At 48.5% G+C, this 141,278-nt stretch overlaps 1 protein-coding gene across 6 annotated transcripts; it reads left to right on the top strand.

Moving 5' to 3' along the window:
• The first annotated feature begins 36,845 nt into the window (after nucleotides 1–36,845).
• Nucleotides 36,846–118,582, top strand: VRK1 (VRK serine/threonine kinase 1). 6 transcript variants are annotated; one of them, XM_062181425.1, is made up of 14 exons: nucleotides 36,859–36,944; nucleotides 62,403–62,514; nucleotides 71,342–71,506; nucleotides 77,334–77,389; nucleotides 85,361–85,430; nucleotides 86,286–86,373; nucleotides 92,155–92,263; nucleotides 92,388–92,483; nucleotides 94,451–94,583; nucleotides 95,323–95,443; nucleotides 96,030–96,088; nucleotides 99,893–100,071; nucleotides 111,729–111,819; nucleotides 112,957–113,063. In XM_062181425.1, the coding sequence occupies exons 3-14, from the start codon at nucleotides 71,347–71,349 to the stop codon at nucleotides 113,046–113,048; spliced, it is 1,254 nt and encodes a 417-aa protein (XP_062037409.1). In that variant the 5' UTR covers nucleotides 36,859–36,944; nucleotides 62,403–62,514; nucleotides 71,342–71,346; the 3' UTR covers nucleotides 113,049–113,063. The 6 variants fall into 6 exon arrangements, with proteins under 6 accessions (XP_062037407.1, XP_062037409.1, XP_062037404.1 ...); XM_062181423.1 differs by lacking the exon at nucleotides 62,403–62,514 and having other exon boundaries at nucleotides 36,846–36,944; XM_062181420.1 differs by lacking the exons at nucleotides 36,859–36,944; nucleotides 62,403–62,514 and adding an exon at nucleotides 49,755–49,859.
• Nucleotides 118,583–141,278: the final 22,696 nt, after the last annotated feature.

Raw genomic sequence — 141,278 nt, 5'->3', positions numbered from 1 at the left:
TTTTTATAAAATGACTACTGGGGATATAATTCGTTACACTGCTCAATGCCACTTATGCAAATGGCCCAATGACAAATGCATTCTAGGGCGCTGGGCCAAGAAAAATTGGTTCTCCTGCTGTTGGGCTGGGTCCCACCACCAGACACTAGGAGCTCCGTGGCCTGCCGTGGTCCTGCTTCTAGACCCCAGCTGGTGGGAAGCCCAGCGTGGAGTTACCTGGGACCCTGGGCCCCGCTGTGGCCTGATTGCATTCTACTTCCGTTTTGGAAAGGGCCGGAAAGGAAAGGGAGTAAGTGAACCAGTTAGTGGTTTAACTCAGCTCCCGCAGCACCCAGCGGAGTCTACAGGTCTCTCCAACACTGTTCTCCAAACTCCATTCCGTGGCACACAAACCTGCCGTGACACGTTCGTGGATGCACGACGTGGGGAGCAGCCACTGCTGGAGGGGGTCTCCATCTTAAATGCCCTTTAATGTACACACCAGGAAAGCGCTAAGCCGCTGTACAGAGCCGTCCTCACAGTTCCAGCAGCCAAAGAGAGATTGCACGGGTCCCAGTCAGGAGCCAGCATCCCCAGGGGCCAACTCACCCGGGCACTGGCTGGCCTTCTTTGTGACTTGGTTTCTTGCTGGCTAAAGGGCCTTGATTGTGGTGCCTACCCCAGAGGGTTAGAACAGAACCTGGCACACGGGACGCCGGGCTCCAGTGGCGTCTTTATCCTGACCTGCATTTGAGACGGGAGCTCCCGCACCGACGACGACAGGCAGCGCCTGCCAGGCTCCTGCGAGGAACGGGGTATCTGGCCGTGGAGTGCACATTCCGCCTGCCCACTGCCAAGCTGTGCGCGTTTCTATTCGACAATCGCCGGTCTTTGTTATGCGGTTTATCTCATCATTTTAACATTTATTGGTGCAATTATTCAATGTTTACTTTATATCAAGCATATGGATCAAATTTTGATCATTTCTTACAGTAATTAATTCGACTGGGAGGCCATTTTTTGCTGTCTACTTTAATTTAAACGGTATCGTCTGAGCCTCTGCTGGCACCCTGACAAAAGTGTACAATTTAAATAACAAGTTTGGGAAACGGTGCCCGAAGTTACACGTTGGTCACGACGGATCCTCTGAGTGAGACTGCTCTGGGCGTGCAGACACAGCTGCTGGGTCCTTCAAAGCACTGCCATCCTTTGTCACGAAACTGTCATCTACCTAACCCCTGATTTGTCTGTGAGCCCTGGGTGATGGTGCTGCCCGCCAGCCCAGCTTTGTAGTTTGTCCATTCATCCATCCATTCAATCTTTCTCTGCTGAGTGCCTTGTATGTGCCAGGTACCATTCTTAACATTGGTAACCCTGAGTTCTATCTTTCATTATTTAGAGGTGTGTGGTCCAACATGGTAACCACACGTGGCAATTGGGCACTTGAAATACGGCTAGTCTGAAATGAAAACCTGCTAGATGCACTAAATACACAACACACTCCAAAGATTTAGTCTGAAAATGCATGTAAAATATCTTTTTAAAAATATTTATTTATTTCAAAGGCAAAGTGACATACAGAGAAAGGGGAGAGACAGATCTTCCACCTGCTGGTTCACTCCCCCAAATGGCCACAACGGCCAGGGCTGTGCCAGGCTGCAGCCAGGAGCCTGGAGCTCCATCCCAGTCCCTACATGGTTGGCAGGGACCCAAGTGCCTGGGTCATCTCCTGCTCTCTTCCCTGGGTATGTTAGCAGGGAGTTGGATCAGAAGCAGAGCAGCCAGGACTTGGACTGGAGCTCCAACACGGGATGCTGGCGCTGCATGTGGCAACCTAACCCATTGCACCAAATACCCACTCCCCACATATCTTTTCAGTAAGATATATTTACTATATATTAGGGATATATAATTGTGTAATTTAAATAATTAATAATAATTAATAATTAATGCTGGCTACATGTTGAAATATTTTGGATATAATGAGTGAAATCTAATTTATCATCAGAATTAATTTAAGTTGCTCTAGACTTTTAAAAGGACTTGGCTAGCCGGCGCCGCGGCTCACTAGGCTAATCCTCCACCTTGCGGTGCCGGCACACCGGGTTCTAGTCCCGGTCGGGGCGCCGGATTCTGTCCCGGTTGCTCCTCTTCCAGGCCAGCTCTCTGCTATGGCCCGGGAGTGCAGTGGAGGATGGCCCAGGTCCTTGGGCCCTGCACCCCATGGGAGACCAGGAGAAGCACCTGGCTCCTGGCTTTGGATCAGCACGATGTGCCAGCCACAGCAGCCATTGGAGGGTGAACCAACGGTAAAGGAAGACCTTTCTCTCTGTCTCTCTCTCTCTCTCTCACTGTCCACTCTGTCTGTCAAAATAAATAAATAAATAAAATAAATAAATAAATAAATAAATGGATGGACTTGGCCATACTTTTGCTTGCCTAAGTGGCTCCCATTCTGTTTCTCTCGACATTCTAAAGGCTCACAGATGTGTTATGCTGAGTTCACGACAGAACAGGGAAACGCTACATTTTCCAGATCCCTCGTCCTCTCCAGAGCTGGGGAGCGACATGAGGAGGCCTCCCCACAGTGAGGGGGGAGCTTGGCCAGGGCTCCCGCTGTCTGGGGAAGCTTGAGATCCTAGCTGACACCGGGGTCCTGAATCTGGAGTTGGGACCTGCAGCTTGTGTTGGGTGTACGTCAGCTGCAGCCATGTAACAGGTGGACAGCAAGCCTCAGGGACTGGCAGCCTGCACTTGCTTCTCACGCTCCTCTCTGCAGTTGTCTGTCTGGGGTTCAGCTGATCCAGGCAGGAGCTTGGTTGGACCTGGCTTCTCGATGGTTGGGCTCAGGTCCAGTCCAAAAGGGTCCATCCTGGAGCCCCGGCTCAAGAGCAGCTTTGCCTGGGAGAAGCTCTTGCCACGATGGTGCAGGTGCGAGGAGCAAATCCCAGCTCGGCAAAGTGCTTTTCAGCCTTCCGGCCGCTCCCATCTGCTGACATCCCATGAGCCAAAGCAAGCCACGTGGTGGGGGCCACGATCCAGTGGCAGGGAAGTGTACTCTACCCACCACGAGGCAAATCACGTGGTGATGACCAAGACCTACGTCCACTGGACAGAGAGGAACGTTCCTCCTCTGGAGGGGAAGGCAAGGAGGGAGGAAGTATTTGCTGGACGATGAACTGCCAACAGCATAATTGGCAGGAGGCCCAGCCAGATCTGTTCTGGATGCTTGCTATGAAGGGAATAGAAACGCCGTGGCCTGTGGGCAGGGCGGCCACGCAATTTACCACACATGGGATGCTCTGAGAGTGAAGGGGACCTAGGGACAATGACACTGGGACAGAGGGATGCACTAGGATTGTCCTGGGAAGACCAGGACAGGGGATCACCCTAGCTGCAGGTCAAGTCCCCAGCACTGAAGGGTTTGGCTTCACGGTTGTAGCATTTTCTTCTTCTTATGAAAGTGCATCTGACTAGTCTCCGGAGAGGAGTATTTCTGATGCTCGAGGCAGGCCCGGTGCTCTCTTGGGTCTGGCTTGCAGGGAGACCTCGTGCTTGGAGTTGTGGCTCCTGATGAACTCCCGCAGGTTACTTGCAGCAGCCACACCCTGCAGGAGTGGTGTATTCAACCCATGGATGTGCTGTCACACTCTGCCACACACACAGCACCAGTGAGACAGCAGAAGTACATTCTTGCACAGTCCTGGAGGCCAGAGTCCAAAATCCAGGTGTCACGGGGGCTGGCTCTTCCTGGAGCTCTGAGACCTCTCCTTGCCTTGGGTGGCCGCCAGCAGTCCTTGGCTTGCGGCTGCCTCACTGTGGTCTCCACCTCCATCTTCTTGTAGCCTCCTCGGGTCTGCCTGTGTCTCTGTGTCAATCTTTCTCTCGCTTTTGTCTCATACGGACCCCAGTCCTACACCTGGGATGATATCATCCAAGGTCCTCAACATACTTACATCTGCAAAGACCCTGGTTCTCAACACAGTCCCATTCACAGACTCCAGGGGTTAGGAATGTAGATGCAGCTTTGGGGATCACAATTCAACCCCACTAAACCCCACTAAAGGGCCCATGGAGAGCAAAGCATGTCCACACGGCAAAGGCAGGGACATAGTCACCTGTTCTGTCACTTGTTCTGGGAGTGAGGCTGGGGTGGATTCTGGGGGATGCAAGCCTTGAAGGGGATGTTTAAGGCTGAGTGGCAGGAGAAGAACCGGAATCAGCAGAGCACAGACCCATGCGACGGCCTGGGGCAGCTTTGGGAGCGGCTGGAACAGAAGGAGAAGGAGGCCAGGAGAGAAGGCGGGGCTTAGACGCCGCGTCACGGGGATGCACCTGCACCTGGCACACACAGAGGACCTTAGTCTGTTTTGTGACCGTAATGAAATGCCCGAGCCAGGCTGACGTTGTTAAGGGAAGAGGTTTATTAGCTCGTGGGTCTTAGAATGAAGGGCCTGGCACCAGCCCTGGCTCAGCTCTGGTGAGACAGCACACTGGCAGGAGTGTGGGTGGAGGGAGAGACGTGTCCTGAGACAGGAAGCCAGAGAAGCTCTCCAGGGACGAGGCTCAGGCTTCTGTAACACCCCATCCTCGCGAGAACTCACTCGTGGTCCCGTGAGAATTACCTTAACCCCTTCTGCCGACAGCACCCAATGACCTCCAGACCTCCCACTGGGCAGCACCTTTTGGAGGTTCTACCACCTCTCAGACCACCACACGGGGGTCCTGGCTTCCAACAGGCGCACCATTGAGTGACAAGCCACACCCAAAGCATAGCCCAGGAGAAATGCCTACTTGTGCCTTCTCTTTGCTTTCTGTGTAGGATTCTAGGAGGGGAGTGGCAGAGACGGGCTAGTTGTTCGCACGTCCAAGGCTCCTCTGCAGGCAGGGGACGCCATGTGACTGAGTTCTGCCCAAGGGAACGTGGGAGAGCTCATGTGGGTTGAGCCCCCTGCAGACTTGTGTGTGGGAACCTGCCACGCAGTCCTCACAGTCCCTCCCTTCACCTGCCTGCCGAGCGCAGACGGGACAGCAGGGACTTTGAGCCCAAGAGGAAGGGGACCAGGCGGTGAGCGACCGCAGAGCAGGGCTGTGGTGTGTTACGGTGGGAAGCTGCTGAAACCTGGGGGCTTATCGCAGCACTTGCCTTCTTTGACCCTCACGGCCACTTCCCTGCTGCAAATCCAAACAACGGAGCCACAGCAGGCCAAGGGCACTGTGGGAGGGGAGGAAGGAGCCAGGGGGAGGATCACTTGGCTCAGAGTCCCAGGGAAGGGGCCAGGGTCGAGTGTTGAAGCTTGCTCCCTGGTGTGCCGGGATTTGGAGGTGAGGAGACCTGGAGGAGGTGAGCCCTGATGGAAGGAACCAGTCCTCTCTTGGAAGGATTAACAGCCGTCTCCGGAGAGCGGGTTGGTCACCACAGCGCGGGCTGTGGCAGGCCAGCTCCTGCTCCTACGTCCTCTCCTGGGCGGGTGCTCCTCTGTGTGCACCTGCTTCTCTTCCACTTCCTGCCACGCCCGGAGCAGTGCGAGGCCCACACAGAAGCAGAGAGAAGACGCTGGCACCATGTCCTCGGGCCTCCAGGACCGTGAGCTAAAGAAACCACTTTTCTCTACACCTTGCGGGGTCTCAGGTATTTTGTCATAGCAATGGAGAATGGACTAAGACAAGGGGACAGCTAAAGTTCCAAGGGATTGGCCAGTAGGACACATCCTAAGGAGACACCAAGTAGAAAGCATGGAGTCTCGAGATGGGGTCCCAAGTCCTCAGCTGCCAGGGGTGGCAGCCGCTGCAGGAGTCAGAGCAAGAGCTGGGGTGGAGGTGAAGGTTAGCAGCACAGCCCGTGGCTGGGTCAGAGCAGGTGCCGGCTGGAACAGGAGGAGGTGCCCGTGGAACTCTGCTTGCTGCTGGCGAGGGTGGGAGGAGATGAGAGGGCATGCTGGGGGTCCTGACAGTATGAGCTCGAAACCATGGGGCTCCCTTGCGGAAACGGGCATTATCACCCATCCATTCCCTCGTCCATTTGTTCATTCCGCACACATTTTCTCAACACCTACTGTGTGTCCAGCCCTGAGCCAGAAGGGAAGGCACGCAGGCCAACGTCATTTCTGTATTAAAGGAGGGCACCTGTGCTGCTCGGACGGAGCGGGGATGGGTGTAGAGGAGGGTCCCGCTGGCGTCTCCCTGGGACCCTGAGGCAGGTGCTCATCACAGTGGCTGCTCTGAACCCCGCCCCCTACCCCAGAATGAGCCAGAGGAGGCTCACAGCCCGTGGCTGTGCTTTGCTAATCAGTAGGAAAGGCAATGTCCTGGTCTGGTTCCTTTGTGCTCCAGGGGCCAGCAGGCTCGTGGCGGACGTTAAATGCAATCACACCCACTCATCTTAGCAGCCTCTGCTCTGGTGCCTGATGATATCTCAAGGAGTCCCTCTCCCTCTCTCTCTCTCTCTCTCTCCCTCTCTCTCTCTCTCTCACACACACACACACAGCGCCCATGGGGGTCTGGCAGATGTAATTAGCCTCTGGGTCCCTTAGAATTAGATGCAGGTGGCTAATTGTCCATGCCAGGAGGCAACTGTGGGCACAATTAGTCATGTCTCCTTCCCCACTTGGGGCCAATAATGGGTGGGGAATCAGAGGAGAGAGAGAGAGAGAAAATCTGGAGGGGCTCGGTCGCTCCTCAGCCCTGGGCTGCCTTTTGGGGACTGGGGAGGGCCATGGGGATGGGCAGGGGTGGGCAGGGGAGGGTGGCAGCTCTTCTGAGGATCGGGGACTCAGGTCCCCAGCCCCAAGTCAGTGTCCCATCAGCACACTGGGGCCAGCACGTCCAGATCCATCCGTGATGCCAGCTCCTTGTTTGTGTGCAGCTCATTAGGGTTTTCAGAGCCCCTTTGCAGTCACCGTTGAAGTGACCAGCCACATGCCTGGGAAGCGGGTGCACTGATGGCTGCAGCCCATTTCACAGATGAGGAAGTGGAAGGCTGCCTGGCCATTTGCGCAGCCTCTGTTGGAATGAGGCCTGCCTGGTGCCAAGCCTGCCTGGGGCTCTTATTGATGGTGCTGCCTCTCCTCCTTCCTGTCCTGACGTCCTTGGGGGGCAGAGGGGTGGCTGCCTGAGGAATCAGATCATGGATTAGGGTTCAGCAGGCTTGGGTCATTTGCTATGCAAATTTTGATTTGCTTGGGCAAAAGCGCATGGAAGATCTGCCCTGGCCAAGGGGCTGTGAAGGTTGTAGACAGGGACAGGCCTAGTCCCTGCACGTCAGGAGGTCACAGTCCAGCAGGAGAGTAAGACACAGACGTCATCTCCGTTGTCTGAGAGTGTGAGAAGGGCTCTCAGTGCTTGCTGCGTGCCTCTGGGGTGGCCTCTCTGGACTTCAGCTTCCTGGCCTGTAAAGCAGGCTCAGGGGCCTGGATGCCAACTCAGGCTCTGCAGCGGGACGTGATTGCCTCTGCTGGCGGGTTTGAGTCAGGCTTGACAGGTGGGAGCTCAACAGGGGCGGGGGCAGAGCTGGCCCGCGTCCCAATGGGGCTGGACTCCAACTTGTCTGTGGTTGTGAGTGGCAGGAACCTAACTTATGAGCACCGCAGGGAATTCATGCTGGTGGCTGGTCTCCAAGGATGGTTTCTCCCGCTCTTCACACCCTCCTGCAGGTTCCTCCCCTTGGGGATGGAATCAGAGCGGAGCTGGACCTTGAACCCAGCTGCCTCAGACAGGTGTCTTAACTGCTGGGCCCGATACCTGCCCCGTGCTTGTTTGGGAAAAAATTAGGTAGGACATCTTGCCCCACTGACTTATTTTGAGACCTGGGTTGGAGAATGGGATAGTGAGGAGGCTGGGAAGATCCCAGCAGGAAGGGCAGCCACCTTTACCCACCTCTGCCCAAAAGCAGGGACCACCGGCAGCAGGAGTGACAGCAGAGCAGGACCCCCAGCAGGCAAGGAACCAACCCCTAAGGCTTCTGATTAGGAGGCAAAAAGGAGTGGCCCTCCGGGAGCCCTTCCTCTGTGTTCCCTGGGGTCACCCACCTCTAGAGCTGAGGTCATCTGAAATGGAGATCCGAGCGTGAAGTGAACGGAGAGACTTTAGGAAGACGGAGGTGCACCTGCCAAGGTGAGGCAGAGGCACGTTTGACCAAGAAGGAGACCTGCAGAGGATCGGAGGCGCTGGCCAGCAGGCCCCGGCTAGAACAATGTCGCTAGAGGCCAGGATGGTTTTTCCCCACCAGTTCTCAAGAGGCCTGCAGCGCACCCACAGAAAGGGACTTTCACACCAGTCGATGATGCAGGAAAAAACACAAAGCAAAAATCATCAGAAATATGAGGCCGAATGCTGGAAATCAGAAAGACAGCATTGTTTCCACTGCAAAAGCAACTCAGTTCTTGAACTTCTAATTCTTCGGTATAAATGGCCCGCGTTCACTCCTCCAGGTGGAGATGCGTCCCTCCATCCATCCATTCATTTACTTGTTTGTTCATCCACCCATCTGTGGATCCGCTGTTCTGTTCACTGGGTCAGCCCTGTGGCTGGTCACACCTACCCCAGCCTCAGTCAGAGCTGAGCTCCAATGCCTGGTAAAGGCCGAGAGAGAAATTCTCGGAGCAGAGAAATGGTTAAAATAAATCAAAATAAAATCGGAGCCGGCTCTGTGCTTATTCTTAATGACACACAGGAAGCTATAAACCAGCCATGCTACATAATTGACCACTGAGGGTTTTTCACTCTCAGTCACTTTGAGATGTACCGAATCCAATATCATATCAGTGATTTGATTTGTTAATAATCAAATTGCAAATACCTTTTCATTTGGTTTCAAAAAGCAAACAGCCATTCAGAATAATTTTTATGGGTCTTGGAATGCAATAGAAACTTAAAATATTGTGTTTGCAAGTCCTATTGGCATGACCATATTATAATTTATATTGGCCTATTTTGATGTACAGTGGCATAATGAAACTTTAAAAAATACATTCTGCAAAGCTGCATCTAAGCCCAAACCAGCAGCCCGGATTAATGTAAGAACATCATGGGGATCCTTTGCATATTTTTTACGGAGATTTCTAGAGAATTACTCTCCTGCTCACCAAAACTTCTAACTTCAGCAGGGTTTGCACAGCTGGGCAGAGCTTGGCCTCTGCCACCGTCCCTGGGCCTCTGCTGCCCTTTCTCCTCTCTCCTCTCAGGGGCCCCATCCCTCTCTGCTGTTTTCAATTTTCCGACCCTGCTGTGTGTACTGTTCTGGACTCCGTTTTCTATTCCCTCTACCTGGAATCCTCGTCCTCTCTTCCCTGTTTGGAGTATATCTATTACACTTGTCAGCTCCTGGCTAAAATGCCATCTCTGGGAAGTTTCTCTACACCCACGGAACTTATGGCTTCCATTCTTCTAAAGCAATTTAAAAGGAAACTCAACTATAGATTTTGTCATTGGTTGCTGTTGTTTGTTTACACACAAGATGCTGGGTACTGGGGCTGGCACTGTGGTGCAGCGAGTTAAAGCCCTGGCCTGAAGCACCAGCATCCCATATGGGCACCGGTTCAAACCCCAACTGCTCCACTTCCAGTCAAGTTCCCTGCTAATGCACCTGGGAAACCAGTGGAAGATGGTCCAAGTCTTTGGGCCCCTGCACTCACGTGAAACACCCAGAAGAAGATCGGCGCAGCTCTGGCCATTGCAGCCATTTGGGGAGTGAACCAGCAGATGGAAGACTCTCTCTCTCTCTCTCTCTCTCTCTCTCTCTCTCTCTCTAACTCTGTCTCTACCTTTCTTTAACTCTGCCTTTCAAATAAATAAAGTAAATCTTAAAAAAAAAAGACTCTGGGTATCTTGACCATCATATTATGGTATGTTCAACTCAACTGCCCAGATATCTGCTAGCATGCTTGGTACAGACACACGCTCTATAATGGTTGTGTAATGGTGTTGTGGGTGGATGGGTGAAGGGGTAGATGGATGGATGAGTGGGAGTTCGTGGGTGGGTGAGAGGGTGGATGGATGGACAGACGGATGACTGGGTGGATGGGTGAGTGGGTGGACGGATAAATGGTGGATGACTGGGTGATGGTTGGGTGGATGATGGAAGGAGATGGGTGGGTGGAGGGTAGATGGATGGATTTGTTAGTAAGTGGATTGAAGGAACAGAGCCTCCTGGAGGACACTCTTCTCTCTGACACTGGAATACTCAAGCGCAGGTTGTAGAGAGGCTTCAGAGCCTAGATGGTTGTTAGACAAACGAAGCTGTCAGGTGTTTTCCCACCAGCGCGCCTTCATTCTCTATTTTATTTTTATTGGGCTCTTTTGTATCTTCTTGTACAGATGGACTTATAAATCATCTTATTAGATTCTATATAAATTTGGGGGGGGATACTTAACATTTAAAGGTTAATTTGGGAAGCACTGACAACTTTATAGCACAGTACACCAACTACAACCAATATGCTCTTGATTTTTTTCTCAAGCTGTCTTATACCATTGAGAAATTTTATAGTTTCTTTTTCAAATAAGATATGTGCATTTCTCATAGAGTCTATTTCTACATATTTGTCTGTTACTGATGCTTGGCTTCTGGTGAATAGGAGCTTTCTCCAGATCGTATTTTCTAATTGGTCACTGTGATACATAGGAAACCCAGCTGGTGTGTATATACACATGTCTGCAAACTCACACAAGGGTTCTTCAAAAACTTTGTGGAGGTGGAAATAAAAGATACATTTATTTTGGGACAAAACAATCTTTGAAATTCTTCCATATGAGTGGTCTTCAAAAAATTCATGGAAATGCATTTTATTAAAAAAAAAAACTATGCGTTATTGGTTATTAGCAGCAGTTTTATCCATTTTTAAAATCTCTTTTTTTATTTGAAAGGCAGAGTGTCGGGGGGCAGTGTTGAGGCTCAGTGGGTTTACGCCACCACTGGGGACACCAGAATCCCGCATAAGACACCGGGCTAAGGTCTGTCTGCTCTGCTTCCCATCCAGCATCCTGCTAACGCACCAGTGGACGATGGCCCTGCCACCCACACGGGAGACCTGGATGGAACTCCTGGCTCCTGGCTTATGCCTGGCCCTGCCCTGGCTGCTGTGGGTGTCTGGGGAGTGAAGAGGTACGCAGAAGACTTCTCTCTTGCTCTTGCTCTGTTTCACTCTGTCTCTCCCTTTCTCTGTTGCTCTACCCTTTTTCTTTTTTATGTATTGGTTTATTTGAAAGGCGGGGGTAGCAGAGAGTTGAATGTAGGCATCCAACATGGGACACGTGGTTGTTTTCTTTCTTTTTCTTCAGAGAAGCGTTGACATAAGTTTGTGGCTTGAGAATCTGTTTTGAAGTAATTTTCCAGTTTTTTATTTCATTTTATTAATTTTAAAGATTTATTTATTTATTTGGAAGTCAGAGTTACAGAGAGAGAGAGAGAGAGAGAGAGAGAGAGAGAGAGAGATCTTCCATCCATTGGTTCATTCCCCAAATGGCTGCAATAGCCAGGGCTGGGCCAGGCCAAAGCCAGGAGTCAGGAGCTTCTCCCAGGTCTCCAATGTGGGTGTAGGGGCCCAAGCACTTGGGCCATCCTCCACTGCTTTCCCAGGCCATTAATAAGGAGCTGGATCAGAAACAGAGCAGCCGGGAATTGACCCGGTGCCCATATGTGATGCCCGGCAACCCTGGGATACAGGCTTCTTCTTCTTCTTTTTTTTTTTTTAAGTTATTTATTTATTTGAAAGGCAGAATTACAGGAGGGCAGAGGCAGAGAGAGAGAGAGAGAGAGAGAGAGATCCTCTATCCATTGGTTCACTCCCCAGATGGCCATAATGGCCGGAGCTGTGCCCATCTGAAGCCAGGAGCCAAAAGCCAGGCTCCTCTTCTGGGTCTCCCACATGGGTGCAGGGGCCCAAGGACTTGAGCCATCTTCCACTGCTTTCCCAGGCCATAGCAGAGAGCTGGATTGGAAGAGAAGCAGCCAGGACTCGAACTGGAACTCATGTGGGATGCCGGCACTGCAGGCGGCCACTTTACCTGCTATGCCACCATGCCAGCCCCACTGGATACAGGTTTCTTAACCCCTTAGGCTCAATGCTTGCTCCCTCATGAGCCTTTTAAAATGGAGCATTTGCTCCCGGCAGGAGAATTAAGGGCAATCTGAGGCAGAAAAGAGCTGTGAGCCTCTGCCGTGGTCTGAAGACGGAGGGACCACAGGCCAGGACCAGAGAGAAGATGCGAAGAGCTGACGGTCAAGATCCAAGAAGAAAACAGGATCTCTGACCCACATCCACGAGGCTCTGAATCCTGACGGTAACTGGAATGGCTTGGAAGAGGCCCTGGCTCCAAATGAGAACCCAGCTGATGCCTCCACTGCCGCCAGGCGAGACCCCGCGCCCGGCCACAGCATCCCCGACACCTGACCTGCAGAGCTACGGCATCGTCAGGGGGCGTTGTCTCCAGGCACTGGGTTTGTGGTTGTTGGGAGAGCTAACATGCCTTAGACCACAGCTTATCGGTGTGGGGATGTGTGCGCCTGTGTGGACACAGGGAGTGTCTTAGTCCATTCTATAAATGGACTATAAAAAAAACTACCATAAACGGGGTGGCTTATGAACAAGACACTTATTCCTTGTGGTTCCAGAGGCTGGGAAGCCCAAGGTCAAGTTCCCAGCAGATTCGGCGTCTGATGAGCGCCCACTTTCTGGCTCACGGCTGGAGCCTTCCTGCTGTGTCCTCACACGTACAAGGGGCACGGCAGCCCTCGGTCACCCCTTTTAGAGGGCACTAACCCCTTTCATGAGAGCTCCACCCTGGTGGCCTAATGCCCTTCCAAGGGTCCTCCCTCCAACACATCATCCCGGAATGAGAGCAACACGTGGCAGTGGTGAGCTCAGGCGTTCAGGCCATGGGAAGGGCCGTGACGCGCTCTCGCTCGCATTCAGAGCTTTACGGAATCCTTCATTTTTCATTATTAAACTATTTTTTTTTTCATTTAATTCCTAGAGATGTTAGTGGCAGACAGGATGGGCATAAATTAATAATGCCCAATAAAGCATATAAGACATGATCTTATTACTCCATCTTGCTCCAGTCCCATGCAATTTATTAAAGGTTGAGATTGCCCTTAGAGGGAGAGAGCAGCAGAGGAAATCCACAATGGCCGAAAAACTGGAATTGGCTCTTTAAAGGCACAAACAGAGATGCAAAATGGAGAAAGTTTTCCAAGTCTTAAAGCAAAGCCAGGAGAAGCGATGACTGGATTGAACTTGATTAAAATTCACATTTTCGTGTGAAAAATTAGGAGATGACTGAGTGTCCAACAGCAGCAATCAACTAAATTACAGCACAAGAGTTGACAAGCCACAGCCTGTGACCTGGAGCCGTGCTCTTGGTTAAGTTCTCACTGGCACGCAGCCACGCCCATTCCTGTCCATCCTAGCGGTGGCTCCCAACGCAACAGAAGAGCTCAGCATCCCTGGATTTTGGGGTCCCAGGGGGGTGGTCCTGGAACCAAGCCTCTGTGGGTACCGAGAGACAACTGGACCGCAAGTCTGAAACACTCAGTGTCTTAGCCCACACAGAGACAGCCTGCTGACCCACGGAGCGCACCTACCCAGAGACGCACAGACGCTGCAGATCTCGACTGCCAAGGGCTTTTAATGGTGTCTGATCCCCACAAGGGGAAGCACACTGGGGCAAGCCGGCACGTTGAGTATTCCTCCACGAATGAGACGGACAGCAGTCCCTACCTGCTCGGATCGCCACGTCTGAGGGACACACGTCGGGGTCTGCGCATCGTTGCTGACGTAAGTGCTCCGTGATACTGCAGCTGTCGTGTCGTTCCAACCATGCTCTCCAAAGACATGTATCAGCAAGGCGCTAGTGATATGTCCTGAAGAGGACAAGAGGGGAATAAATTGAAGGCAAAACACCAAGTCGCTCCCTTCTGATCATCTCTGAAATGGTGACGTTCATGTTCAGCCTTGTGTGTTTTGTGACTCTGGGCCAAGTTTCCTCTACCGTTTGTAGCTCCATGAAGGGCTGTGTCTCTGGAAGCAGGTGCGCTACCACGTGACCTAATGGGGAGATGCAACCTCAGCACCTCACCTGACACAGCGGTTACCGTTCCCGCTCAGAGCTGCTCACCTCGGACTGTCTGGGGGACTGTGAAAGGTAGCCCCTGTCACCTGTCAATGTCACCTGACTTGGACAAAAGGGTCTTTGCCGTTGTGATGAAGTTAAGTCTCTTGAAATGGGTTGTCTCGGATGATCTGGGCAGGCCCCACGTCAATGGCTCGGCACATACAAAGGGGACCAGGAGGCAGAGACCGGAGGGAGGTGGCCACATCCAGGAATGCCAGCAGCCACGTGGGAGAGGCACAGACCAGGGTCTGTGACTTCAGTCACCAAAACAGAAAAATGAGTTGCATTGCTTTAAACCACCCACGTTTGGTGTCTGGTACTGCATCCAGGAAATCAGGCAGCCTCCAGGGGCTGGGAGACACACGTCAGGGTCCCGGGGCTGCTGCGGACTGGGAGACACACGTCAGGGTCCCGGGGCTGCTGCGGACTGGGAGACACACGTCAGGGTCCCGGGGCTGCTGCGGACTGGGAGACACACGTCAGGGTCCCGGGGCTGCTGCGGACTGGGAGACACACGTCAGGGTCCCGGGGCTGCTGCAGACTGGGAGACACACGTCAGGGTCCCAGGGCTGTGGACTGGGAGACACACGTCAGGGTCCCGGGGCTGCTGTAGACTGGGAGACACACGTCAGGGTCCCGGGGCTGCTGTGGACTGCAGCACCGACCTCCTTCCACTCGCTGGAGGCACCGTCTGCTGGCCATCTCGAGGCGTGAGCGTGTGTGTTTTCACTTCCTTTTTTTTTCTTTCTTAAGATTTTTATTTATTTATTTGACAGGTAGAGTTACAGACAGTGAGAGAGAGAGAGAGAGAGAGAGAGAGAGAGAGAGAAAGGTCTTCCTTCCATTGGTTCACCCCCCAAATGCCCACTACGGGTGGTGTGCTGCATCGATCTGAAGCCAGGAGCCGGGTGCTTCTTCCTGGTCTCCCATGTGGGTGCAGGGGCCCAAGCACCTGGGCCATCCTCCACTGCACTCCCAGGCCACAGTAGAGAGCTGGACTAGAAGAGGAGCAACCAGGACTAGAACCCGGGGTGCCGGTGCCGCAGGCGGAGGACTAGACAAGTGAGCCATGGCGCCGGGCCCTGTTTTCACTTTCTGAAAGCCAGAGACAGAAGACAGACAGAGAGGTGCCCCAGTTACTAGTTAACGCCTCAAGAACCTGAATTAGCCAGGGCTGGAACAGGTCAAAGCCAGGAGCCAGGAACTCAGTCTGGGTCTCTGGTGTGGGGGGCAGGGACCCAGGAACTTGAACCATCGCCTGCTGCCTCCCAGGGTGCACATTAACAGGGAGCTGCACTGGAAGCAGAGCTGGGACTTGAACCCAGGCACTCCAGTGTGGCGTGCAGATGTTCCCAGCGGAGTTTTTTTTTTTTTTTTTTTCAAGATTTTATTTATTTGCTTGAGAGGTAGAGTTACAGAGAAAGGGGGAGGGAGAGAGAAAGAGAGAGAGAGAGAGAGAGAGAGAGAGAGAGAGAGAGAGATCTTCCATCTGCTGGTTCACCCCCAGATGGTTGCAACTGCTAGAGCTTCCTCTGGGTCTCCCATGCAGGTGCAGGGGCCCAAGCACTTGGGCCATCTTCCACTGCTTTCCCAGGCCAGGGCAGAGAGCTGGATTGGAAGAGGAGCAGCTGGGACTTGAATCGGTTCTCATATGGGATTCCAGTACCACAGGTGGATGCTTAGCTCACTACGCCACAGCGCCAGCACCCCAAGTGGAGTCTTAACAGCTGCCCCAAAGACACAGTCAGTGTTTTCTGAGGGCTGTTCCTGTAGCAGGCCCTCGCCCTGGTGTTTTTGGTTACCTCGGAATGACAGACGCAGAAGCAGGAAATGAGGATACTCTCTGGACAATGAGGACGTCTTTAGGAATGTAGTGCAGAGGCGTGAAACAGCCACTTGGGGACAGCAAAGCCACCATGCCGTGGTGTGGGTGGGGATGTGAGGGAGCTGGGGGGCCCGCAGAGCCCCCAAGACTGCCCTCTGGCTCCCATGAACCCAGGGCACTGGTGCCCTCCTGAGCTCCATCTTCTAGGCAAACATCGAAAAATCCCCCCGTCACAGCCGTCAGGACAGCCTCTGTCAAGAACCCCAGGCCAGACCAAGATGAACACGTGCTGACCAGGCTGGGGCAATTGGAAGCTTGGCCTACTGTTGGTGGGAATGCAAGGTTTTATAGCTACTAAGAAAAAACAAGGCTGGTGCCCTGGCTTAACAGGCTAATCCTCCGCCTTGCGGCGCCGGCACACCGGGTTCTAGTCCTGGTTGGGGCGCCAGATTCTATCCCGGTTGCCCCTCTTCCAGGCCAGCTCTCTGCTGTGGCCCGGGAAGGCAGTGGAGGATGGCCCAAGTCCTTGGGCCCTGCACCCCATGGGAGACCGAGAGAAGCGCCTGGCTCCTGGCTTCGGATCAGTGAGATGCGCCGGCCGCAGCGGCCATTGGAGGGTGAACCAACGGCAAAAAGGAAGACCTTTCTCTCTGTTTCTCTCTCTCACTATCCACTCTGCCTGTAAAAAAAAAAAAGAAAAAGGAAAAAACAGTATAGCCACTCCTCCAGAGTTAAAGACAGAGTTACCCCAGAGGCCGGTTCAGTTCCGGGTCTCTACCCACAAGGATGGCAAGCAGGGACTCAGAGTCAGTGATTTATATACCCACGTCCATAGTGGCAGCAGCAGCGGATGAATAGAGAAAAGATAATGGGACATTGCTGAGCCTTCCAAGGGAAGAGATTCCAGCGTGGATGAGCCTTGAGGATATTGTGATCATTGAAATAAGCCAGCTGCAAAAGGACAGATACTGCACGATTCCACTACGGGAAGTCCCTGACGTACAATCGCTTCAGAACAAGTTTCCGGCTCCCTGGCCCGGCCTCACCTCCATCCTGTGCTGTAGGGTTTTGCCCTGGAGCTGTGCTCTCTTAAGTTGGTCAAGCACGCCCACTAGGTTCGCCCTAAGTGGTGCTTCTAGAAAAAAAGTTGAAGGAAGGACATGCGCTCCTCAGATCTGAGCTTCTCTCCTCTTCCTCCCAATATCAGTGTGTCAATCAAGTAGAGAGAAGGGGTTCTCCCCAAGTCCCAGCATGCGCTCTCTGCTCTGGTTACATCCTCAGGGCCGCGTTTGGTCTGGCAGTGAAGGCGAACCCGGGGTCTACACCCAGCGCCAGCTCCTGACTCCAGCCTCCTGCGGACACAGACTCCGGGAGGCAGTGCGGACGGCTCTGGTGTCTGGGTTCCTGCCAGCCGTGTAGCAGACTGGGATTGTGTTCCCAGGTCCCAGCTTCAGCTGCCCTGCCACTGTGGGCGGGCATTCGGGAGTGAACAGGGGGAGGGGAATCCTCTCTCTCTCCCTGTTTGTCTTGCTGCCTATCAAATAGATAAACTTTAAAAAAAAAAATAATAATAATAAGCCATTCTTTGAACAGCCTGTCTGCGAGTCTGGCCGGGCTACTGAGAGGAAGGGGAAGACCCCCCCAGAAATGGCCATGCGGGAGGTGTGGGGAGGGGACAGCTGCTCAGCCGACCCACCTGCAAGAAGTAGCAGATCTGAACCCTCAAAGGCGGGTTTCGGTGCTGAGCAAAGCTCACACGAATAAACGGAACTACAGCAGGGAAGGCGTAAATGAAACAGGGCGAATTAACACAGAGAAGCGATTCATAATAGGCCCCCATTTCACAGCAAACGTCTGGGTCCTGGCGTTCCTCCTGAATTGTTACTCCACCACGGCACCCCACACGGAGCTTGCATGATTGAAACTTCCCCGCGATGCATCCCGCGAGCGAGCGGGCGAGCGGGTGCCGAAGTCCCCCGTGAGTGACATTCCAGACAGTCTGGCTAAACCCAGAGAGAGAGGCTCTTCCTCCTCCTTCTTTCCCGGAACAAAAGCTGCAGCGGCTTTGTCAGGTCCCACTCGGAAACACAATATCCATCTTGCCTTATCCATATTATTGATGGGTTGTGGGTATTCTACTGTAATTATGTCAAAAATGAAATATTTCAAAATGTGATTGGCAGGCTGATTACAATAATGTATGTGATTAAACCCAGGGCTTGCTTGTGTAACTAAAGTGAGAATGTGAGGGGCAATTAACTGTATTTTCTTTAAACTTTGCCAAGATTTCTCTTATTTTTCATTGTGTCACTGTACAATAATGCGACCAGGCACCTGGTGGTAAATCTTTATTTTTTAGAAGATTTATGTATTTGAAGGGCAGAGTGACAGAGAGGGATCTTGTATCTGCTGGTTCACTCCCCAGATGGCCACAACAACCAGGGCTGGGCCAGACTCAAGCCAGCAGCCTGGAACTCCACCCAGGTCTCCCACTTGGGAGGCAGGGACCCCAGTACTTGTGCCATCTCCCTCTGCCTTTCCAGGCATGGTAGCTGGGAGTTGGAGTGGAAGAGGAGCAGCCCAGACTCCCAGCAGCTCTCGGTATGGGATGCCGGCATTGCAAGTGGAAGCTTACACTGCTGCACCACATGGTACCCCTGGTCTGCATCTCTAGTGCGCTTCCTTAGAAGGGTGGGATTGGAGGCAAGCACATGAGGAGCCCCTGCTCCTGTCTCTGCCTGGTGCATGTTGCCAGCTGCAAAGAACCAGGACAAAGCCTGTTCAGTTCAATATCCTTGTGGAGGGGACCTACTGGCTCAGCTTGGGTCAAACGCCAGGTTGGCTGCCATGTTTGCGATGTCACCCCTGCCTCCCTCCCCTGAGCCATTGCATTGGCTGCAGGTGGACGACTTGATGAGCAAGTGCATGTCCAAATATGAAGAAGCAGGTGGGCTCAGTAAGGCGGACAGACAAACTGTCCTGGCCTCACCGGCAGTGGCCAGCACCCGAGGCTCCCTCTGGGACCCGTCTCAACGCCCTCCCCACTTCCTGCAGAATGGGCTCCCTTCCCCAGGCCTCTCTCAGCGCTGAGGGTGAAGGTCGCGTTGTGCGATGCCTGTGGCTGTTCTAGCCTTCTGCACACCTTGGGGGAGATGAATGGTTTTAAGGCCCCACAAATGCCTGGCTGGCCAGGAGGTTCCAGCCAGCCTTGCGATGAGCTCGGCTTTAACCCGGGAATGTGAGGAAGGCTCGGAGGATGGTCTTGCCGTGGGAATGCAACACTGACCCACGCAGTGCTCTGCAGCTTGGCTCCTGGGACTCTATGAAATTCTCGTCAATGAATGAAGCCCGCCTGTGAATGATGTTCTCCTAACTGACGCTGGGTTCTTTCTCGAGGGCCACCGCCCCTCAGCTCTCAGACCTGTGCCTGTGAGATGCCACACGCTGGGGGCAGAAGACAGAACGACAATGGCCTAGGAGATGGGAAATGCATCTGGGAGGTGTGTATGCGCCACTGCTTACTTTTTTACAGGAATGAAGCATTTAAAAGCCCATGTCATGAGGCTGGCGCTGTGGCGTAGTGGGTAAAGCTACCGCCTGCAGTGCCAGCATCCCATATGGGTGTTGGTTCGAGTCCCAGCTGCTCCACTTCCAATTCAGCTCTCTGCTATGGCCTTGGAAAGTAGAAGAAGATGGCCCAAGTCCTTGGGCCCCTGCACCCACATGGGAGACCCAGAAGAAGCCCCTGGCTTCTGGCTTCAGATCTGTGCAGCTCCAGCCATTGTGGCCAATTGGGGAGTGAACCATTGGATGGAAGACCTCTCTCTCTGTCTCTGCCTCTCCTCCTCTCTTTGTGTAACTCTTTCAAGTAAATAAATAAATCTGTTTTTTTTTTTTTGACAGGCAGAGTTAGACAGTGAGAGAGAGAGAGACAGAGAGAAAGGTCTTCCTTCTGTTGGATCACTCCCCAAATGGCTGCTATGGCCAGAGCTACACCAATCTGAAGCCAGGAGCCAGGTGCTTCTTCCTGGTCTCCCACGCAGGTACAGGGGCCCAAACACTTGGGCCATCCTCCATTGCCTTCCTGGGCCACGGCAGAGAGCTGGACTGGAAGAGGAGCAAGGGGGATTAGAACCCAGTGCCCATATGGGATGCTGGCACCACAGGCGGAGGATTAACCAAGTGAGCCATGGTGCCAATGAGTAAAATTAAAAAAAAAAAAAACAAACAAAACAGGAAAGGGTCCTCAGGACTGTGATAACTGCTGGGCAGCATGAGCACTGCCCATCCCAGAACACCTCACGCCCCCGAGCAAACACCCTGTGACCGTGCAGCACCAACTCCCTTCTGCATACGTCCTCACTAGACATGGTGCCCCCAGCCCGCCTGTGTGCTCGGTGCCCCCAGGGTGTGGCTGGCACCCCACAGGCTAGAGGCACAAAACAGCTCTGTTTTATGATCTGCACAATGTCGGGGGTTGGGTTGGAAATTGGGGCAGGATATGCAGCACGTTTGTTGCTGCTCTCCAATGGCGGGGCCTGGACTAGGGGGACTTGGAGAACAGGAGGTGGGGGTGGTTTACTCTCGGACTTTGAGGCCACTGTTGAGTAAACGAAGTCCTTGCATGCAAGGACGGCAACACCTCCACGGCTGACCGACCCTGAGGTGCTTACTGATGGACTAATGCGTATGCAGCCTGTGGTCGTGCTGGACAAAAGGGGGGCCCCCATGCTGGGCAGCACGGAACGCGGTGTTGCAGGATTTCCTCATGCTGCTTGGAGAGGCGTGCACTTGAAGACGAATAAGCTATTTATTTCTGGAATTTTCCACTTAATACTTTTGGACCACGGTTGACCTCAGGTTACTGAAACTGCGTAAGAGGAACCTGTGCATAGGGTAGGAGTCGGGGGGCTATTGTGCCCACGGGGAAACACATGAAGCGTCATCAGGGACTTCGGAAGTGGGCAGTAGCTCAAACTCCCATCCGGGCCTCTGGAATCTTAGAGTCTTGCTCGCCTCCGTGTCTGTGGAAGGGTGATAGACGTAGCTCGGGACAAGGATGTTCTGTGGGGAAAGAGGTTTGGGAAGGCTAAGGTTTTGCATGATCAGTTTTCCGCCCTTGCAGGAATCAATGATACTGAGAGGTATTGGGAGGAAGCACAGGATGCACTTTTACTGTGCAACCCTGCTCTCTGGGAAATGTCCTGTTACTTTTACTTCTCGCTGCCACCCAGTCCCCAGCCCCCAGCCCTTTCCACGCGTCCTCCTTCCTGTACCTCCGGCTGACAAGGCAGTGGACCAAATGTTGCTGGTCCCCAGACATTGGCCAAGGGTGGATTCTATCCTCCTGCCCATGGTGGGAAGCTGAGCAGAGATGTCGTGTGGAGTCAGGACTGGAGGCAGGACACTGGCCCTTTGATGACATGAGCAACAGCGACACCCTCCAATGGCCACTGCAGCCGGCGCACCGCGCTGATCTGAAGCCAGGAGCCAGGTGCTTCTCCTGGTCTCCCATGGGGTGCAGGGCCCAAGCACTTGGGCCATCCTCCACTGCACTCCCAGGCCACAGCAGAGAGCTGGCCTGGAAGAGGGGCAACCGGGACAGAATCTGGCGCCCCTACCGGGACGAGAACCCGGTGTGCCAGCGCTGCAGGCGGAGGATTAGCCTAGTGAGCCGCGGCGCTGGCCTACTGAACCTTTCTTACAGGTGAGGTGACCTAACCAAGGGAACAGGCCGGGAGTCGTGAGGAAAGTTAGGCCCGAGCTCCTGTCTTAGAGGGACGTGCTTCAAGAGTCCATGGCGCTCCGTCCAGAAGGTTCCTGTACCTGCAAACGGGCACACTGGGAGCGCAGCCTCCGAATGCGCCTCGCTCACCGGCTGGAGACCCAGCCCTGCCACGGTCTGCTGTGCACCAGCTGCTTCCAGAACTGCCTTTCAGGGAAGGGATCAATGGCAGAATTGGGGGGTCCAGCAAGGCTTTTGCCATAAAAGCTTTTTATGCCTCTCGTTCAAAGCGTTTAAGTGCTTTTTAGATCACAGAGTGAACCATCGACATTATAAAGTGGAACCTTTTAATACCAAAATACACTTTCAGAGTAAAATTCCATTATGGGAAAAAGCATTTCACGGGCAACAGGCTAGATAATAATTCTCTCACCTGTAATAGGGTATATGAAATGTTTGATGATAAACAGAGTTTCTGAGTATAGTAATAAGATAACTCACATTGCTCTGTGTGTGTGTGTTTGTGTGTGGTGTACATGTTACATGTCACTTCTCAGCTGTGGGCACCAGTTTCTTTATCTGCAAATAGTGAGGATGGGACTTGGTGGGCTTCCGGGCACTTCCTGCTGTTAGGCTACATGAAAACTGCTGTTTTCCCACTCTGGGTTCCCATTTCTTCATCCTTGAAATCAGAGCTTTTGTATTCCTCAGGAAACTTTTAGCTACAAGTGGTAACTTAAAGTGGCTTAAGAAAAAAAAAAAAAAAAAAGCCTATCCTGGCTCATGGTTAATCCAGTCATGGTGACTGAACATCTCAGGAGCACATCTCGGCCGAGATCAGGCAGGGCTGCATCCAGCTGCTCTGACGATGTCAGGGTCACTGGGACTTGTCTGCCTACTGGCCCTTGATTTCGTGGTCAGTCAGGCTCCCTCCACCTGCACGGCAGAACGTGCCATGCTTTGCAAGCCGGCAGAAAGAGGACTTCCTTCTCCCGGTATTTTCAATAAAAGCCCCTGGATCGAACCTCATTGGCTCAGATGGGAGCCCATCACTATCCCTAAACCAATCACCATCTGCAAGGTGCCAACTGCACTAATTGGCTAAGCCTCTGCCCCCTGCTCACTCCAGAGGGGGCCGGTTCTTCCCACTGAAACGTCAAAGTTACAGACGATGGCTCGCCCCTGGAGCACTGGGGTGTGGCTGATAGAGGAAGGGTGAGCCACCAGTGATGGGAACAACAGACGTCCCTCTGGGGCTTGGTCCAGCTGGAGTTGGCCCCAGGCTTGCCCAAGCCCTCAAAGCTAATGAAGAGCAAATGTTCAGTGCGGGAGGCACTTTTGAGAAGATTAAGTCCAAACTTGAGGAACTGAGGCCCAGAGGCGAGATGCAACGCCAAGGCCACTCGAGTCCCCAGCAGCAGGTTTGTCACCGCCACTCGACTCCGTGCGCTTTCACTCCCTCTTTGAACCATGCAGCCCCGGAGGCCCCGGGCCTGCCCAAGGGGGTCTTTTGGCAAAGTTGGGCGGGAGCATTGCTGCTTCTAAACCTGCTTCTACTGAGAGGAACCTTTGCGCCACCGACTCAGGACACGGCAAGTAGGCTGGGCCTTGCAGGTTTCCTCCTGTCCAGCCAGCGCTCTCAGCTCTGACTGCTGCTGATGCCAACGATTTGCTGTGTGTTCTTGGTCAAGTTGCTTGCCCTGTCTGAGAGAGAGTTTCTCAGGTGGTAAATCTGCCCTCATTCCAAGGACCCCTCTCTGCGTTACCTGGAGGGCTCTCGTGTTCTCAGCAAACCTCCCTGGGTTTCCAGGAAGGACCTGGGTAACCTCTCTTGGGTTGTGTTTGTATTTTAACAAATGGGTTTGCAGGAGGCAGCGGCTCTCTGCAGGCGGTGTGGGGTGGCTGCCCTGTTACCTGGCTTTCAAACCTCCACGGCTGCGGCCTTGAGCAGTTGATCTAACCCTTTCAGGCCTCTGTTTCCTTCTCAGGAGAGTGGGCGTCCTGCAAAGTGGTTGTGAGGATAAAAGGACTTCCGCACCGGGCTTGGTCCAAAGCAGGCTCTGATTTGGGGGAAACAGGAACGAGCAGAAGACGTGGCGGACAACACCTGGGGACAGCGGGAAGTCGGTAACGCCATGGAACAGCCACAGCTGCTGCTGTGGGATGAGTTGGATTCCCCCAAAAGAGTCGTCCAAGTTCTGACTCTGGGGATGTAATTAGGTCAAGGATCTTTCTTGAGTTGAGATCATCCTGGATTTAGAGTGGGCCTTAAATCCAACGGCTGGTCTTCAGAAAAGAGAAAGGAAAGGAGGTTGGAGACACACAGGAAAGACGGCCATGGGGAGACGGGGCAGAGATCGGAGTGATGTGTGGCCATGAGCCCAGAAACACCCGGCGTCACAGAGCTGGAAGAAGCGGGAAGGTTCTTCCCTAGAGCCTCTGCAGACAGCCCAGCTCTGCTGGCAACTTGACTTTGGGCGTGTGAGAGAGTTTCTGTTGTTACAGGTCACCAAGTAGGTGGCCGTGTGTCGCAGCAGTCCAGGAATCTAACAGAGATGCCAGGCTGACCTGATGATATAACGGAGACCCGACAAGCTCTGTCGCGTGCGCTCAGACGGCCTCTCTGTCTGTCGCGTGCACTCAGACGGCCTCTCTGGCCGTGAGACAATCATCACCTCCATCTATCTCCGCCCCTCTCCCCTCCCTGCCTCCATTCTCAGCATGTGCTCTCTCTGGATGTGCGGTCTGATTACCCGTGGAAATTTTTCCTACAGAGCTTATTAATCAAAACAGAGTCATTCACGTTACACTTAGACATTCCTGATCGTGCCTGGAAATAGTTGGTAACAGATATGTACAAATAAACCCAGCTACAAACCTGAGTGATTATTGGTGATTTCATTCACTCCAGGATCACAAGAGGGGTGCCATCACATGGCAGGAAAGTGTTTTTAATGATAGGTTTTTGCTAATAGAAAAGATATTGGTCCATTGTACATGCTCAGCCTTTGGGATGTCATGTCAGCCATACCAAACTGCTCCTTTGTTTATTCAACAAGTATTTCAGGGATATGGACAGGGATATGTACAGCCAGGCACTGTGGAAGGTCTCTCTGCCCTCTCAACCTCCAGCCTAGTGCAGAGGCCAAACAAATTCACGCGCAGCTACATTTGGATCTTGAATTGGTGACAAGTGCTCTAACGACGGATGTCTGGTGGCAATGTGGAGGCCGGCGACTGAGGCGACAGGGCTCCAGCTGTGAGGGCAGACTGGCTGGGTTTGAGTCCCAACCCTGCACTTGTTAGCTGTGTGCCTAGGACAAACCACTTTACATCGTCCGGTCTCTGTTGCTCATTTCCTTATAATCTGGATGTAGCCTTTTCCTCTTAAGTCATGATCTTGTTGTGGGCTTCATGGTCTTGTTGTGGGCTTCATGGACAACCGGAAGCATTTATAAGTCATGGTCTTGTTGTGGGCTTCATGGACAACCGGAAGCATTTATAAGCACCCGTACTCCAGATGTGGTGGGCAGGGGTCGAAATTTGTGCTCAGTTCTCCCTTCCTTCCTTCATTTATTTTCTCTTTTCTTTCTAAAGATTGTATTTATTTGAGAGGCAGAGTTACAGACAGAAGGAGAGACAGAGAGGGAGGTCTTCTATTCGCTGGTTCATTCCCCAGATGGCCATGATGGCTGGAGCTGGGCTGAAGCCAGGAGCTTCCTTCAGGTCTCCCACGTGGGTGCAGGGGCCCAAGGACTTGGGCCGTCTTCTACTGCTTTCCCAGACCACAGCAGAGAGCTGGATCGGAAGAGGAACAGCTGGGACTAGAACCGGCGCCCATATGGGATGCCGGTGCCGCAGGCGGAGGCTTAGCTCACTGTGCCACAGCACTGGCCCGCTTGGTTCTTTCAGCCTTCTGACTGTTTACCTCTTTGGGCTCCTAGAAATCTTCCTCGTGCAGGAGCAATTCAGTGATCAGCCAAGGATTAGGGGAGGGGTTTGTTTTTTGGTTTTTATCTAAGAAAGGCAGAGAGAGGATAGAGGTGGGTTGATAGAAATATTTGCTTCTTCTCTCCCCAAATGCGCAGATTGGCCGGGGTTAGGCTGGGTCAGAGCTGGGAGCCGGGAACTCAATCCTGGGCTCCCACGTGGGAGGCAGGAGCCCCATCCCTTGAGCCATCACTGCTGCCCCCCAGGGGCTGCGCTGGCAGGAAGCCCGAGTCGGAGCTGGAGCCGAGAGTGACGCCGAGGTCTTCTCACGTGTGCTGCGGGCATCTCAACTGCCAGGCTGAGCTGAGAGCTTGCTCTCTTCAGGGCTGTTTGTAGCGAGGCTTTAGGGTGGCCCCTTGCGGGTCCTCCATTCGGGGACACGGCCCAGTTCCCAAGTTTCCTCTCTCTCGAGATGTTCAGGACGTGTTGCCGAGGCCCAGGGAGGAAGGAGCTGGAAGAAGAGTCTGCTGGGCCTGGGGGCGGGGGTGGGGGCAGGAGCCGAGATGACAGCGGAGCAATGGTGCCGGAAGTCGGCAACGCTGTTGGTGAGGTGGGGGCAGGTGCCATGTTGGACAGGGTCAGGGGCTGGCAGCAGGTGAGGGGAAGACACACACACACACACACGTGTGCAGACTGAGCAGGTGCGGCTCACGGACGGTTTACACTCTCTGCTGCGAGCCTCACTCTTACCTCTAGTCTTTGTGTACGCCCTTCCCCCACAGGAACACCTCCCATCCACCCGCTCCACCCAGGGCTCAGCCCCTCCCCGTGCTCCCTTCCTGGGTCCTCCTCTCTGTTCCCACATCTCCTCCCCTTGCTCCTGACACAGCCAAGGGGGTTTAGGAGCTCAGCTACGTGGCACTCATTTTTCCACTCTGAGTTTTGAAATAAACAGAAATGTAGACATAGAATCAAACAGAAAGGTATCAAAATGTCAAGTTTACTCTAGGGAAAGCTTGACTGGCGGACCTGGCTTGACCTTTGGGCCCAGACCCAAGACCCTGCGGGGCCTCCCCTACACCAAGCCCTTCGTGGTTGGAGTCAAGCAGTCCCTACCTCAGTCAGGGCGGCGGGTCCCTGGCCTGAGCAAGCTCTCACTCTTGGGGAGAGGGACAGGATGATCCCAGGGAGAGAGAGACAGACGGGGGCACTCAGCTCTGCGCTGGGTTCTTTCTCTGCCTGGGGAAGGGTGAGGGTGAGGGGCTGCAAGGCCCGTCCAGCACTGCCCGCCTGGGGTGTGAGTGGACTTTGCCCATGTGGAGACTCTGGGGGACAGCCATCGCTGGTCCTGTGCTGCTCACCTGGTGTCTGTCTGCTCCAGTGGAGCGTGGTGTCTTGCTCGCCCCGTCCCAAGAGCCTGAGACAGTGCCTGGGCCACAGTGGATGACCCGTACATGCCTGTGATCTAGTAAATGGGTAGACACAGGTTGCACCGGCGGAGGCACCACGAGACTCTGCAGCGTGTCCTCAATCTTCTCAAAGCCGCTGAGCAGATTTCTCCAAACAACACTCGAGGCTTATCTCTGTGTTCAGCTGAGCCCGGTAACAGTCAGGGGGAAAGAAAGATCGAGTTCACAAATTATCCTTTGGTTTATACTCAAATTCCCACCGAATGCTACGCGGTGAAGTCGTGTTTTACACCCCCGTTGCAGGTGTTCACTTATGAAAATACCGGCTGAGCTCAGCTCCCTGGTGTGAGACGCAAGTCCTGGGAAATCCCAACATCCTGGTGCATTGCAGCCCGGGCTTCCTGCATGAATGGTCAGTAATGGCCTGCAATCAGCCACACCTGTGAGAGGCAAGACACGTGGCTTCTGGGCTTGCAGCGAGCATAATTTATCAACTTGCTGAGTATTCATTCTCTCCCAAGGTATTAGCCCGAGACATGGGGGGAGGGGAGAGAGTTGCACACTGAGATACAGTAGGTAGTGTGGAGTTACCATGGCTTTGCGGTCATACAGGCCTGGGTCTAAACCCCTGCTCACACCAACTACCTGGTGCTGCGTCACTAACCCGGCTAGACCCACAGGTAAAGACCCTATTTCTTGTCTGTCAGGTCGCAGTTTTCGCCGCTGCCTCTCGGGGCTGGAATTGAGGAGCAAATAAGGCTGCCGTGGCCCCCCCATCACGGTTTCCTCCCTGGCCCTGTGGCTGTTTTCCTAGGAATTCTGTCGCTGTCCTTGCCCTGTTACACCGCAGTTGCGCCCACGCCTCCTTGTCTGAGGTCACCCATCTGGCCCCATAGCAGGTTCCCTCTGGCCTGGATGACAGGAGGAGAGGCGGCTCCTGACTCGGTTCACAGGCAGCTTGGAGGTGCCAGCTAGAGCCAGTGCCTCGGAGGGGCTGTGGGGGTGGCTCTGCAGTGCCACGTTTTGGTCTCTGTGTCCCTCGGTGTGTGAGGGGCTGCAGGGGCAGCATGCCATGCACAAGGATTTATTTTCTCCCGGAGAAGTAAGGCTGGGTGTCCAAGACCCAGAGCCAGCAGGCATGGTTTCTCCTAAGGCTTCTGTCTGTGGCCAGGGCCCTCACCTGGCCTTCCTCTGTGTGTTTGTGCCCACATTTCTTCTTAGAAGCACATCAGCCAAGAGGCCGGTGCGGTGGCACAGTGGATTAAACGGCTGCCTTAGACGCCGGCATCCCACGTGGATGTCAGTTTGAGTCCCTGCTGCTCCACTTCTGATCCAGCTCTTCGCTAAGCTGCCTGGGAAGGCAGACGGAGATGGCCAAGGACTTGGGTCCCTGCACGCGCATGGGAGACCTGGATGGGGCTCCAGGCTCCTGGCCCAGCCCCAGCTATCGTGGCCATTTGGGGGCGTGAACCAGCAGATGGATGATCTCTCTCTGTCTCTCCCTCTCTCTCAAATTCTGCCTTTCAAATAAATAAAATAAATCTTTTTTAATAAACAACAAAGGACGCCAGAGTGATGACCTTGTTTTAACTTCACTGCTTCTTTAAAAGCCTCAGCTCTCTATACGGTCCTACCCCTCCGGTGAATTTTCTTCTCGCCTCCAGTTCTCGGGAAACATCTGGTGTCAGACTGGACAGTGTCTTCTGGAACTCCTGCTCTGCCTTGACCTTTCTGCCGAGGCCTTGACCTTTGATGCTCCAAAGCACAAGGCCCTGACACTCAGAAGCTCTTCTCTGAATTGTATTGCTTCTGCCCGGGATCCCCGCAGTGGCTCCCTGCATCCGGGCTCCCAGGACAGTCGCTGGGGTGCCAAGCACTCGCCACGCGCCTTCGTGGTCAGGTGTGGACGTCTGAAGTCAGGGGCCATGTGCCATGCTTTGTTGTGCAACCCCAGTTTGCCCTGGACACAGAGGAAGAGCACATGCATGAACCCCGCTGGGTTGAGTTCAAATCCTGCCTCCACCCTTATTAGCTGTACCACTTTGATCAAGTAGCTTGGGTTCTCCAAGACAGTCTTCTCATCTATACAATGGGCCACGAATGGTCACCTACTGCCCCGAGTGGGCTGGGTAGCCCAGAAGAGGTACTGGGAATCAAGTCCTTAGGACCACGCTTGCCGGCACATGGTGCTGCCAACTCGTATCAGTTATTATCATTTAAGGTTCCTTGCAGATAGCTGTATTTTGTAGGGTATGGGTTTAGCTACAGCCTGGTGGTGGCAATGGTGATGATGTGTGGAAAAAAGGGAAAAGTGCATTTTTCCATGCAGTAACTATATCTGGCAACAAGTCTCTCCAATTCTCTTTGTGATAAAAGGATTTTGTTTTGCTCAGAGCCCCTTTGAATCTCATAATAATGCTTATATATAGTGTCTTTTGTCCCAGAATCTTGGAGCAGCCCTGAAATCAAAACATGACAAGAGTTGGATGGCTGCAAACATAAAAGCAACGATTTGCCTTTGTTTTTGAAACAGCTCTCCCTCCTTCCCCAGCCTGCAGCTTGGCAGCTGGATGTGAGCATGTATGTAGATTTGACCTGAGTCTACGTCGCGCCTCTGACAATAAATGATGACAGCTGCTTGCTGCGCGGCTCCTGGAGATGGAGGTGATGTGAGAGGCAAACTCGCGATGTCCAGAAGCAGCGGTGAGCAGAGGAGAAGGGAACAACCCCCACCGAGCGCTTACCAGGAACCAGGAACTCCACAGACGCCATCTCCTTTAGCCCTGACAGCTGCCATCATTTGCAGTTGAGGAGACGGGCTCAGCAACGTTGCTAATTTGTGTAAGGTCACACAGTAATTAAACAGCAGAGAGAGGCTCCAGACGCGGATCTGCCACATCCACAGAACCCGTGTCCCGCTTCTCTCCTTCTCTAAGGATGTCCGTCTTCAAACAGTGTGAAGTGGGAGCGCAAGGGAAGATCCGACACCCTTGGGGACTGGGAGGGACGGGTCCGATGTCCGCTGTGGGGAATGGGATGAGGAGAGGGAGAAGTTCTGGGGGAACATGCACCAGGAGTCCCAGAATTTGTCAATTCTAAGCCCCCAGCCGGTGTAAGAAGCCCCACTGTAGGATGAGCTGCCTAATAAAGAAAAAATAAAACCACTGCCAATTACAATCGGCGTTGACTGTGACACATCTCCTATTTCACAGATATTGGGGTGTGAGAGGCTTGCAACCCAGAATTGACGAGAGACTGCATTCATCAGGGCCAGCTTCTCTCCGGTATCAGTCAAAGGTTCACACAGGACACGGCTGACCACCCTAGGTATTGTAAATACAGAGGTCTTTGCTATAGGGAGTAAAGTACTTAAAACTCCCAGAAGGGCTGGCTAGCAGGTGCTAGCTGAGTACTGCAGAACGAACCACACACAGTCTATGTGGCTCCTGCTAGCTTTGTCCTTGTGACCTTTTCCGACATCAGCAGCTGTGATTGATACTGGGATTTGGAGACAGCCGGCTCTACTGGTTACCAGCAGTGTCATCTTGAGCAATCAGTTCATTTCTCTGGGGCTTGGTGTCTTTATCTGGACACTGGGGTCATCTCACCCACCTCACAGGGCCACATCAGACCGTTCTCTCAGCATGTAGTAGGTAGGTCCTCATACAAAACACAGCTCCTAGAACTGGTGGACACACATGAAGCCCCCAGTGGGTTACAATGTGTTTATAGCACATTGTGCCCAAGGCTTCGTAAATGCTCAAAAGTCTTGGTATTAGAGCTGGAGCTGTGGCACAGTGGGTTAAAGCCCTGGCCTGAAGTGCTGGCATCCCATATGGGTGCCGGTTCGAGTCCTGGCTGCTCCTCTTCCTATCCAGCTCTCTGTTATGGCCTGGGATAGCAGTGGAAGATGGCCAAGTCCTTGGGCCCCTACACCCATGTGGGAGACCCAGAGGATGCTCCTGGCTCCTGGCTTCGGATCGGCGCAGCTCCGGCCATTGCAGCCATCTGGGGAGTGAACTAGCGGATGGAAGACCTCTCTCTCTGTCTCTACCTCTCTCTGTAACTCTTTCAAGTAAATAAAATAAAAAAAAAAGTTAAAAAAAAAAAGTCATGGTGTTACGGGCATAAGTATCTCCTTTTTTATTCTACGTTCTTGCTCCCACAGAAGTAAGAATTAAAAGAAGAGGCATACATAGAATGGCAGATGCCTTAAACAGCACTCTGACCTCAGAATCAGCCCTTAAGGCATTCAGATCCGGCTAAAAAGCCCATGAGAGTTTCTCAGGCATGGAAAGCCAAGACACTATGGCAAAAAAATTACCTAAATGAAAGATATCTGTGAGTGAGATCTCAGTGGAAAAAGGGGTTCTCAAAAAAGGAGATACCTTTCTCTGAAGGGAGAATTTCCACTTTGATTTTGGCCTTGTCTAAATAATGTCAGAATTTGTGAACTCAAGAGGCTTCCATAGCCTTGGCAGCTCATGACAAGAGCCTTTGGTGATTACTGACGTCATAAATAAGAGTGTCAATTGTTAAATCAACAACGGGAGTCACTGTGCACTTACTCCCCATGTAGGATCTCTGTCCTTAATGTGTTGTACTATGAGAATTAACGGTAAAACTAGCCTTCAAACAGTGGTTTATACTTTGTGTATCTGTGTGGGTGCAAACTGTTGAAATTTTTACCTAGTATATACTAAGTTGATCTTCTGCATGTAAAGATAACTAAAAATGAATCTTAATGAAGAATGGGATGGGAGAGGAAGTGGGAGATGGGATGGTCTGTGGGTGGGAGGAAGGTTATGGAAGGAAGAACTGCTATAATCCAAAAGTTGTACTTTCGAAATTTATATTTATTAAATAAAATTTACAAAAAAGCAGAGGCATAAATTGAGTGCACAAGTGAGAGAGGACTTATTTAAAAGAGGCAAGTGAATACACACTAGCGCCCGAGTGTGGGCAGCCTCCCGCAGAGAGATACCTGTCATGAACGGACCAGAAATCTGCCCAGAAAGCAGGAGAGTGGGAGGAGGCCAGAGAAGGGCAGAAAAGCAAGATCTAGAAGCCAAAAAGCAAAAGGGGCCCCTTCCCCTTGCATCAGTTCCTTTTGTGAGGTTGGAGGTGGTGCCCTAACTGAATACACAAACAGCGCTGAGTTTAGCACCTTGAGCATTTCTGGGAGATTCATGGTGCCTCCACATGGAGCTTAACTCCCGTGTGGCCATCATGGTGTTCCTTCTTCCTGGTCCCAGATGAGACGCAAGTGCATCATGGGAAAGTGGGTCTACTGGATTGACAGGTAAGGGGGTGGAGTTACAAGGCAGGGCTGTACAGAAATTATGAAAAAAAAAAAAATGCTTCCAGCTTCATTCATTCCTACCTAACTCCCTACTTAGCTCCCTCATATTGCTGGGATGAAATGAAGCATCCACCGGGGCAGGGGGCTCAGAAGACCCCTGAATACACGCTGCTCCTGCTGCCTCTCTCCTTTCTCCCCTGCCAGGAGATGGGATTTCCCTGTGCTGTTGTCAGGCGGCTTGGGCTGAGTAATGACCCCCCCAGTGGCTTGGTTCCAAAGAGATCAAAGCCATTCTCAGACATGACCTCATCTGCCTCCCATTAGCCAGAGGAGGCTGTGTGGGCTCAGGAAGATTGTTCCCATTCTGCAGATGAAACAACGAGGACAAAGACTCAGGGTTTGACTCAGGGGTTGCTCCAGCCTCTGCTGGGCCACCTGCCCGGGCAGTGCTGCCTTCTAATGACTATCATGTTTACTTGAACTTCACAGGCTGTTTCTGCCAGGCTGGAGCCAACGCCACAGCCTCCTTCCTCTTTCTCAAAGTGTCCCGAACAATTTCCATTTCTGCAGGCCTCTGCCTTAGAGCTACCAGGGTTGGAAGGACTCCCAGAATTAAGAGAAGTGTCCTCTGGGAGCTGACTATATGGTAACTCCATTCAGATCTCACAAATTGATTTCTAGTTGGTTTCCCCTTGCTGGGAAGGTGCAAAACTTAGTCACTGGGCCGTACCTGCGCATGGGTCGCCCTGGGTTATCCGCAGAACCCTCACCACAAAGCCCCTGGCTGCTTGGCGAGACTGCTCTCTGTAAGAGGCTCCACCCTGGGCAGAAATTCTGTCTTTACGAGAGTTGTCCTCACGTACTGAGGCTGTGCACAAAGGACCAGACGACAAATGTTCAGAAGGAGAGCCGGAATGATTTACTTTCTTTTTTTTTTTTCTCTCTTTTTTTTTTTCCTCTTTTTTTTTTTTTTTTGACAGGCAGAGTGGACAGTGAGAGAGAGAGAGAGACAGAGAGAAAGGTCTTCCTTTGCCGTTGGTTCACCCTCTAATGGCCGCCGCGGTAGCGTGCTGTGGCCGGCGCACCGCGCTGTTCCGATGGCAGGAGCCAGGTGCTTATCCTGGTCTCCCATGGGGTGCAGAGCCCAAACACTTGGGCCATCCTCTACTGCACTCCCTGGCCACAGCAGAGAGCTGGCCTGGAAGAGGGGCAACCGGGACGGGATCGGTGCCCCGACCGGGACTAGAACCCGGTGTGCCGGCGCCGCAAGGCGGAGGATTAGCCTGTTGAGCCACGGCGCCGGCCATGATTTACTTTCTTGGGGATACTTTTCCCTCAGAGCACTGGGGAGATAATATATGTGAAAACCCTCGTGCCTGTCAAATTGGAGGGCCTCCTGGTGTTATGGCAGAATTTCTGGAGTCCAGCTCAATCTTAGGCTCACTGGAAGCGCCCAGTAAACACTGTATGGACCATAAAGGTGCATTGCCCATAAGGCAGGGTATGTTCTTAAACACTGCCTCCCATCAATCCATCAATTCTCAATTTCTTTTTTTTTTAAGAGTTATTATTATTATTATTTTTGACAGGCAGAGTGGATAGTGAGAGAGAGACAGAGAGAATGGTCTTCCTTTTTGCCGTTGGTTCACCCTCCAATGGCCGCCGCGGCAGGCGCATTGTGCTGATCCGAAGCCAGGAGCCAGGTGCCTCTCCTGGTCTCCCATGCGGGTGTAGGGCCCAAGGACTTGGGCCATCCTCCACTGCACTCCCGGGCCATAGCAGAGAGCTGGCCTGGAAGAGGGGCAACCGGGATAGAATCTGGTGCCCCAACCAGGACTAGAACTCGGAGTGCCGGCGCCGCAAGGAGGAGGATTAGCCTGTTAAGCCACGGCGCTGGCTGAGAGTTATTTCTTTATTTGAAAGGCAGAGTGACATGGTGGGGTTGGGGGAGAACAGAGGTCTTCTATCTACTGGTTTACTTCCCAAATGGCCACACACAGCTGAGGGTGGGCAGGGGCCCAAGCACGTGGGAGCCAGATGGGAAGCAGAGCAGCTGGGCACGGGGACCACGGCTCTGAGATGGGATGCTGGAGTGGCAGGTGGCGACTTGACCCACTGGGTCACAATGCTGGTCCCTCAGTGCTCAACGTTGAAAGCCTAGGAACAGCAAATCCTCGCCAGTCAACCTTTTTGCACAGCCATGATCTTCATACCAAGCTGTCAACTCATAAACCGCTCTCCCAGGTCTCCCGTGTCCAGTTGCGGCCCCGCCCATGGCGTATCAGGCATGCAGTCCCTCCATGGCGGCAGCTTGGGCTGCTGGCCCGGCGCGCTCTGTGCTGCTAGGATGTCTCAGCACGTGTGGGTGGTGTTGGAGGTGTTGGCAACTCCTGAGGAACACAGCCGCACGTCAGCAGTGCTAACAGTCAGCCATCCGACTGCGGGTGCCAGCGCCACGAGCGCCAGTGCAAATCCATTCTCTCCTCACCCTGGAGGGCTCCCTGCTCCGCTGCTGATTTAATTGTGCTTTAAGGTCAGCCAATTGCCAGCCCAGCGTGGAAGCAGGGACATTCCTCCCACCAGTCTCCGGTGAGGTCGCGCCGCCACGGAGGAGTCCTATCCAGTTCTTGGAGTGTGTGCTGTCCATGCGTGTGCGTGTGTGTGTAGAATGTTGTTCTCTCAATGGGTTCTGGCGGCAGAGCCTTGGTGAGGAATTCCGCACCCATGAGAGGTGTGAATCCTGCAGCCTCTTTGCTGACAAACAGACATCAAGTGCTCACCTTGTGCGTGTGTTCCCGTCAAGGTCTTGACAGCGAGCAGATGACACATTTGAAATAAGATCATGTGAAGAGGGCTTATTTGCGACGAGATTCCTATATGCAAAGATGTGTGTGTGTGTGTGTGTGTGTCTGGGGGGGAGGGGAACCGTGAGGGCTGGAGCAGTAACTTGGGGCTCAGCAGCGGGCAGACATGGTCATCTCTGGAGCTGAGGCTCAAAGGGAGGGGCAGGCACTGCAAACTGCAGGGAGGCCCAGGGAGCAGTGACCCTCAGCTAAGGGGACTCGGCCAGCTGGAGGGGACTCTGCCAGCAAGGATGGGGTGGGGGAACACCTGCCCCAAGGAGCCTGTCTCCTCCCTTCCCATCCCGCCCGGGGGCACAGGGGCCTTTCAGTGGGCTGTGAGGTCAGTCTCCTGGGGCACAGGACAAGCTGGGGAATCACCGGGGGCAGGTGACGGTACCTGGCAGGGCAGGTGTAGACGTTAGCTACATCACTGCACTGTTCAAGGTCCGAGGGAATCCAGGTTTGTGGGACCACAGCTCACCCAATGTGGGCGGAGTCACTTTGAGAAAATCACACGTAAATACCTTAGCTTGGCAAATAAAAAAACAGCCACTAGGCTGGCGCCGCGGCTCAATAGGCTAATCCTCCGCCTTGCGGCGCCGGCACACTGGGTTCTAGTCCTGGTCAGGGCACCGATCCTGTCCCGGTTGCCCCTCTTCCAGGCCAGCTCTCTGCTATGGCCCAGGAGTGCAGTGGAGGATGGCCCAAGTGCTTGGGCCCTGCACCCCATGGGAGACCAGGAGAAGCACCTGGCTCCTGCCATCGGATCAGCGCGGTGCGCCGGCAGCAGCGCGCCTACCGCGGCGGCCATTGGAGGGTGAACCAACGGCAAAAAGGAAGACCTTTCTCTCTGTCTCTCTCTCTCACTGTCCACTCTGCCTGTCAAAAAACAAAACAAAACAAAACAAAAAAAAACCAGCCACTGCAAAGCCGCGCAAACGCACTGCCAAGGCCCGTCCTGTGCAGTGAGGGCCTGAAGCCAGCTTCGCCAGCCGCCTGGAGCCTCCCAGGCCTCTGACTCGGGTCTGTTTGATCTAGAGCGGGGGTCCCAGCCTGCCATAGCTCACGGCTCACGGGAGCAGCAGCCTTAGCCGGCTTCACCGGCTCAGCACACTGCGGAGTGAGGGTCCCAGAGGGCTGCGTGACCGCGACACGAGGCCTTGACCAACAGGCAGGGTTCAGCCACGTGACCGGGGTGGCCAGAACGACACCAGCACCTGCTGCGACTCACGGAACACGCAGCGCTACCCCGACCGTCTCCTTTCATCCTGGCAGACACGGGAGCGTCGCCGAGGTCTAACACCTACCTCAGGTGCAATGTCCATCAAGCGGAAGGGCTAGACCTGGGGCCAAGCGCTGGACAAGGCCTCCGGGCGGTGGGCGGAGGGCGACATCGGGCACTCACGAGGCCCTTTTTCAATATTAACAGACCAAGCTACTCCAAGCACTGGCAATACTGACTTCGGCTCCCAGCTCATCGACGAGTACCTTAACTGGTCAGAAACACGGAAGCTGAGCGTGTAAACCACATTTCCCAGAATCCTCAGGGAGCAGGGGAACCCGGGTCTCCCTGGGCCGCCCAAAGACTACAACTCCCAGCATGCAGTGGGAGCGCCCACCCCCGATCCCGGCAGCCCTGGGGAGGCGGCGGAAGGAGCGCGGGCCGTACCTACGCTCGCCCCGCCTCCCCGGCGCCAGAGCCAATGGGGAGGCTCCATACTGCCGGGTGTGGAGGGGCCGGCGCCGCCGCCGAGTTGCGAGTCGGCGAAAGCGGCGGGAAGTTCGTACTGGGCAGGAGGCGACGGGCCTGCGGCTTGGGGTAGGGAGGCCGCAGGCTGCGGGGCCCGAGGCGGGGGCGGGCGCGGGGCCCGCGCGCCTTCCTGTTCCTGCGCCCGGCGCGCCGGCCCCGCAGCCTCAGCCCCGGCTCTGGGCGGCTTCGCGCGGCCCGGCCGGCGGCGGCCACTGGGCCTGGCGTCTGAGGCGCGGGCCGGGGCCCGAGGCCGTGCGGGGCCGGGGCAGCGGGCCGAAGTCCCGGGGCCCGAGGCCGTGCGGGGCCGGGGCAGCGGGCCGGAGTCCCGGGGTCCGGACCCGCCGGAGGGGCCGGGGCAGCGGGCCGGAGTCCCGGGGTCAGACCCGCCGGAGGGGCCGGGGCAGCGGGCCGGAGTCCCGGGGTCAGACCCGCCGGAGGGGCCGGGGCAGCGGGCCGGAGTCCCGGGGCCCGAGGCCGTGCGGGGCCGGGGCAGCGGGCCGGAGTCCCGGGGCCCGAGGCCGTGCGGGGCCGGGGCAGCGGGCCGGGGTCCCGGGGTCCACACCTGCCGGAGGGGCCGGGGCAGCGGGCCGGAGTCCCGGGGTCAGACCCGCCGGAGGGGCCGGGGCAGCGGGCCGGAGTCCCGGGGTCAGACCCGCCGGAGGGGCCGGGGCGCGGGGTCTGCGCCGGGGCGTTGGCTGCCCGCGCTCGGCGCCCACGCCCGCGCGGGCTCAGTCAGGTTCCGTCAGGTTCCGTGGAGCGGCCCCGAGCGACGCGGAGAGCCCGCCGCGGTCGGTTTCCTGCTGCGTGTCCGGGGGCCTCGCTAGCTGGGATTGCTCCTCTGTGGAGTCTGAGGTTCATGGAGTAGAAATAAAAGGACCGTGTTCGTCCGTGGGAGTTGAGGATAAAGGTGTTTGCGCCAGGCCGGCGCGGTGGTCGGGAGAAGTCACGGCGGCTTCTGAGCGGGCGCCCGGGGCCGGCCCTTGGCGCGGGTTGCGGGGCAGAGGCCGGGCCGTGGTGGCTTCCTCCGTCGGCCCCGCACGCACGGCTGTCCCGCGGGAAGGCGTCAGAGCTGTAGCCCTGCAGGCTGCCGGCTCGCCTGGTCGGGGCGCGTTCCCGGGGCGGGTGGCGGTTCGGCAGTGATGGCTGCTTGTTGCGCTCCGAGCTGCAGGAATCAACGAGATCTGGGGTAACGCGTGGAGCCTGGCACATAGCAGGTGCGTGAGTGCCCCGGAAGTGGTTCTGCGGAGAGCTTGTGCGAACTTCGACTCCAGGATGCAAGGCTGTGTTTGAAAAATAACCGTAAGGCGTTCACCACGATGACAGACCCTAAAATTAAATTTCTTAAAGGAAAATGGCCAGCTTTTTCTTCTATTTTGAGAACTAATGTGAAATAATAATAAATATATACACGAATGTCCCAGATGTCTAGAAAGACAAAAACAAGATGTTAATTTTGGCGACTGTTTAATTTAGCATCCCTAATCAGACATAACATACTGTGAACAGGATTTTGACTTGAAAAATGAAACTTACTGGGCGATGAAGCAGAGCTTTGAGATCTGCCTTGTATCACACGGAGAAGGAGGGCTCCTGGATTTACGCAAATGTGCAAAAGCTCCCATCTCCTGGCAGGCAGGGAGCCTCAGGGGAATTAGTGCTGCGGATGTGCGAGTGCGGCCTTTGAGCCAGCGGACTGTAGCCGAGAGCCCCTGCGGCGGGGGTTCAGCCTGGTGGGCGCTCTGCATGCTCAGAGGGAGAGGAAGTGGGCTGTCGATTGGTCACAGGGCGCGTGCTGCCGCCTGCCAGGGACTGCTAAGGTGCTACTATGTCTGTTCTTGCTGTCGCACGGTCTCCTTGAAGCGAGTGTTCCTCTTCTTAATGTAGGATCTTTTGGGCTTTGTTTAGGATCCAGCACAGGGCAGTGAATGTATAAGGCTCGTTTGAAACCTACATTATTTGTGATGGGATATAGAAAACAGAGTTTTTAACAAGAATGCAAAATTTAATCTGGAAAAGAGATAGCACCCTGGCACGGCACTTAGCTAGGAGGCGTATCCGAGGGGGTGTGAGCTCCGGGCTGTGTCTGGCCCTGCTGACCAGAGTCCCGTGCCTGTGGAAGCCCTTGCCGAAGACGCAGAGGGCCGTGCTGGTGGGTTTCCCCCTTGGCTGCACGAGAGACTTAAGCACACTGTGTTGTGAGGATGCTGTTTTGAAGTAAATGCGTGTGCCTCCCCGTTACTCCTGCTCGGTCGTCCCCAGTGTGGACTCAGACCTTTGTAGGAACTCAGACATGCCTGCCACTCTGGCTCCAGAAGCCCCCCCGGGCCACCCTTACAAACAAGCTCTCCAGGGAGCCTGCAGGGGCTGGAGGTGTGCCCCTCCCCTCCTGTTAGGGAGGAAGACTTTTAGTATTGGTCCCACATACTAACACGAAACTACTTTAGCTAGCATTCTCAGTGCATTTACTGAGATTATTATTAGCCAGAGCATCCTTGTCAGCCTAGAAAAACTCATGCCTGCGAACCATACTTTCTGTTTAATCTTGAGGTAAGTGTGTGGATTTTTTTTTTTTTTTTTTTACAGGCAGAGTGGATAGTGAGAGAGAGAGAGACAGAGAGAAAGGTCTTCCTTTTTGCTGTTGGTTCACCCTCCAATGGCCGCCGCGGCCGGCGCATCGCGCTGATCCGAAGCCGGGAGCCAGGTGCTTCTCCTGGTCTCCCATGCGGGTGCAGGGCCCAAGCACTTGGGCCATCCTCCACTGCACTCCCGGGCCACAGCAGAGAGCTGGCCTGGAAGAGGGGCAACCGGGATAGAATCCGGCGCCCCAACCGGGACTAGAACCCGATGTGCCAGCGCCGCAAGGCGGAGGATTAGCCTGTTGAGCCACGGTGCCGGCCAAGTGTGTGGATTTTGATGATTCTTTGCCGTAGCTTCTCTCTCTGATGGGAGCCAGTGCTGTAGGATTTAAACTTTGTCTTAAAATAGACACTGTTTGCATTGGCAAATGTTAAACACATGTTTATCAGTCAGCCCTGTGCACTAAGTGGGACGGTGCCCTAGAAGGAGTCATGTAATTAAATCTCAGGGTAATTAGTTGTAGAAAATTCTCCGTCGTACACATTTTACGGAAGCGTCCTATTAACAATGGGAGGAGGTCAGTGCCAGGAACAATCCCGCCAATCCCGTGAGGGACTAAGAACTGGACGCCATTGGTAACAGGGACGTCAGGTCCCAGTGTCGTCTTTGAGTTTATAGTTTCTGTGCGTTCATTTTCTCCATGTGGACAGATACATCCGCTGTGGACTTAACTTCTTGTTTCAAGACCCCAAAACAGACAGCATTGTCTTATCAGCGTGTCAGATCTAAATTAAAAAAGCTATAAAGTTAGAAGCCTTACAGCTGAAGAAGCTGCAGTTCTGTTTCAGATTAGTTGCTTTTCTTAAATTGTTGTACGGAGAAACAGCTGGACAGATATCATTTGATGGTGCCGTGTATTAATACGTTGCAGTCACATTTCACGGCATACCCTGAGTCTTTGCAAGTTCTGTTGAACCTTTAGTCTTGGTGGACTGGAAGGCATAGAAACGGAAGCTTTTCCAGTTTCTACTGTAGGTTTCAGGGTTTTTTCCCTCCCCACTTGCAGTTTAGTATATAATATGGCATATGCTACCAACATACCTATAATTATACATTCTTTGCTAGAGATAATAAAAAAAAGATGTCCATTATTTGTGCAAGAGGAAAAAGAAGCTTTAAAAAATAATTTTTAAGAAAGTGAAGTTTGGGTTACGACATTTAAGAGGGTTCCTCTTGCTGCTTTTTCAGGCTTGTAGAAAGCACTGTAGAAATGATGACTTTCAGGTTCTCTCCCCTCTCATGTTGCTGGTGGGAGAGTAGAATGGGTGGCCACCTAGGGGTCAGTCTTGCCATTTCTCAGGAAGTTAGACACTCAGGTACCCTGCAGCCCGGAATTGTGCTCCTGGGCATTTGTCCTAGAGAGATGAAACCTACACACACACAAAAACCTGGGCAGGAAGGGTCTCAGCAGTTGTTTATCATAGCCCAAACCCAGAAACAGCCCACCGGTCCTTCAAAGGATGAATGGTTAAATAAAATATGGTCTAGCCATACAGTGGACCATCACTCGTCAACAGAGAGGGAGAATAATTGGTGCATGCAGCAGCTTGTATGGAGCATAGTTCTGAGTGGAAAAGAAAAAGCCAGTCTCTAAAGGTGATGCAATTCCATTTATTCAGGATTCTTGAAATGACAACATTACAGAAATGAATGGAGTTTGCTAATTTTTTTTTCTTTTGAGATTTATTTATTTTGAAAGAAAGAGATGGAAACAGAGAGAGAGAGAGAGAGAGACCTTCCATCTGCTGGTTCACTCTCCAGGTGGCTGCAAGGATCAGCTGTGGGCCAGGCCGAAGCCAGGAGCTTTATCCAGGTCTCCCATGTGGGTGGCAGGTGCCCAAACACTTGGGCCATCTTCTGCTGCCTTTCCTAGACTATTCGCAGGAAACGGGATCAGAAGTGGAGCAGCCAGGGATGCCGTCCACAAATGGGATGCTGGCATGGCAGGCGGTGGCTTTGCCCCTATGCCACAGCACTGGCCCAGCGATGACCAGTTTTTGCTGGGTTAAGGTTGGGTTTCTTGAGGATGAAGGCCCAGTTGTGTGTCCCGATTGTGGTGATGGTTTTGTGGATCTGTACATGGGGTCAGATGTCCGGGAGCTGTACCTACATCGAAGAACCGGAACGTTGAAATTTGAATCAGTGTTACTTTCCTGGTTCTGGTAACTGTACTGTGTTTGTCCATTTTATGGCTGTACCACACTTTATTTAACTATTTACCTGCCGAAGGCCATGTGGATTGTGTCTCCTTTTTGGCTTGTGAACATAAGTTTTCATTTTTCTAGGATGAATGCCTAGGAGTGCAATTGTGGGGTCATGTGGTAAGTGTATGTTTAGCTAAGAACCTGCAGATAGTCCTGTCCTCACATGATGAGGGATCCAGTGTCTGCGTCCTCACCACCATTGGTGTTGGTGGTGTTTGTGTGTGTATGGCTTTAATTTGCATTTCCCTGGTGGCTCACTCCTCCTAATAGCTAACCTTTCCTGTGCTTACTTGCCATTCATAGCTTCTTTGATGACTTGTCTGTTCAAGTCTTTTACTCATTCTGTATTTGAATCGTGTTCTTAATCCTGAGTGTAGAATGTTCTTTATGCACGGGATACAAGTTCTTCACCCATAATCTAAATTATAAACACATTCTCTCAGTCTGGCTTTTCCTTCTCATATGGTATCTTTCACAGCACAAAATTTTTTAATTTTTATGGAGTCTGATTTATCAGTGTGTGGATTATGTTTTTGTGTCACCCGTGTCTCAGAGCTCCTCTTAACCTGAGATCAGATTTATGTCTTCTAAGTGTTTTATAATTTCGCATCCTGTATTTAGACCTATGATCTGCTTTGAGTTGATTTTTGCATAGAAGGTGGGGCTTAGATCTTGGTTCTTTTTTTTTGTCTGTGGATGTCCAATTGTTCCAAAGCCATTTGTTGAAACGTTCTCCACTGAGTAGTTTTCAAAACTTTTATCCGAAGTCAGTCGTTATGCACTGAAAACTCAGTACTCAGATGAAGATGGAGGAAGTGAGTGAGCAGTTACATAGACACGAGTGCAGACTTACCAAGGGGAGACGTGGCTAAAAGGTGGGACAGTGTCTGAGAGAAGGTAGGCGCAGAGACGTGTCCTAGAGAGAGAAGGATGGACGGGGGAGTCACGCAGGCGACGGTGCAGAAGGAGGTGAAGGCGGGGTACCTGGTTCCCGAGTCCAGAAACTGCTGGCTGGGTTGACGAGCCTGTGATGAGTCTCACTGGATTCTAGGAAGGCACTACTTCTCCGTGTTCCGCAGGAAAATCCCAAGGTATACATGGTGTTGGGGAGGAGTCATTTTAGGGCCCTGTGTGAGCCAGCAACAGGTAGGTTGGCAGAACAGGCTGTAGCCATGACTCTCAGCACTCGTGTTGTGAAGGGTTGAGAGAAGGCTGCACAGGCGGCGTTTCCCAGTGGGGGAGTCCCTGGTATTTCTCTGAAGGTCCTGGTAAATTCCAGGCTTCACCACTGTCGGGGGTGGAGCCTGCAAGCTCTGCTGGGCTCCAGCACTCCTGCGTCATGATGGCACTCTCAGGACGGCGTGTGTGCGGGAGAGCAGGAGGGTCTTTGGCTCCTTGGTGATGTGGATGACGTTTCTTCTCAGGCCTGAAAGGGTCCAGGAGTTGGCCAGCGGAGAAGATGGAAACAGAGAGGAGGGACTGTTGGTTAGGCTGTCCTGCCCCTTCTGTGTGGAGAACGTGTGGAGAGTGCTGGGGACCAGCTGTCCGCAGGGCCACTGAGGCGGCAGCTCTCGGGGTGCAGTCCCAGGGAGGGCTTTCTAGACTCTGGAGCTGGTAGAGACTTGACGCCAGGAATCCACCTTGAGTTTGGGGACATTTTGCTTACATTCTAGGGAGCGGGACAGGTAACTGGCCTGGGATTTTGCCCCAGAGACTTAAATTTTAGATTTGTGACTGAAAATACTCAGTTTCTTGTTTTTTGTTTTTTAGCCCCCCTTCCATTCTTGTCCCCCCCCACCCCCATTGAAATTATACTTTTTTTTTTTTGCCCTGTTCATCTTTGGGAGTCTCATTTGTTTTCCACATTTTTGCAATTAGAAGATCTTGGCTGTAGATTAGATTTCTATCATTTATGAAATACCCAGCCAACAAGTAGCACTTACATAATGTCAAACTACTAGAAATTAATGCATTTCTACTCTTTTATTTAGAACATGGGAAAATGTATCATCCCATTAAAAAAATCAGCAGTGACTTGTTGAGCAAAGGGTTTCACCGCCGAAGAGGTTACCATGATGTGTGTTAAAGATGAGCAGTGTGAAGAGCTGTATTGCAGCTTGTCTTCAGAGTACCTTTTCTGTTTGATTTAACTTCCTTACTAGTCTAGATCTTTCTCTGGCTGAAATGGTGAGATTGGTCAAGAATATTTCACGTAGAGTGCAGCCCTTCCGTGTTACCAGAGAATTTTTTTTCTCTGCAGAAGAGAAGAGCAAGCTGCCCATTTAAAACGATCATTGCTTGGCACCTCTGCCCTAGTGACAGTTTGACCAACATGTGAGCAGGCACACTGCCATCCCGACAGATGGGTGTGAGGAGAGGCAGCCAAGAAACCATGTATCTGCATCTCGTGTGTTTGTTAAGGGCAGGATTCCCAGTCGGGGATGTTCAAACGTCTGTCCATCCTGAGCTTTCACGCCTGTGGATAAAGGGATGTCACCATTACTCCCGCCTCTGACCGAGATTCCGTGGGTTTGTAAGAGCGTCTTGGCTCTTAGAGAAGTAGGCAGTCGGGGACCATCAAGATAATTGTTCTTTCCTCCATCACAGGACCACTTCAGATAATCCTCTCCTCTTCCTCTCAGCCAGCATGGCTGGCGTTACACATGGTACATGTGCCCCCTCACTTATTTTCTAGAGTGGGAAAGCTTTGGCCACTTGATATTGTGATGTATGTAATTGGATTCAGGTAGATCTGAATTCAGATGTTGACTGTTGAGTGACATTAGGGCAACCTTGTTTACCTAGATCAGGTGCAATAATACCTAACTGAGAAGGTTCTCGTGAGAATTCACTGTGGACTGTGGACGTGAATCACTTAGTGTAAGGTCTGGGCCACGGTAATTGTTGAGTACGTTTTTGTCATGCTCACCATCATCATCATCACGTTAACTTATCTGAAGGTATTTTTCTCTGGATAAGTATCTAAAACAGAAAATCTTTTAAAACTCCTTTCCCACCATCCTCAGAGTCATTTGTTGGCCATAGCACATTGTCCACGGACAAGGAGCTCATTGCATGGCTTCTCAGCCATGGGATTGTTGACATTTTAGATGGGTCATTCTGTGTTGCAGGGGCTGCTCTTTGCACTGTAGGATAAGATTATCTTCAGCTGAGATAGCCTGTCTGTTTTTTATTAAAGTTTGACTGCTGGAAATCCTTGTGTGGCTGGGAAGTCGATACTCAGTCCTGGAGACAGAACAAACTGAATTCCTCTTCCTCTTAACGTGGTTTCAGATTCTCAAATACCTGGGTCCTTACCTCCCATTGAGGAGACTTAATGGATCGAGTTCTGGGCTCCTGGCTTCAGCCTGCCCTGGCCCTATTAAAAGTATTTGGAGAGTGAACCAGCAAATGGAAGACCACTCTTTGTCTTTCTTTTTAACTCTCTGCCTCTCAAATAAAAATGAAAAATAAATAAAAATTCGTTCTTGGAGTTGAAACATCTCCAGCTCATTAGCTGCTGTTCACATGGCACGGTTTCATGTCAGTTCATCATGCTGATGGGTTTCCTTTTTAAAAAATTACATTTTAGGCCGGCGCCGTGGCTCACTAGGCTAATCCTCCGCCTGCGGTGCCGGCACCCTGGGTTCTAGTCCTGGTTGGGGCGCCGAATTCTGTCGGTTGCTCCTCTTACTGTCCAGCTCTCTGCTGTGGCCCGGGAGGGCAGTGGAGGATGGCCCAAATCTTTGGGCCCTGCACCCGCATGGGAGACCAGGAGAAGCACCTGGCCCCTGGCATCAGATCAGTGCAGCGCCGGCCACAGCGGCCATTTGGGGGGTGAACCAATGGAAAAAGGAAGACCTTTCTGTCTCTCTCTCACTGTCTAACTCTGCCTGTCAAAAAAATTAAAAAAAAGAATTGAATGCAATACTTTAGGCATGGCTAGATAAGTGAAAAAATAGAGTTGCATTTCTTGTTCTAGGTATAACACTCTTCTTAATGTAGGGAAGAATATTATCTTCTTTTTGCATACTGTATTTTTACTAATATTATATTAGGTTTATCCTTTTTATGGCCACATCATACATTGAACCTAGAGTTGAATAAAATCCCAGATCTGTCTACGTCATTGCTTATCCTGATCTGTGCATTTGTTTTGTGGTTCATGGAGCTTTATGCTTACCCTGTTAACTTCCATGTTAATGGATTTAGCCAACTGCAGTTTTTCAAGATATTTTGGATTCCTAATTCTCTGCCAGATTAGAAGTTTGTAAGAGAACAGGGTATTGTGATGCCATCAATTGAGATTGGAAAAGCAGGACAGAGAAGTGTAGCATGTAGAATGAAGAGGATTGAGGGTGGAAACCTGGGGAATCCCAAAAGAAAGAAAGAACTGAGCAGAAAGGAGGCAACGGAAGATACCAAGAAGGGGGAATCAGAGAGGCAGGATGAAAACGAGAGGACTGTCTTGGAGGCTGGGGTGATGTGTGTTAAGTACCGGGGCTGGGGCTGGTGATAGAGTGCAGAGTGCAGAGGGGTGCTGATGCTTTCTGTGGCTAATTCTGATTAAGAGCAGCCTTTTTTGGAATTCTGATAAAAGGTATACAGATCCTCTCTATGGGGACTTTGTTTTTGTACGTAGTGAATGCCCAAGAATGGCCACACCAGATGAAGACACTATCCTAGCACTCCTGTTGCCTCTGACGTGGGCCCCTTTGCAGTGACTGCTCTACCAGGGTAACCACTTTTCTGGTATCTGTCACTGTAGGTTAGTTCTGCACTCACGTCACTGGAGTGATATGCTGTACACCACCTTTTCCCCAGGCCTCTTTTATTCAACTTTCTGAGAGTCACCCATGTTGTATGAATAACACAGTAGTGGATCAACCGGGACTCGAATCGGTGCCCGTATGGGATGCTGTGCCACAGCGCCAGCCCCAAGACTGCATGTCCTTGTGGAAGGTATGTCAAAGAATTTGTGGCCATTTTTTAAAAAGTCATTGCAAATTATATATAAAAATTAGTAAGGTGGATGAATATTAGAATAGTTTCTACCCTGGGGCAATTATGAATAAGACTGCTAAAGTCATTCTTGTTCATATCCACATAATTCACACACACACATCCACATAATTCGTTTTAGTAGGGTGTATATCTAGGAGTAGAATTGTTGGTCGTAGGGTATATATATATATATATGTATCTTTGGCTTTAATAGATAATTCATATTCTTGCCAGCATGTGACAGTTCTGGTGGCTTTTTAGCCTTTATTCCTTTTGATACTGTCAGTTACACTTTTTATTTTATCTGTTTTAGTGGTTCTGTGTAAGGTCTCAGTGTGGTTTTCATTGGCATTGCCCTGAGGGCTAATGGTTTGAGCACCTTTTCAGTTTCTGTTTATCAATCTTTTCCTTTATGGTTTGTGCTTTTTGCATCCTATTTAAGACTTTTTCGCTACCGCATGATTATGGAGTCATTCTCCTGTGTTATCTGTTAGAAGCTTTACGGTTTTGCCTGTCACATTTAGGTTTGAGTCTCCAGGACTTTTTTGTGTTCTGGTAGGCGGAGGCCAAGTTTCCTTTTCTTCTGTGCACTTAAATGCACCAGTGGTAGTAGGTAGTGTTGGGTCAGGTGATCACACCTGGGAATTGGGATTCTTGTATGCTCACCCTTAAGTTACCTTTAATGAGGCTTCTGATCTTGGATCTGTTGTTACCCCCCTGGCCTGAAGCTTCATCTGTAAAGGACTCAAATGGATTATCTTCTGGTGTTCATTCCGGCTCTGTTTTCCTTGATCATTAGGGCTTTTTGTTTTGTTTTTGAGGCTTACTAGAATCTTGTATCTGGATTCTGTTACTTGCTGTATTCATGATAAAGACAGCTTCCTCCATCCTGGTGCTGGGTCTCTTCCCATGCGTGTTCTCCTGAGTGTGTGGTGTGCACACGCTGCCCTTGCCAGGAGCTCTTCCCTCTGTTTTAGGAAGTTGTGGGTCAGGATCCCGACTCCGTTTTAGACAAGTCACTTGTCCCCTCCTTCAGTGTCCTACTTTGAACTCCCAGGAATCACCGGTAGAGTTTATAGTTTTTTATTTTATTTTTTTTTATTTTTGACAGGCAGAGTGGACAGTGAGAGAGAGAGACAGAGAAAGGTCTTCCTTTGCCGTTGGTTCACCCTCCAATGGCCGCCGCGGCTGGCGCGCTGCGGCCGGCGCACTGCGCCGATCCGATGGCAGGAGCCAGGTGCTTCTCCTGGTTTCCCATGGGGTGCAGGGCCCAAGTACTTGAGCCATCCTCCACTGCACTCCCTGGCCACAGCAGAGAGCTGGCCTGGAAGAGGGGCAACCGGGACAGAATCTGGTGCCCCGACCGGGACTAGAACCCGGTGTGCCAGCGCCGCTAGGCAGAGGATTAGCCTGTTGAGCCACGGCGCCGGCCTGAGTTTATAGTTTTATAATTCAGTCAAAGTCATTCCAGATCAGTGAGCTTTTAGTCTTCACAGATTGCGCCTCTGGAAGGAGACTGCATTGCACGGTGCTGTGCCCCTGAGAGCAGGAGGCTGGAGAGCAGCCTGGACAACACAACAGGAAATCCACCGTTTGCTGGTTGCTTTCTGCTCTCAGTGGCCTGCTTTGGGGGGGGCGATTGCTGCCCTTCTCTCAGAAGGTCTAGATTAGCTTCCACAGAAAGGTGTCCTGATACCACATTTTCCTTCTCTTTAACTTTTTCTTTAAACAGCATTATTGAGATAAAATTAACAGACACAGTTCATGCACTAAGGGGTGTGTAGTCCAGTGGTTTCTCGTACATCCACAGGACTTCAAACATCAGTCCTCTGCAACCTGATTTTAGAGAATTTTCATCAGGGCTGAAAGAAACCCTCACCAATCAGTAGTCACTCCGTTTCCCTACCCGTGCCTAAGGTACAAGTCTGCTTTTTGTCTATAAATTTATCGATTGCAAATTTTACATAACTGGAATCATGTAATGGGTGCTCTTTTGTACTGTCTTCTATCACTTACCCTGTTTCATGGTTATCCATATTGTAACATGTATTAGTACTTCACTTTTTTTTTTTTTTTTTAAGATTTGGTTATAAATAAATAAATAATCTGAGAGGTGGATCAGAAGTGCCCATATGGGATGCCAGCACTGCAGGCAACAGCTTTACCCACTGTGCCACAGTGCCTGCCCCACTTCATTTCTTTTTATTGCTGTGTTTCATTGTATGGATATACCACAGTTATTTATCCATTCATCATTTGAAGGATTTTGAGTTGCTTTCACATTTTGGCTATTATGAACAATGCTGCTTGCTATGAGGAATTGTGTACAAATTGTAGATAAATGTTATTTCTCTTTTGAGTGTGTGTACACACACACACAAAGGTAACCCTATGTTTAACCTCTTAAGGAACTACAGTTTTCTAAGATTGCCACACCTTTACCTTCTCACTAGCAACGGGTAAGGGTTCAGATCTCTCCAAACCCACTAATACTTGTTATTGTCTGTCTTTGTTTCTGCCATCCCAGTGAATGTGAAGTGGTATCTCACTCTGAGTTTGATTTTGATTTCTCTAATGACTGATCACGTTGGATATTTTTTGTATGGTTATTGGCTGCTTACTAATCCTTTTTGGAGAAATATCTATCCAAGTCCTTTGGCTCATTTAAGTGGGGTTATTTGTCTTTTTATTACTGAATTTATTAGCCTTTTAATAAGGCTTTTAATGTTCACTTTGATTTATTTTTGACTTGAAACATTTTTCCCTTTATTTCTCTTCCATTTTGTCAGGGACTGTTCTGTCTGGTAAGCAGGTGGGTTGGGGGAGCTCTCACAGCAACAACTTTTGTTGTTGGCACCCGTAACTGTGGATTGCCTGAGACCGGAGTGTGCATCTGTGGGGAGTGGGAAGAGGTCCTCTGTGGTTCATGCTGGTTCTGCGGTGCACTGTGCTGTTTTCTATACAGACCAGTGGGTAAAGTGCCTGGCTTGGACTTTAATTCGAGCTTCTCATTTTTCAGGTGAGGAAAGAAGACCTGGACAAGTTGGGTCTTATCTGAGTCACAGGAGGTATACCTGGACCATGGCTTTAATTCAGCCCGTTCTTAAGAAATACCTGTTGGTTTCTCGTCAAGTGGCAGGTATGTTAGAGCAGGACAGGCTCCCCGACTTCCAGATCCTCACAGAACGTCCAGAGCCTGGTGTGAACTGGCAGTTAGTGGTGACACAGTGCCACACACGTGTGACATGTGTGCAGGGATGTATAGCGCTGAGATTTTCAGCTTACTTTCTTTTGCACTTAGAATGAGATGTGGAAAGTCAGAGAGGGGGGTGAGGCACTGCTGTCTGCTGGTTTATTCGCCAGATGCCCACAGCAGCTGATCCTGGGCCACTGCTAAAGCCCTGAACCATGATCTCAACCCAGGTCTCCCATGTGTGTGTCAGAGACCCAGGTACTTGAGCCATCACCACTGTGTGTCAGGGTTTGCATTAGCAGGAGGCTGGGACTGGGAGCAAGAGCTGGAAGTCCAGCGCAGGCTCTCCTATGTGGGATGCAGGCTTCTAGGCCAGATCCCTGCTGCAGAATCGGATTCTGGTCTGAACCCTTTACCGAGAAATGATCGCAGAAGTGCCGTCATTCAGACACTGCGATGCCAGTGTCTGCTTCGGAATCTTCAGGGTTTTGTGCTGGACCCTGGAAGAATCTCATTAAATGCACTTTTTTTTTTGTATTATATTATTATTATTATTATTTTTTTTTTTTTAAATTTTTGACAGGCAGAGTGGACAGTGAGAGAAAGAGAGAGACAGAGAGAAAGGTCTTCCTTTGCCGTTGGTTCACCCTCCAATGGCCGCCGCGGTAGCGTGCTGCGGCCGGCGCACCGCGCTGTTCCGATGGCAGGAGCCAGGTGCTTATCCTGGTCTCCCATGGGGTGCAGAGCCCAAACACTTGGGCCATCCTCCACTGCACTCCCTGGCCACAGCAGAGAGCTGGCCTGGAAGAGGGGCAACCGGGACAGGATCGGTGCCCCGACCGGGACTAGAACCCGGTGTGCCGGCGCCGCAAGGCGGAGGATTAGCCTGTTGAGCCACGGCGCCGTCCTTGTATTATATTATTTTAATCCCCCCCATTCTGCAATGGTTTATCACATGAAGTTTCTTCAGTTGAATTTGTGTCAATATATTATGTTTAGAAAACCAAATAAGAACTTGTTTCTGTGAGTGATTTGTTTCATTTCTTTTGCTCTTTGTAAGTCATCCTACTTTTTATTTAATAACCTGTGGGATATGTATTTATAGTAATGTATCAGTATATTTCTGGTTAATTTTTATACTATTTTTATGGCATTTCTATTTATGGCTGTAGTATTAGTCCTTAAAGCAAATATCTGACCACTTTAAGATTCTTGTTTTAAAACTTAGTTATTCTGTATGTACTCTGTTTTAATTAACAACATTTTTTTTTTTTTCAAAAATTACACTTTCCTACATGTCTTTTGAACCTTGTACAGCCTTACCACTTACTGGTTGTGAGATCATGGAAAAATTAATTTCCATTATGTCAGTAAAATAATACTTTGTTTCGTGATTATTGTAAGAGTTAACATGTAATGTGTTTAAATCACCCAATGTGGACCATTGCTACATGGAAAACTAATCGTGGTGGTATTCATTGTAGTAGATCATTTGTATGGAGGAGCTGTAGAATATAATTAATGGTTAATTGATTTTTCTAGTATAGCTTCAGTCATTCATGTTTTTACTCATTTAGCATTACTTGTGCAAAAATGAATGTAAGAACATCTTGTCAGTATTCTTTTCAGTTCCTGGTCTTTCAGAGACTGCATTACTTTTTATTTATTTATTTATTTGAAAGTCAGTTACACAGAGAGAGAAGGAGAGGCAGAGAGAGGTCTTCCATCTGCTGGTTCACTCCCCAGTTGGCTATAATGGCCGGAGCTGGGCCTATCCGATGACAGGAGCCAGGAGCTTCTTCCAGGTCTCCCACACAGGTGCAGGGGCCCAGCAGAGAGCTGGAGTGGTTGGCGGCTCCCTGCATTACTTTTTAAGAGGCTAGAGACCACAGTGCATTGTAAAGACTGACCTGTTAACGACACATGAAGGAATGATCCCATTCACAAATCAAGTATTGAGAGTTGTTTCTCTACATAGTTGACTGCAGTGTTCTTACTTTGAGGCAGTTAGTAGGTCTGGCTTGGTAGATCCTGATGTTACAGAAGCCCTGGCAAGTTCCGGACTAACAACATTGAAAGAGTTGCTTGGTAGTTTATTTAATGAAGTTCTTTTATTATTCATGAAGAATTTCTTAAAAAATATTAATAGAAAAGTTAATGCATGCACGCAGTAATAAGTCTAAGCATATGAAAAGCCGGCCTCCCACTCCTAAGGCGTTTTTCTGCTACGAATTGATTCCACAGCCTCCTGGGAACGTGCTGTCTGTCCACACAGAGCCTGTGGGACTCCTGGGGGGCGGTGCCTGCAGCACATGTAGCAGGGTCCCTCCTATTATATAGGAATAGGAATATTCTAATTCTAATACATGATTCTTGTAGTTTTCACTGAACGCACTTTCTTGGAGACTGGTCTATGTAGACCTTCATTTTCAAAATTGAACAATATTCCATTCTATTGGCTGTATGCTGTCATTTATTTAATAAGTCCTCCTTATAGTAAATTAAGAATATTTCTAGTCTTTTGTTTTTATATACAGTACTGCAGTAAATACCAGGTACATTCAATGATACATGAGTGTACCTATGGGGATAAATGGCCAAAAGTGGGCTTGGTGAGCCAAAGGGGCTGTGGATTTAAAGTTTTGGTAGTTGTGCCAAATTGATGTGACATTTCTCTTCTTCTTCTAACCCTGGGTATAATCTTACTCGCTGAATTTGGCTAATCTGGTAGCTGAAAAATGTCATTTTAATTGTAAATTATGTTTCATAGTCATTTTAATTTGCTTCATTCACTAATAAAATGCAAAAAGTGTGTAATCCTAAATTTGAATGGGAAACATCATTGTGAAGTCCCTGTGTGTTTAGTCTTTGGAAGGATTTTGGTCTCCAAGTACCATCTTCAACCAGAAGGAAACAAGGGCCGTGTAGCAGTGCCTTGTTTTAGGTTGGGGACAAGCAGATTTACCGGAGGAACCTGGGATGAGTTGCTCCAGGAAGCGAGGAGATTCTTCAAGACTGTTGGAGTGGCGTCAGAGGGCTCAGTGCTAACTCAAGGCGGCATCCATTGTTTGGGTACAAGAAGAGGAAGAGCCGCCCTGAGGTTCATAACTGACCTGTGTGGACAGCAGGGCTGTTATCTGATAACAGCACAATCTCACCATACCTCAGACAGGCTTCTCAGGTTTTGGGAAAATGAGACAAAGCCCACAAAACCAGGATCACTGTGCACCTCCCAGACACTCAGCCAAACTGAGTGGCTGCGGCTGCTGCTTTACCTACTGCAGCTGTGTCTTCTCCCTCACATGGGATTCACTGAGGTACCAATGGTAGAACTGCCCCAATGCAGAGAAACTGCTGCTCTCCTTGATCCTTCAGCAAGTTACTGACCAAAGCCAAGTCCCAGGATAGATTACAGCATCCTCTTACCAGGGTGCCCCGCGGTTCCTGGTGGTGGTTCTCCTTTGCTGCACCTTGTTTATCAAGTACCGGTATGATCCTGGTAGCAACATCAGTGACCAATACAGAACAGAATAAGTGACATTGCAGGTTCATACTCAGAGTTCAGAATGTAGGAAACTGTGGGACAAATGATGAGGAGAGGGAGGGGACTCGCACAAATTTGAGTGATTGAGAGACTTACCAGCCAGATGCATTAATTTTTGGGTCATGAGAACAAAAATCAATCTTAGATCTCTTACTGAGGTAGAGAGATGTGAGCACTTACTAGATGGTTTTAAGGAGTTGTGGTTAATTTTGCGAGGTGTGGTAATGGTGTGTGGTGGCTTCAGCCTTGTTAGAATTATTTACATGGCAGTGATATGTTTGGGGCTTGCTTTAAAATGGGAGGGGCTGGTGGATTGGAACGTATAAAGGAAATGAATTGATGATGTGTTGATAGATGTTGAAACTGGCCGATGTGTACATGGGCACACATCTGTATGAATCCGAAAATTCCTGTAATTTCTTTGTCTGTGAATTTGCCTGTCTGTCATTTCTCCTTTTTTTCCGGTTGCACTTCTACCTTTTTTTTTTTTTTTTACAACGTAAAGGATTCCTTGAATACTAAGAAAGCTAGGTTTTTTTTTTTTTCTTTTTTGCAACTTTTTTTTTGTCTTTTCAGTTAGTTCAAAGTACTTTATTTACCTCTGAAAATTTTGTATCAAAAATTCTTTAAAGATTTGTTTATTTATTTGGAAGGCCTAATGTCAGAGAAAGAGAGAAAGGGAGAGAGGAGGAGCAGAGAGTGAGAGAGAATGTGAATGAATGTTCTGTCTTCCATCTGCTGGTTTACTCCCAAATGATTGCAAGTCAGATCTGATCCAGGCTAGAGCCAGGAGCCAGGAGCTCCTCTTGGTCTCCTGCATGGGTAGAAAGGCCCAAGCACTTGGGCCATCTTCTGCTGTTTTTCTTGGCATATTGGCAGGAAACTGGATAGGAAGTTGACTGGGATTTGAACTGGCACTCTGGTATGGGATGTCAGTGTGAGGCATCGGTGTCCCAGGCAGCAGCTTCACCTCACTGTGCTACAGTGCCAGCCTCCCTAAATTTATTACTTCTCTATGGCTGGAATATTTTGTGTGTTGCTTAGAAACCTTGGGAAAGTTGTTTCATGAACATTTTAAATTAATATAGTATGTTTCTGATACACTTTGGCTATTTGGTCATCCTAATTTCTTTTTTTTTTTTAATATTTCTTTATTTACTTGAAAACCAGAGTTACACAGAGAGAGAAGGAGATGCTGGTGGTGGTGGTGGGGTCTTCCATCCTCTGGTTCACTCTCCAGCTGGCCACAATGGCCAGAGCTGCACCGATCCAAAGCCATGGAGCCAGGAGCTTTAACCGGGTCTCCCACGTGGGTGCAGGGGGCCAAGGACTTGGGCCATTTTTCACTGCTTTCCCAGGCCACAGCGGAGAGCTGGATTGGAAGTGGAACAGCTGGGACTTGAACTGGTGTCTATATGGGATGCCGCCACTGCAGGCAGCAGCCTTACCCGCTGCACCACAGTGCTGGCCCCATCCTAATTTCTTTTTAGAGTATTTGGAAGTGTCTCCTGTGGGCCTCTGTCCTAGAAATCTATAAGGAGAAATGTTCTGTAGCTTACCTATATAGTGTATTGATCCATTTAATAGCACATGGGGGCCGGCATGGTCAGTAAAGCGGGTGACACGACACCAGCATCCCATTTGAGCACTGGTTCCTGTCCCTCCCGGCTGTTCCACTTCTGATCCACCTCCCTGCAAATAGCCCATGAAAAGTGGTAGAAAATCGCCCGACTGTTCAGGTCCCTGCAGCCTAATGAGAGACCAGATGAAAACTCCTGGTTCAGCCCTGGCCATTGTTGCCATCTGGGGAATGAACCAGCAGATGCAAGATCTCTCTCTGTCTCACTCTGTAACTCTCACTTGCAGATAAATAATTTTTTATTTTTATTTATTTGTAAGGCAGAGTTAGAGAGATGGAGAGACAGAGAGATGTTCCATCTGCTCGTTCACTTGCCAAATGACCACAGCTGCCAGAGCGGGGCCCGTTGGAAGCCAAGAGCTTCTTCCGGGTCTCCCAAGTGGGGTCAGGGGCCCAAGGGCTTGGGCCAACGTCTGCTGCTTTCCCCGGTGCATTAACAGGGAGCTGGATCAGAAGTGGAGCAGCCATGACTTGAACTGGCACTCATGTGGGATACCAGCAGTGGCTTCACCTGCTCCGCCACGGCATCGACCCCAAATAAATCTTAAAAAAAAGTGAACATCTGGAGAATTAAATGATAACAGTTTGCTGGACAATTTTGCCTCCCAAATAGAATCAGTGAGAATCTATCATTTATAGACTTTTTAAAAATATGTAAATGTTATAAATAAAATATATTGTGAAAATATTAACAGTATGGTTTGAATTTCCTAATTTTATAAAAACTAAAGTATTTGCTTTACATACATGAGCATTCCTTTTACCTCTTTTCCTTGGCGTTGGGTCAGGAGCCGGGAATCGGCACCCTTGGAAGTCAGCGTCTTTAGGCGTGCTCCTCCCTCAGGTCTGACTCTCGCCTGGGCAGAGCAGTTAAATTTCTCGTTTCTGATCTCTGGAGAGCAGACGAGTCCTACTCAGTTCTGGGAGACCCGCTGGGACCACACCGTGGGAGGTCAGAAAGCAAGCACGCAGCAAGACTTCACAGAGCCTTCCTTTCGGGAGGAGGTGGTAGCAGAGGTGGCTTGGGCTTGTGTTTGGAAATGACCGCTGTGTGTTCTCAGTGAAGAGGTAGCTGCAGGTAGTGCTTTCTCTTCCAGAACTTTCAGACACTGTTGAAGAAGTGAAAGTCGAGGAAGTCGTCTCATGCTGTGTTTTAAACATTTCACTCACTTTACCAAAAAGTTTTATAATCTAATGTTAATCACTTTCCTAATACAAGTTAGAAAAATTGGCGCGGAAGAAGTAATTTCTTCTCTGAAGATACCCACTTTCTTTTTCAGAGTTAGAAGCGTTAGTCTTCACCTCGTTCTTTCCAGCTTAGGTGTGAAAACATGACGAGCGTGACAATTGCCGCTAAAGATTGTATCACAGTTTGAGTTCGCTTAATGTTTTTCAGGAATAAATCTATGAATTTATGGGATCATCATCTCTAGAGGTTCACTTCTGTATTCTCATGGTTTACTGTGTTATTTATATATGTATATATATTTTTAAAGACATATCTGTATTTATTTGAAAGGCAGAACATCAGAGGGAGAGAATTGAGAGAGCTTCCATTCTCTGGTTCACTCCCCAAATGGCTGCAACAGCCAGGGCTGGGCCAGGCTGAAGCCAGGAGCCAGGAAAGACGTCCAGTCTCCCACAAAAGTGGCAGGACCCCAAGTCCTTGGGTCATTTTCTGTTGCCTTTCTAGAGTGCTGGATTGGAATCGGAGCATGAGTTCTGACTGACACTCCTGTATGGGTGCCGGTGTCACGTGCGTGCCACGAGGCCGCTCACTGTTGTCTTCCATTTCGACATTTATTTGGTCAATATTACTGAAGGGATCATACAGCTGTGCATGCTTGTCATTTTTATGGATGTGCGTGGTTCTCTGCGTGAAGCCCAGGGAACGGCTGGGTTTCCCTAACCGGAACCTGGAGGCTAGTCGGTCTCCCTGTGCCTCAGGTTTCTCTGTTGAGTGATCCTGGTCACAGCCTGTTCTCATTCCGTGTGGATACCCTTACCATTCTGTCTCAGTTGAAAGATCTGTGGGGCAAAATGGAGGAAATGAAGGAAGACCACCTGTGTTTTCGGGAAGTGGCTGTGGGAAGCCAGTGTTCTGCATTTGACTTTTCAGATGATTTCTAGACACGGAGGAAGTGCACCCGTCAGCCTCTGGTTGGCTGGCTCTTTGTGAGGGGTTGTCTTTGGATGCATTGCTTTCCAGTTGTTCCTGATGCAATTTAGCAAAAGAGGTGCTGAAGTTATTTGTTGACTGGTTATCTCTTGCTTGGTTTTGTTCTTTGACTCGCTGTGGTGTGGCAGGAAGCCATTTGTACCAAAACATGTAATTGCTTCTTAATCCCAAATACATTTGAAACAAGTGTGAGTTAGTTTTGGCCTAAGGATACCATGGGATGGGAGAAAAGCTCCTCAATTGTTTGCTAATTTAGATTTTTTTTTACCCAGCCTCTAAAATGAACTGGTGGGACTTTTATTACGATCTTCAGATACAGTAGACCTGTAGGGAGGAGAGCAGTTACCGAAGATGATGGCTTAGTGAAGACAGGAAGGTGAGCCAGGATGTCTGGACCAGGGTGCGGTCTGTGGAGACAGTCCCAGCATGGCATTAGGAGGAGCCGTTGTGGAGGGCGGCCCGCACCGTTCCAGAGTTCCACCCATGATTGTGGTGTGGACAGTCGCTGCCTGCCATAATGGGTGGCTGTGTAGTTGACTTTTTAAGTTTGCTTTAAACTTCCTGGCATTGGCTGCAAAAGAGGAAACAGGAGCTTCCCTAGCTCCTGATGGCTTCCATCGTGAGAGGCACTTTTCCTCCACCATAACCCTGACAGGGTTTGATTTTGTAGATGTTACCACTGCTCACTGTCCTTGATAAATAGTTTTATCAAGGGATTCAGAAGCAGTCTTCACCTGGAAGGCGTTTCTATTGATCCTTGTTTGAAACTGGTGGTGTAATGGTACCTGAGCTGTGTGGTGGTGTTCGCGTGGAGTTAAGGGCACTTCTTGAGGCCCGAGGTTGCGTGTGGCTTATCTTTGAATTTCCAGCCCTAGCACGGTGGCCTGCACATATTTGTAGGTGTTCTATAAATGCCTTCGGAATAAATGAGTTCATGTGTTTAATTTCCTGGTGCTATGTAATTGCTATGAAGAGAGAGCTTAAAAAACCCAGAGTAAGAAACGATTAGCAGGCTCCCAGACCATCTGTCACTAATACCAATTGTTTCTGCTTGGCACTGCATACGTGGGGGTGGGGGAACTTGTGTAAAGTCTAAAAAACTCAAGGTATTCTGTACTCCTCTGTCCGGTGACCGAAAGTCAGTGTGGTTTTAACAGTATTCACCGTTCTTAGTCCACCAAGATGGACGCCCCATTGTTTACTCCCCCGGCAGAACCACTGTGAACATGGGAGCTGTTCTGCCTTGCCCCCTTCCAGCCAGAGTGATCCTTGTAAGATGCACGTCAGAGCATGTCTCTCCTCTGCCTCAGGCGTTCCAGCGATTCCCGTCCCCCTCAGGGGGCCCGAGCAGTGGACCTGTCCTCCCTCCTTGCGCTCACTGACGTCTGACCTCAGCGGCGTTCTCCCTGCCAGTGCCTGTCCAGCTGCACAGCCTCCTCGGTGTCCTGGAATGGCTGGGCTTGTTCTTGCGTTGGTGCCTTTGCACCGGCTCCTGTCTCTGCATGGCTGCCTCCTGGCTTTATGTCCAGGCCCAGTGAGGTTTCCCAGACCATCTTTGAGCCGCCCCCTCACCCCCTCCTTTTCTTGCCTTAGCACTTAGCACCATGGGAGGTTTCAATGTTTAGGTTGTCTGTCTCTTCTGAATAAAAGACAAGCTGCATAAGGGCAAGGCTTTCTGTCTGCCTTGTTTGCTGCTTTATCCCTGTCTTCTAGAACAGTTCCTGGTGCAGTGTCGGTCAGTCAGCATTTATAGAGCAAATGAATTAACGAAGCAGACAGTGTACATTGTAATAGAATTCCATGGGCTCATTCTTTTTATTTTAAATGTAGAAGGTGGGCATGGTGGTAAACGTCTTCATATTTCTTTCTTTCTTTTTTTTTTTTTTTTTGACAGAGTTATAGACAGACAGAGAAAGATCTTCCTTCCATTGGTTCACCCCCAAATGGCTGCCACGGCCGGCGCTGGGCCTATCCGAAGCCAGGAGCCAGGTGCTTCCTGGTCTCCCATGCGGGTGCAGGGACCCAAGCACTTGGGCCATCCTCCACTGCCTTCCTGGGCCACAGCAGAGAGCTGGACTGGAAGAGGAGCAACCGGGACTAGAACCTGGTGCCCATATGGAATGCCGGCGCCGCAGGCGGAGGATTAACCAAGTGAGCCACGGCGCCAGCCCAAATGTCTTCATATTTCTTGCCACACAGTCGCGAGCCACTCATTCTGATAGCACTACTGAGTAACTAATATCTACGTTAAAGGAAGAACAGGGCTTATTTCAGCCGTCTACTTTTAGGGATACAGTTTGGTCCATGATAAACCCATTTCTACCTTGAGATGATTTTTGTACAAAGATATGCCAGAGGCACTTGAAATTTTGGATTTCCGTCAAGTTTATATAGTTTATAGATGGAATATGTTTTGAAAATGGACTAATGCTTATATGTGTCAGCAAAAAATATGTAAAAGCTTTGGTGAGAAATAGATTGGTGGGAGAATTCTTGACTCAGATGTTCAGATTATGATTTTTATTTTGACTGAATGTTGTGAAATGAAATCCTTCCTATCCCAAAACCTTGTGGAATTATGTTTACCATTTTGCAAAAGTCGGCATCCTAATGGAGGCCTACGAGGCTCTGCTTGATGTGTTGCTGTGATGTTAGCCTCTCTGACGTCATCTCCCAGGCTCACTCATCCAAGCCAGGCTGGTGCCCTCAGTCTGCTTTGGTTGCCAAGTGGGCTCCTCCCTGAGGATCTTGCACAGTTGCCTGTCCTAGACTGTCCCAGATCCTCACATGGCCAACTCTCTCGCCTTCAGATCTGCTCAGCTGAACCAGGTCCTTCTGAGTGGAGCTGGCCTTGACCGCTCTGATCTGATGGATGGCCCTCTGCCACGGGCCTCTCTGTCCTCCTTTTCCTTTATGTGCTTTGCTTTTCTAGCGACTCTGTTTTCCAAGTTAGGAATTTCCCTGTTGGGAGAGCTTCCATCCGCTGGTTCACTCCCCAAGTTGCTGCAACGGCTGGGGCTGGACTAGGCCGAAGCCAGGAGCTTTATCCAGGTCTCCCACATGGGTGCAGCGGCCCAAGGATCTGGGCCATGCTCTGCTGCTTTCCCGGGGCATAGCAGAGAGCTGGAACGGGAGAGGAGCGGTTGGGATGCTCACCCTGCAGGTGGAGGCTTAACCTGCTACGCCAGAGCACCGGCCTCAGGAATTTACCTGTTAGGTTTGTTCTTATTATCAGACTCTTTCTGCTAGGATATAAATGTCCAAAGCCTGGACATTGGTCTTGTTTTATGATATATAGCAAGTGTCTAGAAAAATGCACGTGGTAGATTTTCAATAAATAAATATTTGTAGAGTAAACGAATGAGTGAAAAACCATGTCATTCTTCATAAGTTCATTTCATGTTTATTACTATGATAATTAGTAGATTTATAATTAGCATCTAAAAGAACAACCACCATTGAAAAGTACTTACTTACCGCACATTCTCAGTTTGTTGGGATGAGTGACTCCATGATCAGCAAAAACATAGTGATACTATTCTGGTTCAGCTAATTTCTGTGTTCTACCTATTGTGTCTAGTAACTGCTATCGTTTTAAGTTGCATTAAAAAGCACAAAAGTTACCTACCTAGCTATTTTTAAGCATACAGTTCATGTTGCAGATTTACAACTGTTTTATTTTATTTTATTTTTTGACAGGCAGAGTTAGAGAGACAGAAAGGTCTTCCTTCCGTTGGTTCATCCTCCAAATGGCTACTATGGCCGGTGCGCCGTGCTGATCCGAAGGCAGGAGCCAGGTGCTTCCTCCTGGTCTCCCATGCGGGTGCAGGGCCCAAGGACTTGGGCCATCCTCCACTGCCTTCCCGGGCCACAGCAGAGAGCTGGACTGGAAGAGGGGCAACCGGGACAGAATCCGGCGCCCTGACCGGGACTAGAACCCGGTGTGCCGGCGTCACAGGTGGAGGATTAGCCTAGTGAACCATGGCGCTGGCCACAACTGTTCTATTAAACAACAGTGCCCCTTTGCTCCTTCTTCCAGCACTGGCTACCACCATTCTATTTTCTGGTTCTGTGAATTTGATATCATACACCTCCTGTGAGTGGAGACATTCAGTGTATGTCTTTTTGTGACTAGTTTCCTCAGGGTACATCCATGTTGTAGCATGCATCAGAGTTTCCTTCCATAAGTCTGAAAAATAGTCCATGTCTACATATACGTCTGTGGATCCTGTCATCTGTTGAGGTTACCTCTACCTCTTGGTAAACTCTTGTGAGTGGAGCTACTATGAACATGGGAGTGCAGATGTTTCTGAGACTAACTCTGCTTGAGATCTGTTATCTTAAACTTTAAGGGGTAGGGGTCCTTTTTTTTTCCTGCCAAGAGCCATTTGGATATTTATAGCATCAATCAATTATCCACTTAAAAATTTATAGCATCAATCAATTATCCACTTAAAAATTAGCCTGCTAGGGCCTGGCATAGTGGTACAGTGGGGTAAACTGGTGCCTGTATCCCACATGGGCGTCAGTTGAAGTCCCAGCTGCTTCACTTACAATCCTGCTCTCTGCTCATGTACCTGGGGAGGCAGTAGAAGATGGCCCAAGTCGGAGACCAGGATGGAGTTCTAGGCTCCTGGCTTCTGCATGGCTTAGCCCCAACTTTTGCGGGCATTTGGGTACTGAACCAGTGGATGAAAGATCTCTGTGTCGCCCCCCCCCCCCCTGCCAATTCTGCCTTGAAAATAAATGAATCTTACAAAAGCCTGCTATAGATTTATTGAATCTTGAGTCCCACCTGTGGTTGCCTTGGCGGGGCCAGACCAAATGACTTTGCAGGGCTGATGTGGCCTGTGGGCGGGATGTTGCCTACCCTTGCAAAAGAACAAAACATGTCAGTCATTTGTATTCTTAGTAATACTTCAGTCCTAATTTCCAAAAATATTAACTTTATTTTAACAGCATGTTTTTATTTTATGTGATTTGTTATATAATAAAACTCGTATTTTGGTGTAAGATGTGGAAATGTAGGTAGTTTGCTTTTTAAGCACATCAACCCTGGAAGACTGCCCATCAGAGGGGAACAAGCTTCCTGAAAGAATGAGCTGTGACTCATCTTTGTATCTTCAGATCATCAAGAACCGTGAGTGGCCTAAGTGTAGTGCAGTGTGAAAGCAAAGGAAAAGGAGTATTTCAAGACAGTTGGAGTGAACAGCGACGCCGAGTGCTGCTGAACAGGAAGGTGAGGTGATTGAAGATGCCAGCTGGGTGTGATGGAGGGAGGCCACTGGTGGCTTCAGCAGGAGTTGAGAGTGGGGTCCTGGTGGTGGAGTCCAGACAGAGTGACTTGAGGAAGTGAGAAGGCTCTGTCAGCGACTGTTGGCACTTGTTCAGACAGCATTGAAAAAAGAAAGAATGGCAGTGGGTGGGGCATATTTGAAGGCTGCTGGGAAGGAGGCAGTTGAGGGAGATGTAGACTGTGTGAGAGAAGGACTGACGGTGTGAGAGATGGGGGAAAGGAAATATGATTGGATGTTAGGGGCTTGCAGTGGGTGTAGGTGGCTGCTAGGTTTGGGTCTTGGGAAGAGGGATTCCTCTCAAGTTAGACGTCAGGTACTTGGATTAAAAAACTTTTTGTTTAATTGATTATCTGCCAGGCACAATGAATTGTGACAGTTGTGGTATCCAGGGAGCTGGTAAACATGTGGGGAGCATTTATCACATACAGTGAGAGAGATGAGCAGTGCTGAAACTTCAGAGCCTCATTGACTGAAGATGTGGGACAGATGCCACGAGAGTGTGCAGGCAGTGTGTGAACAGGGCTGTGCACTGCAGACGGTGGAGGTGTGTTGGTACGATGCTGATGGACTGGCCAGTGGTCCAGTTTATCCAGGGTTATCCTTAAGTCAGTGTGTTTCTCTAGTCTAAAGCATTCCAGAAAACTTTATGACTTTAAAGAAAACGTTATGTAACTCTGTGACCCCTGATGGAGCTTAAGCATATACCTATTTTAGAGAGAATTTATGAGTAGTCATCCAGTGTATAATAAGCTTTCTACATTGTGATTTCCCCGTTTGGGGATGATGAATTCATGGAGCTCATCAAGCAGAAGTGTCATTGTTGTGATTCATTCAGGCTTTTTTCCCCTCTTTTCAGTGGAAGATTAGAAAAAAAATTCCAAATTTGAATCCAGGACTTGAAAAATGCCAGTTGTCTAAATACAGTACCATATTGTGATAAATATAGCTATTGATATTTAAAAATCCATTCACAAAACTTTGTTTTAATATTCATAGCAGAACTTTTTTGGAATGTTATCTGAAAAACAGAGGAACATTTTATCATCAGAGCTGACTATTAATTAGGGTATTGTTTCAGATATAAAAGTTGATCTGCCACTGAAATTCTATTTGAATATGTATAGTTTGAAGCTTGCTTTGTGTATTTAATAACTTTAGTACCATAATTACTCTGTTTACAATTAAATTTTGGTGAATATACCAGTGAGTGATTTCAGCAAAGGGCAGTATTGATTTGCATCTTGATGTGCTTTTCAATTGCATCTGCATTTCATTTAGTATCAAAGGGAAAAGGAAGTGGTCAGATTATGTAATGGTTTACGGGATGATAAACTTTCCTTTGAAACCTCTCTGTGCATTGGCTACTATCATAGTAGGTTTGAGCCAAGTGCGCTGAAGTTATGCAGAAAGATTTAAATTCGTAAGGTTTGTGCCCTCCAGTGCATTCTTTACTGGAAACCTTAATGCAGTGTTGGTTTCATTATTAGAAGAAACCTATAATGTACTAAACAGTTGTTTAAGTTGGGGTTTTAAGTACTCACTGACTTACTGAGGCAGATACTTGTGGTTATGCTGTTGTGTTTTTGAGCAGGAACTTAACGGTTTAAAATAATTCTCCTTTCTTCTGTCAGAAATTGCCTGAAAGGCAACAAAGAGATTGTGAAACACAGATTTCATATTCTCAGAAAGTGGGAGGCTTCTTTTTTTTTTTTAATTTGAAAGAGTTACACCAAGAGAGGAGAGGCAGAGAGGGGGGGGGTGTCTTCTATCCAGTGGTTCACTAGTGGGAGACTTCTGTAACCCTGAGAAAAGAGGGGGGGCTGCCAGTGCTGGGAAGGACGCTCAGGGCTGGGTCAAGTCACAGCGGAGGGGGGGTGCTGAGGGGCGCTCAGGGCTGAGTCAGCTCACAGCAGGGGGGTGGGTGCTGAAAGGGACGCTTAGGGCTGGGTCAGTGATGTTCTCCCTAGGAGCGGTCCAGTGACCCTTTTGTATCAGCAGCTTCTGGTCACTGTAACGAAACACCTGACACAGGCTACTCCTGAAGACTGATCTCGCTCCTGTTTGGGCGGCAGAAAGTCCAGGTGCCCCGGTACAGGCTCCATGAGGCCACCACTTGGCTGCATCACCTTATGGTCCTGATAGCAGTGGCGGGAGAGTGTAGGGGAGCCGGCGATTACATTTCAAACCAGGAGCAGAGAGAGAATGCGAGGGGCTGGCAGGCTCCTCTCCTAACAGCCCTCTCAGGAGCACTCAAGGGGTCTTAAGAGAATGACCCCTCAAGAGCACCTCCCCCAGCAAAGACCCAAGGACCTCCCTTTTCGGGGGATGCAGACCATATTCAAATCACAGCACTTTTGTCTGGGAAAATGAGACTAGGTGTTGGCAGGAGATTGATCAGTCTCCATCACTATTGCCTTTGATGCTCTGGTTCTGATACTTGAACTGGACTCTAAACGTTTTTTCCTTTTCAGGATACTTTGAGGTTTGTCAGCGGTGAAGGGGTGAAGGGGTACTGCAGACACAGCGCAGGAAGGGGTTTCTCCTGCCGTTGTAGTGTGCTTGTTTGGGAGTTCTGTCTCTTTATGTGGCTGCCAGCTGTGGTGCTCCCCTGTGCATTTCTTCAGCACTCCCAGCTGTCTCCAGTGGCAGGTTCCTGGTCCCACCTGCAGTGTGGAGACTTCACTGCCCGGCCGCTTTGCTGCGGCCTGTGGAGTGTCCTTTTGTGGGTACTCGCCCTTGGCCTTGGAGGCAGCATCTGCTCCCTGCATGTGCTAGCATGAATTCCTCAGAGCTGTCTCTTTCCTCTGTTAGTAGTGACCACTGTTTATAAACAAATGCTTTTTATATTAAATTCTTCTGTTTGGGGCTGGCATTGTGGTACAGTGGGTTAAGGTGCTGCTTTTGTTGCTGGTGTCCCATATTGGAGTGCTGGTTTGAGTCCCTGCTGCTGTGTTTCCAGTCCTGCTCCCTGCTAATGTGCCTGGGAAGGCAGGGCAAATGACCCCAAGTACTTGGGCCCATTACTTCCACATAGAAGACCTGGATGGAGTTACGGGCTCCTGCCTTCAGCCTGGCTTAGCGCTGGCTGTTGTGGCCATTTGAATGGTGACACAGTGGGTGGAAGATTTCCTTCTGTAGCTCTGCAATTTATTCATTTTTAAAAATTTTTACAGATTTGTTTATTTGAAAGGCGGAGTTAGAGAGGCAGAAGCAGAGAGAGAGATCTTCCATCCACTAGTTCACTCCCCAGATGGCCGCAATGACCGGAGTTGGGCTGATCTGAAGCCAGGAGTTTCTTCTGGGTCTCCCACATGGGTGCAAGGGCCCAAGGACTTGGACCATCTTCCACTGCTTTCCCAGGCCATAGCAGAGAGCTGGATAGGAGTTGGAGCAGCCGGGACAGGAACCAGTGCTCATGTGGGATACTGTCACTGCAGGTGGTGGTTTTACCCATTACACCAAATCGCTGGCCACAAGCTCTGCAATTTATAAAAAAAACTAGGGGAGGGTGGCGCAGTGGCAAAACAGGTAGCAGGTAAAGCTGCCAACCTGCAGTGCTGGCATCCCACATGGGCAACGGTTCAAATCCCGGATGCTCTACTTCCAATCCAGCTCCCTGCTAAAGGGCCTGGGAAAGCAGTGGAAGATGGCCCAAGTGCTTGGGCCCCTGTACCCATGTGGGAGACCTGGAAGAAACTCCTGGCTCTTGGATTTGGATCAGCCCAGCTCCGGTTGTTGCAGCCATTTGGGGAGTGAACCAGCAAATGGAAGATCTCTGTCTCCCTCTCTCTGTAACCCTGTCTTTCAAATAAGTAAATACATCTAAAAAAATAGAAAATTCTTCTGTTTAAATTACTTGCATGTTTTTTGTTTCCTGCATGGACCCTGACTGTTACAGCACTGACATTTTAGGTAATTTACTATGTTAATTTTGCATAAACAAAACAGATTGAAATACGTCATAAGCGTACAATGTGATGAATTTTTGGAAAGCAAATGTCCAGTTGAGACACAGAGCACTGCCGTATCCCTCCTGCTGTCTTCCATCTTAGTCGTTTCCTCCCCAAATGGATCTGCTCTTGCATTTCTGCCATCATTGAGTAATTGTTTATTATTGAAATTCATGTAAGTGGAATCATGGAGTATGTCTTCCTGTGTCCGACTTGTTTTTCTCACAGTAGTGTTGGGGAGGTTCATTTTCCTGTTGATGGACATACAGGTTTCCAGTTTGTGGCTGTCGTGAATTAAGCTGCTGCTCCGATCTTGCTTTCGTGGCTTTTGGTGGGCATGCTTTCATTTGACTTAGGTGTATACACAGTTAGCATTGCTGGGTCGGTTAGCAGCTACTGGCAAGGTATTTTCTAAATGGTTCAAGCAGTGTGTTGTGCGTGAGAGTCCTAGTAGTTTCAAATCCTTATCACACTAAACATTGTCAGATTTTCACAATTGAGGTCTTTAAAATCTTTAAGGACTGGGCCACTCAACTGCCATAAAATACTTCAGATTGTGCTAAACGAAGAGCGTCTAGGCGTTTTGTGAAGTGGACATAACATTGATACTGAAACATGTATCACAGATTATAAACTGCAGCTCAGTCTTATGAATTTATCAGTTTTGTTCCTAAATAAAATACTAACAGAATCCAGTAAGTATACTAAAGAACTATTATATGCCATATATATATAACTTTTTCTTCCCAGGAATGGTTTATCATGTTAGACTGCCCCATGTGAGTGTATGGTGAACTGGCCGCCTTCAGTGAAGTGTCCTGTGTGACTTTGCACTTCATGAGAGAAGTTACTGAGGGGCTGTTTATTAATTCACTGCGCTTTGACACCCAGCCGCAGCAGCTTCTGTGCCTTGGCACAGCCATTGCTCAGTCCCCAGGGGCCCCCTGAGATGGTGGGGGCTTGGGGCTCAAAGAATGTATTCTTGTGTACTTAGCTGAGTGATTTTGCTGGATTGTATCTTAGTGGTGGCTTTTCTGGGTCCATTTTGATATGGCCTTTCATAATGTAGTTTCACTTTAATTTTAAGTGCGAAAAGTTTTGTTGAAGAAGTATTTTTAGTAATCTGTTGCCTTGCGTTGATTTCTTTGTTACATGTATATTTAGCTTTTTTCCTCCTGTATTCTAAATTTGTGAATATTTTTTCCCCTTTCTTTAAAGATGTATTTATTTGAAAACCAGAGTGACAGAGAGGGAGAGAGATCTTCCTTCTGCTGGTTCACACCCCTAGTAGCTGTGATGGCTGGACCTGTGCCAGACCCAAGCCAAGAGCCCAAAGCCCCATCGGAGTCACCCACGTCTGTGGCAGGGGCCCGAGCACTTGGGGTTATCGTCCACTGTCCTTGCGGGTGTATTAGCAGGGAGCCGTATTGGAAGCAGGGCAGCTGGGACTTGAACTAGTATTCTTGAATGGCTCAGGTGGTGCCCTGAGCTGCTGCACCGTGCTGGTCCTTATGATTGCATTAGGATCGTTTTTATTATTTTGCCCTTTTTAATTTTTCCGTTTTTCCTTCTTGCTTTCTGTTTCTGTTAAGTCATTTCAAAACTTTATTCAGTTGTGTTCCTTCTAATTTAGTCTCCATTTCTGAAATGATTTTGCCTTATTTAACATTTTCTTTTTTCTACTACTACCTGATAGTTTAGTTTTTGTATAGACTTTTCATTTTTTTTAGCTTAATTTGAAATATTGATACAAGTAGCTGTCAAATTTTTGGGAGGCGTGTTTTTCTGACTTGCTTTACTGAAGGGATATTTTCTCCTTTTGTTTTATTTTTCTGGCGTGAACTTTGTGTGGGCCCAGCCTTGATCCTTTCTGTGGGTGGGTTTTATGTGCAGTTAGTTTTCCTTTTTGTAAGTTAACTTTAGCTGGTATGGTCCAGGTCTACCGTGGCTCGTCCTCCAGAGCCGCCTCTCCCTTTGTTTCTGGGTAGTGTTGCACAGTCTGGAGACTGACTCAACGCCGCACTTTTATCTGAACTTGTCCTTTATTTGTCGGATCCTCCTGATGCTCATTTTGTGCTTCTCTTCAGCAGGAGCTGTGGCCTGGATGGGACTCGGGTTGGTTTTCAGAGTCCCGCTTGCTCCAGCTACAAACCCCTGTCCTTGCCTGCTGTGGGCTGTGCAGGCTCCTCCTCGTTTTAACGACCGTCCTCACTTGTCTTGTGCCTCCTACGAAGTTCCTCTTTGTGGTTTTGGGAGTCTCAGGTTCATCAGAGGCAGCGGAGCTCCTTCTGCTCCCTTCATGACAGCTGCTGATACCACACAGATCTTGTTGCTCTCTGCGGCCTGTCCTCAGCCACTCAGATTTTGGGGTTGTGGGTTTTAGGTGTTATCCATGGGTTTTGAGGTTTGCTGTCCAGTTGTCCTGTCTGGTTTTATGGGGTGGGGGTCCAGGGTAGTGCACAGCTGTGCTGCTGCCTGCACCAGGTGGACAGGGCTTGTCGGAGATTCTGACGGGATGGGTGCTGTCCGGGTGGTGGGGCCCTGCATGGCTTTGAGAAGCATTCAGTAGACTGACAGCGATGAGGCCGCTCTGTGGAACTGTTTGTAGGAAAGAAAGAAGTCAGTCCAAGTCTTAATTAATTATTACAATTAGTTTCAATTACTTGGCTACAGGAATAAAACTAAAAATAAAAGCCAACAGCTTTATTTGGAGGAAAAACACTTTGTATTGACCACAATTTATAGTGGGCCAGACTATTTCACTTAAAATATGTTGGTTTTTTGGTTCTTTCTGGAAAGGAATTACAGAAAAACACAAAAGATTGTCCAGTAACTATTTTGGGTTATAGAAATATATAAAAATTTTAAGTTTAGGGGTTGGTGTTGTGGCATAATGTGTTAAGCTGCTGCCTGCAATGCTGGCATCCCATAGGTTGGGGACAGTCCCAGCTGTTCCATTTCTGATCCAGCTCCCTGCTAATGTGCCTGGGAAAGCAGCAGAAGATGGTCCAAGTACTTGGGCTCCTGTCACCCATGTGAGACCCAGATGAAGCTCTTGGCTCCTGGCCTTGGCTTGGCCCAGTCCTGGATGTTTCAGCCGTTTGAGGAGTGAACCAGCGGATGGAAGAGCATTCTGTCGTCCTCCTTCCCACCCCCGCCCCGGTGGCTCTGCCTTTCAAATAAATAGAATGCATCTTTAAAAAATTTTTTTTAAACTGTTTGGCTACTGTAAGGAAATAAATAGGAGATTCCTCTGGTGACTTGATAAAGTTGGATAAAGTCTAGAAGGAGTCCATTTGAGTATGTGAAAGTGCTCTTTTAGTTGTTTCTTTTACTAGACCTACCATAGGTGTTAAAAATCACCTTTTTTTGTTGCTTTGAGTCTGGGCTGTCATGGTTGGCACTGAATTCTATTCAAGATTTTAACATGATTAAAAACAAATGAAGAGAACTGACATGAAATAAGAGAAGTACATTTATTTACTTTGAACGTGTTGTTTTTGTTAACCTACAGAAGATTTAGACAACAAAGATGGAGCAGTATTCTCTAGGAAAACACTTAAAAAATCTCTGATTAAGAAAGGCATTTGTATATGTGGAAGTCGTGTGCGTGGAATGATGGTATTTCCTGAGCATTTTCAGTCCAGTGTCGTGTACATGTATTTGGCATATCTAGGCTCAAGACTGAACTGTTTATGTAATGTAAATTGTCAGATCTGAACAATTTCTTTCAGCTGAATAACCTTTTCAGGTATTGTAGACAATCTGAACAGATCTTACCACACTTCTTTGATGTGTCTTGAGTACCTTTTTAGGGAACTGTGGAATCATAACAAGTATTTGTTTTAACTCCTTTTCAGTTAATGAAATCACATAACACATGTGCAATCACGTGTGGCACGTGGAGCACGCATTCAGCTTCTTCCCTCAGTGAAGTGAGTTCCACCGGAGGCTCTGAAGCAGAGCGAAGTGCCTGGCATTCCAGTCTTTGGTTCCAGTCCAGTGCTCTCACAGTGAAAGCACAGCTCCCTGAATGTTGGGTGCTCCTTTAGGTTCGTGAGATAGGTTAGTCGAGGCTCATGTCCTAAATGATGGTGAGAAGGAGGCAGGAATGCTGGGTTGTACTGGGTTTTCCTTTCCTGTAAACCCAAATGACTATGTAGTCATGATTTCTCCTTGTCGGCCCTTGAGAGAGGTGCTGTTTGTGAGTGACTTTGGGCATTGTGGAGCACACCTGTTTGAGACTTGGGAGCCACGTAGTCTTACTAGTTTGTGGAGCCGTACATTCCTCCTGTGTTAAATGGGGCTGATGGTGTCGTCTTCTCTGTCATGAGGGTGGGCGGGAACCTGTGGGCACCATCTCCCGTCATGCCCTAAGAACCCTCGCCCTTTTTCCTGGGGTTTCGTTGTTTTGTGTTTTCAGCCTCTGCACTATGTGCTTATTGGTTTCATCAGTATGGACCTTTACACACACACACACACACACATGCATTCTGTGTATTCCATTCTATAAAGTGTGCATTCTAATTGAACATCCGTTTTCCCTCAACTTTGTAGAACAATTCATTTGTTTTTAAGTAGCATTTTTAGTACAAATGATATTATGCCACTGGAACTTAAAGACAATTTTTTTCTTGGAGATAATTGCATAGATCTTTTATTTAATGTCTCCTCTTCAAAGTAAAGGTAGAATCAGACAAGATTTGAACCAGCTTTCTCTTTTAAGGGGTAGATAGGTATTTGCACAGGACTTTCCATAGAGAAAAATATTTTGTGTACTTTTAAGATGATGAGTATTGCTTTTTTTTTTTTGTTACAGTGAAAATGCCTCGTGTAAAAGCAGCTCAGGCTGGGAGACAGGGCCCAGCAAAAAGACGTCTCGCAGAGCAGTTTGCAGCTGGGGAGATAGTGACTGACTTGTCAAAGAAGGAGTGGAAGCTGGGCTTACCCATTGGCCAAGGCGGCTTTGGTTGTATCTATCTCGGTGAGTATAAGACTGTCCTCCTTGTCCTTGCAGAGATTCCCGTGCCGTCTTACCACAGCGGCTGGGAGCTGCTCAGGGCGTTCCTGGTCGTCTGCAGTCAGCCAGGTGTGATTCAGCCAGAGGGCGTCTCTGACCTAAGAGTGGAAGATTGTGGTTTAATCACAGAAGAGACAGATATCTGGGATGTCATTCCCGAGCGCTGCGACTTGAGGTTTTTAAGATATTCCATGAGCTCTCAATCTCTTTGAGGCCCAAAGCAAGCAGCGTCCATCTTTCCTCCCCACCTCCCTGCAGTTAGAGTTTATTCCCTTTGTGTCAGCCTGATTTGGGGCTTTTCAGATCTTTTACAGATACAGGTTTTCTTTTTCTTCCTATAGAAACCTAATAGTCATAGTGGGATTAGGAGAATGAGCTAGAACAACCTAGAAACTGCATATTAGGTCTGGTCACACGTGCTGTTCACTGGCACACATATCTTGAGATTTTTGGAGATCCATTTTGCAGCCCTGAAGTTCTATAGGTTAACTGAATTATTAAAAAATATTTCACCAGACTGCTTCTAAAGCTGTCTGCTTAACCAAGAGTACTTGTCATGATAGACGCATTTCGTGTTTCCTTTTGATACTGCTCTCTAACTTTTCCATTCTGTATCCTTACTCTACCTCTAATCTTGATTTTGTTAAATTATTTAACTTTAAAAAATTTATTTTTGGCACTGGAATTCTTATTTCAAGCAAACATCTTACTCAGAATATTTACTATAGTAACGTAGGTTAGCATCATCTGCAAGTTCTTGGGTCCTGTTCTAGACCTAAGATCACACTGGAGGGGGTTGGACCCAGCAGTGTGTTTGACGCAGCCCTCCTGATAGCTAAGTCTGAGAGCTGCTGGCACGGATCACAGAGCAGTGGCTCTTTCCCTCCAGGAGCAGTGGCCTCAGTCGTTCAGGTGCAGCTCTTGGAGCTGTGTTTATGGAATGTTGCTTAAACATTAGTGCTGTACTGCATCCTGCATGTGACCCCTGCAGGCCAGTGGCCTCTGCTTTTGGGAAGTATTTATCCTGCAGTTTTTCTCTCTCTGCCTGCTGGTAACACTGAAACAGCCATTCTGTTAACGAATTAAGAAGATTGGGTTTAAATTTCCTTTGATTTTTTTCTTCCTGCAGCAGTTGGTGCTGTTCAGCTTTCTCGTAAAGCTGGCTTCCCTGGTCTTCCATGATAACGTTCCTGCTCCCCGGCTGTGCTCGGTTGGCTTTGTGGGTACTTCTGTGTCTTCCAGCTTCCCTTTCGTGGCTGACTTTTCATTCTGTGTATTCTCTCTGAGTGACATCGTTGGACCTCATGGCTCCTTTCTGTTGATTTAGATATGGTTTATCCATAGCCTGGTATTTGCTCTCTTGAGTCCAGACCATGGCCAGTGGCCTGCATCCTGGATGTCCTGTAGGCATGTCTAAAGTTTCTGTCATTTCCATTTCCTGATCCTCTCACGATCAGAAGAGGATTATCTGAATGAATGGCATCTCTCAAGGGAGAAACCAGGAAGATGTTCTTAAATATCCCGTCACCAATATCCCTAATGCCTCATCTAGTCTTATCAGTTGGGTAGACTTCTGATCCATTCATTTCTCTCCATCTTTGTTGCCACACCTGAGGTCAGGCCCTTAGGTCTTGTCTGGACTCTGGTGGTAGCAGTGGGCCTTCTCTGTCCAGTCTTGTTCTCTCGTATCTTGTCATTCACAGTGGGGTTGAGTGACCAGGCACATACCCATCCAGTTGAAGCCTCTGTAATGGTTTCCCAGTGCCCTTAGAATAAAGTGCTAAAGAGTGGCACACCAGACCTTTCTTGTGCAACTTTTATTTCCATCCCTTTTACTGTCTCAAAATCTTTGCCTGGCTGTCATGCTGCCTTTGGGATCTTTGTGTATGATGCTTTCTTTTTAAAAAAATTTTAATAGAATATTACTTAACCTAGTATGTCAAACATAAATTGTTTCAACATATAGTTAAAATAGTTATTAATAGAATATTTTATATTGTGTCGAACTTTTGTAGAAATTGTTTAGCAGCTTTATTGAGATAGTATTGCTATACAAAAACCTCTATTTGATGAGTTTAGACATGGGCCAGCAGCTGTGAAGCCGTTGCTGTGATCAGGATGGTAACCAGCTCTGTTATTCCAGAAGTTCTCTTGCTCTTTTCTTTTTGTCAGGGGTGGTGGGGTGGTAAGAGCACTTACCCACCTTCTTAAGGGATTTTTAAGTGCACAATCCAGTATATAAATGCAGGCCTGATGTTGAATGGGAGATCTCTAGAACTCACCGTCTTGTATAAGTGAGCTTTTTACCCGATGGCTAGGAAGACCCTGACTTCTCCTCCCCTCAGCCCTGGCCACCATTGTTCTGTTCTTTGCCTTCTACGTGTTTGACTGTTTTAGATAGCTCATCCTTCTGTGACTGGCTTATTCCATGCGGCGTAATGTTTTCCTTGTTTATCCATGCCAAATGCATGACTTCCTTGTCTTTTAAGCTGTGTGATTTTCTTGTTTGTGTAGACCGTATTTTCTTCAACCATTCATCCCTTTATAGACATTCAAGTTGTTTCCATATCTTGGCTATTATGGATAATGTTTTGGTGAATATGGGAGCGCAGGTATCTATCTCTTAGAAATGTTTTGTGTGTGTGTGTGTTTGAAGATTATTTATTTATTTGAAAGGCAGAGTGACGGGGTTAGAGTGAAATTTTTTCTTCTGCTTCATTCTCCAAGGGGTCACAGTAACTTGGGCTGGGTCAGGCTGAAGCCAGGAACCAGAGCTCCACTGCGTCTCCCACGTGGATGCCAGGAACCCAAGTACTTGGATCATCATTTGCTGCCTTCTAGGCACATTAGTAAGAAGTGGCATCAGAAATAGAGTAGCTGCTCTGCTGTGGCCCGGGAGGGCAGGGGAGGATGGCCCAGGTGCTTGGGCCCTGCACCTGCATGGGAGACCAGGAGGAAGCACCTGGCTCCTGGCTTCGGATCTCTTTCTCAAAAAAAAAAAAAAAAAGTAGAGTAGCTGGGACATGAAGGGGCCCTCTGAGACGGGATGCTGGTGTCCCAGGTGATGGCTTAACCCACTGCAACACCACGCCCACACCTAAAATGGATTTTTTAATTGATACACATATTTAGGGGATACGATGTGACATTTCAATACTTGTGTATAATGTACAGTGATCATATCAGGGTAGTTGGCATATCTATCACCTCAGACATTTGTCATTCTTTGTAATAGGGACATTCAAAATCCTGTGCTCTGGCTGTGTTGAATATATAAATTGTCACTCATAGTTGTCCTCCTGGGCTATAGAACATTAGCAGTTACTCCCCCTACCCAGTTGTACTCCTGTGCTCATTAACCATCCTCTCTCCATCCCTCTTCTCCACACCCTTCCGAGGTTTGAGAACCATTCTTCTGTTCTCTACTTGTGTGAGATAAACTTTTGATCTTCCTAACGTAAGAGAAACTGTGAGGTATTTTTGTCTTTCTGTGCTGACGTAGTTCACTCAGTGTTAGGTCCTCTAGTTCCATGTTGTTGCCGATGACAACATAGCTAATATCCCAGTGTGTGTACATAGCACATTTCCTGCACCCGTTCCCCCTTCAGTAGACACCAGAGTGATAGCATAGGTTGACTGTGGTGAGTAGGTCTGTGATAAACGTGGGAGTGTAGGTGTCCGCTGGCTCCATTTGCTTTGGATATCCAGTAATGTGCTTGCTAGATAAGGTGGTGGAGATACTTGTAGTTTTGGGAGGAACCTCTGACTGTTTGCCAGTAGGACTGCCCCGCTCACATTCTCACCAGCAGTGTTTGAGAGTTCCTCCGTGAGATTTGAGCTTATATGATGCTGCTTTTCCGGCAGTTTTCCAAAAATGAGCTTAGGATAGGCACTACATGTTTATAGTCCTTTCAGTATAGTTTCTGCACTGCATCAAAATTACTTCTTTTTCTTCCAGAATAAATGCTTCTTGATGATGGCACCAGTCCTGCTGTTTTCCTGGTGCCTGGCTTATTTTGCAGCACATATTGTTTGAATGAATTATTGAGACTCCTCCCCCTCCTTTCCTCATTTGAATTGTGTGGTATCATTGGGATGCTATCTTCATCTAAACTTGCTTTATTACTAATTCGCTGTCTCAGTGACATTCCCTGGGGCAGTCTGCAAGGCGCTCAGACCCCTTCATCTGCCCAGGTCGGCCATTCTTGTGCGTGAATGTCTCCTCTTCAGTCTGCAGTATTTTAGCTGCAGCCCTTCCCAGTACTGCTGCTTCTCGGCTGATTGTAGTGTCTTGGCTTCCATGGCCTGTCCCCCTTCATCTCTTCCACTTCTAATGTGAGAACGCCTTAAGGCTCAGTCCTAGGATGGCTGCTTTTCTCTGTCGACTCTCATTCCCTAGGGGATCTCTTCCCGTCTCATGGCTTTAAATTGGTAGCATTTCTGTGTTGATGACTCACATTTATTTCTCTAACTTACACCACTCTCTGAGCTCAAGACTTGTCTAACTAACGTTGCCTCTTAAAGTCTGAACTTGGGTGTTTAATAAGCATCTCAAACTTCAGATCAGGAGCTCCTCCTGTAGTTCTCTCTATGTTAGTAACCAGCTCAGGCCAAAATCCTGGAGGCATCCTTAGACTTTTTTAAAATTTAAGATCTATTTATTTATATTGAAAGTTAAAGTTATTTATAGAGAGGGAGAGACCGAGAAAGAGAGGTTTTCCATCTGCTGCTTCACTTCCTAGATGGCTGCTACAGCCAGGACAGGGCCAGGCCAGCGCCAGGAGCTTCATCTCCATCTCCCATGCGGGTGGCAGGGGCCCAAACACTTGGGCCATCTTCTTTTTTTTTTTTTTTTAAGGATTTATTTTATGTATTTGAAAGAGTTACAGAGAGAGGTAGAGAGAGACAAAGAGGTGAGGGGAAGGGGTCTTCCATCCGCTGGTTTACTCTCCAAATGGCCACAATGGCTGGAGCCAAGCCAATTCAAAGCCAGGAGCCAGGAGCTTCTTCCAGGTCTCCCACTTGGGTGCAGGGGCCCAAGGGCTTGGGCCATCCTTCGCTCGTTTCCCAGGCTGTAAGAGAGCGGGGTTGGAAGTGGAGAAGTCGAGTGCTGCAGGCCAGGGCTTTAATCTGCTGCGCTATAGCATCGACCCTGGGCCATCTTCTGCTGCTTTCCCAGGTGATTAATGGGGAGCTGGATCGGAAGTGGAGCAGCTGGGACATGAACTGGTGCCCATATGGGATGCTAGCATTGCAGGTGGTGGCTTTACCTGCTTTGCCACAACGCTGGCCCCATCGTTGTTAGATTTTACCTTCTGCATCCAACCCATCAGCAAATCCTGTTGACTTTGAATGTGTGTCCTCAGTCTGAACACCTGTCACCTCCTTGACTGCTCCCCAGATGTTCCTTCTTAAAAGGATTGTGTAGTTGGTTAAATTTAAGAAATTGCATCATTTATCATCCTCTGGAGAAATCATAATATATATTAGCATATCAAAGACTGAGTACTTTTGGATTAAAGAAATCTTTAACTTTTTAAACTCAGAATTTGTTGTACTTACTTGATGGTCACATTGCAGACACTAGAAATTGTAAGATGTATTTGAATTTCAGTGTGTTAAAGCTTGAACAGGAAAGTCTTAAATGCGATGCAGTGTGTTGTGATACCTAAAACATGTACTTGAGAACTAAAATCTGTTAAGGTGTTCTAGAAATACACTTCTTAATAGTAACATGGTGTTTTAATTAGTGCTACTTTTTCTGATAATAATTTCACTTTTTTTTAAACAGCTGATACAAATTCTTCAAAGTCAGTTGGCAGTGATGCACCTTACGTTGTGAAAGTGGTAAGAAAATATTTTAGCTAATCATTTTCTTTTCTCAACAAGTTATGCTAGTATTTCATATTTATTTTGTAAAACATCGTTTTTGATACCTAGAATTAATTAAACCGTAAGGCATTACATTTTTAATAATGTCTCATAAATATTTAATGAGACACACAAATAGCTATAAAAGTTTTAAATAACTTGAGTTAATAAAATCCTTCTTCTTTAGAATTAGAATGGCACTGGCATTTGAGGATAAGTGAATGAGAGCATAGAGATGTACAGACGTGGAATATTTAGCTCCTTTATATTTTTAGCTATTTACAGCAGATGAGATGCCTTTTATATTTCTGTCCTACAAGACCAGACCAACAATGTAATTTTATTGTATTTTGTTTTGTGTTTGCTTCTGGATTTTCACTTAGTCAGATTTTTCATTTTGCTTATTTTTAATTTTCTTTGTATCCCTTTCCAATTTAGAAATTAAATTTTTCGTTTTATTATTGTGTGCTCTTTGCTCTGCTGATGTTGTAATTACGAAGCATACTTTGAATAGTGAGCTCAGTTTATATACTGGTAAACTAAAAGACATTTTAGCTTTTTGTTCACTGATTACGGGTCTTTTATTCTCCAGCATTTGAAACATTCCTCCTCCACAGTTCTTTGATACGTGTGGAGAACATGTTGTTGCGTAATAGATGAGCTTGTAAGATCTGTTGTTTGGACAATTAGCTGCTATCCCCCCTTGTTTTTTACTGAAGGCTACATAACTCATAAACTAGAATTTTCCCAAAGTTGTTTCTTTTGTTTTACTCTTTTCAAAAAGAAACATATTTGACCTCTTAGGAGTAATTTTTTTTGGACCTGAATTTTTTAAACTTCTTTTAGTGAGGCATAATTTTTACAAGGATGGACTCAGATATTAAGTAAACAGTTTGAAGACTTTAGATCAGTGCATATCCCTGTGTAAGGTATAAAATACTAAAATATCCACCGTTTCCATCACCTTCTCTGTTTCCCTTCAGACTTACTTCCCCACACTCTTGCAGGCACTGCTTGTTTGAATTTTTATCTTTTATTTTTTGCTGTGGATTAGTTACTTCTGTTCTAGAATGTTAAATAAGTGGTATTATTCAGATGTACTACCTTTTCTCTGACTTTATATTCAGCATAGTGTTTGGAAGATTCATCTGTATTGTAGGTCTATCAGTCATTTGTTCAGTTTTATTGCTTTGTTGATAACATGTGCGTTGCTTCCAGTTTTGGGCTATTATGACTAAGGCATCTATAAACATTCTTGTACAAGTATTTTTATGGATATAAATTTCTATTTCTCTTGTCTAAATACCCAGAAGCTGAATTGTGGTTTATAGGGGAGGTGCACGTTTAAGACAGATTTCCACAGTGGTTGCCATTTTACACCTCCGCCAGCACTGCGTGAAAACTCCGGTTGCTGTGCTTCCTCTGTGGCACCTGCTGCCGTCAGGCTGCGGCGGACTTGGTTTCCAGCCGTCACGGCGGGCCCGCGGCAGTGACACCGCGGTTTCAGTTTGCATTGCTTGATGACTGGCGATTTTGAGCACGTTTTCTTTGTTTCCTGGTTCTTCATATAGATTTTATCCATGTGGCAGGTCTGCTAGGTCTTTTGCCCCTCTCCTTTTTTTTTTTCCCTTTTAAATAACTAGTTTGTTTTACTTCTCATAATTGATGAGTAAAAGAGTTATTCTGGGTACAAATTCTTTTTCAGGTGTCTGTGTTGTAAATATTTTCTCCCAGTTTATAGTTTGCCTGTTGATTTCAGATTGCTTTTTCTGCATCTTTTGAGATGGATCATAAAACTTTTCTCCTTTATTCTGACATATTAATATGTCATTACATTGATTGCTATTTGAGTGTTCAGTGTTTGTAATCTTAACATACATCCCACTTAGTCGTGGTATATTCTGTTGTTTTATATAATGGTGGAATTGATTTGCTAAGAAATTAAAGCAATTTTTTTGTTTACTTGAGAAAACTCCAATCTCAGATTCACTCCCAAATGCACAGTGGCCAGAGTTCTCCCATCTGGGTGACAGGAAACTGGTCACTGGAGCCATCACCTCTGTCCCTTAGGGTCTGTGATCAAATCCAGATACTCGGATGTGGGATGTGGATGCTAGGCGAAATGCCATCCCCGATTTGCTAACATATATATTTAGTTGAGAGGTGGAGAGAGAGAGAGAGAGAGAGAGAGAGAGAAAGAGAGGGGGAGAGAGAGGGAGAGGGAGGGAGGGAGGGAGGGAGGGAGGGAGGGAGGGAAAATGTGAGAATGGGTGCCCCTCCAGCTAGTTGTGAGGTGGAGAGAGAGAGAGAGAGGGAGGGAGGGAGGGAAGGAAAATGTGAGAATGAGTGCCCCTGCAGCTGCCTGCAGCAGCTGGGGCTGGGCTGAGGCTGGGGACTGATACTTCAGGTCTCTCACAAGGGTGTTAGGATCCGCTTACCTGAGCTGTCATCGCTGCCTCCCGTGGTTTGCTTTAGCAGGAAGCCGGAGTCAGGAGCTGGAGCTGGGTATCGAACCCAGGTTCTCCTGTATGGGATTTGAGCATCTTAACTGCTAGGCCAGACGCTTGCCTCTGCGTCTGTCTTTGATAGGACAAATTGAAATTTCTGGGTAAGATTAGTTTCTTTAGATCTTCAAAAGATTTCTGTTCTGAGAAGAAAAAGCCTCCTTAAGACTTCTTAGAATCTTGAGGTTCCCTCTGACCCCTTGGCACTTGGTTAATTTGCATAGCTGCTTCCATGTCTTGGAAGGAAAGTGCCAGTGCTGTGTCTTACAGGTGGAGCTGGTGTACAATCCCATCGTTAAGCTGACCTGGTTACTGGTATTCTTGATTATAGTTAGAACTATTTCAGCTTTAATACATGTAACTGCACTTCTACTGCCTTTTTTACGTGGACATTCAACAGGAAAAATGGGTAGGCACGGGTATTTCCCAGATGTCTGAGGTAGTGAGCTTCCTTTCTGAGTTTTAGGCCATTTGTTCCCAGCCTCCCTCAGTCCTCTGTGTCTCCTGTCTCCTCATTTAGTTCTGTTCATTTTCCTTTATTACTCTTCCTCTTTGTTATCAGGACAGTGATAAATATCTTTTGCATTTGATATTTCACTAATTTTTTCAGCATTGTAGTTTGTGATCCTGGAAGAAAGCCACAAACAAAACAATATTATTCACTTTCTCTCTCCCCTTGAAGGGGGAGTTTAGTAGCTGTATTTACTTCTTCCTCCCCAATATCTCCTTCCTGAAGTCCTTCAAACTCCTGTAGCAACATTGGTTAACATGTGTTTTACAGTTCCACATGCTATTATTCTTCTCATACCACTAGTTACTTTTTTATGTGTTTAGTTTATCTCTCTAACTAGATTTTAAGTTAAGGACCTTATTTAAAACTGTTTTCCTTGCACTCCTTAAATGCTTATTTAAGATTGATTTATTTATTTGAAAGTCAGAATTACACAGAGAGAAGGAGGGACAGAGAGAGAGAGAGAGGTCTTCTATCCAATGGTTCACTCCCCAGATGGCCGCAATGGCCAGAGCTGCGCTGATCCGACGCCAGGAGCCAGGAGCTTTGTCGGGGTCTCCCAAATGGGTGCAGGGACCCAAGGACTTGGGCCATCTTCTGCTTTTCCAGGCCCTAGCTAGATTGGAAGTGGAGCAGCCGGGACTTGAACCAGTGCTCATATGGGATGCGGGCACTGCAGGCGGCAGCTTTATGTGCTATGCCACAGTGCCAGCCCCTTGAAATTTTTTTTTTTTTTTTTTTTTTTTTGACAGGCAGAGTGGATAGTGAGAGAGACAGAGAGAAAGGTCTTCCTTTTTGCCGTTGGTTCACCCTCCAATGGCCTCCGCGGCCGGCGCATCTCGCTGATCCGAAACCAGGAGCCAGGTGCTTCTCCTGGTCTCCCATGCAGGTGCAGGGCCCAAGGACTTGGGCCATCCTCCACTGCCTTCCTGGGCCATAGCAGAGAGCTGGCCTGGAAGAGGGGCAACCGGGATAGAATCCGGTGCCCCAACTGGGACTAGAACCTGGTGTGCCGGCGCCGCAAGGCGCAAGATTAGCCTGTTAAGCCACGGCGCCGGCTGAATGTTTCTTTTTTTAACCATAATTTCCCACCATGTTTGAAACCTTTCTATTATTTATTATACACAACTTCTTGATGCCTTTTACTATCCTGTTGCCTGCGCTGTTGAGCGTAGGCTCGTTCATGTGTTGTTTAAAACATTAGGGGCCCTTGAAGGTCATGTTTTCGAAGAGCACATCCTGTTATTTGGGGATATCCCATAATTAATGACTAACAGAGGAGACAAAGCTATAAAGCATGGCGATAGTTTTCTAGAAAGGCTGTAAGTGAAGAAAATACACCAAGTGTTTCCAAATTCTCTGGAACGAGTGTGTATTTTATCTTTAGAGAAAAATACTTGCAAATAATAGAGAAAAACTTTCAAATAATAATAGATACAGGCAAACTGGTTTTTAAGTGCAATTAGACTTACTAATGTGATAACACATCAGTGGTGGTGTAGTGCTGTCAGGTCTGAGGCTAGGGCTGGGTGCTGGGTGCTGGTGTTTCCAGGAAAGCATCACCTGGGGGCTGAGAAGCACTGAGAGCCGGCACACGCAGCTCCTTTGTTACGTTAAATGTGGCGTTCCTTCACATCCCTGTCCTCTTTGTGGCTCTTCTCTTCAGGACCAGTGTGTAGGTACCTGTCTGGATTTCCGCCTCAGTGTGCAAGACTTGTCGACAAGTCTGGCTGTTGCTGGTGCCGTAGGTGTCTGTGAAAGAGCTCCAGATTTGTTGTACTTGGCACTCAGGTGATGTTAAGACACCCCTGTTCAGCATAGATATTTGGGCGCACACTAACAGTGTTCCCCTTCCTACCAGACAGTGGTCTCTGGTTTTGTGTGGGGCCATAGTTCTTTTTTTTTTTTTGACAGGCAGAGTGGACAGTGAGAGAGAGAGAGACAGAGAGAAAGGTCTTCCTTTTGCCGTTGGTTCACCCTCCAATGGCCGCCGCGGTAGGCGCGCTGCGGCCGGCGCACCGCGCTGATCCGATGGCAGGAGCCAGGTGCTTCTCCTGGTCTCCCATGGGGTGCAGGGCCCAAGCACTTGGGCCATCCTCCACTGCACTCCCTGGCCACAGCAGAGAGCTGGCCTGGAAGAGGGGCAACCGGGACAGGATCGATGCCCCGACCGGGACTAGAACCCGGTGTGCCGGCGCCGCAAGGCGGAGGATTAGCCTAGTGAGCCACGGCGCCGGCCGGGCCATAGTTCTTGACTCCTGTAGCCGCCGTGGAATTGTGGTGCTGGTTCACCAGGGATAGTACACTCACACTCTGCCTCTGGATGACGGAGAGATACCTCCTGTGTTTTATTGCAGGAAAGTAAATGAACAGAAAGAAACAGTAAATTGACGATTGGTGGGGAATGCATGGAGAACAGCTGTCCTGTGTTTTCTGCTGACAGACAGTGAGGAGTCACCCTTTGAGTGGCACTCACCCTTTGAGTGGTGTCAGCAGCAGTGGGAGCAGAAGTCAGCTGTTTGGGGTTGTGTATCCTTACTGTTCATGTATCACGGTCTGTTTCCCGTGTGAACTGTTACCAACTGAGTATTTCAGAGTTCGCTGGGAGGAACTCTGTAGACTAACATTTGATTTTCCTCCCTGTTGTTATAAGAAGTTACCTGAATTTTCAACTCATATATCACAATTTTTTCAGTAGGAAGGAGAAACTTTGTACAGCTTCATTTTTAAATGGCAGCCAGTTGCTCTTAGATGGTGCCGTTGAAAGATATCACATTTTAATTTTTTCTGTTGTCATCTTCATTTTGACACTTAGAAGTCTTAAAGAAACGTTTAGTGATATTCTAGTTAAAATGTCAGTCCCAATTTCTTTTCTAAATCTTGGCTATTATAGAGTTGGCAAAGTATTTTAGATTTGAAATATGTTAATAAAATTTTAGTTATGAGTTAAGGTATTTCTCTTCAACAGAAATAGCTAGCTCTGACTAGAGTGCAATGCCAAGCAAGTAGCTCCTTTATTTTGTTATAATGGAAGCTTATTGGATTAGAAGAGGTATGAAATGAGCTCAAAGAGCCTTCATTGTAGTGAGGCTTTCATTATAATAGTCTGATTTATATGGTTGATTCTCATTATTATAAGTTTAATAAATTATTGCCTGAAGGAAAACTTGAAAATTAAAGTTGATATGACATAGGTTGAAACCGAATAAGGCAGAGTTGTATACAGATGATAGTAGGCCAGAATTTGTCTTTCCAAACCTGAAGTATATTGATGAGCTCTTCTGAAAGTTAGTCTTTGAAAATTACTTCCAAAATTCTTTCCTCTCCGGTTTCCCTTTCTTCCATTCTTACGTGGATTCTGTGAGTCCTGCAGGGGGCCTGTTCCCGGAAGCCCCTGGTGGGAACATGCAGTGTCTCTTTACCACTGCTGCTAGGGGAGCTGCAGGTTGTGGAGGGCCTGGAGGCGAGCAGTCCACCACTCAGGACTCCAGTGCGCTGGTTGGTTCCTGCTTCTTGAGGTGTGGCCATGCCACGCCCACGTGTACTCTCTTCTGTGCACTCATGTGGAGCGAGCAAGGCAGGCTTTCCAGGCTCTGATCTGTCTGTTTTCTGTCTGGTGCTTGTTCACAACTGTGCGGCCCCTCCCTGACCATCTTCTGAGGACAGTCACGGGGGTCCTACGTGTTGGACTGGATTTAGTCTGAGATGACAGAAGTTGGTGTGTAGGGTAATTTTGTCTAACCTTCAAGAAGGACTAACTTCTGTGAGTCGAGAGCATGCAGCATGAGAAAAATGAACATATTTTATAAGTATGTGCAGGAGGCCTCCTCAGTAGCCGGAAGACCGGGTAGTTCCGCAGTGTTCTCTTGGATGGGCTGCTGAGCCGTGCCGCCCGTTCCTCAGTAAGGCTGCTGAGCCCTGCACTCCAGCTACAGAGCTTCTGTCCAAAATAATGTTCCCCAAATCTCCTTAAAGAAAAGCAACTCTAAAATCAGTTCAGATATGTCAGCTTCTTCATTTGAAGTTTTTAACTGCTTATAATTTTTTCTGATTCCCAATAAACAAGATAATAACCAACACAAAATATCAAACATTAAATACTAATAATATTAATTAGAAAAATTTTCTGTTTAAAAAGTCAACAGAATTTCAAGATCTTCCCCGCCCTTCTGTATTTACTTTACAAAGCAGAACTCCTAGTAAGCTATTGTTTTTGTTTATGCAAGTACCTTTTTGTGAATGTATGCTTGTTTATAAAAACATTTTGTTAATATCTCTTAAAATATGAGATGGAAATAGACAAGTAAAGTTAGTGGGAAGCAGTTGTTATGAAGCTCCAGTTTCTTCTTGACTTCGAGTTACCATGTGGGAAGTAAGTCACTGGGCTGTGGTTTGGAAACCGTGGGAAGTGTGTCAGAGGACAGCGTGCAGTGGAAGGGCCGCGTGTGCCCGAGCGCCCTCCTCTGTGGTCCTGAGGAACCAGAGCTCTCAGGAGAGACAGGAAAGGAGCGGGGTTTTGCCACTAATTGGTTAAGTCAGGTATGGAAATTTTATTAAATCTCAGAAATACCATGTAGCCCCTCGGTGATACAGTTAACATGGTTGCTGATCTTTGCTTAAGGGAAAGCTTAATAAAGATGAAAATTAGTTTAAAGGTTTTTCTTAAACTTCTGCAAAGACTGAGCTGTATATCTGATTTTTGTATAATTTATCACTTATAGAAATAGAACTTGAGAGAAATATAAGACTTATGGACTATTCTGAGACTGTCTAAAACATTTCTAAGGAGTCTGACTTAATCTTTAACACAGTTATGAAATTAAGTATCAGAATTATGTTGTTTGGAAAGAAAAGTTGATTTGTTAGTCTATTTTGGAGGTTCACTGAAAATAACTCAGTACTGCTAGTACTAATTAACTCTTATATTTTAAGGAACCCAGTGACAATGGACCTCTTTTTACTGAATTAAAGTTCTACCAACGAGCTGCTAAGCCAGAGCAAAGTAAGAACTACAGTATGTGTATGTTTATAGTTGTCAAATGACAAGTCTGTTTTGTCTTGTTTTGTTTAAGCCAAGACTAATAAACGTTACATCTTATGACCCCTCGTTATTTTCTGCTTTATAAATATTCTGTTTTAAAGAGTTGTATGAAAGAATTTTGATCTCTTAATGGGTTTGTTATGACAAGATTTTACCTGAGTTAATACATAGATAAAGCTAATAAATGATATGTAACTAAGAAAATATAAAATCGAGAATTAACCCTAATCCATGTGTGTGGCTCAAGGATGTTCAAACCTTGAGGATTTTTCTAAATTCTGGAGAACGTCACCCCAGGGGATGCCGTAACCGCTGGGGTAGAGCAAAGGTGCCCCAGTAGACGGCAGACTGTCCTGACTGCTGCCCGCCCACTTCCCTCTGAGCATCTCAGGGCCCCTGGTAGGACGTGTTGGGTTGGACAGCTTCCAGGGCCACTGTCCTTCTCTCCTCTGGTGGGTTCCCTGGTGGAAGACTTTGGGGGGGGGGGGGTTGCCCTTACAGAGTGCGGTAAAAAACAAATTTTCCTGGGGAAGCATGTAAGCATCAGTATAACCAGATTAACTGCAACCGCAGTTGTGTGGTTTTGATTTTTTGAAAATGCTTTTGGTAGTTTTTTCATTTTTAAGACAGGTCGAAGGAAAGATAACAGAATTTTGAAGGTTAAAATATGCTTGCACTGTAAAGTACTTCTTATATTGTACATTGTCAAAGTGAAATCTTGTTGCGTGTAGAAGTATATTCTGCTCTTAGTGATGTTTAACCAAATATCATTTGTGCATGACAGCTGAGATCACCAGCATCTGTTTTGATTTGTAGTTCAGAAATGGATTCGCACCCATAAACTGAAGTACCTGGGTGTTCCTAAGTACTGGGGGTCTGGTCTGCATGATAAAAATGGAAAAAGGTAAAAATTAAACAGCTTTTCTTCTCTCTTGAGTATTCTCCGTCCAGTTGGTGTAGTCAAGAGTTACCTGTTGGAAGCTCAGAATATTGCTAGGCCTTACCAGGCCCGTGTGCAGTGTATGGACCCAGATGGATGAGACGTTTTCTGTGGCCTCTGCTTCCCCTCGCAGCAGACTGGGAAGCCCGTTAGCGTGGGGCCTGCCTGGAGGACTTGTGCAGAGCGGTTTCCCCTGGCCGGAACCAGTAGGTCCAGTAGGCCCTGCATACACACACACACGCACACACACACACACCTGGTGACAAGTAGGAGCAGAGCCCAGTAGGCCCTGCATACACACACACACACACACACATACACCTGGTGACCAGTAGGAGCAGAGCCCAGTAGGCCCTGCACACACACACACACACACAGACACACACACCTGGTGACCAGTAGGAGCAGAGCCCAGTAGGCCCTGCATTCACACACACACACCCGTCTTCATCTTCCTTTACACACACACACACACACACACACCCGTCTTCATTTCCTTTACACACACACACACACACCTAGTGACAAGTAGGAGCAGAGCCCAGTAGGCCCTGCATTCACACACACACACACACACACCCGTCTTCATCTTCCTTTACACACACACACACACACCCGTCTTCATCTTCCTTTACACACACACACACACACACCCGTCTTCATCTTCCTTTACACACACACACACACACACCCGTCTTCATCTTCCTTTACACACACACACACCCGTCTTCATCTTCCTTTACACACACACACACACACCCGTCTTCATCTTCCTTTACACACACACACACACCCGTCTTCATCTTCCTTTACACACACACACACACACCCGTCTTCATCTTCCTTTACACACACACACACACCCGTCTTCATCTTCCTTTACACACACACACACACACACACACCCGTCTTCATCTTCCTTTACACACACCCGTCTTCATCTTCCTTTACACACACACACACACACCCGTCTTCATCTTCCTTTACACACACACACACACACACCCGTCTTCATCTTCCTTTACACACACACACACACGTCTTCATCTTCCTTTACACACACACACACACGTCTTCATCTTCCTTTACACACGTGCACGCACACGGGCACACACATCTTTATGCAAACAGGAGCCCTTCAAGAGTCATTCAGTCGTCACCTTGCCACCTGGCCATGTGCTTTTGCCCCCTCTGGGCATCACATGTGACCCTCGTACCCAAAGGCAGAAAATGGGACTGCCTTTTCTGGGCTTCATTTTGCTGGTAAGGAAACCCCAAGGATCTGTGGCAGACTTCTCACGTTTTCATGGTTAGAATTTTATCAAAGCTAATTTTTTTTAAAAGATTATTTATTTGAAATATTGAGAGAGAGAGGGAGAGAGATATCTTCCATCTGCTTGTTCACTCCCCAAATGGCTATAATGGCTGCAGCTGGGCCAGGCCGAAACCAAGAGCCAGGAGCTTCATCCAGGTCTCCCATGGGCATAGGGGCCAAGGCACTTGGGTCATCTGCTGCTGCTTTCCCGGGTGTGTTAGCAGGGAGCTGGATTGGAGGTGGAGCAACTAGGACTTAAGTCAGCGCCGACACTGGATGGCAGCTTCCCAGGTGAAGGTTCAGCCTGCTGAGCCTCGGTGCTCTGTTTCTTCAAGCAGTCGTTGGCAGGCGTAGTCATCACAGAGATGGACTTGGTGCAGCGTGGACCTGGAGGAGGGTGGGTGCCTGAACCAAGTCGATTCCCTGTTAGAACAGCGCTGGGTGATTGGGTAGGCAGTGACGCTTACTTGGAATTAGACTTCTCTTAGGGAGTGGAGGGTCCCCTGAAATCGCATGTAATGTTTTGTTACATATGATTTTGTTGGAAGACGTTTCCAAAGTTTTAATGAGATTTTCCTGGTGAAATTCTATAGACTGAAGATTAGTCAAGGGTAAGAATTTAAAACAGACAACATAGTTTCAAATCTGTGCTTTGCCCATTGCAATGCTTGTGACTTTGGGTAAGTTATTTCTTTCTGCCTCAGTTTCCCCATCATGGTTATGAGTGGTTTTGTTTGTTATTTCTATTTGGGAACAGTGGTATTTTGTGTGAGAATAATGGCTTTTCTTAAAGCTGCCTACACTGTGCCAGCACATTTTACATATACATTCTTTTCTTTAAAAAATTTTTTATTTATTTGAAAGATAGAGTAACAGGGAGAGGGAGAGAGAGATTTTCCATCCACTAGTTCACTCCCCAAATGGCTGCAATTACCAGGGCTGGGCCAGTCTGAAGACAGGAGTCAGGAACTCCATCCTGGTCTCCCTCACAGGTGGCAGGGGCTCAAGCGCTTGGGCCATCTTCCTCTGCCTTCGCAGCTATTTAGTAGGGAGCTTGGATGGGAAGTGGAGCAATTTGGGCTCAAACCAGCACTGGGATAATGGGACGCCAGCATTGCAAGGCTGCGTGCGCTACGGTGCCAGCCCCATCATGTATGTTCTTATTACTTGCTTTATGATAAAACTCGGATCTCGTGTAAACAGGGCTTGTGTGGGAGAGGGGCCTGGTGGTGGTGGGTTGATGGCTGACTTTAAGGTGCCTGATGAGGGTGCTTTCAGAGTTAACCTCCTTGGCTGGAACCAGACATACTCAGTCCACGTCTTAACTCATTGTTGACTAGTGGTGACCTTACCACTCAGCCCATTTCTTTTATAGAATGAGGTCATCAGAAATGTCTTCTGGGGCTGGTGCTGTGGTGTAGTGGGCTAGGCCTTCGCCTATGGCGCTGGCATCCTATATGGGCTCTGGTTCAGGTCCTGGCTGCTCCACTTTCCGTCTAGCTTTCTGCTATGGCCTGGGAAAGTAGTAGAAGATAGCCCAAGTGCTTGGGCCCCACACCAGTAAGGGAGACCCTGAAGAGGCTCCTGGCTTTGGACTGGCTCAGCTCTGGCCATTGTGGCCATTTAGGGCGTGAACCAGTGGATGGAAGACTTCTCTCTGTTTCTGCCGCTCTGTTACTCTGCTTTTCAAATAAATCTTTTTAAAAAAAAAGTCTTCTTCAGAAACAGTCAATGTGTAAGGCATTAATTTACTTTTTCAGTGGAAGCTCTTAAAAGTATTCATAAGTCTTTAAAGAGCAGAGAAACAGAAAGTAAGATCACTCTTCTGTCTTCCTCCCCATCAGAAATCTTCACTTGTCTCTGACTCATTTAAATTAATACACACAGTGTTAAGATAGTAAAAATGTTAGCTATCACCATCAAATTATTTTATTCTCATTTAATATTTTCCCATTTCTTGTGTCATTTTATCCAAGTCCCCAGAAGATGTTTACTTCACAGGTTTTCTTCAGAGGAGTTATTCAGAGATAACTTTAGTTTTGCTGCTCAGTGGTGGAGCCGTCTTTGACTAGAATGTGGTGACAGCTTCTATGCAATTTATGGACTCCTACTTCAGTTGATGTTTATAATTTAGAAATAGGAGATTAAGGGGTTGTTTAGAGTAGTGGTGGGATGCTGTGCGAATGAAAACAAAGGTCTACTTAATGTGATGTATTAGTAAATTCCATATCGAATTAAGCAGTTGCGTTTGAGTTCGTTCAGGCTGTCAACAGAGGTTGTATTTTTGTTACCTCTATTATTAAAATTGCAGATGTCATTTATATGTAGAAGAAAACAAGAACATAGGCTCTGATGTCATCTCTCAAACTTTCAAAACCTGATATCAAAGGAAATCAGGAAATCAAAATTATTGTTCTCTCTTTATTATCTTAGAGGTATTCGGAAATGTTACATGAATTAACACATTTTACCACTAATTAATTGTCTGACTTTGGACAAATCATTTTGCCTCCATAAACATCATTTTATTTATTAAAAGATGTGTAGACAAGATGATCTCCAAATCTCCTCTAGTTCAAAATCAGATAAAATTCTGAATTAAAAAATTTTTTCTTTGGCATTTTCATGGGGTAGAATCCTGAGTTTTGTTTTTTTTTTTTTTTTGGACAGGCAGAGTGGATAGTGAGAGAGACAGAGAGAAAGGTCTTCCTTTTTTCCGTTGGTTCACCCTCCAATGGCCGGTGCATCGTGCTGATCCGAAGTCAGGAGCCAGGTGCTTCTCCTGGTCTCCCATGTAGGTGCAGGGGCCCAAGCACTTGGGCCATCCTCCACTGCCTTCCTGGGCCATAGCAGAGAGCTGGCCTGGAAGAGGAGCAACCAGGGTAGAATCCGGCGCCCCAACTGGGACTAGAACCCGGTGTGCCGGCACCGCAAGGCGGAGGATCAGCCTGTTAAGCCACGACGCCGGCCCGAATCCTGAGTTTTTTACTTGGCATGTCGTCATTTATTTACTTGGGAGATGGAGACCCACACAAACACACACACACACACACACAGAGCAGAGAAAGAGCTCCCATTTGCTGGTTTTCTCCCCAAATTCCCATGATGGCCAGGGCTGGGCTGGGGCTAAAGCTGGGAGCCAGGAATGCAATGCAGATCTCGCCCAAGGGTGGGCAGGAGGCCGATTACCTGAGCCACCACTGCTGCTTCCCAGGGTCTGGGTTAGTAGGAAGCTGGAGTCAGGAGCCAGAGCTGGGAGTTGTGCCCGGATACTGCAGTGTGGGACATGGCGCCTTGCCTGCTAGACTGAACGCCCATTCCCTGGCTTGTTATCTCTCAATGTTAAGCAGCTCTTCCTTCTCTATTTCACTTGTCGTATTGCATTTTTATTATTAAGGCATACAGCATACAAGCGGGAATTTGTTTTCTGATTGATGTTTATTTAAGTATTAGTGGTGCAGTGGTCCAAAGTTTGGCTTCATTGCGTACTCGAGGACACATTACTTACTTTCCTGTGCTGGATGTTCCTCCGTCACGGGGTGATGGGAGGGGTGGATGCCTAATACGTTGCTCAGGGTACTGCTTGGGCCAGGTTTTCAGTAAGCACTGTCCGTAGTGGTGAGGACATCTTCCTCTCCTCCCCACCAGAAGGCACCTTGATACATTTTGAGCGTGCTCTTGTTTTTTGTTGGTTTATTGAATGATTTAGCGAGACAAGTTGGAACCTGGAAAACTGTTGAAGACAAAGGAAGTCCTCAGAGCTGGACAGGGTCACTGCTGGTCAGTGATGTTTTCAGTACTTTCTGGGACTTAACCAAGGTAATATAGCTGGTTTTTGGCGGAACCAAAAGTCTTCATTTTTTTCCTGGATGTCTGTTCTCCCTCCAGTCTCACCCACTGAGTGTCAAACATACTATGCCTTCTTACCATTTAAGCAGTTTTGATTGAATTTAGCTGTTGTCAGCAGCATCCCTTGGCAGTCTTTATTTTAACAGAATGTTGATACAGCTGAAATGTACTTTAAAAATTAGAGAAAAATCGTCACAGGAAGGAAGCTAATATCCAGAAAAATAAATGAATTTTGTGAGAAAAATCGGTGCCTTCATTCTTACTCAGATTGCTTTATCTTTCCTGTGGATGAACCTGTTGGATTCTTTCTGTGGGCAGTATCTTCAAGTATTGTCTGCAGTAACCAGCAGAGAGTGGGAGAGACCCTCTGGGGAAAAGACAGGACAGAAAGCAGGCTGAGCTTGAGTTTTCTAGTGGGGGAAATTGTTTCAAACGTTTATATTTCTCTCGGGTTATTTCTTTAGAATACTGTCTTACTAAACTTTGCCTTGGAACAAATTACTATGAAAGGGTATTAGTCATTGCAAAGTAGATTTTCCTGAGTTCTATTTTGTTCATTGACTTTTCTTGTTTGTCTTCAGTTACAGGTTTATGATAATGGATCGCTTTGGGAGTGACCTTCAGAAAATATACGAAGCAAATGCCAGAAGGTTTTCTCGGAAAACTGTCTTGCAGCTAAGCTTAAGAATTGTATGTGAGCTACATTTTTGTTTTCAAAGAATTCTTTTTAATAAAGGCTAGTATGTGGGAGCTCGGTCCTCTGCTGGTTGGTGTTAGGTATTACATTAATTTCTCCTGTGTGATGCTTTCATAGCTGGATGTTCTGGAATATATTCACGAGCATGAGTATGTGCATGGGGATATCAAGGCCTCGAATCTCCTCCTAAGCTACAAGAATCCTGACCAGGTAGTTGTAGATCTTTAATTTCGACTATTTAAAATGTGTTGTTTGAAAACCAGTATGGTCGCTTTGAACTCTTGAACCCACGCAGAAGTTTTACTTTTTGAAGTAGGTATGGTGATAATAATATTTCTTCTTGACACTTTTATCTAGTTAACATTCTCTGTTTCGGTGCAGTTTGTTGGCACTTTATCAAGTTGGCTATTTTGCCCTAAATAATATTCAGAAGAAGTACTTGTGATACAAAATGAATTTCAAATAGCTATTTGGGAGTGGAAGCTTAAAATTATATAGTACACCAATGAATTATGTTTGCCTGTCTGCTTTGTCACTTTTTTTATTTCCTTTGTTCAAGAAATCCATCAAATGTAAGTGTTCTGTTACTTGGAAAATTTGGTCTTTAACATGTTGATTGTTCAAATCAATTGGTTTACAGAAATACCTTAGCTGTCTAAATTTGTATACGCTTGGTGTTTAGAATTCCAGCGTGCATTTTTTAAAGTTTATTACATTTTCTTTGTAATTTACTTTCTAAGGAAAGGAAGGATGCTGGTAGTAGTCTGCCTGTGTCTGGGTCCGTTGAGCTGGAGTAGAGGGACTGTGACGCTTGCAGCTGTCCTGTGAGTCCGGTAAAAGGAGGGTTTAGCTGACACGCGCAGGTGGGCCTGCGGATTCATGGGAAGTCCACTTTCCTCTTGATCTTGTGTGTGAAAGGAAGATTGACCCATTTTAAATACGTTGGGTACTTTATGTAATTATTTTTCAGCATTCTGTATTTCATCCTTCTTTCTCAAACCTGTCTTTCTGTCTGTTTGGTTTTTCCTTTGACTCTCCTTGTTTTCTGACCATCTCATGGGTTTGCTTCTCTTCTTCCGAAGTCAGTCCCGGCAGATAGAACAAAAGGAAGCTGCTGTGCTTGTGTGCTGATGGGGAACCGTTGGAGGCAGTTATCTCAGTTCTTTTGAGCCCTCTTGTTCTAGCTGTTTCTCTGTTAGCTAGGAACCTGAACAAGAAGGACATTGTTAACTGAAGTAGACTGGATTTGTACAATGTAATAAGCAGAAATACTTGTATCACATATATCAGTTTGCGGTTGACTACAGCAGGCTACGTTTTTTATTTTATAGAAAGATTTTTCAGCTCTGTCACCCTTTAGGCATGCGCTTTGGATGGGATTATTTCTCTAACATTTTATGTGTGTGCCAGATCCATCTCCATATTTTTACCTTCCGTTTCCCTTTGTGCACAGATGCATTCCTGTGTCACATTTACCAGAATTAAAGATGTAATATGTGGCGATGGGATAGAAGAAAGCCAAATTTATTAGCTTTGTGTGCTAATCAGACCAGTTGTATTTGCCCAGAAATGTGTGTGGGTATGATATTAAATTCAGTTTTAATTATGAAGCCTTGACTTTAATATATAGTATTTAAATGTAGGTAAGGGCCTCATCTAAAAGTTCTTCAGATCATGATTTTACTGTGACGTAGTTTATGGAATAAATTAGTGTTTGATATATTTAAGTGAAGAAACAGGACGATTCTGTGACTGACGTGTGCTCCGTCAGTGGTGTCGCTGGCCCTGGATGGGCTTGCTCTGCTCTTTGATGTAGAGCATGGCAGTTGTGTTGAGTCAGTGTTGCTGTTCAATTTTGTTTTGAACATTTTTGTAAGAAAAAGTGTAAGATTTATATTCTGCTCCAGTTGAGCCGATGAGTAATTACAAGTATAGCACATACTTGTCTACGAAGTACATGAAGTCAAGTGATGTTATCTGAACTGTAGCGACATGGTTAGTTAACATTTTAATTTTTTTTAAAAAGTCCCTCAGAATTCAATATTTGCTGCTGTTTGCATTTTGGATTTGACTTTTTAGAGTGCTATGGTGTGGTCCTGTCAGTTACTCCACCCCCACAACAGTGTTTTATTTCTGTGCTTTAATGATTTTGGCTTTAATTTGTCTTGGAAATTTTATAGGTGTATTTGGTGGACTATGGCCTTGCTTATCGATACTGCCCAGAAGGAGTTCATAAAGAATACAAAGAAGACCCCAAGAGATGTCACGACGGCACCCTTGAATTCACCAGTGTCGATGCACACAATGGCGTGGGTATGTCAGGAGGTACCTGAATGAGAAACAAATTGTCAGTGTTTTTGACCAGGCTCTACCCAGGTCTTAATTAGGGCCAAATAAATGGATAATTCAGTAAATAAGAGTTGAGAGGCAGCAGTAGGGCAGAGGACAGATGGCACAGGCCCTGCAGTGTGTCGCCATCTTGTGTTTCCTCCCTCTTCCCTCCTCCCACCCTCAGACAACCAAGAAGGTTCTGGCAGTGAGGTGATTCACTCAGCTGCAAGGAGGGCTTCTTTGTGGCTTTATTTTGCTTACTTAGAGTGTTTTTGGGGCTGACACCGTGGCTCATTCGGTTAATCCTCCGCCTGAAGCGCCGGCATCCCATATGGGGCGCCTAATTCTGTCCTGGCTGCTCCTCTTCCAGTCCAGCTCTCTGCTGTGGCCCGGGAAGGCAGTGGAGGATGGCCCAAGTGCTTGGGCCCTGCACCTGCACGGGAGACCAGGAAGAAGCACCTGGCTCCTGGCTTCGGATCAGCGTAGCTCTGGCCGTAGCGGCCATTTTGGGGGTGAACCAATGGAAGGAAGATCTTTCTCTGTCTCTCTCTCACTGTCTGTCTATCTGTCAAAAAAAATTGATTCTGTTAAAAAAATGATTTTGAAAATTTTATGATGAAAACTAGACTTAGAATGGGACTGTTTCATTTTGTCGCTTTATGGATATTTGAACTTGCACCGTGGGAAGTATTTCAGTATACCTTGTCTTTTGTCTTTGCAGCCCCATCGAGACGTGGTGATTTGGAAATCCTTGGTTACTGCATGGTCCAGTGGCTCAGTGGCCATCTTCCTTGGGAGGATAATTTGAAAGATCCTAACTATGTTAGAGATTCCAAAATTAGGTAAAGGAGAACCTAAAATCAATTATTCTGGACAAAATCAGAATAAAGTGTTTTAGTCAGAATTTCTGTCAGGAATTAGAGTTTCATCTGATCTTATTGTAGAAATAAGAAAGTACTTGTAAAACAATAAAGTTCGTTGGTTTTTTGTTCAATTTATGTTATTTTTTTTTAAAGATTTATGTACTTGAAAGGGGGAATGAAAGAGAAAGAGATCTTCCATCTGTTGATTTACTTCCCAGCAGTAGCCAAGTTGAAGCCAGGGAGCTGGGACCTCCATCCTGGTTTCCCACATGGGTGGAAGGGGCCCCAGTACTGGGACCATCTTCCCCTGCCTTCCCAGGTACATGAGCAGGAAGCTGGGTCTGCGTCTGCGCACCTAGGGCTGGACCTTGTGCTCCTGGAGGGATGCATCATCAGTGCTGGCTTAACCCAGTACGCCAAATGCTGGTCCCTGTCCGTTTATTTTAGGAGAGTCTGTCAGCATGTGTAGGGTGTGACATGGTGCTCTTGTGTGCTAGTCATTGTTATTAGATGTTAATAATGTCCCGTGACATGAAGCTTCAAACCATGATTCATTCTGTAACAGGTACAGAGAAGATATTGCAGGTTTGATGGATAAATGTTTTCCTGAGAAAAACAAGCCAGGTAGGAAAAATTTCTTAGATTTTGGTTTTTGTGGGAGAGAAAAGGCATGCTATCTATATCTGTGTCTGTGTCTGTGTCTGTCTGTCTGTGTCTGTGTCTGTCTGTGTCTGTGTCTCTGTCTGTGTCTCTGTGTCTGTGTCTCTGTGTCTCTGTGTCTGTGTCTCTGTCTGTGTCTGTCTGTGTCTGTCTGTCTGTCTGTCTGTGTCTGTCTGTATCTGTATCTGTGTCTGTATCTGTGTCTGTGTCTGTCTGTGTCTGTGTCTGTCTGTCTGTCTCTGTGTCTGTGTCTGTATCTGTGTCTGTCTGTGTGTGTCTGTGTCTGTATCTGTGTCTGTGTCTGTCTGTGTCTGTATCTGTGTCTGTGTCTGTGTCTGTCTGTGTCTGTGTCTGTGTCTGTGTCTGTCTATCTATATTTATCTAAGTTCTGGGTGTTTAATCACCGTATTGAGGCTGCTTCATGAGAAAAGCACATCCCTTCCCAAAAGTGAGTTGTTAAATAGTTGAGCCCTGTTTAATCATTGTTCTTTGTTTTCAGGAAATAAAGCAAATTTAATTCATGTATTCACCTAGTATTTATTGAGACTTTATTGTGCGCCAGCAGCTATTCTAGACATTGGCTATACATCATTGAATACATTAATTGAAACTCCCGGCCCGGGGCTGGCATTGTAGCATAGCAGGTTAAGCCGCTGACTGCAACGCCTGTATCTCATATGGGTGCCGGTTTGACATCTGGCTGCTCCACTTCCGATCCAGCTACCTGCTAATGTGCCTGGGAAAGCAGTGGAAGATGGCCCAAGACCTTGGGTCCCTGCACCCATGTGGGAAACCCCGAAGAAGCTCCTGGCTCCTGGCTTTGGATTGGTCCAGCTCTGGCCGTTGTGACCATTTGGGGAGTGAACCAGTGGATGGAAGATTCTGTCTGTCTGTGTCTGTCTGTCTGTCCTCTCTTTCTGTCTATGACTCTTTTAAATAAGTAAAACAAAAAACAAACCCTTTTTTTAAAAAAAAAAGATTTATTTATTTATTTGAAAGTCAGAGTTAGAGAAGGAGAGGCAGAGAGAAGGCTTTCCCAGGCACATTAGTAAGTGGAGCAGCCGGGACTTGAACTAGCACTTCAGTATGGGAGACCTGCATTGCAGTGTATTGGCCCGCTCTACCACGCCAGCTCCCAGGAGGGGTCATTTTCTTCTTCACCTCCCTGTTTATATCCATTTGACCTCCACAACTTTTCTTGAAAGAAACGACCATTCTTTCCCACCGGTGACACCTTTGGCATAAATCAAGTGTGGATCTGTTTCTGGACTCTTTAAACTGTTCTTTTTTGTCAGGTTTTAAAAAATAATTAATTAATACCCTCATCTGCTGGTTCACTCCCCAAATGTCTGCAACAGATGGGCCTGAGCCTGGCTGAAGCCAGGAACCAGAGAGCTTAGTCCAGGTCTCAGCGCAGGTGGCAGGCACCCAGCTACTGAGCCGTCAGGTGCTGCCTCCCAGAGTCTGTGTTCGCAGGGAGCTGGACTTGGGAGTGGAGCTGAGACTCTAACACAGGCACTCCAGTGTGGAATGCAGGCAACCCAAAGGGAATGCTATCTTTTTTTGTTTTTAAGGTTTATTGATTTTTAAAAAGATTTATTTATTTATTTGAAGGGCAGAGATGCAGAGAGAAGGAGAGAGACAGACAGATCTTCCATCTGCTGGTTCACTCCCCAAATGGCAGCAACAGTCAGGGCTGGGCCAGGCTGAAGCCAGGAGCTTTTCTGGGTTGCCCAGGTGGGTGCAGGGGCCCATGCACTTGGGCTGTCTTCTGCTTTTCCCAGGTGCATTAGCAGGGAGCTGGACTGAAAGTGAAGCAGCCGGGACTTGAACTGGTGCCCATATCGGATGCTGATGCTACAGGCAGAGGCTTAACCTTCTACAGCACATCACCAGCCCGGTGTGGCATCTTAACCACTATGCCAAATGCATGCACTTTTCTTTTGGTCTGGTGGGCTGTACTGTCTTAATTACTGTAGCTTTATCTTGTGTTGTGACACCTTCTGGTTTGTCCTCTCTCACTGTTTTTCTTTAACTTGACTGTGCTGTTTTGCTATTCTGGGTTGTTTGCATCTCTGCTTAGAGTCACATATACCAACACACGCACACATACACACACATGCACACACAAGCATGCACACATACACACGCACACATACACACACATGCATGCACACATACACACGCGCACACACATACACACATGCACGCACACACATACACACTCACGCACACATACACACAGACGCACACACACACATACACACACGCACCGCAGCCTCAGTTTGCTGGAACTTTGGGATTGAATTAGCTCTGTAGACTAATTTGGGGGAGCCCTGACATCTTTATATGCTGTTGAATTTTTTAGTACAATAGAATGGCATTAAATTTGGTCTTAAAATTTCTCTTAACTGTTTATAATCTGCAAAAATCTCACCCATATTTTATTGCATTTGTTGTTAGATATTTGAAGCTTTTTGGTGGTAGCTTTTAAAAATTTCATTTTCCAAATTGCTTTTTGCTGGTGTATAGAGATAAGTTAGGTTTCTATTTATTTGTTTTGCATCCTGTAACCTAGCTGGATGTGCCTGTTGGTTCTGGTAGTTTTGTAGATTGTGTAGGATTTTCTATGTGTACGATTGTGGTGTTTGTGACTAAAGACTGTTTTACATCTCCTGTTGCGTTCTTTATGCCTTCTGTTTCTTTTCTTACCAGCTTACACTGGTTGAAAGCACCCAGCCTGCTCTGTCACACTGAATTGTAGTGGTAGAGTGGTGTCTTTGTCACGTCTCCTCCTCCCTGGGAATGGTCTCAGTGTTCAGCCAGACATGGCGGTGTTCATGTTATGGTTCTTGTGGGCCTCCATCAGAGGAGGAAAGTGGACGGTTGGGGTTTTGTCTCTGTTTTTCCTGATTAGTTTCAGGAATCCAGAACAGCACCTGATTCATAGTATTTGAATTAGTGACTGTGTATATGTAGGACTGACCAGTTCTTTTGATGTGTGGGAAACAAAGATTTAAGGATGACTGCTCTTAAGATTTTAGGTTGAGGAGCTAGAGGGTTAGAGAGGGAAAACGGCAGGGAGTTAGGCTTTGTTGGGATTGGAGATGATGACACACATCAAGGACCTGTGTACGAGGCAGTGGAGCCAAGTCTAGGGCTGAGAAAGTGGAAAGGGATTTGTTGATGTCAACAGGTGTTGACTTTGACTACCAGGCTTTTTATGGTGTGGTTCTGCCTCAGTGTCCAATAAACCTGTTAGCATTCAGAAGCCGATTTTTCTTCATGGGAAGACCTTGTTTGTCTTGCTTTTTTCTTTGTTAACCTGTTTTGGGTGTGTTTTATTTCTCATTTACACAAAAAATCTAGCCATGTGCCATGCAACTAGTGGCTTCTATAGCAAAAAAAAAAAAAAAAAAAAAATGGATTTACTTTCATAATTATTCTAGGCCCTTTTTATTTTTTATAGTTTTAAATGACTATTTTTAATGCATATTTAAATTTTAATTATGTATTCTGTCTTATTGTTGCTCTGAATTACTAAAATGTTTTTACATTTTATCTCAAAATAATTTTCTTTGACTTTGATAATTCCTGAATTCAAAAGCATATTATTCATTGAAATGATTTTAAAAAATTATGTCTCAACAAGATGTTGTAAATTTCCATCCTAATCTGATTATATCTGTGAATAATTTTCTTAGGAGAAGAAAATAAATATTTTGGATTTGTGATTAAAATTTATAATAAAATGATTTATTCTTTTAGGTGAAATTGCTAAATACTTGGAAACAGTGAAATTACTGGGCTATACTGAAAAACCTCTTTATCAAAATTTACGAGATATTCTTCTGCAAGGACTAAAAGCTATAGGAAGTAAGGATGATGGCAAACTGGACCTCAGTGTTGTGGAGAATGGAGATTTGAAAGCGAAGACAGTGACGAAGGTGAATTTTGTTACTAAATTACCCTTTTGGCTTATTGTGATTATAACCACAACAGGTCCTGATTTTAGTTCGCTGAGCAGTATCCGTGAAGTGAGTGACAGACTGCTGGCGGTTACTGTGTGGAGCATCTCCTCTGTGAGAACAGAACGTGTGGAGGGCTTGCAGGAAAACGCGTGTTGATGTGTGTCTTAGGTCCAGCAGCTGGTCACCACGTTCCTAAGTGACTTTAATTTGGAGTGCTGGGATCTGGCAGAAGGGTTTTGATGGGGCACGGAGTTAGTAATTTATATGTTCTTTTTTTCCCAGGTTGCCCCTTAGAGTTTTACTTGTTCCTTGGTTTTTCCTTGTTTGTGCTGTGGCCGAAGTGTTTCACCATTAGAGAATGGCCTTGTTGTGTGATGTACTTACCATTTTAACACACAGAATGTTCCATACAAAGTGTCTGCATACAAGGGTTTCCATTATTTGGAGGGAAATGTTAAGAAATAATAAACTTAAGGTAGAAATACTTTGTGAACATGTAAAGAGCTCCTGATACCATTTAAAGTTAGATTTGCAGGTATGCATTAGCTTGTTGATTTACTTTTGGTTGCTTTTAATAATTAACTTATTGATAAGCTTTCTGATTTCCTCTGTAATCTGAAATTATTTAATAAAACATATTAGCTGTTTTTATATGGGAGGGAGAGGCTACTTTCTGAAGAAAAATATTTTTATATTACCATTTCTACTGTCATTAACTCTGTAAATTCCAGTAAATTTCTTTGGAAATCTCATATTCCACGCCATAAGAAAAATAACTAAAAAGTGTTTTTCCCTCTCTGAAATCAGAGGCATACTAAATGGTTTTCTAAAGTCTTCAACTTACAGAGGAGATAGGGGTTTCAGAATTAGATCATGAGTTGCACTTCCTTTGTAGAATCTGAAATCACAGGTCTGTCTGAATTGCATGTGCTTCGTTTCTGTGGCCTGCAAGTTTGCTGAATCCATGTCCAGGTTTGAAACGAAGACAGTGACGTGGAAGACTGAGTGGGATTTTTCAGAAAAGTAGCAAACGTCCTGTTGCATCCATGTGTAAATAAAGAGTAGGACAGATCCCCTGTGTTGGGGTTTATAGCTGGCTGCTTTCATGTTGTTGTCTGATATTTGACTGCCTGAGAGGTGAGGTCTCTTCTGCAGTGAGAACTTTTCTAGAGCAATTCCCTCCTTTGCACGTCTCTGTTGTTGGTGCCTGTCTGCTGGGGGGGAATGTGGTCCCTGCAGCCTGGCTGGCTCGACAGCCGAGCAGGTCGGTCTGCTGCAGAGCTCAGGCCTGCGACCTCAGTACCCAAGTACTCCTTGGGAACTTCCGAGGCCTGGAAAGCCCTGTTGGATCCTCCCCTGCAGGCATAAAGCTTCAGTGGGGGTGGGACTGAATGAACCAGGTTGAACTAGTAGGAGATTTGATTTGTGAGTTTACTGTGTTTTGTGTACTCATTTCTGACAGAGAGCTGTTTGGTTTTTAGCAAGGTGTAAATTCATGTGCCCCCTCCCCTCCTTTTTTTTGTTGTGGTTGCCAAGAAGCTTAGGACAAAATATGAGGCTTCTAAATGTGATGCTTAATCTTGTAAACTCTGTTAATGCTGATAATTATCATATTCTCTTTCCCTTTGTTACAGTTTTTTAAACTATGAAGTGTATGTATTTTGTATTTATCAAGCTCAGCTCTTTTGGAAATGGATAGGCTTAATCAGTTCAATGTATATTTCTCCTTATATTCCTAAGAGATACCTTTTATGATTGAAAGAAATTGATCAGCCATGAAATGAAGCAAGGTTACTATTCATTTTTTGGTAGCCATGCTTGACTAAGGTGTAATATATTTGGAAACGAAAGTAAGATAGGAATTTACCTACATGGAAATATCTACAGTCCAGCGGCCAGAGTTTCGCTGGAAGCACAGAATGTTGGTATATTATAAGGTTAGCTAGCAAAGAGGCCAAGTGTACATCTGCCCTTAAAAAGTACAGAGCCGGAAGTTTTCCTTGTTGATTAGAACTGAACACTTTCGCTTCCATCCAGCAGTATAGTGCATTCAGTGCAGTAGCTGTTGGATTCAGTGTATTTTGTTAAATTAACTTTCAACAGTTATGTATAAATAAGGTCTGATTTATGTACCTGATCTAACCTTGATCTCTGGGGCTACAGAGATCAATAACATGTAGGTCTGTCCTGAAAGAATTCTTCCCTGTCCCTTCGGGGTTAAGAATAGCTTCATTTACTAGAAAGAGCTTTGCCAAGTTAAAAGGACATTAATACTTCCATTGGCTATTTTTTTCTAGAGTTGCCTGCCCAAGTCAACAAAAAGTGCTGTTGATTGGAGTCTCCCGGGTCTTGTTCCTGGGGTAGGTCTGTAGCTTGGTCCCACCAAGCCTTCAGACAGTAGACTGTGGCTCCCTCTGAGTGATGTACACACACCCTTCATTCCTTCTCCCCTTGTTACTGCCTAATTTTTATGTGTTCCTCTTTAGCTATGTTAGTTGGCTTTTGCAGAGTTTCTTTGGAAAATCACTAACCATTGTTAAATAAATCCTTGCTGGCCTTTAGCCTGGTGCGGGATACCAGGAGCTGAGGCAGCACTGCCGATGAGCTGCCTGCCGCTTGCTGCCCCAGCAGGCAGCTTCCTCCTCTTGAGCTGATCACTCTCCTGGCCTGTGGTTTAAGTCCCTGCCCCCACGTACCCTCCACATTCAGTGGAAATGTGTTTTCAGCGTCACACAGTAGTAATAGCTATTTTAATTATCTAAATTTAAATTGTTGACGTTGAAACATTTTTGGTTTCTAAAGGGTTGACCATTTCTGTATTGAAGTGGATTCAGTGTTTACTGGCAATTTTTTCCATTAGTTCCATTATTGAGTTACTTATTTTGAACCTCTTTGACTGAATTTTGTCAACTTTAAGTGATAGTATTACATATATACAGAACCATGCACAGATCAGTGTGGGTGTGAACTTTACAAAGTGAACATGTGAATTTAAATGGTACCTACATCAAGATATGGATTGTTACCAGAATTGGTTTTGCCATTTCTTGTTTTTTTCTTTTATCAATTTTAATGTATTTATTTGAGAGACATAGACAGCTATCGCCATTCGCTGATTCACTCTCCCAGGTGCTCACAACGACCCAGGCCGGGCCAGGCTGAAGCTAGGAGTCGAGAACACAGTTGTCTGTCCTGGCCGGCGGGGACCCAAGCAGTAGAGGGAAGCTGCGCCTGAAAGTGGAGCCAGGACTTGGGCCCAGGCACTCTCAGTAGTTTTCTCATTTCTTTTTTTAATTTATAGGAATGTCGTCATATGTTATATAATTTTGTATCTTTTTATTCAGTTGTATGTCTCTAGGTTTACAGGCTGTTGCATGTAACAAAATGTTCATGTTTTTCATTGCTGTATGGTACTCCATTATAGTACTCCAATTGCTGTATGGTCTCCATTATGATTTACCATAGTGATGGACACTTGAATTGTTTCTAAGTTTTGACAATTACAATAATGCTGTTTAAAAACATTCCTGGCCGGCGCTGTGGCTTAACAGGCTAATCCTCCGCCTTGTGGCGCCGGTACACCAGGTTCTAGTCCCGGTTGGGGCGCCGGATTCTATCCCGGTTGCCCCTCTTCCAGGCCAGCTCTCTGCTATGGCCCGGGAAGGCAGTGGAGGATGGCCCAAGTGCTTGGGCCCTGCACCCGCATGGGAGACCAGGAGAAGCACCTGGCTCCTGGCTTCGGATCGGCACGATGCGCCGGCCGCAGCGGCCATTGGAGGGTGAACCAACGGCAAAAAGGAAGACCTTTCTCTCTCTCTCTCTCTCTTACTCTCACTCTCCACTCTGCCTGTTAAAAAACAAACAAACAAAAAAACCATTCCTACGGTTTCTTCTGGGAAGCGTTTTTTCCAGGTTGAGTGTATCACAGTGGAGTTGGTGAAGCCCAGGGGTTACATGTTTTTAGCTTTAGCCAAGCAGTTTGCCAGAGCTGCTGTCTTTATTCTCATCAGCAGCTTAGGAGAGTTCCTTTTACTCGCTGACACTAGCCATCGCATGATTTTTAGTTTTACCTTTTTGGTGGATGTTTACAGATTTTTATTTTTATTTTTTTATGGTTTTAATTTAACCTCTGTGATAGGTGTTGAGTTTGAACAGCTTTTTGTATGCCCACTGGCCTTGATTATCAATTTTTGTGACATGCATGTCAATGTTCTTTGGTCCATTAAAAAATGGAGTTGTCAGCATCTTTTTGTTTTGCCAGAGCTGAGTACTTTGTTTCTATTGTCCCCAAAATGTTTCCAAACACATTTTAACTATTTGCAGTGTAAACGTTTGGATTAGTTAGGATCTGTGTCTTTTTCCTGCCTGAATAAACCCTACCCACGTCCTGTGTTGTAGTCACCTGGGATTTTGTAGTTTTCTTGCTGTGCTGTGTTGTTAGTCATTTAGAGTTCGTCATCACCTGATATTTTTTTTTTCTTTCTTTTTTTTTTTTTTGACAGGCAGAGTGGACAGTGAGAGAGAGAGACAGAGAGAAAGGTCTTCCTTTTGCCGTTGGTTCACCCTCCAATGGCCGCCGCGGTAGCGCGCTGCGGCCGGCGCACCGCGCTGTTCTGATGGCAGGAGCCAGGTGCTTCTCCTGGTCTCCCATGGGGTGCAGGGCCCAAGGACTTGGGCCATCCTCCACTGCACTCCCTGGCCACAGCAGAGAGCTGGCCTGGAAGAGGGGCAACCGGGACAGGATCGGTGCCCCAACCGGGACTAGAACCCGGTGTGCCAGCGCCGCAAGGCGGAGGACTAGCCTGTTGAGCCACGGCGCCGGCCATCACCTGATATTTTTGTTACCGCTTTTTTTTTCTTGGATTGATTTTCAAGAGGATATGCTCAAATGATTTTTTTAGAGAACTTGATTGGTAAACTTGTTGAAACTGGAAAGTCAAAAATGTCTGTTGTGCTCGTGTTGAACAGTATTGTGGCTGTTGGTGATTTCTCAATTTGAAGACGCTGCTTTGGTGCTAGACAATTCTGCAGATTTTTGTGTCTTGTTAGAGCTCTGATTTCTCCACGCTTGAAGCGTCTTGGTTTTTTGTTTTGTTCTGGCGTTCTGCATTTCATCGCGGTGTGTGTGTTGTTTTGTTTTTCCTTTTATTCTTCCTTGTCCTAGGCAGACCCTCTTTATAACACATTTTATTCTTGTTTTATTGGTGTGATGGTCTCTTAAGTCTCTCTGAAAATAGTTGATTATGATAATTTTTTAAACATTAACTCTTTTGAAATAGGAATTATGCCTGTTTGAGCTTAGTGTCTTTTTGCTTCTGTGGTTTTCCTTAGATTTTTGCCAGCCTCCATCATCTGTTTATATTTTCTCATCCTTAGTGGGAAGGCTTATTTACCTGTTTGTTAGTTTAATATAGTGTTCACTACAAAGTTTACTTCTAGTGATTTCAGGGGAGGAGCGAGACATGTGGCCAGAGAGCTTCTTTTCTGAGTAGTGGGACTTCCTCTCCAGGTCCTGTTTTTAAAAAAAAAAATATGTATTTATTTATTTAAAAACAGAATATCAGAGGTGGGAAGGAGAGAGAGACCAAGATGGAGCTCAATCTTCCATCTACTAGTTCACTCCTCAAATGGCTGCAACAGCTGGGTCTGTGCCAGGCTGAAGCCAGGAGCCAAGAACCTTGATCCTGGTCTCCCACATAGGTGACAGGGGCCCACATATGTGAGCCAGGAGCATTAGCCGGGAGGTGATCAGAAATGGCGTATCCTGTGCTCTGACCAGCACTCTGGTGTGGAGTGCACATGCCAGCCTGCTGTACCTCAGACTGGTATCTTAGTTCCTTTGTCTAGTCTGGAAGGACATTCCAACTGGGTTGTTTATTAGTGTGATCACCTGGGATCTTTTAACCATCTCACTACTTGGGCCGCACCTCAGACAAATTCAGTTAGAAGCTATGGTGTGGAACCCAGGCCACAGGATTTTTATAAAGCTTCCTAGGTGATTTCATTGAGCAGGCACAGTTGAGAGCCTCTGCAAATCAAAATGTGAGTGTCTGAATTCTAGCTTATACACAGAAAATCGCCCTTGTGCAAAAAGGCATAGCAGATATTGGGAATTTCTAGACCTTGAATACGATTAGTCAGCCCTATGCCCAGTTTGGGCCTGCCTCTTTTTTTTTTTTTTTTTTTACGTTTTTTTTTTTTTTAAACGTTTGAAAGGCAGAAAGCAAGTGAGTGTGTACAACAGCATGCTTGCACTCCCATTCACTGGTCGGCACTATGAGTGCCCATGTGGCTGGGGTTGGAGCTGGGCCAGGGCCAGGCTGAAGCCGGGAGCCAAGACTTCAGTCCAGTGCTTCCCTGAGTCCACATTGTGGCGAAGCTGGAGCCAGGGATTGAATCCCAGCGACACCTGTGAAGGATACGGGCCTCTCACTCAGTGTCCTCGCACTGTGCCGGCTGCCTGCCCCGGTGCCTCGTTTTGATCTGTAGACAGCGATGCGCTTGTGCCCTGTTTTGATGTTTGTATATGCAAGTACCTTGCAGTAAGAGATACAGAGGGAACTTGACATCATGTAAATGCCTTGGATTGTGCCCAGGGAACTGTTGTTGAAGTCACGAAAGGACATGGTTGGCAAGATGCGCTCAGGATGGAGAGCAAAAAGGACAGTGTTAGATCAAGGGGCCGTTTTTCTCTGATGGCATGACTGGGTCTTAGGGAATGTTAAACATTTCTGTGCCTTTTTTTTTTTAAAGATTTATTTTATTTATTTGAAAGAGTTACAGAGAGAGGTAGAGACAGAGAGAGAGGTCTTCCATCCCCTGGTTCACTCCCCAGATGGCCCCAATGGCTGGAGCTGCACCAATCTGAAGCCAGGAGCCAGGACCTTCCCCCGGGTCCCCAATGTGGGTGCAGGGCCCCAAGGACTTGGGCCATCTTCCACTGCTTTTCCAGGCTATAGCAGAGAGCTAGATCGGAAGTGGAACAGCCAGGACTAGAGCCGGTTCCCATATGGGATGCCAGCACCTCAGGCCAGGGCTTTAACCCGCTGTGCCACCGTGCCGGCCCCTGTGCCTTTCTTTTTAATAAAAAACTCTTTCTTACATGCATGTAAGATTCCTTGAGTTGTACTTTGTCTTCCTGCCTCCAGAGTAGGCAGCTAAAAGTATTGACAGGAGAAAGATAACAGATAGCAACCACAGCAAAACCAAAATCAACCATTAACTATGGTTAACCGAGAAGCTGTGCGCGTGCCATGTGTACGTATGGATTGATACTTCATAGAATGAAATTCCACTTAAATACGTGTCCAGGGTAATCATTTAGGGAACACAAAAAGGGTTTACATACAGACTGACACTTGTAGGACCTGAACGTGTATATGTGTTGAATGTTTTTATAAAAGCCTAGATTGCGCATGCTTTATTTGATAGTGCATGTGCTCACCTTGAGAACCAAGTGTGGGACAGTGCCACATCCACAGCAGATGGTTAGTGAGCACGCTGAGTCGGAGGGCAGGGCTGCCGTGGGAGGGAATCGTGTTCCTCCTTCTTACCATCGTCTTCATCTCCTACCGTTCTAATGTGCGTTCTTCAGTGCGTTCCAGCAGGCTGTTTTCAGAATCTTCAGATTCATCTGTCCCTCTAAGTGACTTATTCATGTCCTAATCCACTGCCCGTCTTTTCTTTTCCTTCTAATTATGTCTGATCTTTTCTTAAAATAGATCTGTAATTGCTTGATGCCCACTCAAACATTGCAGTTTTTTAGGAACTTAAGGTAAGACACTAAACCATCTGTTTATCCCTAGATATTTTTGGGTAAAACACCATGCTGAGCTCAGCAAGGATCAGGAAAATGAGGAAAACCATGGTCCTTGCTGTCAGAGAGCCTATAAGTAGGCATGGATTTCAAAATTGTTTGCACCAAAATAAAAATATCTTTAATTCCATTTTTCTATGAATTTTTAAAAGCTCCTCGTAGTAGGAGAGAACTAGGAGTTAAAGATGTAGTAGTAGACCTACACAAAGCCTGTATTACAGGTCACGTAAGACAGCTGGGCCTGCTGCTGCAGCCTGAGGAGCGCACGGGGAGGCAGTGTGGTTCAGTGGAGGAAGCGGCCGCGGGCCCAGAGCTGAGGTCTGGCTTTGTACCATCGTTGGAGAGGAGCCCCGAGCTCATCTTCTTTGGTGTCGTTCTGTCCCCAGCTTCAGTTTTCCTGTCAAGAGAGTGGAATTTTAACTAAGTCTAGTTTTGTGAATGTTGAGAAGAGCATATTTGTTTCTTTGCCTTCATAGATGTTTCTTGTCTGTTTTTGATGTCTTACTAGTAGCTATTTTTAAGGAGTGTGATAGTAATTTGTGAACTGTACATTGGCACAGTGACTGCCAGTGGCTTTAATAAATAAAACAAGATTGATCGATTAGGCCCATACAAGTCTTTGTAGCTAGAACTCTTTATTCTTGGGCACACGCACAGGACCAAGCATTGAACATTTTAGGCTGTGCGTTCTGAGTGTTTGTAGTAAATCTGTGAGCTTTGTTGGTGAGTGGGATGGGGGCAGAGCAGCATTGGCTGAAGACCCATCGCCTGTGGCCGTGAGTGAGTTGGCCTGGCTTTTCTGAGATGCCCATGGCCCCATCTAGAGACCATCTTTCCATGCTTGACTAGGGAAGCATCGATCTTCTTCTTCTTTTTTTTTTTTTTTTTTTTTTTTGCCTCCGAAAATTTTTATTCTCTTTTCTACTGAAAGAGCCATGAGTCTGTAACTGGTCTTCAGTCGGTCTTTAGACTGTTAGTTAAATTATCAGCCCAAATGCATCTGGCCAGTTTGTCTTCCTGTCTCTACACTGGGGGTGAGAAGCTGCTAATGAGCTGCGTTTCAGAGTGGCGTGCCTGCGTACTTCGGAAATGCCACGTGCGGTGTGTGTGTTGATGCCCTTTGAGATGGAGTAGTCTTTTGAAGATGCTTTAGCTGTGCTGGATTAAAAGGAAGCCACACTCTCCGTTTATTTTATGGTATTCTTGTGTGTGTTGTACAGGGTTTTGGTTTCATTTGTAAACACAGACTTGTAAACCTGTGAGACCCTGTGTAGGTGTGACAGAACCAGAGACCGGCATAGTCACTGTTCATGGGGAGCAGTGTGCGCACTCTGGGAAGCCTCGGGGTGTGGGCCGTGGCCGAGTGCCGTGTGTGGAGACGTGGAGAAGACACTGGTGGCCAGTGTTTGAAACTGTACCCACTGCCCTACAAGAGGGATACAGTCTCATAGTGCGAAGTCTGAAGGTTCTGTTCTGTTTCATCTTTCATCTTTCATCTTGGTGGTCTGTTGACCATTGGCCGTGTCTGTCCACAATGCGTGTATTAGCAAAGTTGTGCTGAGGCGAAGTGTGGATTAATCACAGTTCAGTGCTTTACCGGGTGCATACTGCCTAAAGCCCAGGTGTTTCTTTTCTTGGTTAAATACTGTCTGATTTTCATTTCTGTGTAATTTACCTGCACGGAGATTAAGAAAGCTCTTTTTTATTAAATAAGCTTGAAAACAAGATGACTGCACTGGGTTCTTTGGGTAGAATGTATTGGATAGCTCCCTTTATAATGAGCATTTAAAAATCTGCCCTCCAAAAACTGGAAAATGCATTCTCTCCTGTATGGAAAGCAATGTAGTACTGAAATATTCCTCCTTAATTTTGGTCTGAGCGAACAAAAGTGTCTGTGTTTATTCCTGCCTAATGCATCACGGATCTGCTGACATGCTAACCTTGGAGTCTTGGCTGGCGTTAATCAGGCCTGCGCACCGGCAGGAAAGATGTACCTAATGCACTCCATCAGTGCAGTTTGCATATGGAAGTTCTCACAGGGGAGCTGCCCTGTGCCAGCTGAGGGTTACCTGCCCACTGCAGTTATTGTATGTAATTATCGAACCAATCTGTTCAGCCCAGCAGGGTTTAGATGGTAATCATGAAGCGACACTTTGGAGAAGAAAGATGTGAGGCACTCTCCCCTCTCTCCTCAGCCATGTGAAGTCACAGCCATTTTGAAGAGCAGTACCTCCATGTGCAAATCTGCTAGACGGATGCCTTTTGAAGCTTTGTGAGGTTTCCTCAAGGTGTTATTTTTACATAGGGGAAGCCTTTTCTTTAGGATCATGTGGCTGTCTCTGAATTCTAGTCTTTCCATTCCCACCGTAAGCATGTTTGGAAACAGTGGAATTAGTTGTAACACATAGGTAATAGCAGTTTTGACCACTTTGTTTTTGAGGTAACGTGGCTTGAATAGAGTTCAGCTCTCCTAGGCAGCTCTTTGGAACAAAACCAACCCACGGTTGCCATTAGGACAAAGAACATTGTCCTAGCAGCTTCACACAAAGTGGCCTGCAGCAAAGAACTTTCTCAGGTAGAAATTTCAGTTATCACCAGTTGTTAGGAAATACACAGGGACATTCTGTCACGTTGTGAGTCTGGCCTTTGGGAGTATCAGATGGCTTCCTATCAATACAGACTTAGTGTAGGCGACCTGCCGATGCTTTGAATTAGAATTTGGATTTTAGCACACTTCAGTTTGAAGCTATATGAGATAAAGTTATTATGAAAAATAGAAACTAGGAGAGAGGTCTGAGAGATGGTGGGATTTCCAAACTATTTTAGGAGAGCTTCACAGTACTCATTTCCAATAAGATTTATTTAAACTTTTAATAAAAACTATCTCGAAAGAGAAACATTATTAGCAATTTGCCATTCCTGACTCATGAGTAGAATTTTACTACCAGTGTTACATGGTCTGCCCATTGATGTAATATATGAAGTAAGCATGTATTTTTCTATTTACCAAGTAGCTACCCTCCCTGCACGCTCTCAGCCTCCTTGTGAAATGGAGAGAATATGGTTCATTGGCCCGAGTGAGTGGTGACAGCATGTTTGTAAAACGTGGTTTTCAAAGAGTTTTTGAAAAATCAGCCTGGAGAACGAGCAGAGCCTTGAGTCGTGGGCTCGAGCCGGGGAGCAGGCCAGGCGTGTGCTGTCTGTCCGCTCCCTTCCCCCCGGGGGAGCCACTGTCCTGACCTGTAAGTGCTCTGGATTTTGGCACACCACGTCTTCACGTTCATGTACGGGGGCTGCTTCATAGAGAGTGGGAGGTGCCTGTTGTGAAAAACGCTACTCCCGGATTCAAAGAAAATTTGAGTCAAACACCTTTTAGTTGCATTTTCCCACAAATGTTTTGAGATTTTTTTTTTAAGATTTTGTTTATTTACTTGGGATGTAGAGTTACAGACAGAGAGGAAGAGATAGAGAGAAAGGAAATCCATCCTCTGGGCACTCCCCAGTGAACGGCTGGAGCTGGGCCAATCCGCCACCAGGAGCTTCTTCCGGGTTCCCACATGGGTGTAGGGGCCCAAATACTTGTACCATCTTCTACTGCTCTCCCAGGCCATAACAGAGAGCTGAATTGGAAGAGGAGCAGCTGGGACATGAACCGGTACCCATAGGGGATGCTGGTGCCATAAGTAGAGGCTTAGCCCACTGTGCCAGGCTGGTCCCATGTTTTGAGATTCTTGTGTATATACTAATATATGATGAATTTGTATATTTGTGTATCTGACTGTCCGACCATCTTTCTCTTTTCGATGTTATGTGTAAGAAGAGAAAGAAAGAAAAGGAAGAAAGCACAGCTTCTAGTGTTGAAGATATGGAGTGCTCAAGCGCGCAGATGGAGGGGACCGTGCAAACCCGTAAGTCGCTTAGCTTCCTTCACCGTGGACAGAGACTCCACTTCCTCCCGCTGGGGGAGGGGTTGGTCGTTGACACCACAGCGTGTTGCTGTCTTTGTAGAACATCCTGCCAGGTTTTCCGTCTGTACAGGGTGTGTCGCAGTGTCTCGGACACACACATCACTGCCGCTGGCCTTTCCTAGTCATCGTGACGTTGAGACTGAGCAGCTGTGCTTGTCTGCAGATCTGGAGCCTGCGACGCTGAGCATTTAGATGACAGCTGTTTGAAAGGGTTGGAGGTGGAGCCTCTCAGGTCTTCCTCACCCTGATGCACACAGCTCTGGGAACACCAGGGAAAGTCAGGAGTCAGGTGGCTTCCCCTGTGCTGGCTGCACCTGCCGTGCCATGCTCCACTCCCCTGGTTGCCTGGTGTTTCCCGTAAAGTCTGCCCGCTCTTCTTTCACCCAGCAAGGTAGGCAGGAAGGAATTAAAGTGTCACATCATCACTTTGCAAAGCACTTGAAACAAAAAGCAAAGTGTGCAGTTAATTTCTTCTTGGCTTGTAAACTGATGCTGACGAAACTCCCGGTAACGGAGTCATTCTGGAGATGTTACAAGCAGAAGCAACTGCAAAGGGCAAAATTGGGTTAGCCTTTGGTCAAGTATGTTTAATAAGTGACCAGTTAACGTTCTGGGTGTCACTGGAGATGATTTACTTGACTCAGTGGAGAGAGATTTAAAAAAATCAAAAATTTCTCATATCTCTCTGCCTTTTGTGTGTATTTATTATTTCACTGGTCCTGACATACTTAATTTCTGATGAAAACGTTTCTTTGGTAAAACTTTGATTGTAACATCAGTGTCCTGTCGAGTCAGGCCAGTGATGGGTTTACTTCCCTTTGATGGTGGCACTGGGTGGAAGTCTCAGAGAGAGTCATCTTCTGTGATTTTGTTAACATTTTACTCATTTGGATGATGTGTAGAGCATCTCTGGGTTTGTGTGCGTGCACCCAGGAGAGTTGAAGTGTGTGGACAGGGTGTGTGTAGCGTCACTCTGGAGGCCAGAGGTTTGGAAGTGGCCCCGCTTTTTTCCCCGTGGTCTTCCATTCGCTACTGTTCTTTCCCCCTCCTCCCCTGTCTTGTTCATTTTGTTATTAGGAAGTGAGGAGTCCCAAGGAGCCGTGCATGGAAGCATGTCTCAGCCAGAGGCTGGCAGCAGCAGCCATGACAGTGAGTGGGAACAAAATTAAGGGGCATTTTTAAAGACAGAGTAATAGTCTTACTTTGAAAAAGAAATTCCTTAAATTGTACAACTGGCACTTTGACTTCAGGGAAGGTCCGCCGTGTTCTAGTAACACTGACACCTGTTCAGTCCAGGGTGGCCCCCCGGGTAGGTGAGAAGGCGCTCATCGTTACCAGACTTTGCCTCATGAGCACCAAGCACGTTTGTTTTGATATGTAAATGATTTTTTAAAGATTTATTTATTTATTTGAAAGGCAGAGTTACAAAGAGGCAGGGGCAGAGAGAGAGAGAGCTTTTATCCGCTGGTTCACTCCCCAGATGACTGCGATGGCCAGTCCGAAGCCAGGAGCCAGGAGCTTCTTCCGGGCCATTTTCTCCTGCTTTCCCAGGCCAAAGCAGAGAGCTGGATCAAAGTGGAGCCCCCAGACTTGAACTGGTGCCCACATTGGACGCCAGCACCGAGAGTGGCAGCTTTACCCCTGCGCCACAGCTCCTGCCTCTGCCCTAAAGTTTTCATGTGAAGTCCTCATACTGATGGCTTTTCCCATGGAAAATATATATTCATATTTTCATTATTCTGTTAATGAGAATTGACTCATAATTTTTTTTAAAAAATGTTTATCTTCATCTGTTTGAAAGGCAGAGCAATGCAGTTAGGGAAGAAGATCTTCCATCCATTGATATACTTTTCAAATGCCCACAACCTCCCAGCGAGGGGCAGGGCAAAGCCAGGAGCCTGGGACTCCATCTGGGTTTGACATGGGTAGCAGGGCCCCAAGGGTTGAAGCCATCATTGCTGCCTTCCAGGATGCAGTACGGGAAGCTGGGTAGGAAACAGCAGCCGTCGGACACGGGACGTGGGTGCCCACGTGGGATTTAACCCCCTGCCTCGTGACGCCCGCCCCAATTCATAGATAACCTACGCAGGACAAGTCAGGGGTTTTTTGACATAACTTTTCTAGAAGATAAAGAATAATCAAATTTTCCTTTATTCACATAAACTCCTAATTGGATTTCTTAGATGCTTTTTATTTTCCCATTGCAGTTCATTTTTTTCCCTCCGAAGTACAAGGCTAATTAAGATATTATACTATCAAAATATTCATAAATGAGAGATTACACGAGGTGGTAAAATGTTACTTCTAGCAAAAAAGGAAAGGGTTCACGTAGATGCAGGTAGATGTAACTATTTATATTCGTCAATTTAACTTACAGGAGAAGACATGTTATTCAATTTGATTTTTTTAATTTTTAAGAAATATATAATCCCGTGAATTCTGTGTTTTAGGGCTTTGAGATTTTATGTCATAAATGTGTTTCAAGAATGGTTACCTCTAACAGCAGCTTTAGAAATGTCAGTTTCTTCATTAACAATTTTATTTTCAAACACAATTTATGGTTTACAATATGGTAAGAGATTTTTCTCACTGTGTGATCTTTCAGAATGCTGTGCCGAGCAAAATGGGAGCAGCTTTCCTTTAATATCTATTTAGACCATTTTAAAAACGTGTATAATTTTCTTGATACACCTAAGCTCATTTTGAATAGTTGGGGGTCTATTGTGTAAGAACACATTCTGAAAGCTTTCAAAATGTGTATTGTGTAGGTTTTCTCAAAGAAAGAGAGGGGGTGATGGGGTGGTTTTCAAGAAGAACAGAGGCCTCTAATCCTTTTATTTTTATGCAAGGCATAATTTTTACCAATTGAGAAAATTTGGTTATTTGCTGCAAGTAATTTTTCCCCTCACAAAATGATAAGCCTTTAAAAAAAATGCATATTCTGGCATTTCAAAACCATGCAATATTTCAGAATCACACTAAAAATTAGTTAATGTGGCCATGATATTTATGGCTGAGTGTGCTTTGTCTGTCCTGCTCGTGAGTGGAGGCTGCTCTTGCTGGTGGTACTTGTGGAGTATGTTGGGTTTGGGGCCATTCCGAGGGTCCCTTAGGGAAAGCATGACTGGTCATGAAACAGTTATTTTAAAGGACACCCTGAAGAGAAATTTCTCCCCTGTGTTTTTCCTTCTGCGTTATAAATCATAGAAAAGTATTTCCAACTTAAATGCATTATTTTTGAAGCATCAGATTTTACACGTTAGTCTTGTGATTGAACTAATAGTAGTATATTATGAACATGGTTATATTTTAAATTAAAGAGAAAAGAAGATGGATTTTTTTTTTTTTTGTCTTCAACAACCATAATTGACCGCTGGGGAAAATAGTGAGTGAATACATAGAGCAGAGTCTGCAGGGGCTCAGTCCTGATTGTGTAACACATCCCACAGCACAGTTGAAGGAGAGACTTTGAATCTCGATGGAAAGTGATAATTTACATTACTAATTTGAGTAAAATGTCGAATTAGGGTATCAGTGAGAACAGTACCATTTTAATATGGCTCTATCATTTTAGAGTAGTATCCTTATAATGTGGCTTTAGATTTAATAACTGTTAAAAAGGAGCTGTTGTGTAGTATTTTTTTTTTTAAGATTTATTTTTATTTATTTGAAAGAGTTACAGAGAGAGGTAGAGCCAGAGGGAGAGAGGTCTTCCATTCCGATGGTTCACTCCCCAAATGACCACAATAGCCAGAGCTGAGCTGATCTGAAGCCAGGAGACAGGAACTTCTTCAGGTCTCCCACACAGGTGCAGGACTCAAAGACTTGGGCCACCTTCTGCTTTCCCAGGCCATAGCAGAGAGCTGGATCGGAAGAGGAGCAGTTGGGACTCGAACCGGCGCCCAAATGGGATGCTGGTGCTGCAGGCTGGGGTGTTAACTTGTGGTGCCACAGTGCCGGCCCCCTGTGGTGTAGTATTGATAATTGACTTTGATTTTGTGATATCTCATGATGCTAATCTGAGGATCAGAGCATAGTCAGTTTTCTCTGCAGAATCAATTGTAAAATTCTTGAAGTTTAAACCTAAAAATCTGCACGATGTCCTAAATATAAAATTATGTTCCAAAATCTGAGGAAAAAACTGAGAATTTTGAATCAGCCATAACGTATAGTCTTGTAAGTGGCAGGGGGAAAAAGATAGTCATGTAAGTTTAAAATTCGCCTTAATTGAACTGTGTGGCGGTTGAATTGGGACTATAACTTGAAGACATAAAAAGGGTTAGTTTTAAAATGCTCTTCCAGTTAAGTAAGTAACTAAACCCATTATCAGAAAGCCTTTAAAATCTCTTTATTACTACACATGTGTGGTGGAAATTTTGTAGTAAATTCAAAGAACCTTTTGCACTTTTTAGGAAAGAAGTGTTGACCTCTGTTGCTTGGTGCATCTCAGTCTATTAGGGGCCGGTGCTGACCTGGCCAAGTGACACAGGAGGCGGTAAGAAATGGCCACACTTCTCAGCCAGCGCCAGGTGGCCCGATCAGGCTGAGGCGGTCACGGCTGACGCGGCTGTTCTGTTGGAGACACAGGGTCGTTGGTGGGAAAAACGTCCTTCGTCAGGCAGAGCTTCCACACTGCCAGTGGAGAATCACTGGTAGAGGCCAACCCAGAGGTGATGCCTTTTTTTGTTTTTTGGTGTTTTTTTTAAGTTTTAAAATTTATTTTGAAAGAGTTACCGAGAGAGGGGGAGCGACAGAGAGAAAGATCTCCCATCTGCTGGTTCACTCTCCAAATGGCCACATCAGCTGGGGCCGGGCCGAGCTGAAGCTGGGAGCCCAGAGCTGCTTCCAGGTCTCCTACGTGGTTGCAGGGGCCCAAGTCCTTGGGCCCTCCTCTGCTGCTTTCCCAGGAGCATTAGCAGAGAGCTGGATCGGAAGAAGAGCAGTTGGGACATTGACTGGTGCCAGTCTGGGATGCTGACCCTGCAGGCGGAGCCTTGGCCTCAGGAATTTACCTGTTAGGCTTGTTTTTGTTATCAGTCTCTTTCTGCTAGGATATAAATGTCCAAAGCCTGGACATTGGTCTTGTTTTATGATATATAGCAAGTGCCTAGAAAAATGCACGTGGTAGATTTTCAATAAATAAATATTTGTAGAGTAAACGAATGAGTGAAAAACCACGTCACGTGGGGTGCCAGCATCGGGGTGATGCCTTTCAAAGAGGCTCTCAGGACCTGTGTAATGTTGAATGATAAAGACTGTCCAGGTTAGCGCAGCCCAGTGCTCTCTAACCTGTGTGGGGTAGCGGGCTTTCAGAAGCGGCTCACTTGGTATGCACCTCCTGGCCTTTTACAGTGTGTGTAAGCACATAGCTTTCGTGTGCATGTGGAATTTCATGGCTTCCTCTGCGGAGTGCAGCCTTCTCTGTTTGCTGTCACTTACATGGGGGTGGGGTGGGGTGGGTGGGGTTGGGGGTGGTCATGTATTACATTTTACAGTAGACATTTTGGGGAGAAATAGTTCAGTACCAGTGTGACCTGCGTATGTTCTTACCAATGAAGAGTTCTTACATGGGCTTAGACTGGGAGGCAGGCTTTAATATATTTGCTGATATATTTAAAAATTGACACGATTTCCTAAGATTTTGCTGGGAACTAATAGTTGTACTTCTGTGAGTAAACTCCGTCTCTGCAAACCCGTCAGAGTCCATTTGAGTTTTAAATATTGATAACTGTATCTAGGGACGTTTGCTTCTACTCTTTGCCTCTGTAAGTTAGTGACTGACGGTTTACATTTCTCTGCTTTCTCTTCAAGGTTCAAGGAGGAGGAGAGCGCAGCAGTAACTCAGATGCGTGAACCAGCTTTGCGTCCTTTCCACGTGCTTGTTTCTCCTTTCCTGTGTTAAGTGTTTTGTTTTCATGTGAGTCTTGTGAGAGTGATAGTTACATGGTATTGTCTTTGAAAAACATAAACTTTTTTACTAAAATGAATGTGAAATTTATTAAAGGCTAATTTATGCAATCTGAAGACCATCAGCTCTGCTCTCTAAGCGGTCTCACGCTGTATGTGTTTGGGAGTTTGGAGCACATGGAAGGAAGATTACTACGATTGTGCTTCTCTGGTCATTGTGCACTTCCCAGAGGGCATGAAAATGCTTGAGTCTTCAGCTTTGAGGAGGCGCAAGACTTAAAATAAAGGTCTCTTGCTTGATACAGATATACAATTTATTGTGACCTCGAAGTGTGGTTTGTACTGATTTAACATTTATTAAGCACCTCTGGTGTGCACTGTTTGTACAGGAAAGCAGCACTTTTAAAGTTTTAGAAATGAGAAATTTTAAGTTGTGGAATTTTTTTAGTTGCCTTAGGAACAAAAACTTGGAATTTTAGTATATTCATCGAGTTTCAAGATAACGTTCCTCAAAACTTTGCTAGAGAGATTGGGCTGTGTTTCCTAACGGGTGGTACACTGTACTATTTGCAATATGCACCATGTTTTTATGTGGGATGTGGACACCATTTCAGTTAAGTATTTAAAATATAGCGAGCACCTTGAACTAATGATGTAACTACTGCTTAGGACTAAACTATTACTAAATAGGTAGTTCAGGTATTAAAAAACAAAAGTTGACTTAAAGAAAATATCAAGTATTTTCTTAAAATGCACAGGTAGAATGTGGACATAGCCAGAATTGGCAAGGCTGTGCTGAGAACACAGACTGAGACGTGGGGGCTGGAGGGCGGGGGCTCTGATGTGGATATTTAGCTGTCACGAGCTCTCATCACTGTGTTGGGCAGCTGCTAAGAAGTACAACGCAGACCTGCACACTTTGCTCTGAAGGTTGGGCTTCTGACGCCGCCTCGGGTGCCGGGCTTTGCGTCTTCGTGGAACAGAGAGTGAGGCTTTGGACAGAGATGCTGGCTTTCCATGGAGTGTTGGATTTCAGTGCTCATCAGTGTTGTGGTCCCAAGTTTATTTGTAACACCTCAGTCAACTCACAAGTTCTGTTTTAAACACAGTGATGCTTAAAATAGGACAAAATGTGTGTGCTGTATCTTTGTGTATATGCCTTAGCCTTTTTTATTTTTCAAAACACAAAAACATAGCAAAACCTGTTGGTTAAATATTAAGAAAACAAATATTCCCTCACATATTGTTTGAAACAAGTGCTGGCATTTTCTTGAATGTTACTGCATTGGCAGGGCTGCAGGAATTAATGAGAACTACTGGCCGCGGTAGCCAGTGGGTCTCAGCTGTGTCCCTTTTCTGCTCTGCTTGTAGTCTCAGCTCGCACCTGGGTTCTTGAAGCTCGGGGAGAGCTGCTGCCTTGTCATCCGGTTATGCTTTTTTCCCCTCGCCCTTTTCGGTTCTGTGTTGTTTTTATTTTCATTCCAGTGCCTGAGTGGGCTGGATGTCCCAGGCGTAGTGCAGGCCTCACAGCCCAGCTTGGTTTCCTGATGTGTTCTCGGCACCTTTCCTCCTGCCCTCTGCTGTTCACATAGGTCGTCGGGGAGCTGAGGAAACGTTGGTTGAGTATCCACAGCCGTGCCAGGCTCGTGTCCTTAACACAGCCAGGCTTACGCAGGCTCTGCATTTTCTAGAAAACAACCAAGAAATCTTTGGGCACTAACTAAGCCCTGAAGTAAAAATAGTAACTTCTGGGTGTTGGCGGTGGTCTCCACAGACAATACACAGGTCAGTTATAAAGCCACATTTTTTTAAATTAGTAAATCATCAGGTTGTATAAAGAGCCCATTGCAAAGCAGTAAATGAGTGATGGAAATAGAAGTAATTTATGTGTGCTTGTGTGTAACTGCACATACATAATCATTCTATGCCTACTTTTTTTTTTTTTTTTTAAAGATTTATTTATTTACTAGAGAGGTAGAGAGAGAAAGATAGGGGTCTTCCATCTCCTGATTTACTCCCCAAATGGCTGCAATGGCCAGGGCTGGGCCTATCTGAAGCCAGGAGCCCCTGGGGCTTCTTCTGGGTCTCCCATGTGGGTGCAGGACTTGGGCCATCTTCCACTGCTTTCCCAGGCCATAAGAGAGCTGAATCAGAAGTGGAGCAGCCAGGACTTGAACTGGCACTCATGGATGCCAGCACTGTAGGCAGCGGCTCCTACACCGACTCTTTAAAATCCCATTTTTAGGCGCTGGTGCTGTGGCATAGCAGGTAAAGCCACCACTTGTAATGCCAGCATCCCATATGGATGCTGGTTCATGGCCTGCCTGCTCCACTTCCGATCCAGCTTCCTGCTAATGGCCTAGGAAAAGCAGTGGAAGATGGCCCAAGTGCTTGACACCCATGTGAGAGACCAGGAATAAGCTACTGGCTTTGGCCTGGCCTAGCCCAAGCTGTTGTGACCATCTGGGAAGTGAACTATCAGATGGAAGATTCTCTCTCTCTCTCTGTAACTCTTTCAAATAAATAAATTTTTTTAATAAAATCCCATATTTTTAGTGGGCTTTATTCTTTGGATTAACAAGGTATAATCGTAATGCTTGATAATTGTAGCAAATTTAGATCCTACAGAGACGTGTCACAAGACAAACTAGCCATAATACTACCAGCTGCAGGAACCGGGTCTCCATCCTTTGTCTTCCTGTGTTTTGTGTGTATTTTGATCTTTACATTGTTGAACTTTATATGAAGCTTTATATTTTGCATTTAAAAGCTAGCATTAAATACTTAACATGTTAATTACAGATCCTTCACTAATATAATTTTTATGTTTTATAATGTTTTTTCTAATGGCTCTATGATACTTATTTTTTTAAGATTTTATTTATTTGAGAGGTAGAGTTACAGAGAGAGGGAGAGACAGAGAGAAAGGTCTTCTATGTGCTGGTTCACTCTGCAAATGACTGTAATGGCTGGAGCTGGGCCAGTGAAGCCAGGAGCAAGGAGCTTCTTCTGGGTCTCCCACACGGGTGCAGGGGCCCAAGGGCTTGGGCCATCTTCCGTTGCGTTCCCAGGCGTATTGGCAGGGAGCTGGATCTGAACAAGAGCAGCCAGGACGTGAACCAGCACCTGTATGGGAAGCCAGCACCACAGGCGGTGGCTTTACCTGCTGCGCCACCGCACCGGGCCTCTGTGATACGTTTACGATCACTTCTCTGATAGTGCTGTTTCCGGCACAGGGATGTCACAGACAGTGCTGCTGAGCGAGATGGGCAGGAGCATTTCCTTAGAGTGTCTGAGGGAGCTTCTGTTGGGTCAGAGACTGAAATGAGAAGTTAGTAATGCAAATGATGAGATTACTTTGCCAAAAGTCTGTCAGTTGACGCCATGCCCAGTGGATACGTGGGGGTGCCTCATCCTGCAGACAGCGAGCTGAATGTGTCCCTGGGAAGTCCAGGGGGTGGCGTTTGGGGGCGGGGCCTCTGGGAGCCAGCTAGGGCATGAGGGCGGAGCCCAGGTGAAGGGATCAGCGTCTGCACACCTGGAGCATCTGCCAGTGCTTGATCTTGGGCCCTGCAGCCTCCAGAGCTGTGGGAAAGGACCTGGTGAAGCCGCCCGTCTGTTGTTACTGCAGCCTGAGCTGAGACGTTAGGTGATGTCTTTATAATTTGGAAAGGGAAGTTATCATTGAAGCGGGGGGGTGGGGGGAGCCAGGAGCTGGGCACTCACTGCAGCTGCCCATGTGGCCGTCAGGGACCTGATTACTTGAGCCGTCACCGCTGCCTCCCGGGATCCTTGTTAGCAGGAAGCCGGAGCCAGAGCTGGGAATGGAGCCCAGGACTCTGACATGGGACATGGTGTTCTCACCAGCATCGTAGCCCTGCCAAGGTGCAGTGTTTCTGGGCCTGAGTGACGAGTTCTAATCAGCCATTCCCTCTGTGGATCTGTGCTGTTTGTATAGTGGGGCCCTGAGTGACTTCGACATCAGCTGTTCCCATGGTAGATCTGTGTGCTGTTTGTATAGTTAGGCCTGCCCCCTCCTTTGTTATGTTTGTTTCTGACTTTATTTTTTAATGGAGATCTATTTGTAATTTTTATAAAATTTAGTTTTTATGATTTCAATCTACTGATTTTTTTCATTTTTTTCTGCTGGTTTAAAATACTGTCTATACAGAAATCAGAAATATTTATGACTTTATCGAGGCCTTTTTTTTTTTTAAGATTTATTTTATTTATTTGAAAGAGTTACAGAGAGAGGGAGAGAGAGAGTGGTCTTCCATACGCTGGTTCACTCCCCAAATGGCTGCAACGGCCAGAGCTGCACCAATCCGAAGCCAGGAGCTTCCTCCAGGTTTCCCATGTGGGTGCAGGGTCCCAAAGACTTGGGCCATCCTCCACTGCTTTCCCAGGCCACAGCAGAGAGCTGGATCGGAAGTGGAGCAGACGGGACTCGAACCGGCGCCTACATGGCATGGCAGTGCTTCAGGCCAGGGCTTTAACCCACTGCACCACAGCACCAGCCCCAGCCTTTTGTTTTAATGGTTCTAAATTTGCAATCCATGTGGAATTGGCTTTGGTGTCAATGACTCTCCCGTGAGGTAAGGATCACAAGGCATTTCCCCAAACAGCTACTCAGTGGCTCCAATACCATTTGTTACATAAAACACCTCTCCCACCCTCCTGTGTGCCACGTTAAGTTCTTAGACTGTGGTCTGTGTCTGCACTGTCATTTGATGTCATCAGTGTGTTCTTTGTCAGCACCATACTGATTGAATTCATGCCATTTTAGTTATTAGTTCTTGTGGCCCAATCCACACTAACAAATCAAAATGAAAGAAAAAATCACTTATGATATCACCACTACAAAAATGAAACTCTTGTCCTCTGGCTGTGTTCTTTTGAGTCTTGTTTTCATGTGTTCGTAATTCTTCATAGTTCTAACAGCTGCATGGATAAAAGTTTATACTATTTTTAAAGTTCCAGGAATTATTCCTTAAGCCTCATTTATTTATTTATTTATTTTCATTTTTATTTTATTTTTTTTAACTTTTATTTAATGAATATAAATTTCCAGTGTACAGCTTATGGATTACAATGGCTTCCCCCTCCCATAACTTCCCTCCTAACCACAACCCTCCCCTCTCCCTCTCCCCTTCCATTCACATCAAGATTTATTTTCAATTCTCTTTATATACAGAAAATCAATTTAGTATATATTAAGTAAAGATTTCAACAGTTTGCACCCACATAGAAACACAAAGTGAAATATACTGTCTGAGTACTAGTTATAGCATTAAATCAAAATGTACAGCACATTAAGGACAGAGATCCCACATGAGGAGCAAGTGCACAGTGACTCCTGTTGTTGACCCAACAAATTGACACTCTAGTTTATGGCGCCAGTAACCACCCTAGGCTCCCGTCATGAGTTGCCAAGGCTATGGAAGCCTTTCAGGTTCGCTGACTCTGATCATATTTAGACAAGGTCATAAAAGACAGGGTGAGGATAGTAACCAATGATCCTAAGAGTGGCATTAACCAGGTCTGAACAATTATACAGCATTAAGTGGGGAAGAGGACCATCAGTACACACAGGTTGGGAGTAGAGCCATTGGTGGTAGAGTAGAGGTTATGATTACAAAGGAATGAGGCCCAAGTGCGCTAGACAGGGCCTCATTCCTTTGTAAGCCTCTCATTTATTAAGCTCTGCTGATACAGAAATGCAAGACACTCTACAGAGTGAATGTTGTAGAAGGCTTTTCTATGGAAGTCTAGCCCCGTGCACTCTGTCACTCATTCTGTAGGGCATGCCCTTGACCCTTGACCCTAGACAACTCTCACTTGGTGTGTGGGTGTACAGATAACTGCATGACAGCTTCGCTATAAAGGATGTGTTTATACAGAGTTTGCTTTTGAGGTGGTAGTAGTGTTTTGCAAGAACAGCATTCCTGAGTTCAGCCCTTTGGTTTGTCGTGAAGTGGCCTGTAAAAGTCCTCTGGTGAACAAACTCGGGTTTTATTTATGAACCGCTGCAAAAGAGCTTCAACAAGCCTTTCCTGTTTGAAGCTGGGGACGCGTCAGAAGTGTGAGGGGGTGGTCTGTGGCAGTCAGCGAGCCGAGTGACTGCAGGGGATGGGGCGGCGCCAAGGCTGACATTGCTTCCTTTCTGGAGGAGGCGCTGTGTAAAGTGGGCACCTCACAACGCCCGGGTGCGCCTCTGCTTGCACATAGAACCTTGCCATGGTTAATATGCTCTGACCTGATGCAGAAATCAAGAGAACGAAATGCATCGTGGCCCTCAGCGTGGCCCATGCACGCTCCCCAACTCCTCCCACCGTAAGATACCAACTTGTGGGAGAACTCGTGTGGGAGGAGAGCGCCTGAAGGGGCTGCAGTCCCAGGTGGGAAGTCACCTGAGCTGGGGAACAGGGCAGAGTCATCCCCTGCCGGTGCCCAAACCTTGTTTTCTTGTCTTTGTTAGCTGTTGGAGAACATGGTCGGTGCATATCCCAATCCGCTGAAAATTGTCCTTGCGAAGGAATGTGACCTGGGCCCAGAGTGCGTCCCCTCCCATCTCAGTCTTCTGGCCCAAAAATCCTTGGCAGATATTTTAAAACTGTGTTAATCCACCTCATCGTGTATGGTTAAAGAAGGTCATTTAGACATTTCTTACGACGTGCACATAGTTGCAGTGGCTTTTTTCCTTGCATTTTTAATGTTCCTAAGAAGGCAAAGAAAGAAACCGTATTCCAGGTGGTGCAGTCCCCAAAGAAGCCTGCTGTGCCAGGCAAGTGTTCCGGTAGCAGAGGTGGCTGGAGTTACATCAGAAACGTCCCTGCGGAGGTCAGAGAAGCCGCCTGCAAACGCACACTTGGCGGTCGAGAATCCAGACACCTGCTGTTCCCGGTGAACTGTGCCGCACACACAGGAGGTGGGTGGGAGGGGCCGGGCGGAGGAGCAGCGGTGAGAATGCCTGATCGTCCGGGGCAAAATGGAGAGGAAACACGGAACTTGTAACGATGGATGGAGGGTTTTCATTTTTGTCGGTGTTATTGTTGATATCCCTATTTGCATGTGAAGTCCCGAACACAAAAGAAGCTGCATTTACTGCTCTTTCTGACTCCAGTTGTGTGTAAATATTGGAAAACAGCAGGGCCCTGCGTGCCGGGAGTCACTTGAGCAGTGCCACACAGACGAGTGTCCTCACCGGTGCTGCAGTCACACTCCCCAGCTCTCCTGCTGTTTCTAATCTGTGCGCACAGCCGTGAAAAACCCGCACTGACATTTTCAGGCCCGGCGGGGGGCCACTTGACGAGGGAATGTTCAAGACCCCAGTCCCTCGGATTCAAAGTGGCCAGCGCACAAGATAAGTCTTCACAGGAGAGCGAGCCTGCACTTGGGCGGATGCCCTAATGAGGGTGTCTGTGATGAGGAAAGAAGTGGAGCAGGGCTCCCCCCTCCGCGGCCAACTTTTTAGCAGTCAGATATTTATTGTTGCCTTTTTTAGACCTACAGATCTGCAGGGAGAGTCTCCGAGAGGGAGGGGCGCCCGCCTCCTCCCACCCCGCCTGGCCAGCCCCTGCTCCGGCGGCACGGGCACCCTCCCCAGGAAGAGAGCCTCTACCCAGCGACTCTCAATAAAAGTAAAATCGAACCCGCGGCACTGCCGTGTGAAACAGGGTCACTTGCTCTCTGGCGCGAGCCTGACAGACTCCGCTCCCCGTTTTGTCCCAGTGAGCTGCCAGATTTGTACGCCATAATACCAGTAATGCAATTAGGTTTGCTGCACATTGTCTGGTTGACTTCGCTGTTAAGAGTCTCTTTCCCTATGGGAATAAGACTAGACAGACTGTCATTTGCTATTACTAATTCTGCTTAGCATTATCACTGAAGCTTTTTTTTTTTTTTTTGTAATTAGCTATCTTAGTTGGCTCTTAAATTTTAATAGCCAATTGAAGCTACGTTTTAGCCAAGTTCCATATCTAAATTGCATTCAGTCCATTAACAAAGTTGGTTAAAAGGCTATTACCGCAAAAGCCAATATATGGTGGTTCGCACTTAGATGGCTGCAGCAGCCGCAGTGCCAGGCTCCCCGAGTTTTCTAAAGGAACTCGGTCCCCCGGAGCGGGGGGACACGTGAGGTGGACGCACGCAGCTTCCCGGTGACACGGCAGGCACAGCGGCCTGACACAGCAGACCCCCGCTCGCCCTGGTTGGGAGAGTTCTTGCCAGGTTTGGTTTTTACTGGGCTGGTGGTGATGGAGGGAGGAAGAGAAGAGGCGTTTAATATTCCAAATTAAAATTGACGGCTTTTGAAAAGTGAATAATTGAAATGATGTTTTTCTCTATTTCAGCTGATCAAAATTATTAGCAAAACCATCTGAGGCACCTTCTGGTCGAATTGTAGTCTTGCTGGGTTTAGTTTGTAAAACATTCTGCCAGACATTTAAAAAAAAAAAAAAAACTGTAGCCGAGCCAGCACAGAGGCTCACGGTGCCTGATGGACGGATGGCCCCCTTTGTTATCCCGGGGAGCGGGGACGCCGCTGATCAGCCCAGATCTCCAATGCTAGCCCGGTCCCCTCCTCCAAGCCAAGGCATGGGGATGCTTTTCCATCTTCAAAAATGTGTCTGGTTTGTGGTGCAGGCCGTCGAAAGGCGCCAGCCAGGGACGGGGCGCGTTTAGTTCCCTTCTCGTCGGAGTCGTGGGAACGCTGGGGTTGCGGCTCTGGAGAGGAGCTGGGAGCAGCCTGGGCCTGGCCCCTGTCCGTCCCCACCACGCCGTCTTGGTTCCAGGTCCTGGTTTGAAATGAATGGCGTTCCTGCTTCAGAAGTGCCCAGACTTCTAGAAGCTGCTTCCTCGTTCAGAAGGTATCAGGAATTGTACCTTAATCTTTTAAAGCAACAGGAATGCTTCTTGGCTCCCCGTTATGTGGCCATTCTCCGGGGGGTCACTTTCCCCCTGACTCCCCCAGGACCCCTGGCATGGCGCCACCCTCCCTGCTGCACGTGCCCCCCGCGGAGCAGAGCTGGGAGGAGGCCATCCCGCTGGGACTCACGGTGCTCAGATGGGCTCTGCTGCCTGTGGCTGGGTGGCTGCACTGTCCCTGGACATGTGTGCTCTGTGAGAGGGGCCGGGGGTCCCAGGTGGCCGAGGCACCGTCCCTGGACGTATGAGCTCTGTGAGAGGGGCCGGGGGTCCCAGGTGGCCGAGGCACTGTCCCTGGACGTATGAGCTCTGTGAGAGGGGCCGGGGGTCCCAGGTGGCCGAGGCACCGTCCCTGGACGTATGAGCTCTGTGAGAGGGGCCGGGGGTCCCAGGTGGCCGAGGCACTGTCCCTGGACATGTGAGCTCTGTGAGAGGGGCCGGGGGTCCCAGGTGGCCGAGGCACCGTCCCTGGACATGTGAGCTCTGTGAGAGGGGCCGGGGGTCCCAGGTGGCCGAGGCACCGTCCCTGGACATGTGAGCTCTGTGAGAGGGGCCGGGGGTCCCAGGTGGCCAAGGCACTGTCCCTGGACGTGTGATCTCCGTGAGAGGGGCCGGGGGTCCCGGCTGTGTGTGTTTCTCTGCTGGTGGCTGTGTGTGCCAGCTTGGGCTGTAGGCAGTGGAGTTAGCGCACGTGGCCAGCGGGCCTTCGATGAACATGGACCCGGCTCTGAAGCTCCCCTCGCGCTCCTGGGCTGGCCGGCTTTGTCACCAGACACCCATCGCTGGCCCTGCTGAAGCAGGGATGTTCCCTGTGGGCCCCGCTGGTTGGGTGGTCCGGGAAGGCGGTGTGTGCTGAGCCAGGAGGCTGGGAGTGTGGCCGGGCCCCACCACCGCCTTTTCTCACTGGCCCTGGCACAGGATCTGTGGCCCGAGGCCCACCCTCCCACCCCGTGCAGCCCCTAAACACCCCCAGTGTCTGCTGGAATGTCTGCGAGCCCCAGAGCCCAGCCAGCCTTGTTCCCGCCATGGCAACCCTGCGCTTGCTGAGTGATGGCTCTTGTGGGCTTTGAGCAAATGCAGCCCGCGTAAGACCTCACCCACACCTCCATTTTAAACTGACTTAGGAAATACCCTTTTTAGGTAATAGGTGTACATAATACATGCCATAAAAATGCAAAGAAATACAAGAGTGGAAAGTCTCGTATGTCGGGGAATCGCAGTAGAGAACAATCTGTGTTTTATTTGTTGCATTGATAACCGAAGGAGGAGCTGGCGTTTGACCTCGCAGGTCAGGGCCTGGGTTTGATTCCTGGTGCCTGACTTCAGCTTCCTGCAAAGCAGTGGTGATGGCTCAAATCATGAAGTCCCTGCCACCCGTGAGGGAGACAGAGTTCCTGGCTCCTGCCTTTGCCTGGCCCAGCCTTTGCTACCATCTAGGGAGTGAACCAGCAGATACGAGTTTTTCTCTCTGCCCCCCTGCGCCCCCACTGCCTCTCAAATTAAAAAAAAAAAAAAAAAATTAAGAACCTTTCCTTTTCCCCAGCCCAGTTTCTCCCCAGCAGAAGTGACAGCCGCAGAGGCTTCCGGGACCTGTACCGTGTGCATGTTCACCTGAGAGCGAGCGAGTGGAAGCTGCTGTTCCTCTGTTGCAGCGTCGGGGTGGAGGCCGGGCCGGGCCAGGCCGGGCCGAGCCGAGCCGAGCCGAGCCATGGGGGATTTGAGTGTCGGTGGTGTTGGGTGATACAGTCGATCTCACCACCCAGTCTGTGTTTCGTCATCTTGAAGACCTCAGCTGTTTCTGTTAACAGCAGAGACTTTAGCTTCACCTGTGTTGTTTGCACCCAAAGCAGTGATTGGCACAGGTTTTCCAAACCCCCTGCCCTGCACACACCTGCACGGGGGCCTCGGGACCCCCCTCTCTCCCTTGCCCTTGGCGCGGTTCTGCCTCCCTCCTGCGTTGGCTCAGCTGTGGGCTGCCCGGGTGCCTGCCTCGCTCTCGCGCACCCATCCGGCCTGGGAAGCTCGGTGGCTGCCTGCGGAAGTCCCCAACCTTTGTTCTGCCTTTCCTCCCGCCTCCTGACTCAGGCAGTGGTAGACCTCGGAACAGTGTCCTCCAGGATGCTGAAGGCATCCCTGGGCACCCCGCGGTTCCCGTCCTGACTGCGGCTCCCTCTGAATGTGGCCCTTTGCCCCTGCCTGTGGAGGGGACGTTCCTGTCCCTAAAGTCCTGCATTTCACACAGGCTGATGTGGCCTTGTGTTCTTGTACATCCTTTAAGTCGCAAAACATATAAAAAGTCAGGAAACATGTCCTGGGGATTCTTCTTGGATTGATTTGTTGACTTCTTCCCTTTGCTCTTTTTTTTTTTTTTTTTAAAGATTTATTTTGAAAGGCAGAATTGGAGAGAGAGAGCACGTTGTCATCCTTGGTTCACTCCCCAGGTGGCCACAGTGTGGGTGCAGGGACCCCAACACAGGGACCATCTTCCACTGCTTTCCCAGGTGCATTAGTAGGGAGCTGGATTGGAAGTGGAGCAGCCGGGACTCGAACCCGGGCGTGTGTGGGACGCGGGGGCTTCAGGCGGTGATGTTACCCGCTACGCCACAGCGCCGGCCCCCTCTGCCCCCTCTGCCCCCTCTGCCCCCTCTGCCCGGAACGTCTGTTCCAGGTGCTTTACTTTTTTGTCCTGTTTGCCCAGCTCCCTGGGCGATTGCCTCAGTGATCCCCAGTGATTCTTGTGATTTGAACAGAAGTTTCTACTACTATCATGCTTTTAATTTCCAGTGGCTCTTTGTTCTCTTAATGTTCCCCCTCTTTTTTTATATTTTTTCCCACCCTGGCCCTTGGTCCATGAGTACCGGGTCTTGTGTCCAAGGGTTCCAGTGCTGGCATTTGAAGCTTCTGTGTCCCTGCACCCTGACCGTCCTGACTCCTCTGGGATGCACTTTGTCTCACGTTAGGTGGGCTTCCTCGGACGTCTGCTGCCTGTTCCCAGATGAGAGGGAGCTGCTCAGCCGGTGCCTGGGGCTTCGTCCTGTTTGCGCTTCTCTCTTGGGCCATTTCCAGAACGGCGGCCCTCAGCCTGGGGTCTTCAGAGAGCTGAGCCTGTGATGGGCTCCTGCGGAGAAGTGGGGGGTCAGGGGAGAAGGGGGCACCGGCCAGCGTGTGTGGCCCAGCCGGCCACAGTTCAGAGCAAGCGGCTGCCACGTCCTGTCTGTGGATGCCAGCTGCCCACACTCCCGAGCTGGGTGTGAGCCGTGCCCCATGTCCCCAGCAGGCAGCCCAGAGCGGGAAGGGTGAGAGGCCAGCGGGCTGCACCCAGGGAGCTGGCGGGAGGCTGCGGTCATGGCCACTCAGGCTGAGATGAGAGAGGACTGGAGACAGCGCACAAAACATCACTCGCTCGCGCCCTGCGTCTACTTTGGGGTCTCCCCTCGCTTGGGTCAGTTGCCCTGGGAAAGACTTCCCATCCCTGGCCAGCGCCATCCTGAGGTCCAGCGCCCTGCCTGTGGGCGTTCCTTGCTCCAGGACCGCCTTCTGACGAGGCTCTTTGCCGACCTGATTCTGCACCTCTGCTGAAGGGACTCCGACGGGTCAATGGGGCTATTCCTGGGGTTTCTGTTCTGTTGAGTGACCTGCCCATCCTCTGCCGGTGTCACACTGGTCATCTCTGTAGCTACAGAGCAGGGCTTGTCCTGTTATTCTAGAATCTCTGCCCTTCTATGTACATTTAGAATAAATGTGTTTATGTCTACAAAAAAACTGGCTGGGGTTTTGATAGAAATGGCATTAAAACTGCAGGTCAGTTTTGGGGAGAATTGACAACTTTATTATGTCGAGTTTTCCAATCTATGAACATGCTACATTCACTTATTTAGGTCTTGGGTTTTTTTTTTTTTTTCCATGAATATTTTGTAAATCTCAGTACATCAGTCCTGTAGTTATTTTCTGTGAACACCTGAGTATTTCATTTTCTCTGAAGCAATTGTAAATAGTATTGTATTTTTAAATTTCAGTTGCCAAAGGTTCATTGTTAGCATAAAGAAATGCAATTGAGTTTGCATCGTGACACTGCTGAGTTCACTGTTTGTCAGTTTTTAAACTCAAGTTCACCATGGGAAATAAGATCTTAGTTTTCTTGTACTCTTTTTCTTTCCCCATTCTTTCAGTGAGAATACTTCAAAAAGTTAATGGAAAAATGGAGTTAAAAGGGTTTGTTTTTGTGTAAAAGTGTTGAGATCCATGCATGTTTTTTCATATTATGCATTTTCCACAAGCTTTCTGAAGACCTCGTAAGTGCATGGGTTTTGAATTTTTTTCGACAAAATAAGCTTTTAAAATTTCATTTTCCATGAACTTTTTAAAGTCCTCCCATGTATTTTTGATAAGTTGGTAGCAGTGTTTACATTATTTTGACCAGGTAGATACTGCTTATTTCAGTGTCCTGTTGCCTCATTTGGGTTCTTGTTTGGGTGGCGGGGGTGGGTGGGTGGGGGTAAGACGGCACAGAGTCACGACACAGACACCGGGAGTTGGGCAGAAGCAAGCTAGTGGCGAGCGGCTCGCAAACTCATTTATTTCAGTCAGTGCAGCAGCTTATATAGGCGTTCTAGCCAATCAGCTCAGAGGGCGTTTCTTTAGTCAGCCTATAGGTGCTGGTTGCTGGGCAGAGTACTTCTGTGGCTCCTCCCTGCCACCATTCCCTGGTCGCTGGGTTGCACGTTGCTGGTGGCCGCTGGCGCCATCTCCTGTGATGGCTTGTTTGCCCCACAGACTGTGATATCATTTTGTTGTGATTGCTAATAAAATATTTTCCCCTTTGGAATTAAAAATTGCCTCACTCATCTTTTTAAAAAGATTTTAAAAATTTATTTGAAAGGCAGAGTTACAGATAGATGGAGAGAGAGAGAGAAGAGAGAGCTTTCATCTGCTGGTTCACTCCCCAGATGGCCTCAATGGCTGGGGCTGGACCACGCCGAAGCCGGGAGCCTGGAACTCCATCCAGGTCTCCCACGTGGGTGCAGGGGCCCAAGGATTTGGACCATCTTCTGCTTTTCCAGGCCATTAGCAGGGAGCTGGATCAGAAGCAGAGCAGCCAGGACATGAACCAGCGCCCATATGAGATGCTGGTGTTGCAGGCAGTGGCTTAAACCACCATGCCACAACACCGGTACCAGGTTATGGTTTTGTAAGTTTGTACCTGTCTGCAAATAGCGTGTCTGTGGTCTACTTTTACATCTGATTGGTAGTTTGGCTGGGTATAGAAGCCAACATGGAAAACCATTTTCTTTTGGACTCTGTTCTCTGGAAGCAATGCCCAGAGGCGGGATGGGCTCTGCTTTTCTCTTTCCAGGGGTCAGCAGGGAGCAGGTGGCGGGGCCTTGACCCAGCTTCAGACTGCAGCCCGGTGCCTTCCGGTCCTGGAAGTGTTACCGCGGCGCTTGCTTATTTCCTCTCCTCGGCTTTCTCAGCTTCATGCCCCTGGCTCTCTCCTCAGCTCTTTGTTGGTGCCTCTCCCGTTTTCTCTATTTCTTTCCCTATCTGTTTTTGGGGAGGTTTCTCTCACTGTATTCTCCGACATTTCTTACAGATTGCTAAGAGGTTTGGAGCTGTTAGGTCATGTTGAGCGGTGGAGAAAGCCTGGGGTGCAGAGGGGCCCCTCCCCGCTGCTGTCGGCCCTGCTGCCTCCCCACAGCTCACCGAGGAAGCCTGGGCACCTGCGGCCACAGGGCCCCCCGGGGCTCCCTCTGCGCTGTCCGTCGCTCCTGCCAGCCTCACTTACTAACACTCAGCTGCACCCCCACTCTGCCCGGCACCGTGGTGCTGCCGGCGGAGCAAACAGACGGTCGCCGGTCGACCTGTTGGCTCACCAGCACTCGCCTACGGGTGCTCGAAGCTCAGGAGAGGAAGAAGCAGATGCTTCAGAACCATCCAGGGTCCGGGCATGCGGAACGTGCCGGAAGCATGGAGCGGGCACACACAGGGCCCCCTCCCACTCACTCATCTCAGTAGATAGCGGCCGGCTCTGCCCCCTTCTCCCCTCCCTGCCCCGCCTGCCTTTACTCTGCTGGAACTCATGGCCCGGTGCCGGTGCCGGGGCGGCTGCTGGCCCTCCTCGCCCCAGGAGGCGCTGCCATCCTGCCGTGGGGCTCGGTTTCTCTTCCCACGTCTGGGCTGTGTGTCTGTGCAGAGAGAAGAGTCCCATTGCCTGCATCACGCCCTGTCCCAGCCTCCCCCAGCACCTGCGAGCCTCTCGCTGCCCTGATCTCTGGTGTGCGGGCCCAATGCGATGTCTGGTGCGGGGCTGGTGTGGGGAATGCGTTTGCTCGTGGGTAAATGCATGGAAGATGAAGAAATCAACCCGCCAAGCATTTGTAATCGAGCGGAACAACTCCCTGAGAGGCTCCCCGGTGAGAGCACAGCTTGGTCGGTGCCCCCCACCCCCAGGGCCGGGTGGGGAGGCCGTGCTCGGCAGCCACGGCACCACGACGCGGCCCCCTTTGTGTGGACCTGGAGAAAGGGAGGTGTTCTCCCGTGAGAACTGCGGGCCATGGGTCAGGAGCCGTTACCCCAGGAAGCGGAAGCTGGGACCCCCTCCGGTCGAGAGGAGGACGGGGGTGGCTGTGGGGAGGGCAGGAGAGGACAAAGCCAGCCAGCCTCTCGGTGGTCCCTGGAGAAGACAGAGCCAGGGCCGCTGTGGTTGGAATTCAGGGGAGAAGTCGGGGCGGGGGGGCTGGTGTGTCACTCCCGGAGACGTGAAGTGGAGGTCGCTGCATGAGCTTGGGTTCCTGTGGGGCTTCCTACATTGGAGTCCCCCTCTCCATACAGTAAAGACACCTGGCTTTCGACAATCTTCCATTTGCCACTTCATTTCCCAAATGGCCACAACAACTAGGTCTGGGCCAGGAGCCTGGAACTCCATCCAGGTCTCCCACACGTGGGCACAGGGGCCCAAGTGGGCCATCTTCCGCTGCCTTCCCAGGTGCGCTAGCAGGGAGCGGGATCAGAAGCGGAACAGCTGGGACTCGAACCAGCGCTCCAATGTGAGATGCCGGCATGGCGTTGCAAGTGGGGGTTTGCCCGCCGTGCCGTGGTGTCGGCCCTGAACGCACACGTCAGGCTCTTGATTTGGTTCCGTGCTATTGTTTTTTGTGTGAAATCTCGTCTCCCCACCTGGGCCCTGGTCTCCGGAATTATGGGACAGGTAGCCTTCTCTCGCTCGGCTGGCTGGGGAGCGAGTGCACTCGCTTAAGCTGTGCGTCTGATGTGGAATTCCACCGGGGTAACTGGTTTTTTGGAAGAGCTCCAGTTGTATTTCCCTTGTCTTTGGGGGCAGGGAATAGGAATACTGGAAGTTAAGAAAACAGAGTTGCTGTAAGCTGAAGGCATTGCAGTGAATGGAAAGTGCCGGGTGATACTTGCCTTGCACAGCGTGCGGCCGGGGGCCGCGAAGCAGCCACATCTCCGCAGGACCTCACAAGGTCAGAGGCATTGTCGGAGACTCGTCCTTCCCCGAGCGGGCCGGCGGGATGGCAGGCCCAGCATCCGTCTGCACTCTGCAGTCTCTGTGTCAGCAGCTTCTTCCCGGGCCACACGGATGCCATCACTGGTCCGGGCAATGGGTGATTTGTCCAGGGAATGCCATCGATGAGTTATGATTTCCAAAGAAGAACTGTAACCCTTGCCGAGGCTTTGGTCTGTGGATGATAGCGAACGCCGATGGGCAAAGCCAGGGTCCCTGAGGTTAGATGCGGGGCACAGCAGAAAGATTCCGTGGGGGATGTGGTGTTAACAGACAGAAGTCAACAAGATCGGGTCCATTCCAGTGACATCCCATGTGTGCTATGGAACCTGACGGGGGACACTGACAGCTTTGGGGTCTGTGTTGTGGAAATTCAAGACCAAGGGGTCAAAAGCAGTGATCGGTCCAGTCACTTAGTATGAACTGAAGACGGAGATTGTAACACACATGGCGCTCTCCTGTCTTTCCAGGGATTTGTGCAGGGGTGGGGGCCTGGGGCGCTCTGGCATTTCCTGTTCAGCTGGGGCGAGCCTGAGGTCCCTAGGGTTGAAGCCGCCCCAGCCACGTCCCCTGCAGCTCAGCCCCGGGGGGTCGGCGCGTGCAGGAGCAGCCCTGGCTCTTGCACATCTCCCCGTAATTAGGCAATCTTTATGTACGAGATGGTTTATAACACGCACACCTACATCACTCTGACCTTTCTACCGTTCACCTGAAGCCGTGGTATTTTGGGAAGTGACTTTTCTTGCTGAGTGACAGTGTCACACCGCTCACCAGCTCCCGTGGAAAGCGGGGCAGCCGGTCGCCCTTGGGAGCGGGACCCGCGGACCTGCCCCCGGGCGCCTCCATCTACCTTTTGCAGCCCTGAAATGCCAGTCCTCCTGGGGCCAGTCTGGTGCGGTTCTGGGGTTTTGTTTCTGATAGTTCACAGCATGTAATTCTGGGAGCCGAGGGGGGCTGGGCAACCCCCCGTTTCCTCCTTGAGCTGATGGTTCTGGGGGCTGATGCGCAGGGGTGGGTGGGATTGAGGGAGGCGTCCCAGGGGCCCGATGTATGGGCGGAGGGGAGCCCTGCGACTGTCAGCTGGCCTAGGAGTGGGCTCCTCGTCCCTGCCAGCCCTCTGCCTTCAGAAACACCCTCCTTTCTTGAGAAGGGGTCTGGAGCCACCTCGTCACCCTCCCAGGCTCTGGCTGTGTGCACGCAGGGTGTGGTTGCTCACTGATGAGGCGGTATGCTGTCTGTCACGGCAGGGTCTCCTTCTACACCCTCACCCCGCGTCCAGAAGTGGGGTCTCAGCCCTCTCTGGCCTTGGGCCGTAAGAATCGGATTGGAGACCAGCGAATTGCCCTGAGAGTGGACAGCTTGGCTGAGCCCCCAGCGTGCGGTGGGGACAGGGCCAGCTTAGTCCTCCCGGGTGGAGGGCACATGGCACCTGTGGACGGTCCAGGCGCCTGCACAGGCACGTGGAGGCTCTTCCCCTGCGTGGGGATGAGAAGGTGGCACTCTGACCCCTGTCCTGGCCCACAGAGCCCATCTCTTTGGGCAGGCTCGGGGCAGCAGCCGTCGCCACCTTTGACAGGGAGGTTGAACTTTTGGAAATCGATCCAGATTCTTTGGAGCCAAATGTAGCAACAAAGTGGATAGTTGCACTAAAGACTATAGCACTTGGGCTCAAAAACATCACATTGCTACGAAAACAAATCATTACGCAGCTTACAAATGGGCTCCAGCGGCAGTGCTCAGAGTAAGGGCGCAGAGGAGGCTGGAGCAATGGCAGCCCTAGTGGAATGAGTACGTGGCTCCTCGCGGGGAGGTCACGAAGGCATCCGTGGAGGCACAGAGCAAACTGCTGGAGGACGTGCGGCCCTGGCAGCTGGGTGCCGTGTCAGGGCCAAGGCTGGGGTCAGCCCTGGGCACCTGGGCCGTTTCCAGAACTCTCCTGCTTCCAAGGCGCTGGGACTTCACGGAGCTGGATGGGTGGGGCAGGGCTGGGCTATGGGTGATGGCAGCGTGGGTTGTGTCTCGGGCCTGATTCATAGGTGGAACTCAGGCACGTGGCGACCATGCTGGCCCGGACACGTGCCCCGAGCAGGTTCTGCGGTGCCCTGCGGTCCCGGAAGCCTTGAGGAAGGCAGCCGCAGGCAGACCTCACTGCACCTGCTGCAGACACAGCCTCACCCACCTTCAGTGCCGGGGACTCAGAGCCTCCTACTGCCTTCGCCAGTCTCCCTTGCGGCTGGGGCTTCTAGTCTGTGCCCGTGAGATGCACCTGCTGGGAACTCTTTTCCCGTCAGACAGGAAGGAAGACTTAGACAGGGGCGGCTCCTTCTGCTACAGTCTCGTTTCTTGCTTCTGGCTGCAGATGCACCAGGGTGATGTAATGCTGGGGGCTCTGGCAGCCATCTTGCAACCAGGAGGGATAAGCTTAGTCATTCATCCAGCCAAGACTGACTGAGGGTCTACAAGGCTTCAGGTACTGTTCACGCTGTTGGTGACAGACTAGAGAACAAAGCAGACACAGCTCTGTCCCCACGTGGGGCTGACTTTTTGTAAGGCAGACAGGAAGTAGGCAAGACTGTAGCTTGCTGGATGGTGATGGGACCAAGGAGAACATTGAATCAGTGGATGGCTTTGCTCGGGCGGTGTCACTGCAGATAGCTTTTTAATTTTTTTTTGTGAAGATTTATTTTTTATTTATTTGAAAGAGTTACAGAGAGACGTAGAGAGAGAGAGGTCTTCCATCTGATGGTCCACTCCCCAGATGGCTGCAACAGCTGGAGCTGCACCGATCCGAAGCCAGAAGCCAGGAGCTTCCTCCAGGTCTCCCACATGGGTGCAGGGCCCAAGGACTTGGGCCATCCTCCGCTGCCCTCCCAGGCCATAGCAGGCCTCTGGGTGGCTCTGGGCACGAGGCGGAGCCCTGGAATGTTCTGGAGCAGAACAGACCTCCGACTTGTGTTTGAAAGGCTCACTGGGGCTGCTGTGGCAGCCGGGGTTGGAGGAGGGAGCAGTGACGGCCTCGTGACGATGGGCATTTAGCCCAGGCCGCAGGTAGGGGTCAGGAGGATGGCCAAGGCCAGCGGACACTGCCCGCTGAGCTCGCGATGTCTGTGGGGCGACAGCTTGCAGGGTGGAGGTGGCTCCAGTGGCCAGAGGAGAGAGTGCAGAGAGCCTGGTGCCGGCGGGCAGCCGCAGCCCTGCCCCACTGATGGCCACTCGGGCCAGCTCCGCCCAGGCCCCCTCCCTTGCTTCTGCGCACGCTTCCCAGCCGCCCTGGGTGAGGTGCGGGCGCGCGGCTGGGCTCCAGGCTGTGCTGGGGATGTGGGGGCCCCTCCAGTCCTTGCTGTGCCCTTCCCGCCCCCTCCCCAGACAGCTTTGCTGTCTGCAAAGGGGACACAGTGAAGCCTCGTGTTGGAGGTGGACGGCGTCTGGGTCCCTGGCTCGGCCCTTGGAGAGGCGACACCTGCCAGTGTGGACGCTGCCCTGGGCTTGCCATGGTGAGAAGTAAGCCCCGTGTGAGGGTGTGTTTGCTGTGCTGCTGGCGGGGGGTGGGAGAAGGGCTTGGGTCGTGAGCTGTCGTCCGGAGGGTCGGTGCCCTGGCTGGAGACCCCGTTGGCCCCCGTCTGCTGTGAGAGGCTAAAGTGAGAAGCCCGGGCCCAGACCAGGAACTGACCCCCACCCCCAGCAGACGCAAATCTGTGGGCATGTTCATCTCAGCCCCTGGGCGGGTGGTGAGCAGGGAGCCCGTTCACGAGCCCCCGGCGGGTGGCACTTGGTGACAGCGGCCCAGAGGGACTGCCACAGCAAGGGCACGGCTTCGGCAGGGAGCAGCCCCAGGCCACTCTGCATCGTGGATGGCGCGAGAGCCCTGTCGCCTGGCCCCCACAGCTGAGCCTCCTGGCGCCCCCAAGCCACGGAAGCCCCGAGATGCGTTCTGGGCGGCCATGTGGTCCCCCCACCACCACCACCAAATTCACATTCTCGGCCCCAGGGGCCTAGAGCGAGACTCTTCTTGGAGCTGGGACTTTCAGATGCAGTGAGGCCACAGGAGTGGCGTCCTTACAGCAAGAGGCAGAGCCCCCAGGGTGGAAGCCCAGGGCGGACAGCCCTGTGAGGACCCGGCCAGAGGGAGAGAGGCCTCCTGCCAAGCCAGCCCTGCCACCGCTGCTGCCGCTGCCACCCTGGGCGTGGAGCCTCCAGCACTTTGAGCACAGACACACCAGCAGCTTGGTTCCCGTTGCTGTGGCTACCCCAGCAGACCGGCACAGTTCCCAAAATGACTGCTACTGTTCTCACGCATTGCATGCTGGGAATGTTGGCTGTGTGCAATGCTACAGGGTGCACGGAGCAAGGGACGCCAAGAGGAAACACTCAGGGGTCTGGGGCTCACCCCTGGCTCTAGGGCGGGCCTGTCCTGCTCTGCTCCCCCGTCTGGGTCTCAGTGGTCCCCCTCTGTCATATGGGCAGGTCAGCTGACTGCTGAGGTCTGTCGTGGCTCCACGTCGCACGGGCCTTCCGGACGAGTTCTGGGAAGAGCCTAGCTCAGCTGAATTCCTGGAGACAGGTGGGCTTCCGAGACAGTTGCTGACGGGCTTCCTAACCTAATCACGACGCACCTGCTGTGCAAGGAGCTCGTTCTCAATGTCAGACCCGAGGTGACTTACAGACATTATCCCGTTAAATTAAATCTTCGCCACAAACCCACGGGGAAGCAGGTATTTGTGTAGCTAAGACACCTGAGCAGAGGAGGAGAGCGCCTTGCCCAAGGTCACACAGCCAGTGCGGGAGCCAGTCTAGTCTGACCCCTGGAGGGCCAGGGTGGGCGCGTTTCACCTGTCACAGCCCGAGGTGCACGCTCTCGCCACCGGCCCCCGCCCCAGCCATCTCAGGCACAGCAGTGGGCAGGGGCAGGCGCTGGGAGAAAGGCGGCTACTATCTTACCGAGGTAAGGAGAGAGGGTGAGCGTGGCCAGGCGGCGCTGGGAGGTTGGATCTGCCCCTGAGGTCCTCGGGCGGCCAGACCCAGGACAGATGGCAAGCTGCTGTCACTCGATGGGGAATTAGGCCAAGTGGGAGTTCAGCTCGGGGGGCTACAGCTCGAGTTTCCATTCAGCGGTCAGGGAGAGGAGCTCCCTGGATGAATGGCTTCCCCCGGCCGCCTGGATCCTCATTCTTCTCGGACTACAGCTTTGGTCATCTGGCCTTTCCCACAGCGGCCCCCACGAAGGCTCCGGTACCAGCACGGTCAATGTCTGCGACAGAAGACAAGGCAGGGGAGGCCGGGGCCCGAGCACCTGTGTGATACTGGGTCAGTTGGGTCACCTCATGCATCAGGGGTAAACGCCAGGAGTGGCCCTGGGGACTGCAGGGTCACGGGACCTGCACAGATACGCACAGAGCTCATTTAACGCTGCTTCCTTCCCCTACCTGTCCTGCAGGGGTGGCCGGTGTACCTGTCCAACAGGTGTTTATATAAGTGCCTGCTGCGTGTTCAACACTCCTCTGGGTGCCATGGGGACAGGGACACCCTGGTGACCTGAACTCACTATTGTCCCCTTGAAGTGGGAAGAGGCAAGTCTTGAACCCCTGAAAGAATAAAGGCCATTTCAGAATCAGGAAGAGGGGCCAGCACTGTGGTGTAACGGGTAAAGCCACCGCCTGCAGTGCTAGCATCCCATGCGGGCGCTGGTTCGAGTCCCGGCTGCTCCACTTCCGATCCACTTCCCGATGGCCTGGGAAAGCAGTGGAGGATGGCCCAAGTCCTTGGGTCCCTGCACCCACGTGGGAGACCCAGAAGAAGCTCTTGGCTCTTGGCTTCGGATCTGCGAAGCTCTGGCCATTGCAACCAACTGGGGAGTGAACCAACGGATGGAAGACCTCTGTCTCTGTGTGTGTGTGTGTGTGTGTCACTCTTTCAAATAAATAAATAAATCTTAAAAAAAAAAAAAAAGAGCAGGAAGAACCATGCAGGCAGGACACAGTGGCGTGTTTGAGGGGCGGGGCCAGAGGTGACCTCCTCCTCAGGGCTCCTGATTGGTCAGCGCCGCTGTGTGTCATGCGTTAGGTGGGCTCTGGCACAACAGCGCCCCTCTTGGTTCTTCCTGGAACAGCTCCCTGCGGGTTCCTGGGCCTCAGGAAGGCGCTGGTCTCCTTCCTACACCTGCTCCAAATTCCAGTTACACGAACCGTCTCAGGTTCCTTGGGAGGAGGGGGAAGAACGGTGCTCTAAGTATTCATAATGTGTTTGCATTATAGAATAATTAGACATAATTGCTCTGCCTTGTAAGCAAGTATAGAACGTTTGCCTGTTGACAGTGGGGCACCCGGGAACCTGCCTTCTCCCGCGGAGGGCTGGCTGGTGGGAGCCCCCAGGCACCGGCCGCTCTTCCAGCTCATGCAGGGATGCCGGCTCTCCACGGGCACGGCGAGTGCTCGTGCTGAGCCTGTAGAGACTCCACCTCCCGTGGCCTGGTATTTCTGTCCCTTCTCATTTCCATTTACTCACCCACGTGAATTAAAACACCCAAGATGGGCCAGGAGCTGGGGGCGCACGGGCTGTGACATGGCTGCCGTGGACGGAGGGAGTGCTCTGTGCCTGCACCGTGCCAGCTTTCCCACGCAGCCTCCTGCTGCACTCTCGCCGTCCCCTGTTGGATGGGCACCGTTCGTGCATGCCCATGGTGTCATGTACCCCGTGTGATGCCATGAGCCCTCGGGACAGACATCACGTGTCCTGACACAGGAGGAGGACAGAGCGGGGCAGGCGGCGGGGGTCACAGTAGCCAAGAATGATGGGGATTCAGACCCAGGATGTGACCGTGCACTTGAGGCTTTGACGTCTCAGCACGTGCGGCCCTCGGGTCTCCCCCACTCCACCTCCCCAAGCAGTGTACGCTTCCCACGCCACCCCTTCCCCCCAGCCCAGAGAAATCCCGCAGTTCTGCTGGTGTCAGGTCCCAAGAATCCCTACTACGCCATTCGAGAGGCAGCACACAATCAGAATACTCTCGCTGTATTCTCCAGGAACTGCAAGGCTTCCTACGGCCCGT

The sequence above is a fragment of the Lepus europaeus genome, chromosome 22, assembly GCF_033115175.1.
Source record: "Lepus europaeus isolate LE1 chromosome 22, mLepTim1.pri, whole genome shotgun sequence".
Taxonomy (NCBI): domain Eukaryota; kingdom Metazoa; phylum Chordata; class Mammalia; order Lagomorpha; family Leporidae; genus Lepus; species Lepus europaeus.
This window is presented reverse-complemented; position numbering and strand designations above follow the sequence as displayed.

Excerpts from the sequence above, each read along its gene's own strand:
- VRK1 (XM_062181420.1), top strand. The coding sequence starts at position 49,802 with ATGGCTTTAATTCAGCCCGTTCTTAAGAAATACCTGTTGGTTTCTCGT. Across the intron at positions 94,584-95,322 it reads CGATGCACACAATGGCGTGG|CCCCATCGAGACGTGGTGAT; the intron begins GTATGTCAGGAG and ends TTGTCTTTGCAG. Across the intron at positions 100,072-111,728 it reads AAGCGAAGACAGTGACGAAG|AAGAGAAAGAAAGAAAAGGA; the intron begins GTGAATTTTGTT and ends GTTATGTGTAAG.